Source organism: Rhamphochromis longiceps, linkage group LG12 (assembly GCF_057381845.1).
Source record: "Rhamphochromis longiceps isolate RC_006_pf linkage group LG12, R_longiceps_female_GT1.1, whole genome shotgun sequence".
In the NCBI taxonomy this organism is placed as follows: Eukaryota; Metazoa; Chordata; class Actinopteri; order Cichliformes; family Cichlidae; genus Rhamphochromis; species Rhamphochromis longiceps.
Window position 1 is genome coordinate 14,014,528 of NC_140568.1, and position 132,434 is coordinate 14,146,961.

Consider the following 132,434-nt stretch of genomic DNA (forward strand, 5'->3'; position numbering starts at 1 on the left):
GGTGGTGTGGAGCGTTGTAGCAATGGCATCTTCAGTTGATCTGTTAGCTCTGTATGCAAACTGGAGCGGGTCGAGTGTGGGTGGCAGGCAGGACATGATGTGACGTCGGACCAGTTTCTCAAAGCACTTCATTATAACAGGTGTTAGAGCAACTGGTCGGTAGTCGTTGAGGCTGCTAATGTTAGTACGCTTTGGCAGTGGGACAATTGTGGCTGACTTTAGGCACGGCGGGATGCAGGACTGGGACAGTGAAGTGTTGAAGATCTTAGTGAAGACACCAGCCAGCTGGTCTGCACACTCTTTTAGGACCTTTGCGGTTACCCCATCTGGTCCGGTGGCCTTCCTGGGGTTCACTGCCCTCAGTGTGCGCCTCACCTCATATTCCTGCACTATGAGGCTTGGGCTGCTGCTGTCCGATGTTTTTGCTGCTGCTGCCTCTGGTCCCTTCACCTCAAAGCATGCGAAGAAGTGGTTCAGCTCCTCTGCAAGCTCCGCGTTACCCTCAGTCAACGTGGTATTGCCAGGTTTGTAGTTGGTTAAGTGCTGAACTCCCTGCCATACCTGTCGTGAGTTGTTGGTGGTGAAGTGGTCTTCGATCCATCAAATATATGAAGATATATGACATTATATAACAAAGAAAAATTGCAACACTAAATGTCTCATATTTTAGATTGCTGAAAGTAGCCCCCTTTTGCTTTGTTGACAGTGCGGCAAACCTGTGGCCTTCTCTCAATGAGCTTCAGTTAGTCCAGAAAATTGCTAAAACAAGGATAAATTCATCAAAGTCACCAGCCTCCAAGAGTGTGCAATGCAGTAATCAAAGCAAAGGCTGGCTATTTTGAAGAATCTGAATTATAAAACATGTTTTGAGTTATTTCACACTTTTTTGTTAGCTACATACTTCCATATGTGTTCATTCATAGTTTTGTTGCCTTCAGTGAGAATCTACAATGTAAATAGTCATGAAAACAAATCAGAAGTTTTCAAAACAATAACACGGCGCACAGTCTAATGTCAAAAAGAAGTAAGGGAGCACACCTCTGAGACTGCAAGACAAGGACTCAATTTTCTTTGTCCACACTCAAATTTTAAAAACAGTTCCCAAGTTTCTGAAAATGTTCATGCAGGTGAAAGGTCAAAATGTATTTTGAAAAGCTAAGTTTAACAAAATACCCATCTCCCTCTTACTGTTTCAGTGTCCGTGATTCCCTTTTGTTAGCTAAAGTTAACTTGATTTAAAATATTCATTCACTTGATTTGCTCAAATGACAATTGGTGAAAGATGATTCAAGTTTTACAATTTATTTAACTGTTAGAAATAAAAATCTATTTTGTTCTGCAAACATAATGCATAATTCATTATTGTCACTGTGTAAACTTTTGTTTGCCTTGGACAGGAGCATTTCACACTTCAGCTGAGATGCAGAGCAAGACCCCAGAGAGAAGCCCAAGCCAGCATCTCTAAGCAAAAAGAGGAAGGCAACGACAGGCATGAGCGGCATGATGATGGCATTTGTGGGGATGCAGAAGAAGCGATACAGTGAGTTTATGCAACTAGAGCAGCTAGACCAGCAGCAAGAGAAATAAACCCTGAGCACATGGAGGAAGGCACAGAACAAGATAAAGGAATACGCCCCCCACCCCCAAGAAACAAGAAAGTTCATGCGTTCAAATAATAAACAGACTGTGAAGTCATGATGCCTTTGCCACACACACATATTCACAAGCTACCCTTTTGCTCTGTTCACCCTCTCCCGGAACTTCATAATGATTATGTCCACAATTCCCATGAGGAAGCACTATGTGTTTGAGGTTTTTATGCCTTTTGCACCAATTACATGCCAAACAAGAGCGCAACTCCCCCCAAAGGGTAAGAGCTATACTAAAATTACGTTTTAGAATGTTTTTATTACAGCAACCTGTCATCAGCCTGTTATGATGTAATTGTGGCATCATAGGGTGTTGTACAGCTCTCTCCGTGTCCTCTCATATGATATTTTATTCAAATGATTTCTTGATTTTTTTTTTAAGATCAAATTGGATCATGGACACTAGCAGTGAAGGTCAAATGTCTGGCAAACCTAGGTACTCATGGCCTAGTATACTGCTGGGAAACTTTAAAGATGGTCCATAAAAAGCTGTGGGTAAGCACCAATAATATATCTCTGTGTGGTAAAGGATTTTTACTAACACAATATCCAAGAATTTTGTGCCTCAGCTTTTTAAACGGAATATCTGGTAATTTATTTATATGTTTCTGAACAATAAATAGTGGGATTTTGGGTTTTTGTGATGCAGCTACACAATCTAAAGATGTAGCTTACTAATCAAACATGCTAGCATCAGCTGATAATTTAGCACTTCCCCCCTTTTATCCAGATGTGGTCTGGTCTTGAACGTGTTTGCTACCAAAATGCCTACACTGAGGCATCAGGATGGATTTCATGGACAAATTGGTGGCTACAGTTTTTCTATACAGTACTTAGAAAAAGTACATACAAAAATCTAAGCCATCCACCTGTCAACTTGACCCTCTCCCTACTGTGTTAGTTAAAGCCTGTCTTCCCTCTTTAGCTCCTCTCATAACCAATATTATTCATTCCTCCCTGAACACTGGGATTGTTCCTGAAGCACTGAAAAAGGCTTCTGTTATTCCAACTCTCAAAAAGCCTGGTGCAGACCCCAATAACTTTGATAATCTTCGCCCTATATCAAATCTCCCCTTTATTTCAAAAATTCTTGAAAAAGTTGTCGCCGCCCAGCTTCATTCACATCTCAATGACCATAATCTCTATGAACAATTTCAATCTGGTTTCCGCCCCAATCATAGCACAGAAACTGCTCTGTTAAGGATTACCAATGACCTTCTGATGGCAGCTGATTCTGGTCTCCTATCCATTCTCATCCTTCTTGATCTTAGTGCGGCGTTTGATACCATTTCTCACAATATTCTCCTGAACCGGTTAGCTTCCATTGGTATTAGTCATACCCCACTTACCTGGTTTACCTCCTATCTCTCAGACCGCACTCAGTTTATCCAACTTAAATCCCATTCTTCAGCTCTCTATCCTGTTTCTGCTGGTGTGCCCCAGGGTTCAGTATTGGGGCCTCTTTTATTCATTATCTATATGCTTCCTCTTGGTTATATATTCCGAAAATATAATATAAATTTTCACTGTTATGCCGATGACACCCAGCTCTACCTTTCTTCTAAACCCAATTCATCCCTCCCACCTACCTCCCTCTCAGACTGTCTTATTGAGATTAGATCCTGGTTCTCCTCCAATTTCCTCAAACTTAACAGTAATAAAACTGAAGTTTTACTTGTTGGTACACCATCTATCTTAACCAAATCCCACAGCTTTTCCATTAACGTTGAAAATTCTCCCACCCTTCCCTCCCCTCAGGTTAAGAGTTTGGGTGTCATACTTGATAATACTCTTTCATTCCAGTCTCACATTAATTACATAACACGGTCTGCTTACTTCCATTTACGTAATATTCACCGACTCCGTCCCTTCCTTACTCCCCATGCTGCTGCCATCCTTGTCCATAGTCTTATTACATCCTGTATTGATTACTGTAATTCCCTCCTATTTGGTCTCCCTAAAAGGTCCCTTCATAAACTCCAACTTCTTCAAAATTCTGCAGCTCGGGTCATAACTTGCACTCCGTCAAGAGCTCATATTACCCCAGTTCTTCAGCAGCTTCACTGGTTGCCCATAGAAGCCAGGATAAATTTTAAAATCTTACTTCTTGCATACAAGTGTATCCATAAATCTGCTCCTTCATATTTGTGTGACCTGCTCCATATCACCACTGTTTCCCGCACTCTCAGATCATCATCTGCTATTCATCTTACTGTTCCGTCCACACCTTATCACTATGGGGAACAGAGCTTTCAGTCGCTCTGCTCCTCGGCTCTGGAACTCTCTTCCTCCTGCACTAAGAAATATTGACTCCCTCTCCGTATTTAAGACACAGCTCAAAACACATCTGTTTAAACTGGCTTATTCGCTTTAATGCTGATTTTATCTGTTGTCACGCTCTGTTTTGTAATTTTAACTTATTTTATGTATTTTATGACTATTGTTCCTTTTATTAATTGTGTTTTTTGTAAGGTGACCTTGGGTTTCTGAAAGGCGCCCTCAAATAAAATGTATTATTATTATTATAGTATGTTTTCTCCTTCACTGAGACCCTCACAGCAGTTGGGGATATTTTGAGGCATAATCTACACTCACTGGACACTTTAGTAGTTACATTTTGCTACTACTAGAGTGGAGCCCATTCCCATCTTTCATTAGACCACATCCCAAAGGTGTTCTATTGAGATCTAGTCATTTAAGTACAGTCAACGCCATGTTTTGGAGATTATGTATCGGAATTTCAGGAGCAGGACCACGCCTCCAGACACGCTCATTCCGGTTGTCATCTATATAGGTTCCCCCAGTTCTGCAAGCTGTTCATTCTTGTTTACGTGCCCCTCCCTCCCTCCTTGTTCTCAATTCTTTAACTTCTTCATTTCTATTTAGTGCATGGGGATCTGCCAGACCCGGGAGCCGTCGCCAGTCCCCTTCGAGGCCTTCCCCAAACCGCAGCTCAATTCATGTCCAAGCGTTCACCTTTACCTACTAAAGCACTGTCAAACCTAAAATGAGGACGTGGGCCCAGCTAGTGAAATGTCAAAAACAAAAAAAACCCTGTTTGACATGTTACATGGTATGAGCCGTTAGAAGATGGATACGGTCATGTGGTCATAAAGCGATGGATGAAGAACAGCCATAGAGAAACTGCTTCTAAAGATATCAGACTTGGACAGTGATATACAGAAAAAAATCAAAAAATGTCTTTTTTTCATTCAAATGTGTTGACTAGAAAATTCACATCTTATTTATCTCCTTACTAATATTAATGCTGTACCTTAGCACATCCATCAGTCAGTTAACTGCACATGACAGGGTACTGAACAGGGGTTTGTATTTGTATTGGTACTTTGTACCCTGTTTGTGTCTGTTTTACGTTGCAATATTTAGATGCAATGTGAACTATTTAATGGTGTCTTCTTTGTTGTTCTTTTCTGTTTTGTCCAGAAAAGAAAACAACAGGAAAATGCTTAAAGATCAGCTAATGAGCTTGCAGGTTGGCCTAAAAATAATCAGAGGGAGCCAAGCTTAAAGCCAGCTAGCAGCATGCACTATGTTTGGGATCAAATGAGACAGCAAATGGCAATAATTCACTTGCAGATTGTCACAGTATCTGCCATGATTGTGTAATAAGGAAACTGCTGGGGTGAATAGAAGAGGTATCAGAGACAGCAGTGATATTCTATACTTGAGCAGTCGGTGTTGCTATAGAAACATAAATGATAAATGGATTGTAACCTAGCAATATTTTCAAAAGAAATGTCTCAATGCATGAATGCTTATGAGTCAGTAAGCCTTTGCTGCTACTTTAAATGCTTATTGGGGGAAAAAATGACATACTCTTGCTGCAATTTTAAAAGTTAAAAACCAGAATTAAGGTGGTTAAATTGTCTAATAACTCCTTTCTTTGAGATATTGACATCTGAAGCCACTGCTCATCTGCTGGTGACTAATCGGAGAGAAGTGCAACAAAAGAAAATTACACTGACAAAAACAATAAAAGGAATTTTGTTTTGAAAAGGCTTAGCTGAGCTTTTACTTAATCTGCCACAAAGAGACCCCTGTTTTTAACAGATGCTGTTTGAAAGATGGAGTAATGCAAATGTACAGAGCAACATGCAGCTGGTGACAATAGGCTCAGGAAGAAAGGGCAGAGGAAGGAAGATGGAGAAAAAAAAGCAGCTGCCTCTCATATCATCCAAAGCTGGCAAAATTTAACATTTTTAATCTGAGCTTGCAGGTGGTTGAAGAGTGAGGAGAAAATAAAGACACGACAACAGACTCTTTCATATTTATAAACTCGAAACCGAGGTGCTTCACTCTGTGTCTTTCCTTTATTCTTTTTCTTCTGACGTTGGCTGTTTGGCCTTGCTGTTTTCCCTCACCTTCCTCTCAGCAGAATACGAATGGCAGACCAAGACTGTCACAGCTTTTCACAGACTGCCTGCCAAAGCCCAGCAGTGTGGAAACAGTTTTAATCCATTCACTTAAAAAGCAAATTTCAAGGAATTTTAAAAAGTCATCTCTGGTCTCTGTCAGCATTTAGCAGCGTTATTGGGATTGCCAAGTTTTAACCAGCACTTCTAGTTAACTGTTGGCTTGAGGGAAGAAGGAAGGATTTGATTTTTTTTTTTAACCTTAGTGAAGCTTAAAGTCTGATACCACACTAATACCACAAATATTGAATCAATATTGTACCAGCACAAATCTGCTCTCTGTAGTGGCGCTCTTTATGGTGCCATAAAATATGCATTCACTGTTACCCTGCTACCCTGTTAGATGTCCCAAGGTAACTCATTAACAGTAACTGGCAGAGATATGGTAAATGTATATCTGTGGATACTTCTCCACTTTGCACTTTGTTGCCTGTCATGAAAGAAACAAGTTTTTTCCACATTTCTTCAGTCAAATCTATAAAATCAAGGGTGATCGTGGCTCAAGAGTTGGCAGTTGGTCTTGTAATCGTAAGGTTGCCAGTCGAGCCCCGGCTCGGACAGTCTCGGTCGTTGCGTCCTTGGGCAAGACACTTCACCTACCGCCTGCTGGTGATGGCCAGAGCAGAGGGGCCGATGGCACAATATGGCATCCTCGCTTCTGTCAGTCTGCCCCAGGGCAGCTGAGGCTACAACTGTAGCTTGCCTCCACCATTGTGTGAATGAATAGTGGAATTGTAAAGTGCTTTGAGGGTCTCGAAAAGCACTATATAAATGCAATCCATTATTGTTATTATTAAAATATGCCAAAGATGGTTTGACAGGCATAAAATAAGATTTTCGAAGAAGTGGTAACCCTACAAACCTATCTGTAGCAGATAGAGTATCTGAACATCAGTTAAAAAGTAGGAAATGCCATGCAATGCCATCTAGAAGCATATGATTGCCAGAAGCTTAATTTTTCAGTTTGAAACACTCAGTGTAGTAAAATCATACCTGGCTGCTCCTGTCTGCATGCCAAAGCATAGATTTAGCTTTGAAGCACGATGGACTAATCCAACTGTTGGCCTCTTTTTCTAGCCTTGATCTAGAGTAGCACAGATGTTCTAGTCAAGAACAGTTATGATCTGTATAGGATAAGATAAGTATAGAAGCAAGGGACAAAGAAATTTATACTTTGATTTGTCATCTCAACAGGTAACCTGTTTCTTGCTAATCGTCTTTGTTAAGATGTAGGACTTTTGATAACTCCTTAAGAACTTAATCAAGGAAAATCAACTCTAAGGAAAATTCATCTTCCTCTTTCACGTTGGATAATTCAGATAAGCTGAAAAAGCATTTTCATACTAACACATAAGATAACAAGATGGTTGGTGGTATCTCAGGTAACACTATGACATTTGATTCAAATTTGCCCCGCAGATATTGAAAGATAACTTTGTCACACAGTGCTCAAATCTTTTATTTATAGTAATTTAAATGACTGTATTAATCAAGGTGTGGTTTCTCTGTGGTTTTTCTAAGCTGAAGCTTTTGCAGAATACTTGTTCCTTACAGCACACTAAAGCCTACTATAAATATGTGATGATCTATCAGATAATTTAATGGATTGCTGTGGATACAGAACATAAAATATTCTGTATATATAGTTCAAAAATATACATCTGCAGTTGTAGTATTCATCCAACACCATCAGAAATAACAGTAAAACAGTGACAAGGTCCAGTTTTAATAATAATAATGGATACTTTATTGATCCCCATGGGGAAATTACTTGTTTTTCTCTGCATTTGACCCATTCACTCAGTGAAGCAGTGGGCAGCCCACTAAGCAGGCGCCCGGGGAGCAGTGTGTAGGGACGGTACCTTGCTCAGGGGTACCTCAGGGTAGCCGTTAAGTGGATTCGAACCGCCGACCTTCCGATCATGGGGCGACCACTTTACCTACTGAGCTATCCCTGCCCCATGCTTGATACTGTGGGTAAAACACAAGTCTGCTTGCAACACATGCCACTGAGCTCATGTAGTCCTTTTTTCTATCCCTGTGAGCGTTTCCTGTTATTTCAGCTGGTGTTCTGTCAGGTCATCATCTTTCTTCAGTGAGGATGTGTCCATAGAGAGACATATCTTGAGTGAGTTCAGGTCATTCTCCTCTGTGTGAGACTGAAAGATAACTATAACTCTGAGATTCTGCTTCCACCAGCTTCATTATAAGTAGCTTCCCATCTTTTGCTATTACTGCAATTCTTTTTCTTTGAATTTTCCAACACATTCCACCAAAGTTTGCATTGTATGCGCCCATGTGGAGTCCTATGCACATAGAGGAGGCAGCAAAAGACACAATTTAAGTAAAAGAGGGAAAGTGTCTGTCCCGCAAAAGCAGTGCAGTCTCATATAAACTGGGACCTCTGGTCACCCCTCATTCATTTAACATTAACCAGTAATGACTTCTCTATTGGGTAAAATACAGTTTAAACAAGCAGAGAAAAAATTACTCTCAACCATCACGCAGACATATCATTATGTAAAGCTACTTTCAATACTACTGATATTTTCTTTCTCTGAAATGGATTTTTCTGAGTTAACTTCAGTAGTTACTGCCTCCAAACCATCAATGTGTCTATTGGTCGGGTCATCAACAGCAGGCTCATGAACAGCCCTAAGATGATCCCTTGCTCAGTGAGATGAGCTTTCAGCCATTGCAGACATTATTACAACCCGCACAGATACATGAGCATGCATGGTCATTGCAGTATTTCAAGAAAAGACAAAAATACAACCTTTGACAGTTTACCATTGTGGCAGGGTGTGGTCTCTGGCTCTGCTGCAGTGGAGGGGAGGGGCAGTGGGCTTGAGGGGCAGTGCCAGGGAGGCTGAGGGCTAGCTGGAAGGGATTTCACTAATGAATGCTCCTCTTTATATAGTAACGCAGAGAACCAGAGAGGAGGCGATGTTTGTGTTTGTGTTTGTGTGTGTTTGTGTGTGTGTGTGTGTGTGTGTGTGGGGGGGGGGTGTAGCTGGAAAGCTGTCCAGACTCATCAAAGTGCTGACCACGAAACTCTGTGGCTGAGCTGCCGGGAGGAAAGCATCTAGCTTGACACACTGTGTAAATAAAACTGTTACAATATAAACAAACGCTGTGTGGGTTCGTGGTGTGTCACAGTCATATATAATGTACTACTTAATGTTTGTTGAAGTTAATTAAGTATTTTGTGTCACTTTCTAAATACCAGCATGTCATACAACACCCAAAGTCAAAACATAATGGAATGTAATTATTTCTTGTGATTAGTTCCACTGGGGTCCGTTCTTCGTACCTCGCTAAGTAAGTTAGCTGGATTTGATTGTTGACGATTTCGCGTGATCTTGGATCGTTCGGTTCCCCGAAGCTCATCCGGGACTTGCTGTCATAGCAACAGAGCCGTAAGCATAAACCTGCTCGGGAGCAGGTTTACTTTATGTAAACAGGATTAGATCGCGGCCACGCAGGTATGTCCGCTTCATTTATACGAAAGCAACAGCGATATTCCACCACTGTTTCACCATAAATAAATAACATCAATGTAACTAAAGATAATGCAGCACTTGATCCTTTTATTGATGTCACACAGATACATACAGGTCATTTCCTAAAAAAGGGAAATGTACTATTAACATTCTATTACATGTATGTGATTATTACAGATGTAATTCATATTTCAGAGTAGCAATTGCAAATTACTTCGTGTAATCAAGATGGGAGACCACGGCTATAAAAGCAAAGGTGGATTTGGGAAGTCTGTCGCAGTCATATCCTGTCCGTATACGTGAGCAACCCATTGCGGAAGGTGCAAGATTGATAAGGAGAGTCCTCAGAATTCAGCGTATATTGCGGGATAGACAGGATCCTTTAGCTCAGCGCGACAGTGTGCTCATAGAGAGATATCGATATTTCCGTGAGGATATTATTTACTTAACCAACTTGTTGACGAGGGGATGCAGGACCACCACCTGTCCTTTTTTGCTCTGCCCTTTTCTTGGTTGCTGTTATGAACAAACAAACAGATTATTTCAGGGTCTCTTTTCAAGAGACTAAAAGCAATATAAGTGATAAATATTACCATTCTGTAGCATATTCTTATATTTCACTTTTACCTGTTCCCATGTTCTAGTGGGTCCTGTTGTGGCTCTAATGTGAAAGGGGATATAATATAACATAATATAATGTAATATAACATAATATAATGTAATATAATATTGGATAATATAGTGTAATATAATAAATCTACCCTACCGCCTACTGGTGTTGGCCAGAGGGGCCGATGGCGCGATATGGCAGCCTGGCTTCTGTCAGTCTGCCCCAGGGCAGCTGTGGCTACAACCGTAGCTGCCTCCACCAGTGTGTGAATGTGAGAGTGAATGAATAGTGGCATTGTAAAGCGCTTTGGGTGCCTTGAAAAGCGCTATATCAATCCACTCCATTATTATTGTTATTATTAAATTACTTACGAGTTTAATTTGTCAGCAACTTTCTGCCAGCCCTCTCTCCTTGCTTTTGCAGCCTTTGCAGTGTTCCCTTGCGTTTTAATTAAACTCTGAAACTCCTGAAATCCCTCAATCAAGAGTTCTTGCTCTGCTGCCGAAAAATACCGAGCGCTCTCCTTCGACATTTTCGACGACCAATCAGAGGGTTGCCGATCAATGTTTCTACTATCAATGCGTAGCCCCTTTTACGACACCCAGTGATCTCACATTACTTCATCCAGCTGTACTAATCGTCAACAGCAGGTGTGTTCGGAGAACCGGATTAGCGAGCTCACGGTTAGCGCAATGATTTGGTCTTGGATGTGTCATTTGATCTTGGATGTAGTAAGCGACGTATGAAGAACGGGCCCCTGAACTAAAAAAAGTTCTGTTTATAGATGCACAATGTGTATAGCAGGTAAACTTTGGTAAATTCATCCCTAAAATCTGCATCCATTCTTAATGTAACAGCAGCTGCCAACAATAAAACAGAAAGAAGAGAATATTAACATGTAAGCCTGAATAATTCACAGCGTTTTCACACATGACTAGCTGCTTGTTTTAATTTAAAGCCAGTGTAAAAGTATTTGTAATGAGAGATTAGCAGCAGTCTCTTTGCCTGACATTATAGTATAGCTGACAAAGGATCTATTCAGGTAGCATAACTCACAAACAATAAGGCATCCCTCTTTCCACAATCTTGCCGTATTTCTTCTGCTATGAACCACTGTTAATTTCTTCTGTGAGATGTAATCAGTCTCAGAACAAATACACATAAAATAAATTTCATGCACATGATACAAACTGACAGAACAGCTTCCACTAGCATCCAACATATGATGCTGACTTCTGAGACTATGGAGAAGGGGACAGTGGTTGATGTCTATACTCCTTTGAATGCAATCCATGACCTTTAGCTGTTTGGTTTGATCACTGACACACATAATCTGTGGTTCCATACTGCAGTCTAGTCCATTTGCACATCAAAGCTGGTATTGCCAATCAACAATAAACAGATGCCAGAGAAAACTCATAATGTTGGGAAAAGCAATTCTTAACAATAAGTAAAAATCTTTCAGATATCTCCTTTTGAAATAATATTGTCTGAAGGTTCTGATTGTCTGTTTACTCTTTCCTGCAATACTGTTATAATTAACTAAGTGGATAATGGTAAAAAAGCTAACATCAGTAAAGAGTTTTGTCAGTATTTATGAATCTATCATGCAACACATAGCTATTTTTTTTAAGTTTTAAAGTGAGAACATATATTTGATGGTTCTTCCTTCTGTGTTTTTGTGTCAGTCCCAGTTTTTTTACTTGATGTTAGATCAGGGGAATTTGCCCCTCCTTTCAGTTGCTAATGTGTCTTCAGTAAAGGTTCACACTAACCTGGAGATTTTACAGGATGCATAAAGCAGCAACAGGTCTGCAGATGTTGCAAAAACTAACACTCACCCTAACAGCCTCAGCTGGAAAAATCAATGCTTATGTTAGGCTCCTCTTCATCAAATTCAGCTCAGCCTTTCACACCACCATTCCCGGTGGAGAGCTGAGGTTGCTCGGGTTGGACACGTGTAAATGGATCCTGGACTTCCTGATTGAGAGGCAGACTATTTGAGTGAGCAGCCGCATATCTGACACAATCTCAGTAAGCAAAGGTTCAACTCAGGGCTGCGTTGTGAGTCTCCTGTTCTTTACCCTGCTGACCCATGTCTGTATGGCCAGTTTCACCACCTTGTTATCATCATGCTGATGAAACTACAGTTGTCCTAACCACCTCTTCCAATGCACAATTGAAAGTGTTATCACCTACTGTATTACATCCTGTCTTTTTGGACATCTGCATGATATCCAAAGAGAAAAAGCTGGAAAAGCCTGTGAAAAACAGCAGGGAAGATCACTTGTCACCCTCACACCCACCCACTCTTCAAATATAGCACACTGTTCACTGTGTGAATATGTGTCCCTTCTAGTGTTGTTCTGCATGCCCCTGTTTTTCTGTCTCTGTGTCAGTATGTACATGTGTGTGTTTACCTTTTCTCCCACCTGGTTTCTGCTTTCTTTGAGTAACTCACCTGTTTGCAATCTGCTGATTAACTCAGCTGCAGCTCATCAGAGGATTAAAGCTGGCTGAGCACCAACTCGTTAGTCACCAGATTGACAAGCCAGGTAACGTGCTCGGCCTCAGTTCTGTCCATCTGTTCATTTTGTGCAAGGTTAACTATTGTTTCTGTCCAGTCCTCTTGTAGTGTGTGTGTGCCTGCCCACGAACAACCTGGCAAACCCCACCACTTCACCCTCAAAACAATGTTAGCTTGTTTTATCCTCTACTTGTAACCGGAAAACATTACCATTGCTCAGCTTTGCTGGTCCATTCTTCAGTCTGTTTGGGATATTTATTTCATATTGTGATGTTTTTACTCTTCTTTTAATATATTTGTACACTCTGTTTAGTGTATGATATGCGGTATTTCATAATGGTAAGTAAATGCAGGAGATATTCAATTTAAATTAGATTTAAGCACCAAAAGAGGGCTGGTGCTTGCAAAAGTCATTAGCTTTATTCCTTTGTTCAGCTCTTGCATTTAAATTCTCATCGAATCATTTGGAATTGAAATCCCTGAACTCCATCGGGGGTGCTACACTGACGTCTGCAACCTCTTCTGATTCTGTCTTATTCCTCACCAGCTGCACCTTCTTCACTCATTGAATAGCCGACTGTGCTATCTGTCAGTGCATATGCTTCATGCTACTGTACGTTATTCTGGTTTTTGTTTTGTTTGCCTGGTGTCTTAGACATCATTTATCTTCTCCCTCACCTGTAGATCTGTCTAGTCCTTCTCTAGCCCCCACTTTCCAACCCTTGCTTGGACAGCTCTTCTGCCAATGACTTTAACACTCCAGCTCTCTCTTTTTCATTTCAGCCTAACTCCCTGTTCTCTGAATTTTGCTCTGGTTGGTTTTTTGTAGGAAACCCCTGCTCCGCCTTAACGCATTGCGTGACTTTAACCTCAGGCTTAACTCTCCAGCTGTCAGTTGGAGTTGGCAAGTAAACCGCAGCCACTTTATAATAAACAACATTTTTTCATGCCCTATGATTGTTTGCTCTTGTGTTGATTAGTTCGGTGCTTTGCGTCACAGAGGAAACATTTTAAGTTGTTATAGGCCCACACTTTCTTGTTGTTGTATGCCTACCCTTGCAGTACTCCTGTCTATGTTCTTCATCTACCAGATTATCCCACCTCAAATACTTCCTTTGAAAGTCCCCTTGTCCTCTTTCCTTCTGTCTAGATGATATGCCGAACACCTTCTTAGCAGAACCTATCACAGCTCTGTGCAACATTCTTCCTTATTCTACTTAAACCATCTAATCCGTGGCTTCACCGTCACTCTTTTCCCTTTCTTTTTTACCCCCCAAAATCATCCTACAGACTACCAAGCAATGCTGCCTAGCTATACCCTCCCCTGACATCAACTTGCAATCTAGCTAAATGTTCGCTTCAGTTTTCCCTTTGCCCCTGGTCGTGGTTGTGTTTCTTCCCCATGTGCTCTCAGTCAGCGTTTCCTGGAGTTTAATTATGACTGGATGCATAATTTGATTTTCCCTCATGGATTTACCCAGAAAGCTGATTCTGTTCATCTGGACATTGCACTTTCAGTGGGAGAAGTGTTTCATCATTCATCCAAGGGTCCTCTTAAGTCTTGTGAACTTACTGTGTGGACTTGTGAATTTATGGACTTTACATCAAACACATTAAAAGGTTTGTTGATCTTGTGAATCACCTGCCTTCTTCTTAGAGTCTGCGTTTGGGTAACTCAAGCTCACTTACGTCTTGATGCATGCTCAAACATCTAGGTAAGTAAATCTCCAAAAGTTGATTCAGTTCATCTGGACAGAATCAATTGAAAGAGTGCCCACAACTACAGGCCAGTGGACACTCTTTCAATGATGAGGATGTACACACCCTGGACAGGGAGGAACGCTGGTTTGAGCGCGGAGTCAAGGAGGCCATTTATGTGAAAAGGGAATGACCATCTCTGAATCGAGGAGGGGGCCTAATGGTACATCTTTTGCCATCATACAATGATGTGATTGCAGACATTCCCCAACTCTCTGTGAATGGTACTCATGACCATTGATCAGTGGTCTTTGATCAGTGGTTGTTGATCAATGGTCATGAGAATTTGCATAATTATAATTAAGGAACTGACCTCCCAATCCATTGTTCCTTCAGTGGGCTGGTTTCAGTCATTATGCAAATGTACTGTTTATAAGATCGGGGAAACCTGCAGGCAGCTGAGACTGAAGAAGTCACTTGGATGAGTGACGAAACGTTTCTCCCACTGAAAACGCTACGTCCAGATGAACAGAATCAACCTTTTAGGATTTCCTTTAAAACCTGAAATGATCCTTTAAAAACTGCACTTTGAATTTACTTGGGTATCTTTGACTAATATTATAATTTGCTGATCTACATATGAAAAGTTTACAATAATAGCCATAACTTCATTAATCATTAAGCATGATCATTAGATGAACCAGATGAATAGAATCAACTTAAATCTAACATTTTTTTCTAATTACTATATAGTATAATAAACATATTACCAAGGTTTATGAAAATATTTAATGAATGCTAATATTATGTAAAGAGTTCTTGAACCCAAGAGCAGAATTTCATACCCAGTGAATCAAATCTTCAGTTTCTGTGAAAAGAAACACCTTTTCAAAGAAAAGAGGCTACAGCAGGTCATTAAACTGATCTACTGTAGCCTGATGAGCTACTCTGATCAGTACATGTTGGCGAAATGTCAACATAATGACTGCATGATTAACTCTGGACACCAATAGTATTAAATCAGAAGAAAACTATCCGTGCAGTGTTGAAGTATGCAAGAAGGAAATATCAATCAAAAAGAATGTGGCTAAGTTTTCTTAAAACTTAAAACTTAGCCAGGTCAGCAGACGCAGCATCGAGCATCATCTTCTCCTGAATCAAAGGAGAGGAGCATAGCTCTCAGGTCACTGTTTTTCTGAAAACTGGAGTTGATTAACACTGCCTGTGTGAAGGATCTCTACTCCTTCACTCTGAGCAACCTCCCAGCTGGCCTTTTGTAATCAGGATCACGGTCTTTACCTCTGTATGCCCTCCCACAAGCTATGCTCTTAACGCTGATCGTCAGCATCATCTCCTTGATCTTTTCCTCGCTCTGTGCCGTCTCTGTATTGATCTTAAGTAAAGAAAAACTTTCTCCAAAACTTGTTGGACCTACTGCAGCGATCTGAGATTTAATGGGATGGCAATCTAAGTAATTTCTGCCAACACTTACATCATGTATGCACTAGACAGGTGAACGCTTGCTTGCCCAAAGATCAGCTGTCAATTGGAAATTGAGTCCTTGACTGGCGTCATGTTTTTATTTGTGGCTTCAGCAAATCTATGCGAATGATTCCTTTGAAAGTATCCAGTATAATCACTAACAGGCTCACTGTCAAATTTTTGAGGGACATATTGACACAGCATGTCAGTCTTTGCTTTTATAAGTGAAATTCTTCTTTGCTTCAAGTTTCCCTTCAGCCAGTCACTGCTGTCAGAGAAAACATGCTGCTATTATTGGCTGTCTTGGGGTAGACATAACTGACAGACCTGAACTGATTATAACTCACGTACATCCCAGAAAATGGTACCTGCTGCACATATTTTAAATAAATCTAATGCCAGTCACCCAGCAGCCTAGGGAGGGTTCAGGTCAGCTTACCCAGCTTCAGCTGTAATATTTATTAAAAGGTTCATAGTCACACTGTCACAAACAGTTTAGCTCAGAGCTCCGGGAAATGTTGATGTAAACTCCACTGACCTTTCATAAACATGAATGCAATCAGTGTTGGCAAATGTGATAGTCAACTTGGTATACAGCCAGTGACCATGGTGACCCCTTTGGATACACATAGACAACTGCACTCTGTGTTGACCATGCTCAGAATCTTAGTTGTTTTATTTATTGCACCCCCCCCCCCCCCCCCAAAAAAAAATGTTTTTGTGTTTTTGTACAAATCTAGTTTTTATTTTCCATAATTCCATAGGTCTATCAGAAAATCTGTTAATTCTTTGAAGATTCTAAGATTTATGATCAGCATTCGTACTGCAGCCAGCTGCTGTATACTGGGCTTCACCTTTGCTTATTCAAGTCTGTTAACTGGACACCTTAAGTTGTTTGTACTATTGTTGCCTTTTGGAAAAATGTTCAGTGTAAATATCTGACAGATAATTTGGCAACTCCTCCAAACAGTGTTTAGCTCCAGTTTTGTTAAGAATTTCTCATATTTTATTTGTTACTTTATTTGTTTAGGGGGGGTTGCCCTACTATTGTAGTAGTTGTGGGAGTCTCCTAGTGGGTGCGTGATTCTAGCGGCAGCCATTCCATGCTGCTCATGTTCTGTTTTCAGGTGAAACCATACCGTTGTAACGCATGTATGTACGGACCGAGTAGAGCCGTGGAGGCCTGGCTTGTATGGCTGACAACGAATAAAGGTCTGTTGTTTGATTTAACTGACTGGCTTCAAGTTATCCAGCCAGCCTTCCTCCACACCACATGCCCGCTGGACCTGCTAGCCACTCCTTCCTCGCCAGACTGCTGTTACACTAGCAGGTATCCTTGTCAGTGCTTTGCACTTGCAAACTAAGCTAGCTAGTTGTAGCTGGTAACTTAGCACCACATGTGGCAAAAGTACAGACATTCTGTACTTCAGTAGAAGTACAGATACCTGTGTTAAAAATAGTCCAGTAAAAGTTGATGTACTGAAGCAACTTCTTTACTGAGGTAAGAGTGAAAAAGTACAGGCTCCGCAATGTACTCAAAGTAGGAAAGCACAAAGTAGCTCATTGAGGACAATTATAACCATTTTTGTACAAAGGTAATCAGAACCTTGTAGAATATTAATATAATAATAAAATAATGTTTGTACATGAGAATATAAATGTTATTCAAATCTAAATTCTGATTCTAATGAATGTACTTAGCTTTAATTTTTATATAGGACAGCTGCAGTGAAAGATAATTTAAAAAATAACTATTGTCTGTTGTCTACATGGTAGACTTTGCCTCCACAACTAAACAGTAAAATGAGAACAGGCAGGGGGATTCAGTCGGTGAGCGACCCCTAAGATTTGCGTAGTGGCTCCACGTGGGTGGGGGTGGGGGGTTAGAAATCAATCATTTCTAACGTGAGCTTCAGTAGGTTTTCTTAGTGTATATGTTGTGATCAGCTGACCTTAACACAACTGAATTCAGCCAGATGTATGCAGATGTTTCACTGCTATCTTGGCTGATTTCCATCACCTACACTGACACCACACTGTTTATACTGTCTTTATACTAGACAGTATACAGTTGGAATGAAGCTGGAATTCAGTGAGTTAATCTAAGCATCATCAGATTAATTGCAAATTCATCTCTGATATACTGGATCTAACCTAGCACTGTGCAGCAGTCCAACACAGAGCTTTACTCTGAATTCACCACATTAATGCAAACTAATCTGTTTATCCTGCACAAAACTTCCCAGTATTTTCATGCAACATGTGTTAGTATCACTTCATTTGTTTTGCAGTATGTTTCACAACACGTCATATAGAAATCCAATATATGATTAAAATGATCATATGTAGAATGGTATATTTGTACTTTGTTACTTACCACCTCTGCTTTGCACTACATAATCATACAGTGACTCAAATATGGTGACATTTCACAGTTGCAAATGCAAATAACCTCTCTAGAGATTTGAAAGTTTCCTGTTCTGTTAATTGATTGCGGTTTCTTGTAAAGGTCTCAGTGCATTTCAAAAGAACATTGCATGTGTGTTCTACAGTTTGTCTAGAAAGATTGCACGTCATTGACTCTGAATGACTGAAAGGCTGTCTCGACTTCCCTCCTTGACATCTGTGGCTTGCCGTGTATTTGTTTGTGTGTCAGACACTTTAAGAAAGTCACTTTTATGATGTGCTCGGCTGTACATGTGGGAAGTGGCAAAGGTTGCAGCTTGAAGAATGAAAAACCAAAGCTATTCAGTTTGCCCCTTTGGATGTCTGACCAATTGCTATATAAAGTGGGCATGCTTGTCAGATTGTCTGCTTCAGGAAGGATGATTCAGACGATGTTGAAGCACTTCATAGGCCCTATACTGACATCTTAGCAATCTCTTGTTTCTTTGTGGTGTCAGAAAAGCACTTCTTGTTCAGACTGAAACCCACTTGTTACTGTAAATGACCCATATCATGAATAAGATCTTCCTTCAATCATTCACTGTTCCCAGACATTCTTTTGTATGATTTGTATTAGAGTTTAGCGAGAGATTTTGAACATCTTTCACACCCACGCTTACATACACGCCTTACTTACAGTCCACATTATATTCGCTGCCTTTATTGGGCCCAGCCACTATTTTCCTGTCTCTCCACAGATGTTGTATGGGGTTAGAGCTTTGGCTGGGCCGCTCGCCCCAAACACAAATCATTTTTGGCTCCACTTTCAGATAGCAGATCATCACCTCCCTGTATTTTACTGATTTCACCTGATCGGGCTCATATTTCTGGGTGCCTGGGCTTTGCCTGACATGGTGCTTGAAGTTCTGCACACACGGTTAAATTTTGACCTCGTCAGACTACAAAACATTAAAGGCAAACTCTCAGCACTGTTCGTAGTCAACCAGAAATATTGGGCTGAGAAGAAGACACTGGACACATACACAAATTTAGGAGATTTATTAACAAAGGCAGAATGAAAGTAACAGTAGAGGATGGATATTCTTTCACTCTATTCAATGAAAAATAGAGCAGCGGGCAAGCGCAGGGAAGGATCGTTCAAGTGATGCTGACAGGATGATGGTGGATATATAGAAGAGGATCACAAGAAGAAAAAAGCAAATGTCAGTAAGTCTGATGATAAGCTGCTATTACCATAAAGTGCTTCTAATAATGTGGGTAACTGCGACACATAAACAAAACTGATAAAGATAATTAAACATAAACATAATGAGCACATATTAGAACATGGGTAAATGAGACACACTGTTTTATTAGTTGTTTCATTATGACTGGAGTCTGAGTCACATTGTCAGAGGAGCAATACAGCATTGTTTTTTTTTTTGGTTTTTTTTCTGCCTGTCCCATTTGGTTCTTTAGCCATCAGAATTGTTGTCTGAAGACCAACAAGGATACCCAATGGATTTACTTTGCCAAATGGATCATCGTGGCATTGCCGTATTGGTCCATTTGGTCGATCTTTGTTTTTATTATTCATTATATTTTATTTTCAGATGTTACAGACGGGACAGACATGAGTGAGGGATAGGAAAGGGAGAAAGAAAGAGGAAGGAAAGGAAAAACAGAAGGGGAGAGGGACAGTGAGAAAGGGGGGGAGAAAAAAAATAAAAATCTCCTGGATCACCTGTTGAGAGAAGAATAGAAAACAAGCAAAAAAGACAAAAAAACAACAAAGCAACATACTAAACACAACACCATCGCATTAATCTAGCTAAGTGTAAACAGCAGTAAATACTAAATATTCAATGTTGTTGTGCAGCACGCAGGACAGATGTGCTTCGAAGTAGCAGCCAAGAAAGGTGTAATTTGGGTCTACGAGCAGTGAACACCCGTGTGCATACCTGTGTGGATCAGCGCGCTTGTATTCCAAAGGTTTCTCCATGTAATACAGCATTGTTGACTGCTGATCTATGAATTTGCAACTATATTGCATGACTTCAGTCAGATGGACTCTGTTGGTTTCTTTTGAAACTTTAAATATTATGTGTTTATGTGACTAAGTTTAAGTCTTGCCAGACAGAAGAAGGCACTTGGATGTGAGATGAAATGTTTCTCACTGAAAACAATATGTTCAGATGAACAGAATCAAGTTGTTGGGATTTCCTTAGCTGGATGATTAGCATGCATCTGCTGATGTTTGTTGAGCTGATAGAAATATTGCATTTGGAATTACATTTAAAAACCATTACTCCCTTTATGCTCGCTCCAGCCAGAAATCAGCAGGAAGACACAATCTCACTGAGTGAAAGGGACAAGCGAGGGAAAAATAGGTATATAGTGCTGGGAAGCATTGTATTCATACAATTCACATTTTGTGAATTTCTCCACGATGCAAACAGATTTTTCATTGGGTTGTGGAACATTTTATAAACAGGACTTTACCCCAAGGAATGGGGTCATTTGGTAGAATCCAACTGAATGATATTTAAACAAAGAGGTTTTTGAGAGTTTATAAGAAAATCAAAGAATATTTCCAAATGGTTTCTGCTGCTAGTTGACTTCTTCCACCTCCAAAGTTCTGAATGTATGAATTTGACATCTGCTGTTAGTAAGAAGTGTCTTCCCCATGTATGTTTTTGCAGCGGCACCAGATCTGACATTAATAATCATACCGTAGCTGCACACACTGTATTTCCCTCGTTTTAAAATTAATCAAAGCACTTTGAATTGTAAAGTTAAAGTGAAAAAGCCAATAAAACGTTGAGCTTGACATAAGAGGTGCTTCTGCTGGGTAGCTAATTTATATAATTGGTTCGTGTGTATTTTCCACATCAGTAGAGCACTGTATAATCCTTGGAATTACAATGTAAATGAACAAAAGAATCACCCTAAGATGAGACCTAAGGACTTCAAATGACAGCAGTAGGGGATGCTTCATTTTAGGCACATTTAAGTTCTGTCACAGTGGAAACCATTAGCAGGCCTGATGCATTTCCATGAAGTCACTGAAAGCTTTTGATTAATGTAATTGGCTTGACTTCACTTGTTGCACTTTTATGAATGTATAATCATATCAAGGGAAGAGCTGCTGGTTGCTCTAATCCTTCACCAGCTTTTATCAAAAACAATATAATGTATATAGTTTTTTTTAAATGAGGTATTTAATTTGTTTTGTTTTATATAAAAACAGATTGTCAGCAGGTATGCTACAATTAGCAGACAGAACTCTCACCAAAAGCCCGGAGTTTAATTAAAACTGTGAGTTCTTTTATTTTCATGATGAGAGTTACATGAAAATACTTCACTATCCTGACACTACAATTATGGCTAATAAGCCTAGTTTAGCATAAATTCAAAAGAGTACGAGCTGGCCTAGCCCTGTCTAGTCAAAGCAGACCTCAGGAAGTCACATGCTTACAGTGTCCAAAGTTTCTTTTTCCCCCAATAGCTACATTATTATCTTACACCTGTTACTTTGTAGTTTTTCACACACTTAGATTTCAGAGGTTAAAGCCTTCTAACACATATATATTTAAATAGAGATTGAGAGTGGATTTTGTGTTGTATCTGAGACCATCTGTTACTCCAAGAAGCCTCATTTGGTATCAAACTTCACAGAGGATTGAATTTTTCTAAAGATTTCACAAATTATACACTTCTTCATTTAATGACAGACTGATAATGGATCAATATGTTCTTTGTAGTCTTGCAGGGTAAAAATGAGGACATTCAGTTAAAATCAACAGTCAAAACTGAAATGAAAGGCACGGACTTAGAGCTAAAAGGCAAAATATATTTTTTATTGCTTTTTCTTAGGAAGTACATTTGAGATGATATGGCAGGTGAGGGCCAAAGGTTGAAGGAAGCTGGTGGCTCGCAAAACCGTGCAGAGTGGGGATGAAGAGAGTGTACATGGATGGCGAACTGTCAGGGAGGGAGGCTAGCAGAGAAGCAGGCAGACAAGGAACAAGGGAAACCACAACTTAGACAAAGAGAAAGAGACATGGGGCACAGAACACAGAGCGAAAAGAATAAAAATAAGAGAAACCTGTCAGACACACAGAGAGTGGATTTTCTGCAGTGGTAAATGTGCCGTTTCTTTTTAGTTATTTTTAGAGAGATATTATTTGGATCTGCACTGAATATGAATGGGTGCTCAGCCTTGTAGTTTTTGATTAATTTTGCCTTTGAACCAAAACTGGGAGTGAAAACATACCCCTGCACCTAAGCAGTGACACAAACTGGACTCATGACACATATTTGCACTGTGGGTGGTTTTCATGGCTTTTTAAGATTGCTGGCTTAGGGAAGGTTGGTTAAAGTTTGAAAATGTTATCAGCATTTCTATATCTATTGAATGGAAGGAGGAAAACTCAAGTAAAAGTGAAAAGCGATTCCATGTCCACATTGACACCAGGCGAAATTTTAGACCCTAAAAAAATGCTTTTTGTCATTTATTAACCTTTTTTAAAGTTAGTTTAACCCTCAAACAGGATTTACTGTTTACTGTTGCTAAAAAATAATGAATCTTTATATGAGTGTGAATCATCATTGTTGACCAGTCACATAAGTCATAGTTGCAAAGCTTGTGTCGATTGTTTTCAGTGTGCCATTTTTTCTCCGAGCTTGCAGACGACACGCAGTGGAGCACAATTTTAGTCCTCATTTGAAAACTTCATGAAAACCTGCCTACCATGGGTGACAGAGGTGCACAGACCTTTTTACATTCAGAATTCATCTTTGAAGTTTTCCCATTTGCTGCAAATTATTATTTTATTGTCCCCTGGTTTAAATCTGTACTATTTTCACTGCAAATGAGCCTGTAAAATTCACAGTGCTGTAATCTGGGGACCCTGAATTCCAGACAATTCAGGCTCTGTGCTAAATGCAGACTTTACATCATGGCCCTCAGTGCTCCCCCTTCCCTCTTTTCATGTGACTAACCATCTTGAATCTTTTTCCCCTGTATGCAAATTAGTGTGTGCCAGTCCACTTCTCTTTGAGTTGCCATTTCTGTGCTTCTTCACAGTCCTGAAAATAGCTTTCTTGGACTAAAATACAGCCTAAAAACTAAACGAGTGACTGGCAGCCTTGTGGTTGTCAACAGGTTAAACTTCGACAGGAAATACTGGAATTTCATGATTAGTGACCTTATATACATCTCTCCTGAGTCCTAAACCAAAAGGTTATGAGGATTAATTAAAATGTTCCCATTGGATATGTTGGAGTGATATTTAGCATGCTGACTCATTTTTATTTGGCTGAGTTTAAGACATCAAAAAGTATTTAAATTCTTACCCTTTACAGGAAGGAAGTACACCCTCTATAAATGCTGTTTACATATCAGGACATAATAAAAACAGTTTTTCTAGTTTTTAGCAGGTCTTGAAATTTTGTAAATATGATCTCTGATGAACAGCGATATGAGATTTTGCACCATGTCATCATTTATTCAACAGCAATTAAGCCAAAGTGCAGAAGCAGTGTGTGGAAAACATAAATACACCATTACTGTTTCCATAGGACTTCACAGGAAAAACAGTAGCCATATGCTGCTAGTCAAATGCACTTAACTACATATGATTATTAGCATGTGTGACCACCTTGCAATTCTTCCCAGCAAATTCACCACTAGGTCAGACCATATAATGCTCAGAGAAACCAAATGGAAATTAAGAGCAGAAAACCCAGTGAGTCACTTAACTCAAAAGAAATGATGTCATATGAATTAAAGTACAGTTAATTTAATTAAAATTTTCAGCAAAATTCAGAAAAATTAACAAAAATGAAGCACGTGTAATCGAAATACAGAAAAGGTCAACGTCAAGATGTTTATCTTTATTTCATGTGCTTATTTTGAATGTTTGTTAAAAATGATTAAGATAAATGGCTGTAGGTGCAACCATCACAAATGCAGGATCACACATGATGCATTAAATTGCGCTGTGCCAAAAGAATAATCATATAATGTATGAATTCACTGAGAGTAATGCAAGACCAGTTGCTTCCACAGTTAATAGTGCACGTTCTTTTTATGCGCAGCAGATTGAAGAAATTTGTTCTCTGTTCAGGAAATGATTCCATCATGTTCAAGGTGGAGTGCATTACCAGGCTGATATGCAGTAAAAATGCCAATATCAACCTGAAAAATCGTCAGATTTGTATATAAATGATCATAACCCTCTAGTGTGTGCGTGTCCTGGCTAGAATGCGATTATGTCCTCAGCAGGGTGTTCTGCAATGCAGCTGACAGTGAAGTGCAATGATATTCTTTCAGTTTCTCTCTGGAGAGACACCTCCAACACTCAGCACTCTACCACTTATTTTAGCTCTCACACACACACCAGGTAGAGAAAACATGCAGTCACTCAAGGGCATTAGCTCACTTGGAGTTAATGCACAGCCATAAATAAAAGTATTGTGCCTGGGAAAAGCCCTTGAGATTCATCATCTGATTTTCAAGTTGGTCCGACCAAATGTTCATGGACAAAATGGAAATAGATGCACAAGCCACATTTATAATTTAGACTTGTGAGGACACTGTCATGATCCTGGATCGTTGACCTAGCGTTTTGTTTCATTTTGGTTTCATCTTGTGTTTGGTGTTTATTCTGATTCTGTATTAATTCTTTGGGTTGGTGGTCGTGTTTATTATCCCTACCTGTGTCTCCCCTCTGTGCTCCGTTCAGGTCCCTGCGTTTTTTGTTGTAAAACAGTCTGTGTGTTTCCAGTTTTACTTTGTAGGTCTGCTTCTCGTTATGTCCATTAATTTCAGCTGTGTCCACCCCTGCATGTCATCTCCTCATTACCTAGTGTGTATTTATAGTGTGTGTTGGCTTTTGTTCGTCGTCGGATTGTCTGTGTTTCATGGTGTAACGACGGCTCCCTCCCTCCCTCCGTCCACCGCTCAGGTTTGCCCTTTAGTTTTCCCAGTCTAGGTTTTTTCAGTCCTTAGTCATTTCTCACTGCCTGTTCTGTCACTCCACTGTTGTAAATAAACATCACTCTCATCACCAGTCAACTGCCTGCATTTTGAGTCCTTTTCCTCCTACACCACACGGCTCACCCCGCGGGCCGTGACAAACACGCTGCCATTCAGCCACCCTCGGTTAATGAATGTATTCCAAGTCTGCGCAAATGTTTTGCTTCATCGCAGCATGTCAGAAATAAAATGTGAGACCTTCCAGACAATTCCTTAGTTGCACAAGTATAATAATAATTGATCAACAAATCGATTTATTTTGCCTTACAGAAACCTGGTTGCAGCAGGATGATTATGTTAGTTTAAATGAATCTTATCTTAATGACCTTGTAGTACCATATCACCCTATTAGAGCACTTTGCTCTCACACTGCAGGCCTACTTCTTGTTCCTAGAGTATTTAAAAGTAGAATGGGAGGCAGAGCCTTCAGTTTTCAGGCCCCTCTTCTGTGGAACCAGCTTCCAGTTTGGATTCGGGAGACAGACACTATCTCTACTTTTAAGATTAGGCTTAAAACTTTCCTTTTTGCTAAAGCATATAGTTAGGGCTGGACCAGGTGACCCTGAATCCTCCTTTATGCTGCAATAGACATAGGCTGCCGGGGATTCCCATGATGCATTGAGTTTTTCCTTCACTCACTATGTATTAATAGACCTCTCTGCATTGAATCATATTTGTTATTAATCTCTGTCTCTCTTCCACAGCATGTCTTTCATTCTGTCTTCCTTCTCACAACCCAACCAGTCGCAGCAGATGGCCCCGCCCCTCCCTGAGCCTGGTTCTGCTGGGGGTTTCTTCCTGTTAAAAGGGAATTTTTACTTTCCCACTGTCGCCAAAGTGCTTGCTCATAGGGGGTCATATGATTGTTGGGCTTTTCTCTGTATCTATTATTGTACGATCTACTGTACAATATAAAGCGCCTTGAGGCGACTGTTGTTGTGATTTGGCGCTATATAAATAAAATTGAATCGAATCAAACAAGTAACTAGGTGAAGTCAACCAAGTTGGCAAAATACACAGACCATTATAAACCTGCTGTCTCCCCTGTTAGGAAAGAGCAACATTGAGCTAACAGTGTGTACCTGTAACTTTTAATGCCAAAATGGAACATGGCAGTTGTTGGCTTAAAGGCTTTTTCCAGTCTGGAAGAATTATTTTGTGTAAAGTAAGTATTACTCCATAACACAACTGTAGTCCCAACAATGCTAACACATGGTTTTCTTTCAGGGTGACTGATTCAAGCTAATTACAAGACTCATTAATCACCATGGAAACTTATCACATATTGTATGTCATGGTCCTTTTGACCCAGCTGTTTGAGTTTCCTGTGTTTTAAAGATTTTTTGTATTATGGTTCATTATTAGTTTAAAGTTAGTTGGTTTTAAGTTTCTTCTATTCCCTGTTTAGTTCTTTGTTTATTAGGTTCCCTTGTGTCTCTGTCCTCTGCGTCCCTCTCTGTGTGTCTGTGTTTGTGCGTGTTCATGTGGGCGTCCCTATGTCTTGTTTCCCTCTTCTATTCCCACATTCCCCTCATCGTGTTCATCCCATCATGTCTCCCTTGTCGTCATGTTCACTCGCTCCCTCTCTTGTCTGCCTTTCCTCCACTCCTGTGTCAAGCTCATGTGTCAGTATCGCATTCCATCATTTCCTGTTTTATTTTGACAGTCTTGCGTCCCATGTTCAGTGTGTCCACTTTGCTTCGTCCTGTCTTGTCACTATGTTCATTATTCCCAGCTGTGTTTCCCGTGTGTTTCCTTCTTCGTCACCCTCACATGTATTTATGTGTTTAGCTATCTGTCATGTCTCTAGGTTTCCTCGTATCCAGCCCAGGTTTTCATTTTTAAGGTTGTCTTGTTTATTTTCTAGTTTTCCCAGTTTAGGTTTAGTTTAGTGTTGAATTGTTTTGCCCTTTGTTTTGGATTCTTTATCAGCCCCAATTAACGGCTCGCCTTCTGTTCCTCCTCACTCACGCCTCAGTGTCTGCATTTGGGTCCTCCTCCTCTCACCACACGATCTGCCATTACAGATCGTGGCATTGTGTCAACATTTCAAGCTCATAAATGTTTATTTTAGGACGTCATAAAGGAGTACACCTGATATTTTAACATATTATGAATCTAACCAAACTCAGTAATGGCAGAAAAATCTACTATGTAATATAAAGTATGATAAATATATTAACATTAAACAAGTTGTACTGGGCCCAGTTCACTAGATTGAAATGCTGCTATCTAAAACTACATGCATGACACTGCAAAAGTCTTAAACCGCCCCATATGTCTTCATATTTTGGTATTTCACCTGACCATTTTTAAAGGAATGTGGTTGTTTTGTTCGTTAAGCCATTTAACACGAGGGATGGGTACCGGTATCCGGTTCTGACATAAGCGGTAGTAACCAGACCGAAAAGCAGCGCACATTTCGGTGCTTTTTTTTTTTTCCTGAGCTGTCATACACTTTGGATTCTAGCCAATCATTTTACCTTTCCAAGGACAGTAGGCGGGCCCAGGTACGTACGTTCTTTTAGAGCAGAGCTACAGATTAAAAATGCCCAAGGCGAAGCGGTCAAAAGTCTGGCTGTACTTCACAGCAAAAGATGAAAACTCAGCAGCCTGCAACAAGTGCTTTAAGGTGATACTGTGCAAAGCAGGTAACACCTCGAGTCTGATGAAACACCTGGTGACGCATAGCGTTTTTTTAAAAGCCGAGAAATGCACCGTATTTGATAGCTTGCTGCAAGACCGAGCACCGAGTGCGGGTGTGGTGCCTGTTACCGGTGTTGTGCCAAAAACTGATTTCCAATATTTCCGTGTATTTTTTATGTGTAATATCTTTACGTATGTTGGTAAATAGACTTTGGTGAACAGCATTTACAAAGTGGTTATATATAGAATTAAAAAATTATCTGTTTTTTCAAGTATCTTTACAACTCTGTGTTATTGTACTTCCATTATAACCAATCTGGTCCTTTATCCCCAGTTAAAATATTTTTACAGAACTATTTTAATATTTGCTGCCATTTCTGCTGTCCTTCTGGCCAACTTACTCTTACAAAAGACATACTTAATGTTAATGACATTTTTGGTAGACAATCACTTTTTGGCACAACACCGAACCCGGAGTTAGCAACATCCCCCAAGAACCCGAAGAATAGAGTCCTGGCCCCTAGCCCTGCCAGTGTAGCAGAAATGATGATGGATGATGACGGCAGCAGCAGCCGTTCTTCTCTGCGTGAGTAGCTTAATGTTGTTCGTGTGTAATTTACGTTGAGTAGGCTAACCACGTTATTACATTAATGCACGTTAGGTGAACTAGCACCGTAGTTACATGCGGCTGTCTTCTTGTTTGATGGCAGATGCTCCCTTCACCCTGGCCAAAAAGGCTAAAATGACCAAAGAAAAAGTGGAAAACAGCTAAACATGAGAGGTTTTTGGACAAAGTTTGTGTCTTTTCCATTGATTAACCCTTGTATGGTGTTCGGGTCTGTGAGACCCGTGTTCAGTTTTTTTCAAAAGAAAAATTAAACAATTAATTATTTTTTCACGTGTAAATGTGTTGTGTCTTTCCACTCACTCCACTTGATTATAACTGATTTATTTATAACATTTTATATAAAAGAAAAACGAGAAGCACATTAATTCATAAATGTGATCTAACAAAGGTAAAGGAAAAAAATTAACCATGTTTGCTGTTCATATGTCTTGTAATTGGGATGAAGTAAACATCTGTTGAGTAATTTAACATAAAATTGTTTGATAGTGTTAATTTGGAAAGCCAAAACTCTAGCGGGTCCACCAGACCCATGAACACTGGCTGAGTAACAAAAATACGAACACCACACAAGGGTTAAGCACTGCTTCCAGCCAAGAGTGATACCATATATGCCCTATAGCTGCAGAAAAGGCTAACATTGTTATCTTTTTACAAAAAAACAGCTAAACATGAGAGGTTTTTGGACAAAGTTTGTGTTCTCCATTCTTTAAGTACCAGCACCGTTTCAAAAGTACCGGTTTGGCACCGGTATCGGATAGAACCTAAACGATACCCATCCCTATTTATCACTTAGCTATGAATTATTCAAACATAAAAACGGTACACACTAAGTCAAGGGATGAACCAGTGCTGTGTCTGTGCATAACTTAGCAAAGAATACATTTTAAATTGTGTCTTTAAGCATCTTTTTATCTTTAGTGAACAGAAAAAAGGGCAGCTAACATACAAAGAAGAACTTTGAGTGTATTTTAAGAAGCCCAGAGAACTATTAAGACTGATTAAAGACCTTACTGGAACGCTTCCTAAGAGATTTCAGGCTGTCTTGAAGAACAAAGGTGGTCATACCAAATATTAAATGTCAAGCTCCCTAGAAAGTGAAGAACAAAATGACAAGATTTGCTTTATTGTATTTTTGCATGTTTCTGTAAATTCCTTTACCATGAAAAAAAATCAAGACTTTTGCACAGTTCTGTATTTTAAAGGATTTAATACATGTAACAGATGATGATGGAACAGGTGTCCCAAAGACCATGCACACACACACATGTCACCAGCTGTAAAAGAGGAACGGTTAAAGAGACTCGGGATTTAATGAGCTGTTGGCTGAAGGTGCCACCGGGAACTGATGGAGACCCCAAAGTGTGATAATCACCCTGAGCAAGAGCACTTAACCTCATATTTCTATCTCAATTACATTTCTGGGGAGCTCTATTTCCTCCTAGACAGGCAGCAGGGTGATGCATTGTGTCACATCCAATAAGACAGCAGGAGCTTAAATAAATAAATTGCAGAGATATGTTCATCGGAAGCATATTTGTGGTATTTCAAAAAAAAAAAAAAAAGAAGTGAATGAGAAAACAAATACTTTTGCACCGTATGCATCAAATAAATATGTTTTAAAGGTATAATTCAGCACTATGCATGATTTAGACTGAAACCAATTTTGCTCGTGAGAATATTTTTAACATAATTTTACAGGAAGAACATTTTTCACAGCAAAAAATGTTTCTACCACAGAGGTATAATACTGTTGCAATTTTTGCAAATGTATTTACAGTGTTTTACAGTTTCCAGACCTGGGTCTGGGGTTTGCTGAGCCTTGGCCCCTGTGGGACATGGTCATGGAGGAAGAGGTTTCCCTTCACTACCACTGGATGCTGCTGCCCCTCCCTGGGATGCAGGTGCTTGCTGGTTTCAGGGTGCGTGGCTGGATCTTATTTTTAGTAAGGCCAGAAAACATTATTGCATAAGAGTGGTCTGAAAGGAAGTCACAAGCTCCAGAAATGACCTTTATTTCGTCTTTTATACGATACCTTTAAGAGCTGAGAACAACTCAAACGACTTCCTCTTTCATCCACGAACTCCTGGCAGTCATGGGTTGAAAAGACACAGTAAAAAAGAGCTTCTGTAACCACCTTTCCTGTTCTTATTGTGTTTCTTACATAAAGGTTTTGGTAAATTTCTTTACAGTTGCATGTGTCTAAGACAGATTTTTAGTTGAAGGTTGTTAAGGTTCACAATTGAGGAGGGAGAGTACAAACCACCCATGGTCCAGAGGATCTTGGTCCAACAATGATTTTAATGAACACACGTGTGGGAAGACACTCTGTACGCAGACAGCCAGTAGTCCTCGACTTAATCAAAGCATGAACAGATATTTTATAGCATCAGGGTTTGATTTACTGACGCCCCTTCATGCGTCACAGATACATTTTATACATAGATTTATACAAGATGATCTTCTGGCTTTTACCCCAGAAGATCATCTTCTATTTTCATGGCTGGCCCTTCCTGTCTACCTTTCAGTTCTTGTCTTGTTCCTCTTTCTTGCCGAGACAACAAGGAACGGTTCCTCTTTTACCGAGACACTTTTGCAGTTACAGCCAGACATGAGTAACCTCTTCTCTAAATAAATCTAACTAGTGTGTGTGTGTTGACCTCACATGCTCTCTGTGTCACCTGTTGCACTTCTGACCTTTCACCAGAACGGAGGCTCACTGAGACTATGTGTATGTCTTCTACTAAATAAATGTTTTAATCAAGAACCTCTACTAAACATAATAACTGTGTGCATAAGCATCTTAAGGCCTTCTTAAAGCTATCTGTTACTTTGTTAAAGCAATGATCATTTTAAATAACCTAGTGATTCAAATGGCCTCGTCTGGCCTGCTCCTCAGAATAACTTAGACTTTGCTTTCACTTCTGCAAAACTCTCTGCAAGCCTGTTTCCTGTCCTGTTACTTTTAGCCTTTCTGAAAGACACACTGTTTAACCCCTGAATGCAATATAAACTCCAGATTATATTATTAATGCAATGGTAATGATGACAATTATTTAACAATAGCAGTAAAATAATTTCCCTGCTCCACACTCCCTCTCTCGACCTCTGGAACACCAGAGGTCGCAATACATTGTGTCCTCGCTCAGACCCTCTCTGGTGGTTCAGCAGGCCTCGAGTTCTCCAGGATCCTCGCCCCTCCTGTGGTCGCCGAGATCTTCTGCAAAGGAAACAAAACACCTTTTCCTGCATCTCCCTAACTTATCCTTTTTGGGACTCTGTAATCAAAAGCCTGATCCTAATTATGTTCTTAACTTATTGACTTATATTTATATATATTCTTCAACATTACTCATCCCTTTAAAACTCTTTAAGCCCTGCTTTCACGTCCGGTTGCTCGCTCTATTTTTCCCTTATCTGATCATCAACATCCTGTGCACAAATTGTCGCTGCTGCAAGTTCCTCTACTCTAAAAGATCCAAAAGAAAACAACCACTTTAATCAATTAAGTTTAAGCATATAAGCAATTACTCCTGCATAAATTTCATCATAGCTAAATGCTGCCTAAAAACAACTCCTATGTGTTAACTTCATTTTAACCTCACATTTCCTATGTTATAACCCGTTTTTTGGTATAGCCTTTTAATTTCATTTGCTCCCTTTAATGTAACAATACCTCCTAATTCTAATTTATCAGACTTAACCAAAATATATGCTTTCCTTCCTCTTCTGTCCTTCTTTTAAGTTCAGTTAAAAGCTAAATGAATTTGAGGCCTTTTGCCTGGAATCAATACTGTCATGTGTGTTTCTGGACTCTGTGTCTGTAAGCGTGTGCAATCCTTCATGAACTCATATTATCCTCACAGTAGATTGGCTAATCATAGCGCTAGCCAAAGGCTCGTGACCCTCCAGAGACAAATTTGAGCCACAACTCCTTTAAAAGCACAAAATGCAATATGTATAAAAATCATTTCTACGTAGAAGCTCCCCCTTTATCCTAAAGATAAACCTATGTAATATCTGTATGTGTACGCCTACATTATAACCACTTCTTCTAAAAATCAAAAAAGAAATCAAACCTGTTCTACTCCTTCAACCCTCACTAATTTTCCCTCTAAGATTTATTCACAGCTTTGAAAAACCGGCATTGTATCTTCTAAACAGGATTCAGTTCTGTCATGGTCCTGGGCCATGTTGGCCCAGTATTCTTGGTTCCTTGTATTTTTGCTCCTTATTTAGGCCAGGTTTTCTGAGGTGTCCTGTTGTGGTGTTCCCTAAGTGTTTTTCCCTTTGTGACTCTTACCCCCTTGTGCCCCTCTGTGTATTTATGAGCTCTCGTCTCTCTTTGTGTTTATTCCATGTTTCCCCCAGCCTGTTATGTCTGTGTTCTCCCCGTGCTTTCTCTCCTCCTGTCTGAACCTCTGTGTACTTCCTGTTTTACTTTGACAGTCTCTCGTCAGTATGCGTAATGTTGTGTTCACTCCTGCCCTGTCTCATTATGTTTATCAGTGTCACCTGTGTTCCCCACCTGTGTGTAATCTCCCTGTGTTCTCTGGGTGTATTTAAGTTGTGTCTTCTGTTATGGTAGTTGCTGGTTCATCTGTTTTGTTTCCCCTCGGTCTCCCTGCGTCTCTTGTGTATTTCCCCGGACCTCCCTGCATCCTCGTTTCTGGTTTGTGTTATTAGCTTACCCAGTTTAGGTTTCCGGTTTCTTGTTTTTCCACCAGTGCTGTTTTGTGCCCACCGTTGTAAATAAATATTCACCTGCACCAGAGCTGCCGCCTTTTGGGTCCTTTTCTACAACTCCACACGGCTTGCCCCGCAAACCGTGACAAGTTCACTTTAATCCTTTAACCTTAACTTAAAAATAACAGTTTCAGTTTTACCATATCCAAATGATCAAAAACCCCAAAAGTCCTAAAATGATCCTAAATTATTAAACAATTAAATTATTAAACCCTAAACCCCCTTTATCTTGATACATTTCATGTGTCAAGATACTATACAAAACTTAAAAATGCTCAGTTTTCCCCACTCATGCTCCAATCCATATCATAAAAATAAACTTAAAACAGAACAATTATCAGTCATGTGTTTCTACAATTAATGGTAACTGAGTTACATCAAAATGTTTCCCCTTTAACATTTGGCATTCTCCCAACAATATACTATAATCCCATAATCTAACCCCACTTAATAAAACAAAACAGAAATTTTCTCTGGTAAAAACAAATTGTTTGTCCACATTTATTCATCCTCACATTCACTCCATATTTTTGCTAATAGTGGAGCTTCCCGCGTCAGATTCTCCACCCTCAGCAAAATGAGCTCAGTCATTTTTTATTTTCCATAGGAAAATATTTCTTTATGCTTTTGGACTGGATTGACTCGCATAAAATCCTTTTTACAGGGACTTACGACCTGAATAGTCCCCAGGTAGCTTTCTCCTCAGCCAATTGCAATCTGGAAAGCCGCCTTATATTTGCTCTTCCCGAGAATTTTCAGCGCCGTTATTCACTGTTGCAGGCCTGCTTAAAACAGAAATGAAAAAAATAGAGCTGATTGTTAGCTCATAAAAACAAAACAAAATCACCTGACAGGTTTTCTTTAAGTGCACTGTTACAAAATAATGGGCCCAATTTTAGACATGTCCATGTTTCCTAAAACTCCCTCTATTAAAAACAAAAACAACAACCCAAACCTAACTGACAGAATCAACCCATCACCACAACAACCTCAACAACCTTAAACACACAAGTCTTGCCACCACATAATTTCACCTCCTCAATACACCGAAAGTCTCATTAAAACCACACAATTTGCACACAAAAATCACCCCCTTATGCTCTGTAACATACTTCAATTCAGCATAAAACATAACCCCCCTTACAACAACATATCACTAAACTATAAATTTCCTACCCAAATCTGCACTTCTCTTGTCTGCCATGCTTCCTCTTCCGAAAGTCACTTCCTCAGTCACACACATACAGGAAGCTCCTTCGTCACCACTCACTCCAACTAATTTGCATACTGAGTCATCTCTCAATGAGTTGCTGTAACAACAGAAACATATGTTTAAACATTCCCAACTCATTAAATCATTTTATTTCTTTCTACAGTGATCACTGGTTTTGATCACTCAGTACGAGAGAGCACTCCTAAGTCACTCTTTTTAAAACTACTTTAATCACTTTTTGTTTACATAACTCACTCCCTTTGTCATATGGCTTCTTCTATTCCTCAATTACAAACTCAAATGTATTTTATTAAACATTCACACCATTGTATCATTCATACAAAATAGCAAGCTGTTCTTCATTGCATATGTTTGTGTTCTTAGCCAGGTTTAATCAGTGTCTATGCATTAAACTCCATGAGCTTGTCTTGTCTTTATAAGGTTAATGCATTTTCTGTTTGTGTATGTGAACTTGCATATGTTGCTTTTGCAGTGTGTCAGACTCCTGCACAATTCTCCACTTAAGCCGTCAGTTTCTTTCCCAAATCTGCTAACCCAAATTCTAAGTTCCCACCTTATTAACACCATTCCTGCTCCTTAGCCAGAAGTTAGGGCCCACTTGTCATGTTTATGGAGACATGGCGCTGTAAACAATTCAACCAGAAACTTGCCTTGGCATGTCCAGTCAAGTTAACCTACAGGTTTCTTCCGACCGCTGCATGGGGAGAATTGATCCAGGTCTGTTTAGCCCCTAAAGAAACACAACTGAGACATTTTCATTATTATCATAAGTACTTAAACTACCCGTTTCCCTTTGTCTGGTCAGAAATCCCAACTTATGTCATGTATATACGTGTAAGCAGGTCTTCATTGCTTTTCCTATGTATTTTGTTAATGTTCAGTGAGTGTAAGCTGCTTTCTTCATTGCCTCTATATGTTATAGTCAGGTTTAATTCATGCATCTTTTCCCTGATTTCTTAATTCAAAATTATCTCACTTCTGATTCTTTCCAAAAATAATTTCACATGTAACACTTTGTCTATGTGTGTTTTCTATTCCTGTTTACCTCTTTGTTTGTGACGGTGGACATCTCTAAACCATCATGAGTTCAGGCTTTCATTTCAATCCAATTACACCCTGTATTCTCACAGTCGAACTCGTCCGGCTTCACCTCTCACTGGTCACTGTCCTCTTCTCTCAGTGTCCTTTTGTTGTCTTGAATTCCAGCAAACACAGTCTGTTTCTTCTCTGTTTCTCTTCAGTATTTTCCTTTTGGATCAAGTCCCAGCCTGGCAAAATACCACATTCAGTGCCTTTAAACAGTCATGTCACACTGTTCTTACCAGCCTGCTGTCCACCGTGCATGTTTCATCACGTGGTTTCTTCTTTTCTGTTGATCCTCTCAGTCATCTCTTTCAAGATTACTCCAAGCATGGCAAATCTGACAATCAATGTCCAGTGCTTTCCCACCGTTCATTATCCCACTGTTCAACTGCCCAGCCTGTAATTTACAGTACATGTTGCACCGTGTGCTTTTCCATGCTGCTGCTGGTCCCGTCAGTTTGGTTTCAGTGTTAACGAGTCAGTTGCACTGTCTTTTGGCTGCTGTTAATTCTTCTCAAGTCCACGATGTTCTGTTGGTCTTCATCAGGAGATTAACTGTCCTTTGAGCTTCTTCTCAGGATGGGGACAAGTGCGAGGTCAAGCTGTAAAATTTTAAGCCAAACTCTGGCCTGTTTTCTCCCAATTATGCTACTCTAGTGGTTTTGGCGCCGTACTCAAAATTCCAGGTTGAGAGAAGTCCACCTTTATTTATCTGTAATCTGTGTTAACACACTAAAACATACAATTAATATCCTTTTCATTTCTTTTCTCAAAACCTCCATTCGCTTTATCTGCCTAGAGTTTAGCTCATCTGTTTCTCTCTCTGGGTGCTCACTCGTCACCTTATATGGGCATGCAAACTTCCTGTCACCCACACCATTTCCTGTTACACACACACAGCACGCAGCTGCTCAGAGCAGCTCAAGCTGCTTTGCTGTTTCTCCAGGCTAATCAAACTTATTTTGTATTTACAATCTACAAACCCTCTGTAATTCTACTAACTTTTGATCTAAAATGTAGCCTCATTCACACAATGATTTCATAATCCTCTCACACACACACCTTTTAAATAAACTAAACTCTTATAACATCACTCATGCATCTCCAAAGAAATACCTCTCACACCTTTATTCATCATTCAAAACCTTCTAGTCACCGCATTCACACACTTAAAGTGTGACCAGAGTTGAGGAATATAACTCAAAACACACTTTCCTAAGAGTATTTTAGACATGCTTGTCATAATCAAAAAGAGCAAGTAAAAAACAAACAAACAAAAAATTGAAACCTCCATTAATTCTCACCGCACACACAAGAAATTAAAAATAAAACACACCAGCAACTAATGCTGGAGAAAAGTTACTACTGAAAGTGATGTGTTAGTCTTAAATATATACAGTGCACTCAATATATTTATATATCTGCATCCAAACTCAGTCAATTACTATACATCCACTACAGCAACTCAAAACTTTATTTATAGTCCTCTAATAAACATAAATGGCATTTTAAACACACACTCAACAATGTTTGCAGCAGTATTTGTAAAACCAACTGTGGCTTAAACAGTTCACTGCTTACTCATTTGCATTTTTCACTCACACACACACCGTCTAAAAATAGCAGCAGGCAGTCAGTGCATTACTGACTCGACACACAGAGATCTCTCACACCAAATGTTCTTATTCTATATTACAACGACGTCTTATATTTACAACCACTGTCAGATCTGTCAGCTTTAGCGCCTACACAATTTCGACAAATTTAAAATAACCGCCCAGCGGATGAACTCCCTGAGTTTTTTGCGACCAATTAACCAGTATCTGTCCAACAGTTTCTGGCCTCATCTCTAAAGTCCCTAACACAATTTAAAAGCGTCAACCAACCCAAACTTTGCCTGAAGCTTTATTTTTTGGCGTTTCCCAGCCAAGGCTTACCCTGAAGTTTTAAGTTAAAGTTACACGCCCGAAGTCCAACTTCTTCTGACCAAAAAAGCGCAGGTACCGTTCCAAACGGTAAGGAGACTCTAACTCCTAGTTATTCTGGAGTGCCCCAAGCTCCACAGTGACCAACTGACTATCCCTCTTCGAGGACAATGCCTAAGCGTCCTTGGCATTGGCAAGCGTTACCTCTGAGCACTGCGCTTCCTAGAACCCCCACGGTTCCATTCTAAGATAATTTATAATACTTTGAAACAACCGTAAAACACCCAACAAAGTGTATGACTGAAGCAGGTCCAACCTTATAACCAAAAAATAACCAAATTCCCTAAGATACTAAAATCATTGAGCAGTCCAACTGCTTACCACCACGGTCCAACCGTATTAAATCCTTTTAGCGGTCCAACCGCATTCAATCATTACCAGCAGTCCAACTGCTTTTAAATCCTCAGTACTGTCATGAGATTCTCATCAAAATCAAAGCAGACATCCACCAGTAATTTCAGTGAGTAGACTTAAATCTTATCATGTCCAATTTGGCACACTTTGGAAATAATTCAACAGGTAGTGCCTTACCTTTTGGATAAGCCGGCTTATGCCCACTCACTTCGACCACTGGAATTCATGTCTGCCCGTCAGACCACCTCAGAGACCACCAAATTTCTCCATCTAAACCTCCAATCCTCCCTCCTCAACCACCGGACGAGCCCCCAAATGTTAAGGTTCACAATTGAGGAGGGAGAGTACAAACCACCCATGGTCCAGAGGATCTTGGTCCAACAATGATTTTAATGAACACACGTGTGGGAAGACACTCTGTACGCAGACAGCCAGTAGTCCTCGACTTAATCAAAGCATGAACAGATATTTTATAGCATCAGGGTTTGATTTACTGACGCCCCTTCATGCGTCACAGATACATTTTATACATAGATTTATACAAGATGATCTTCTGGCTTTTACCCCAGAAGATCATCTTCTATTTTCATGGCTGGCCCTTCCTGTCTACCTTTCAGTTCTTGTCTTGTTCCTCTTTCTTGCCGAGACAACAAGGAACGGTTCCTCTTTTACCGAGACACTTTTGCAGTTACAGCCAGACATGAGTAACCTCTTCTCTAAATAAATCTAACTAATGTGTGTGTGTGTGTGTGTTGACCTCACATGCTCTCTGTGTCACCTGTTGCACTTCTGACCTTTCACCAGAACGGAGGCTCACTGAGACTATGTGTATGTCTTCTACTAAATAAATGTTTTAATCAAGAACCTCTACTAAACATAATAACTGTGTGCATAAGCATCTTAAGGCCTTCTTAAAGCTATCTGTTACTTTGTTAAAGCAATGATCATTTTAAATAACCTAGTGATTCAAATGGCCTCGTCTGGCCTGCTCCTCAGAATAACTTAGACTTTGCTTTCACTTCTGCAAAACTCTCTGCAAGCCTGTTTCCTGTCCTGTTACTTTTAGCCTTTCTGAAAGACACACTGTTTAACCCCTGAATGCAATATAAACTCCAGATTATATTATTAATGCAATGGTAATGATGACAATTATTTAACAATAGCAGTAAAATAATTTCCCTGCTCCACAAGGTTCAGACTGATTGTTTCTAAATGTTGTTGTCGGGTAAACTTATTGTCCTTCATTTACCTCATCCATTTTTCTGCTGGGTTTGTTTGCTGTCAGAGTGACAGAAGTATTCCTGAATGTCCTGAAGTATTTTGTGTTGAGCCTTCCTGCCCTTATCTTCTAGAGCTGGATCTTAGATAGTTTTTAGCTTTAGGCTTCTCCCATTGACAGATGGTCTGGGATCAGTGCAATTACCGTCATGTGAAAAAGAAAGTTTTCACAGGACTCTGTGCAATGCTGTGAGTCAATAAGTTGACCATGAACCCCTCTATTCTGGAGTCAAATATGAGACCGTCTGTCTCAATGGCACAAAAAGAAAATAATCAACGTGTAGCATTGACTGAAACCTGATTAAAATGCTGTGTTGGGACCTTAAGAGAGCTGTGCATAAATGGATGTGCGGAAAACTCAACAAAGAAAAACAAAGCTAGAAAGAGAAGGACAAAATTCCTCCATTGATACATTCATACAGAAAATTTCAAATTATTGCTGCTAAAGGTGGTTCTACAAGCTATTAATAGAGTGTATGCAGTTTGTTAGTGTATTTGTCATGATTCGGCTGTGTGGCAGGCAGGATGAGGACCCAAAATGCAAACTCACGGACTCAGGGGATAAACTCAAAATCACAGCTTTAATGCTGGAAGGCAGATCACAAGAAATACAAAACTTAAACCGGGAACAATAACTAACACTTGCAGAGAGACACAGGGAAATCCACGCAGCTATGAGGGAGACTACGACACAGAACTGAGGGAGACGCAGACATAAATACACAGAGGGTTAACGAGGGAAGTGGGAGCACACGGGGAACACAGCTGACACAGATAATCATAACGAGACAGGGCAGGAGTGAACACAACATGACGCATACTGACGAGAGACTGTCAAAGTAAAACAGGAAGTACAGAGGTTCAGACAGGAGGAGAGAGCACGGGGAGAACACAGACATAACAGGCTGGGGAAAACATGGAATAAAACACGAAAGGGGACAAGGGCTCATGAATACATAGAGGGGCACACAGGGGGTGAGAGTCACAAAGGGAAAGCACACAGGGAACAACATAACAGGGCAACTCCGGAAACAGAACCTAAACAGGGAACTGAATACAAAAAATACAAGAGAAGAATACTGGGCCAACACGGCCCAGGACCATGACAGTATTACGTTTTGCGAAACTTTCTGTTGGTAGTTTTTTAAAGAAGATGATTACAATCTCTAAAAAAAAAGTATCTGTAGTTCTGCTGCAGCGACTTTTGATTCTTCGGTTTTAGGGTTGCCATGCTGGATTGACTTTGATCTGTTCTTTTTTTCAACCTCCATTCAGTTTGACAGTGTTATCAGATTCCAGTGACCTACTCTGTAAATGTATTATTGTCAGCGGCAACTTCCTGCTGTGCTGAGCTTGGTGTTCCCTCGTGGCTGTGACAGATGCCAAGAAAATTGGGCATACTGTAGTGAACATTTATATATTTATCTGACTGACTAAAATAACTTTGGCATGCGTTTACAGCGCAACTAGCTTTGCATATCTATGACTTATTGTGATAAAGTTATTTTTATGTCCAGGTGACTGATTTAATTTATTATTGTTTTCTTTTTCTTTTTTTCTTTAGAAAATTAAATGTTAAAAAATGTAAAAGTAGAATTTACCATCTGCATTCATCCAGCAGCACTTGGTGAGATACATTTATATTACAATCTAATTAAAATATTGCTTAAAAGCAGGAGTGATGTTTGTCTTTAATATCACAGGGAGTTTCTGGTTATACTGATAGACTGTAGATGTTTCCTCCTTGAATTTCCCTTCCTTGGTTTGGGAAATGACAGGAAGCAGACGCAGTGCAGAACTGAGCTTCTTAAAGGCTGGCAGCAGATGTGATATTTATGACCGTTTTTTAAAAAATCAGACACTGGCTGTGGTTCTCTACCAGACCACAGGCAGCGCTCAGAGAAGACTATTTCTTTTTTTTTTAAACTTTTTATTTTATTTATTTGAACAACTCACCTGTCCATTACGCATACAGTTTCTTCAGAATAACAGCATACAAAGAGAGTCACAAACTCAAGACAGTGAAATTAGAAAGAAAAAGAAACAAACAAATATATATATATGTATAAAAATATAGACACATATAGAATAATAATTAGAAAAATAAGATAAAGTAAAACAAAAGAAAAAAAAGGAAACATGCCTGTGGTGTCAAACATTTCCATCGTTCATTTCACTTTTTTTTTTGTATGCTCATCTTCATTCAGTTCAGTCTTTTTTTCCCCTTCCGTTGTACGTCAACCATTTTCCCCAGTCCTTCAAAAAGCGTTCTTCCTTTAATTTCAGTTTATATGTAAGGTTCTCCATCTCCATAATGTCCTCCACAATTGCTACCCACTGCTGCTTTCCTGGTGTTTCTGTCTTAAGCCAGTTTTTGGTGATGGCCTTCTTTGCTGCCAAAAGGAGAATCTTAGCCAGGTAACGATCCTTTACATCTACAGTACCTTCCAAGTACAAAACAAGGCAGGTTCTAGGAATAATATAACCTAATATATCACAGAGAGCCGAGTGAATTTTAACCCAGAAAGTGTGAATTTTTCTGCATTTCCAGAAAATGTGTGTATGGTCTGGTTCATCCCATCCACACAGCCTCCAACATTGTTGTTGTGTATTGGTTTGTTTATTTTTAATCTTAGGTGTAATAAAATAGCGAATTTGATTTTTCCAGATGAATTCTCTCCACCTCAATGAGTGAGTTGTATTCTTATGTTCTTTCCATGTTTCATACCACACCCTCTCAGTGATTTCTTCACTCAGCTCTCTTTCCCATTTTACTTTAACATATACAGTTGATTCCTGTCTTGATTCCATCAAACATTTGTATAGGGTGGACACTGTTTTTGGAATAACACTTTTATATGCCAGTATAATTATTTTTATAATAGGATGGATTTTGTCTTCCTCTATTTTTATGTTTTTATTAAAGTAATCTCTCACCTGTAAGTATCTGTAGAAATCCTTGTTTTTTTTAAGTTGTATTCCCGTTTTAATTCTTCAAAACTTTTAATTTCTCCTTTTTTGATTAATAAACAAATTGCTGTGATTCCCTTTTCATTCCAATTTTTTAAACCAAGATCCAATTTTCCTGGTCTAAATTATTCATCGAAGGCTATCCATTTTAGCAAACCAAGCTCTTTGCCAATCCTGAACTCCTTTACTGTATCATACCATACATTTAATGTAAAGGATATTATCGGGTTCCTATCTTGGTCTTTAGTTACGTTATGCTGGCATTAGGTATTTTCTGTTCTGCAGCAGTTTGCCCTCTAGTGGTTGTTTTTGTGTATTTTTTTTACTCTGTAAGATCTAGCGAGAGGCAGTTTCACCTCCGTTAATCTGTTGCCATCCATGCCTTCACAAGCTGATAAGCGGCATCATCTGTGAGTAATATTGTTTGTTATCACTGAGACAACTTGTGTGCATTATTATTTGTTGTGAAGGCGTGATATAGTTTGTAGTTAGAATTTAATTTGAATGCATGTATAACCTAAGCTATTAAGGTTAAGCTAGCTCATATGTCATGTGGTTTCTTTAACGTTTTGATCATGAGTGTGATTTCATTTGATGTTTTATTCGGGCACTCACTAAGCAGATAAATATTGTGCTCATATTTTTGAATATGTGTTTGTTATACTGTATATTGAGGCAACATTTTTATTGGTTTATTTCTGGTTTTGTCAACAGTTTCACACTTTTTCCTTATTAAATCATCCAACTCAACACATTGGCCTGTTCCCTGGATTTTGATTAGGACAGTGTTTAGCTGTCTGTATAGCTGAGTCTACGTTCACGAGGACAATGCTTAGTGAGGACAGAACATACGTATTCAGGGGTCTTTTTCATACCCATGTTTGTTTGAATTGGGACATTGAGTGTGGAGAGCTCCACATCCTTCCAGCGAGCCCCGTAATCATCACTACACCAATATGTTATCTGGCGTATCTGTGCAGCACGAAAATATTCTTTTAAATTAGGAAGCGACATTCCTCCTTTCTCCTTAGTAAGCTGTAAAGTAGTGTGACACACTGTAATGTGTGGTCACATCATGTGATTTAATTTTTGTATATCGTATAAGCTTTTAGGTGTAGTTTTGTTAAGGAAGGGCCTTAAGCTTGTGATTTTTGTTGGAGATCCAACATGTGGTGTGATCCCTAGTTACGCCACAAGGGGGCACTTCCGCCCTAGTGAGATGGTTTAGTGTGACGCTACTGCTCGTCTTCAGATCTGGCAGAAGCGAGAGAGGAAACACACTACCTGTCGTCCATCTCATGATTTATCTGTTTTTTTCAGGTTAGTAAGTAATAAGGCCACACATGTGGTCCGCATAATTTACATGCCAAATAAGGGTAAAACCTGACCAGCAGTTTGTTTTGCTGGGATCTGTATTCGTCTGTTTTGCTCATTGAAATGTGTTACGATCGAGAGTAGGAGCTAGCTTAGCTCGCCACATCCTGGAGTAGCTGTTAGCTTTGTTGTTTTCTAAACTTAAGGCACCCTGTTGTAACAAAAGTACACCACGGCTCCTGTATACTTGAGTTAATGTGTTCGCAGAGACAGTTTGATGTGTTGTCACTGTTATTGTCTAAAGTTAGTGTAATAACCTATAATAATTCTGATCGCTCTGCAATGTTGATGTGGAGATTTCCACTATACAGGTACTCCATTAGTATATGGTACAGTACTGGAATGTTTGCTTTATCAAACTATGTGTGAAAAAAGTGTGATTTATAGCTCTTAGTAACAAACAACAGAGATGACTGTTTAGATTTTTGTTTATACTTTTACTATACTATTTTAGTTTATTCTGATTTTGGGCTTTGGGAATGTGAGACAGAGATGTTAAGAAGTTTTTGCAACCTGTTGTGAACACATGAATGTGTTTAAATAAAGATCTGGCAGAAGCGAGAGAGGAAACACACTACCTGTCGTCCATCTCATGATTTATCTGTTTTTTTCAGAACCAGACATAATCTGTCAGCCGCCCTCTTGCTTGGGGTGTGTTACAGATTCTTGGGGGCTCGTCCGGGATTGGCTCTCCACATTGCCATGAGCTAATCCCACAACCTACAACACCTCGTGCTGGTAAAGCTGACAGCGTGATGCCGGCTGCCCCAAAGTGAGCTGTCTGTGTGAGACAAGCTGAGACCAAGTGAGGAAGAGGGCTGGACCCAAAAGCAACCTACTACGAGAGACTGGGGAAGACGTCGTCATGGCAGACCAGGAGAGGAAAAGCCTGGTATGGGACATCAGGAAAAGCCTACTGTCGCTGTCATCCAACGAACTTTTCCAGATTACTTCTACAGTCAGCCCTGTTCCAGGCAAAGATGCTGCAGAGCTTTCCAGCGGAGACGCAGAGGGATGTTTCGAGTACATCCACGCCTTTATGTACAGTAAGAACTTGTTAGATGCTGAGGATAGGGGCATGGGAGAACTGCTAGCCCTAAAAGATGTTGTCGATGAGGTTGTTCAGTCTCAAAGTAGTGTAATCTTACCTGCTGGGTCAAGTGTAAATACAAAGCCAATGTCCCCACTTATCACTGTCCCACCTACTGCATCAGCCCAACCAGCTAACACTGATGTACTATTTTCTGATGTAACAAATGTAACCACTCCTGTAACAGCAAACGCCAAGCTAATCACTGAGACAACTAATGAACTCAGTTGTGACGTTTTACCAGAGAATGTCCAAAAGATGCTGTTAGACTATGAGGATTTGAGCCAAAAGCTTGGTAGGCTGATGCACATTCCCACACCTCAAGCTACAGCACAACCTACACTCTCAGTCCCACATCACTCTGAGACAAAGATGGACGTTTCCAGACACAGAGGACCCGAACAAGTAGTATCATTGAAGGATCTGTCCTACATTCATCGCCGTGAATTCAAAGTTCAAGGAGGCCAAATTGGAGATCACTCATCTGATATCAGCTTTAACAGTGTTTGCAGACAGATAGAGGAGGGGACAAAGGACAATTTCACTGAGTCTGAGATCGTGAGAGGTGTGCTAAGGATAATAAAGCCAGGAGATTTCAAGGACATGCTGGTCAATAAAGAAGACATGACTGTGGCTGAGCTCAAGGGGTTCCTCCAGTCGCACTTAGGTGAGAGGAATAGCACAGAACTATTCCAAGAACTAATGTGTGCCAAACAAAATGAGCATGAAACCCCTCAGCAGTTCCTCTACCGTGTTATTGGACTGAAGCAAAGAATATTGTTTGGGTCAAAACAGCCAGGGACTGATATCAGGTATAGCCCAGACACAGTACAAGATGTCTTCCTACACACAGTGTATCAGGGAATAGGACACAAGTACAATGATATTCGCAGGGAGCTTAAACCTTTACTTTCAGACAACACAGTTACAGATGAGACAATCCTAAAGCATGTCATGAGGGTAACAAGTGATGAAAGTGAACGACAAAGGCGTTTGGGGTCAACACAACGCTCAAGACAAGCTGCTGCACATAGTCTACAGGTTGAGGGAGAACAGGTTAAGCAGGCAAATACAAAGAAAGACATGACAGAGCATAGAGCTAAATCAGATGAAGTACAGAAGCTTGCAGAGAAAATAGATGTGCTCACCAAACTAGTAGACACCCTAGCAGAGAAAGTGGAGAGAAGCCAGTCATACAGCTGTCTACCCCCCAAGCCACAACCAACCAGAAGAGGAAGCCGTTATGGTTGTCCAAAATGTGTGCAGGAGGGGTTACAAGATTGTAAACACTGCTTCTCTTGTGGCGAACAGGGACACAGAGCTGTGGGTTGCCTAAAAAACCCTAAGCAGCAGGGAAACGTGAACCGGTTGCTGTGGGGGGACAAACAGTAACCGGAGTTCTTCCCAAGTCCCAATTCACAGACAGAGGAGCTGAAACAGACACCACCCACAATGTGACGGGGAACAGCAGGTTCAAAACAACTATTGAAACAGCTGCTGTTAACAAAAAGCATAGCCGTGAGAGAACTGCTGCTGACCCCCTAAAAGACACGACGCCTACCAATGAACCTGTTGCCAAATTAATAGGTAGGAAAGCTTTGACTAAGTGTATTCTCAATGGCCTCGCAGTCAATGCTCTCTTGGACACTGGGGCCCAAGTCAGCATAATAGACCGCCATTGGAGAGACAAGTACTTACCTGATCTTGACGTTCGTCCCCTGACTGAGTTAATTGAACTCATGGAGGATAAAAAGACACTGGAAGTGTATGCAGTGAATGGAGGGCTAATCCCCTTTGATGGCTGGGTGATCATAACCCTGAACTTACCAGGAAATGAGGACCCAGATTTATCAGTCAGTGTACCCTTCCTGGTGAGCTCGTTGCCTTTAGAAATGCCACTTTTGGGATTCAATGTGGTTGAAGTAGTGATTCAGGGAAAACCAGAAAGGCTAGCTTCCACTTTAAGTCGCCTCCTAGGTGGGGCAATGTCCATCCCTGATGACACAGCAAAGACCATTGTCCATTTTGTGCAGACAAAAAAACCTGTTTCTGCTCAGGGGCGCCTGAGAACAGGTCCGAAAGACAAAGTCATCCCAGCTGGTAGCGTAACCTGGGTAAAATGTAAAGTACCACCACAGTTTGACTCTGGCGACCCTCTAGTGCTGTTCGAACCTGAGGAAAATTGCCCACAGTTACAACAGCTAGATGTGGGTGAGGGCCTCTTAGAAGTTCAGATGGGCAGAACTCCGCATGTAAATTTGCCTTTAGGAAACCAGACAAAACATGACATTATTCTACCCCGAAAAGCTTTGATTGGCAGTATCCAGCCTATCAAGAAAATTGTTGAGACTGACTCACTCCCAAACAGAGACCTGGAGATCCAGAGTCCTACCACTGCACCACCTACTCCAAGTTGTTCCACTCTATTGTGGCATCCACCCGTTGATGTACATCACCTCACAGAGGAGCAGCAGGGAGTTGTAAGGAAAATGCTGTTTGAGGAGTCAGCTACTTTTGCAAAGGATGCTAATGATATAGGCTGTATTACAAGTCTAGAGCTGTCACTAAATCTTAAAGATGACATCCCTGTGCAAAAAGCCTACAGCTCAGTTCCAAAGCCATTATTCAATGAAGTAAAGGAGTACATCCAGGACCTTTTAGCAAAGGGCTGGATAATCAAATCAAAATCTCCTTATGCTGCCCCTGTTGTATGTGTCCGCAAAAAGGATGGCACATTACGCCTGTGCATCGACTACCGGTTACTAAACCAGAAAACCATACCTGATAGGCACCCACTGCCCCGTATCCAAGATCTGATCGATACGCTGGGGGGCCATTGCTGGTTCAGTATTCTTGACCAAGGAAAGGCATACCACCAGGGATTTATGGCAGAGGGCTCAAGGCATCTCACAGCCTTTGTAACTCCCTGGGGGTTGTATGAGTGGGTCAGAATACCCTTCGGCCTCTCCAATGCGCCTGCAGCCTTTCAGAGGAGTATGGAGGAGATGCTGGATGCATTTAGGGATGAATGTTGCATTCTCTACCTAGATGACATCCTCTGCTATGCCAAAACCTTTGAGGAGCATGTTGAGGGCGTCCGCAAAGTTTTGAAAGCACTTCAGCATCACGGTGTGAAGCTAAGGCCTGAAAAGTACGAACTCTTTCGCAGACAAGTAAGATATTTGGGTCGCCTCGTATCAGCAGAGGGTGTGCAAATTGACCCAAAGGATCTAGAGGCTGTGCAGTCACTCAGGGCCAAAACACCGCAGACTGTTGGCGATGTGAGGCGGCTCCTGGGCTTCCTCAGCTATTACCGTAGCTATATTCAGGACTTCTCACGTATCGCAAAGCCTGTGTATGAGCTTCTCCAAGCCAAGTCTGACATTTCACGAGCACCACCTCACCAGAGGAAATCCAAAGGCAGTCAGCTGTCCTCCAATACTCCTGTGGTGTGGACTGGTGAACACCAGGGGGCACTGGAGCGACTCATCGACATGCTCACCCACCCTCCAGTCCTGGCCTACCCAGACTTCCACTTACCTTTCTTGCTACACACAGATGCCTCAGAGCAAGGCCTTGGCGCTGTACTCTATCAGCAGCAAGATGGTAAGCTAAGGGTTATTGGGTATGGCTCCAGAACGCTGTCTCCAGCCGAGAAAAACTATTGCCTGCACAGTGGGAAATTAGAATTTCTGGCGCTTAAATGGGCGGTGTGTGAAAAGTTTAGAGACTACCTCTATTATGCCCCACACTTCACCATCTATACTGACAACACCCCTCTGACTTACATAATGAGCACTGCTAAGCTTAATGCTGTTGGGCATCGCTGGGTTGGGGAGTTGTCAGATTTCCGGTTTGAGATAAAATACAGACCAGGAAAGGTAAATATAGATGCTGACACGTTGTCCCGCATGCCCCTTGACATTGAGAAGTACGTGACAGCATGTACTGAGGGGCTCTCTCATGAAGTTGTGCAAACCACATGGGGTGGGGCCAAAGCAGCCCAGGAACACGATGTAGCTTGGGTCGCCATCCTGGCTCTTACTGCTAACACAAACCAAGACCCCCCAACTTCACTTCCAACCATAAGCAGTGAGGAGTTGGTGAAGGCTCAAAGGGAAGACCCAGCAGTGGGAGAAATCATTCGGCTAAAAGAGACAAATGCTGTAATGACAAACGAGATACGACAAACAGTAGGTAAAGCTGCAAGGAGATTGCTTCATGAATGGAGCAAACTGTGCCTTGACAATGGACTTTTGTATCGACGTACTACTGAAAGACAGCAACTTGTTCTCCCAGCAGTTTACAAGGCCAAGGTACTAAAATACCTCCATGACGACATGGGACACATTGGTACTGACCGAGTACTGGCCCTAGCTAGAGAGAGGTTCTACTGGCCATTTATGAAACAGGAAGTTGAAAACTATGTCACAAGGAAGTGTCCCTGCATAAAACAAAAAAAACCGGTTGGACATGTCCGTGCCCCAATGGGCACAATCACTTCAAACTCACCTTTGGATCTTGTATGCATAGATTACCTGCACCTAGAGCCCAGCCGAGGTGGATATGAATATATCCTGGTCGTAGTAGATCATTTTACAAGGTTTGCTCAAGCATACCCGACCAAAAATAAGTCAGGCAAGACAGCAGCTGAGCGCATCTTTGGTGATTTCATCCAGCGTTTTGGATATCCCGGCAGGCTGCATCACGATCAGGGTCGTGAGTTTGAAAACGAGCTCTTTAGGACTTTAAGAGATAAAGCTGGAATTGGACACTCAAGGACCACACCGTATCACCCCCAATGTAATCCCGCCGAGAGATTTAATCGGACTCTCTTGCAGATGCTTAGGACACTCGGCGACAAAGAAAAGCAATGCTGGAAAGATCACCTTCAGCAAACAGTGCACGCTTACAATTGTACGCGGCATGAGTCAACAGGGTATTCCCCTTACTTTCTGTTGTATGGGCATCACCCCCGTCTCCCAATAGACTTGTTGTTTGGCCTGGTTGGGGAGAAAAAAACTGTGTCTCACAAACATTATGCTGAGAAGTGGGCAGAAAAGATGACTGAGGCGTACAAGATAGCCAGTGACAATAGTAAACTGTCCAGCGCACGAGGCAAATCCTACTATGACAAAAAACTCAGGGGTGTCGTCTTGCATCCTGGGGACAGGGTCCTCGTTAGAAATCTTGGTGAAAGAGGTGGGCCTGGAAAACTCAAGTCATACTGGGAAAAGAGTATCTACGTAGTCAAAGCACAAGTAGGCGACAACCCCGTGTATGTTGTCTACCGAGAAGCAGGAGATAAGGATAAGACTAGAGTGCTTCACCGTAACTTGTTACTACTTGTGAATGACTTGCCAGTTGAGGCTCCACAGCACATTCCTGAACCTACACCAAAAAGACAAACAAAATCAAACAACCTGCCAGGGGACAGAGGCAGGAGAAGGCAACAGACTGAAACAAGTGACTCAGACTCTGAAGAGAGTACTGGAAAACTCTGGTTGAGGCTCCCTGTAAAAGAAAGAGAGCCCATCAGAGGAATGACTTACCATAGGATATCTACTGCAGAACAGCCCGACCCAGCCTCCGGTGAAGAAAACAGTCATGCGAAGGTACCTGTCAGGGAAGAAAGCTGTATTGGCCGGCCAGTCAGCCAAGATCAAGTCAATCTAGGAGACAACTTTCCAGAGGTGCTTTCACTACATGACCCAGTCCCATCAGAAAACGCAGATGATGAACTGTCAATTCCAAATGAGGATGAACTGTCTGCACGCACCCCTCCACGATGTTCTACTAGCGACATGAGAAGGTCGACTAGGGAGAGGAAACCAAGGCAGATGCTGACATACCAAACACTGGGTGAACCATCGTACCAGCCTCATCCTACAGTTGCAACGCTCTCCTCACCCTACATGCCACCATGGACAGTTCCTTATCATATTCCAACACCCACAGGCTTTACACCTCACCTTCCATATGCTTACACACCTTACATATACACACCTTTGTTATATTGAATAAGTGTATGTGTCAATGTTTTTGAGAAAAATTGAGGTTTGAATGCCAGGAGCCATTCTTATTTTGTCGGGGAGCGTGTGACACACTGTAATGTGTGGTCACATCATGTGATTTAATTTTTGTATATCGTATAAGCTTTTAGGTGTAGTTTTGTTAAGGAAGGGCCTTAAGCTTGTGATTTTTGTTGGAGATCCAACATGTGGTGTGATCCCTAGTTACGCCACAAGGGGGCACTTCCGCCCTAGTGAGATGGTTTAGTGTGACGCTACTGCTCGTCTTCAGATCTGGCAGAAGCGAGAGAGGAAACACACTACCTGTCGTCCATCTCATGATTTATCTGTTTTTTTCAGGTTAGTAAGTAATAAGGCCACACATGTGGTCCGCATAATTTACATGCCAAATAAGGGTAAAACCTGACCAGCAGTTTGTTTTGCTGGGATCTGTATTCGTCTGTTTTGCTCATTGAAATGTGTTACGATCGAGAGTAGGAGCTAGCTTAGCTCGCCACATCCTGGAGTAGCTGTTAGCTTTGTTGTTTTCTAAACTTAAGGCACCCTGTTGTAACAAAAGTACACCACGGCTCCTGTATACTTGAGTTAATGTGTTCGCAGAGACAGTTTGATGTGTTGTCACTGTTATTGTCTAAAGTTAGTGTAATAACCTATAATAATTCTGATCGCTCTGCAATGTTGATGTGGAGATTTCCACTATACAGGTACTCCATTAGTATATGGTACAGTACTGGAATGTTTGCTTTATCAAACTATGTGTGAAAAAAGTGTGATTTATAGCTCTTAGTAACAAACAACAGAGATGACTGTTTAGATTTTTGTTTATACTTTTACTATACTATTTTAGTTTATTCTGATTTTGGGCTTTGGGAATATGAGACAGAGATGTTAAGAAGTTTTTGCAACCTGTTGTGAACACATGAATGTGTTTAAATAAAGATCTGGCAGAAGCGAGAGAGGAAACACACTACCTGTCGTCCATCTCATGATTTATCTGTTTTTTTCAGAACCAGACATAATCTGTCAGCCGCCCTCTTGCTTGGGGTGTGTTACAGTAGTGTATCGTACCCTTGGCCGCTTGCCTTCCCAGACAAATCTAGGTATATACTTATCCCATTCTGAGAATTGGGTTTGAGGTATGCTTATCGGAAGAGAGAGGAATAAATATAGCAATCGTGGTAAGATATTCATCTTTATCACATTTATCCTGTCACTAAATCCTAACGGATATGTATTCCATCTTTCCATATCCTGCCTTATCCTGTTATTTATATGTCCATAGTTACTTTGATATAGTTTGGCATAGTTTTTGGTTATATTTATACCTAAATATTTAAGGGTTTTTGCCTCCCACTTTATTTCCCATTCCTTAAGATTTTGAGTTGGTATACAATTAAACATTAGAACTTGAGTTTTAAGTATATTTACTTTGTAGCCAGAAAGCGTACCAAATTTTCCTAACATTTCTGTAAGCTGCATAAAAGAGTTTGTGGGGTTTTTGAGGGCTATCAACACATCATTAGCAAACAGACTAATTACATGCTCTTGTCGGAGAAGACTATTTCTGTATCTGTGTGTGACCATCACTTCAATCCATAAAAAACCTGCAATAAGCATCCATCACTGTTGCCTAAAGAGCTGCAGGCTTTCACAGGAGACATTACATATCTGAAATGCTCAAAACTCAGTGGGTATAGGCTTTGCTATGTATAGTATTTTATACAAACTAATCTCAACAAGTTACCATGTAATAATTCAGAAGGTTATATGACCATTAGGGATGTTGCAAATCCCATTTTCATGCTTAAACTTGAAATATGAAGTATACAACTATGTAAACTATATGTATTGTTGTGAGCAAAGCAAAGCTGTGATGCAATATACACATGTAGAAAAAACACATCTGAGCATAGCTCTGAATGCTTGTGACTCTGCTTTACTTTTTCTACCTGCTTGCTCAAGTATTGGCAACTATGCAATAGCCTGTCTATCTCCTCCATACTTGTAGGAATCCTGCAGGAAAGCCTGAAGAGTACCTTTCTCACCCCATCTGTCATCACTACTCACCTGCCCTAAAACTCTCAGCATTGGAGCTCTGCCCTGATAGATTACTTACCTAAGGAAGCTCATTTGAACTTTGCTCCCACATTAATCAGCTCTTGACAAAAAGAGAAATAGCTCTGATTCCTGTTTAGTAACCTACCTAAAGACACTTACCTGAAGACTGTTGCTGCCTGTGAACTTTAGGGATTTGCATAAAAACACTAATCAAAGTCATTAACTGGTTAACTTGTGACAGTATCCTGCATTTGGGTCCTTCAGTGAAGTCTTGGCAGAATGCAGAGAAGCCACAAAATGCATAAATTCATCGACTTGATCTCACTCTGCAAGAAAGCTTTCCAAGAGTGCATGTGTGCCTGAAAGCGAGCACATGCCTTTAAAGAGGAGTTGAGATGCTGAGAGAAACTGATGCGTAATTCAGTCCTGATCATTACGGGTAATGTGAGCAAGTCTAGAGGGTGAGAGTGGACATTCGTCCAAGTGCTTGGTGTGGGAAAGAAAACTATTCATCACAAGATAGTGATTGGGTGAAAACAGCTGTCTTGTCCTTAAGTAGCTGCTGAGGGGAAAAATAGCAATCCAGTAAGTGTAGTGGTGAAGAGGAGCAGAGATAGGAGAAGATGGTAGCAGCTAGTGGAAACAGTGCTTCTTACTATTTTATTTCTCCAAGGAAAACAATCACTATTCACACAGATCCCAGAACTAGCAGATCATCAGTAGAGGTTGTATACTGAGCAACCTGGTATTCAACAATAAAATAAGTACAGAATTTTTTACTGTGTCCTCAGCATCCTTTTCTCTCTCACTTACTCTGTCTCACTCTTGCTCTCTCACTCTCTCCCAATTCCCTTCAGAGTGATAGTTTCTGTAACTCTGCAAACAGCTCTTATACATACAAAATTTGAACTGAGGTTGCTGTCTGCGTCTAGATCTATATAGTCTTATACCCTGAGTTAATTTATAAATAATCCCATGAACAGTAGAGGTGGACGTAACTATCATGAAGACCTGATTAGTAGATTCAATGTTACTATGTTGGTTTAAAAAATTGGATATGATACCACGGGATGGAAAGGGTGGATCTGACTGTGAAGCTCCTTGCTTACTTGCTGGCTAGAGACTTGCCTGTGTCAATAACCAATGAGCAAACCTTGGATAAACCTCCACTTTGAAACATAACAAGCCAAGATTTACAAAATAGAAATATTTTTTTATTTGATCTAGTGTGAAATGAGTGGCTGAGTTCGTAAACTTCACAGGAAGTTTGATGTGGAAGTTCGTAAACTTCCACATCATTGTCTAGGTTCTTGTTAATTCACAGAAAATGTCCCATTTCTTTTTAAAAAAAAATTGTAATGTAAATTTTAAAAAAAGAATAAAATTTCTGTCATTTATCTAATACTTGTACTCACTAGCTGGGCCCACGTCCTCATTTTAGGTTTGACAGCATTTTAGTAGGTAAAAGTGAATGCTTTGACATGAATTGAGCTGCGGTTTGGGGAAGGCCTGGAAGGGGACTGGAGACGGCTCCCGGGCCTGGCAGATCCCCATGCACTAAATAGAAATGAAGACGTTAAAGAATTAAGAAGAAGGAGGGAGGGAGGGGCACGTAAACGAGAATGAACAGCTTGCAGAACTGGGGGACCTATATAGATGACGACCGGAATGAGCGTGTTTGGAGGCGTGGTCCCGCTCCCAAATTCCGATACATAATCTCCAATTAATATGAAGGCCTGGAGGAAAGGTCTTTATCAGTAGGGAAAGCCATAAAACCTATGGAAATCCCCCTGGATTGGTTTCTTACGTACTATGTAATAAGATTTAATGTTGCAGCCTCACATGCATGACAGGGAATCTCTTGATGCTGTTATTATTAGCATTGGTAGTGCTACTGGTCAAAAGTTCAGCTGCAGTGTGCTCTTGCTAAAGATCCAGTGCAGCACCTGACATGTTTTTATCTGACATCAACAGCACACTGAGCCTGCTGTTTCTGCTGCTTCTCATTCTTCTTCTTTGTCCTCCTCTCTCTGTCTTATCTGTAAGCTGTCATAGTGCAGGTCAAGAGACACACACACACACACACACACACACACACACATAGTTACACATTGTTCTGCTTGAAATAAGCACAAATTCCCGATGACTTGTAAATTATTCTTTAATTATCCCTTTACATCAAAATTTACACCAAAATTTAGGCAAAAGCACAGATTTAAAACATCTACTGCACATTACACATTAAATGTAACCAAACATAAGGTAGTTAAAACTAGGTAGTAACAGATACACAGTCACCTTATCAGTACTCGCATTGAAAACACATACAAAAGATAAACACTTGTTTTCTGTCTTTTTTAGTAGCGAAACCATGATGGAAACACCAACACAGTGTGGCTGTGTCTGAAAAGTGCTATATCACTACTTACTGTACTTTTCAAATGCATTTCTCAGTTAAAAGTGCAATTTTCAGTCACATATGACCAAAAATACCGGATCAGGTATTTTTTCCACACACACTGTGCAGTTAGCTCTATATTTAATGCTAAAACGCTGACCTTCAGCTTTAAGACAATTTGAAGACTAAAAGAAAAACCCTGGGTAGCAGTAGACATTGTAGTTTTGTACCCTTTAGGGTGAGGGTGATTCAAATAGCTAAAAGCCAAAAGTTCTCAGTCGATTGGATGTGAATGTAATTGCCCTCAAAGTAAAACTGAGTCAGGAGTTTAAAGCATGATGCTATGCTATATTTTTCGTCATGTCAGCTCATCAGAAAAGGGCCATCATCAACAATGTGTTAATCCTTCTTTGCCATGCTGTGCGGGACACGTGGCTAGCCTCAAACTCTTTTGTTTGTCAGAAAAAATAAATGCTGGAAAAACTGGTAAAAAACAATGTACAGTTTAACTTTTGACTTTTAAAATGAGGCTCTGAATTTGGTGTAGATGTGGCTCCGATGTGCATGGTTGTCTGTCTCTCTCTGAACACTTAGCAGCACAAGGCTCATGCAGGCTTCATCAACAAAATTTCACCAATGTGGTAGCTACACAAAAGTGGTGATATAAGTTCTCAGACACAGCCTGGCTTCTCTTTTTTTTTTACCACGGGAAAGATATGTGACCATTTATATTGTAACAGGCACTGGTTCTGTAACACACAGAGCACATCTTTCCCCAGAGTCACATCTCCTCCACGGACACAGTTCAACAACATATGCGGCTGTAATGCTCCGCTGTACATTTTGTGGTGTGTTAAATGACTTTACAACACAACACACACACAGACATCACTATGCCATGGTTCAAGGTGAGTTCTCTTTACAGCTTGTACTCAAAGTGTCACATTGAAAAGGAGATTCACAAAAGAGACCACTGGAGAGGTTGGCATTTGTACAATATGAGAAAAACGCTTAAATTCAAAGCAGCAATAAACGTCTCAACACTGACACTGCAGAGGCGGTCACTGAAGTTTTACTTCCAGATGTGATGATTTCTTCTTTTATTCAGGCACATCTGCCACTATGATCTAATTTCCCCTGGTTGTGCAAACATTCTTATAGATAAGATTCATCATAATGAAGTGCACTGTGATTAATATATATATGTAAATGTAAGGCTTCTTGTATGTAAACCCCCCCAAACCACTTGATCACCGATAAGTACACTAATCTGCTCCCACCTTCATGAGCAAACACACTTGAGCATACACACATGTCACTCTTTTTATTTTATTCCCCCCATTAAGTGAGGAGTCCCACAAGCATTTGCATTGTAAAGTATGTGTGTCTGTGTGTGTGTTTAGATAGTAGCTGTAATTAGCATGATTGGAGAGTGAGGGATGGTTAGAAACACAGGTAGAGATGGTGCTGATGAGGACATTCACCCTACCGTGTAGCCTGCCAGGCGCCTCTCCTCAGCAACAAGCAGGCATCTTTTTGTCTCCATCGCTACAGCTCTCATCAGCAATGGCCGCGTGAGAGCTCTGAGTGTGTGTTGAGAGAGACACTGCGGCGCGCTCGTTTAAGGAGCGCTCGCTGAACAAAGTTGATTACACATTCATTAAAGCCCCGGCCTCTCGTTCACCCACTCCACTTGACCTGTCCAAGTGAGAGGCGGATCAGGGAGCGTACTCTGCATTCAGGACACACTGTGGATTATTTCTGGCTCTGTGCTTATGATTAGGGCACCGCAGTCACATGAAATATAAATAAATAAAAGATGATGATGATGATGATGATGAGATGATAAGATGGGTTTTGAAGTGCAGCCTCCCAGTGCTCACTCCTGCATGCCTCTCTGGCTCAGACAGCTAATGCCACATTATAATGGATACTATGGATTTCTTGCATCCTGTTAGATTTGTGATTTGCCCCATAATTGTGTTTGGAAGGCTTACTTGGGATTTTAATTTAGTTTTCATTTTTACATCGTTAGTTAAACCAAGTTTGCACAACTGAATGGGATCCTCTGCCTACAACTGAGACAGTTCTCTGCACTAAAAAACAAAAGGGAAAAAAAATATTGGATAGTAATTCAGTAAACAGCCAAATCAAATGGACCTCAGACAATCCTTCCAAATGTTTGCAGCACTGTCCTCGTGAGGATCTTGCAATTATAGCCTGAAACGCCTAGCACCAACAAACTGAATCTAACTTATCTTTGAAACTCCTCTGGAGAAGGCCGTCTCTGTTAGAAAATCAAATTTCAGCAGGAGCATGCGGAGATTACCTCTTCACGTTTCGGTCCCCTTGCAAGGGAGACAAAAGATTAAAAGATCACAAGGCGGTTGCAGGAAAATTAAACTAATAAATAAACAAGCACACTTCTGTTACACATAAAGGACACATTCTCTGCTCGGGACTTTTACTCTGTGTTGTTTTGCCTCTTCGGATAAAACAAAATAGCCTCACAAATCACTCTTGAAACGAACTGCCCGCAGCTCACAGACGAGTCACAGGGGGTCAGTTTGTATTAAAGGTTATGAGCAACTGTTGCTAATTGGTTTATTTTCCCAATAGTGAGACTCCAGTAGGGACAGGCTAACTGTAGCCACAGGCTGTAACCACTTTGTGCAAGTGGTGCACCTCTGTAGACTGTATATGAAAGATGTAAGTAGACTCCATGTCTGAGAGGTGAAACCTGCAGTCTCTGGGATTTTGCTAACCAGTCTAAGTACCCCTTGGTATGGCTATGTGCATCTACCACTACATAAAACCAACATGTGATGTCTTATCATGCCCAATATTTAGCAAAAATACTGATATACATATTAATATTGATGGAGTATCTATTCCACTCTAACGGCTTTAAAAATATGTTTTAGCAGGATCTAATAAACTAAACCCTCCTCATAACACTGAATGATCCCCATTGCAGAACAAAAAACCCACAGCACAGGCTGGTTATGGGTAATATGTCCTTGAGATGGTCCTCATTTGTAAACAGAGTAAGAATCTGAGTTGCAGACTTGATCACTTACTGAATGAGCTCATTTGCTTCCAGTATTTTAGCTAAGGAACATTTTCTGCTCACTTCACTCACTCCAAATCATCCAACCAGGGCAGCACACATCAAGGGTGTAGGTCTTGTTTATAAGGTAATCAGGTTACTTTCATCAAATAACATCAGCCATCATGCTCTCATTCACTCCTGGCTAAGTCTGTTTGAGGTTCTTCTCCCAAAATGTAACTATGCTCTTTGGATTGACAATACACCACTGCTACCAGAATACTAAAACACATATTTCATTAAACTTTTATGATAGCATGTGGCATTTGTGGTTATTTCACAAGTTTTTTAAAATTTGCTTTACATTTTCCACATGTTCACCTCAGATGTTGGTGCTGATGAGTGTGAAAATATGACGTTATGAACCTCTGTGCAGAAGATGAATGAATAAAGATTTCCCTGTTCACTGTGAATCTCATGTCATCAGATGTTGCCTACATGTTAGCAGTGCTGTAGTGCAGCGGTCCCCAACCTTTTTTGCGCCACGTACCGGTTTAATGTTAGACAATATTTTTACGGACCGGCCTTTAAGGTGTCGCGGATAAATACAACAAAATGAAAAGATACAACCAGATATAAGAATAAATGTGAATTCACTGTGTAATTGTGTAACTTTATTAGCAGCGTCCTCCTGAAATGCACCAACAACACTGAGAGCAACATCCTCCTCTCTGCCCCTTAATGCTCTCTGGTCGCTATGGTAACGCATAAATATTTCTTTCAAATAAGACACACAACTACAACACGGGAAAAGATTCAGGAAAACCGAGTTAACAGTAAAGTCCCTGAAAACCATAAATTTCACACCTGAGCCTCAACTCTCACAGCCCGGTACCAAACGACTCACAGACCAATACCGGATGGTGGCCCGGGGGGTTGGGGACCGCTGCTGTAGTGCACTCTTTAACATACTAGACACACTAGACACTGTATGTATATATGTCTTGTGCTGGACTACATCATTCTTTAAACTTGAAACACTTTAATTCTCAAGGTGAATTTATTTTGCAGCTGCTAGTATCTGATAATGTAAGGAAAGCCAGTTACATGTGAGACATTTCAATATATTGAAGTTTTATGCTTGGCCAATTTAAATGACACAGACTGCTGTCTATGAGAACAGCAGGGATCATGTTCATGTTTGACTTCTATTTTGCATAAGAAAAGTCCCAGAGATCATATAACGCTGATTTCTGGCCTTGACCATGCACACAGATATTTCTTCAGATTCTCAGACTCTGTTGATGATATTATGTACTGTAGATGATGAGATAATCAAAGTCTTCACAGCTTTACATTGACAAACATTATTCTGAAATTGTTTCACAGTTGTTTTGCAGACTGGTGAACCTGTGTGCATCTTTACTTCTGAGGAACTCTGAAGTCATGTTACTGACTTGCTGTCAATTAACCTAATTAGTTGCAAAATATTCCTCCAGCTGATTTTCACACTGCTTATCTTTTCAACCTTTTGTTGCCATCATCCCAACTGTATTTAAAAAAAATATGTTGCTGTCATCAAATTCAAAACAAATTTTCAGGCAATAAAGGCAAGTAAAATAAGTGTTTAAACTATTGAATATATTTGACATTTTACACAGCTTTCCAATTCTCTTTTGTCCTGTCTTCCTTTCCTCCCCCCTACTAGATGCAGCAGATGGCTGTCGGAGGTTGCTACATAAATAAAACTGAACTGAATTGAAATGAAATGAATTCGTTACTTTAGTTGACTCAACAGAGAAACACAATACTTGCAGCTGCAAATTGTAGTTATATCAATTTCCAGAGTGATTTCCAGTTCTTTTTCACTCAGACATGGCAGACTGAGGCCAATTAGTCAACTGATATAATGTTGAGACAGATATTTAGATATTTCAGATATTTAGGCATGGTGACTAAAATTGGCCATTATTTCTTAAAATTCAATTGAATTTTTTTTTTCTATTGTGCCAAATCCCTTTAACAGTCACCTCAAAGCCCTTTATATCGTAAGAAAAAGACTATGATAATACAAGCGTGTCATCATTTGGATTTACATTTCTTTCAGTCTAAACATTGCAAGTTTATCACATGACATTTTCTTTAGTGAGAAATAACTGTGCCTGTACTGATCAGATGTAGACACTCCGTGTTGATTCTGTAAATACAGTGGCTTGATAAAGTATTTGGCCCTCTTGAACTTTTCCACATTTTGTCACATTACAGCCACAAACATGAATCAATTTTATTGGAATTCCACGTGAAAGACCAACACAAAGTGGTGTACACGTGAGAAGTGGAACGAAAATCATACATGATTCCAAACATTTTCTACAAATAAATAACTGCAAAGTGAGGTGTGCGTAATTATTCAGCCCCCTAAGTCAATACTTTGTAGAACCACCTTTTGCTGCAATTACAGCTGCCAGTCTTTTAGGGTATGTCTCTACCAGCTTTGCACATATAGAGACTGAAATCCTTGCACATTCTTCTTTGCAAAACAGCTCCAGCTCAGTCAGATTAGATGGACAGCGTTTGTGAACAGCAGTTTTCAGATCTTGCCACAGATTCTCGATTGGATTTAGACACCAGACAGGTCAGGGATAAAGTTATTGAGAAATTTAAAGCAGGCTTAGGCTACAAAAAGATTTCCCAAGCCTTGAACATCCCACGGAGCACTGTTCAAGCGATCCTTCAGAAATGGAAGGAGTATGGCACAACTGTAAACCTACCAAGACAAGGCCGTCCGCCTAAACTCACAGGCCGAACAAGGAGAGCGCTGATCAGAAATGCAGCCAAGAGGCCCATGGTGAATCTGTCCATAGGACAACTATTAGTCGTGCACTGCACAAAGTTGGCCTTTATGGAAGAGTGGCAAGAAGAAAGCCATTGTTAACAAAAAACCACAAGTCCTGTTTGCAGTTTGCCACAAGCAATGTGGGGGACACAGCAAACATGTGGAAGAAGGTGCTCTGGTCAGATGAGACCAAAATGGAACTTTTTGGCCAAAATGCAAAACGCTATGTGTGGTGGAAAAGTAACACTGCACATCACTCTGAACACACCATCCCCACTGTCAAATATGGTGGTGGCAGCATCATGCTCTGGGGGTGCTTCTCTTCAGCAGGGACAGGGAAGCTGGTCAGAGTTGATGGGAAGATGGATGGAGCCAAATACAGAGCAATCCTGGAAGAAAACCTCTTGGAGTCTGCAAAAGACTTGAGACTGGGGCGGAGCTTCAACTTCCAGCAGGACAACGACCCTAAACATAAAGCCAGGGCAACAATGGAACGGTTTAAAACAAAACATATCCATGTGTTCGAATGGCCCAGTCAAAGTCCAGATCTAAATCCAATCGAGAATCTGTGGCAAGATCTGAAAACTGCTGTTCACAAACGCTGTCCATCTAATCTGACTGAGCTGGAGCTGTTTTGCAAAGAAGAATGGGCAAGAATTTCAGTCTCTAGATGTGCAAAGCTGGTAGAGACATACCCTAAAAGACTGGCAGCTGTAATTGCAGCAAAAGGTGGTTCTACAAAGACTCAGGGGGCAGAATAATTATGCACACCCCACTTTGCAGTTATTTATTTGTAAAAAATGTTTGGAATCATGTATGATTTTCGTTCCACTTCTCACATGTACCCCACTTTGTATTGGTCTTTCACGTGGAATTCCAATAAAATTGATTCATGTTTGTGGCTGTAATGTGACAAAATGTGGAAAAGTTCGAGGGGGCCGAATACTTTTGCAAGCCACTGTATATGGCAAGCTGTGAGTAACAATGACATGTAAATGTATAAGTTTTATAATGAATTCTTTCACGTATTAGAGATGATCCATCTTTGGGCAGCACGATGAAGCAGTTAGCAGTAGAAATGTTCCTAGCAACTAAATAAACAGTTATTTAAATGAGAGAAATGATGCCTAGTCTAAAATACAGGAAACTGGGCACATTTTAAATCTAGGAAGTTAATAATTGGCCAAACAAATATTTTGTCTGTATTTTAGGAACAATGTGAAATCGTGTTTCAAATGTCACTGAAATGTACTTTGACTTGACTTGAGCACACACAGGCTCAGATTAGTTTGGCTAACCCTAGCAGTGCTAGCGGCCGCAGCCTGGGTTTCTTCCGTCCTAACCCTCCTATTCAGTGCAGAATATGGTCACACCTGGTTTCTGTTGCTTGGTTACATATCTGCTGTCAGTGCTGGCGGTCGGTTGTATTATTGCACCATCTTTGAATGGTACAACAGCACCTGCCATTGTACTTTTATAAAATAAGAATAATACATCCTGCACCTGTGTTGAACCCCATCACCACCACCACAGTCTAAATTTATCCTTGTTAGGGTAACTGGTGATTCTAAATGGCGTGTCGGTGTGAATGTGAGTACCTCACCAGTGGCTGGACAAGCACGATAATTTAATGGAAAGCTATCCTTCTTTGAATTTTCTTTCTTTTGAGTAGATTTACTAGACTGTCACTCAACATGGCTGTCCGGTATGTGTATATGAAATCTCAAAGCTATTATTCTGATGGTCTTATCACTCAACCGATGCACCTGTCTAGCTATGTTGCGTTTATTACTAGCTGCATTGCCACGGTGAAACATTGGAATGTTAACTCGGGTGATGACACGTCTGGTATTTGCCTTTCATTTTCCCTCCCCGCACTGAATGTGACCTTCTGTTATTCGTGCACAGTGTCCATGTTAAATGCTGTATGGTTCACTGTCAACAAGACAATGCACTGAAATTGCGATAGAATTTATTGAATCTAATGTAGTTATGTTGCTTCACAACTGCTTCTCACTTTCATGTCAGCTGACACTGGAATTTATAACAACAGGCCTTGTGTGCCGAGAATAGACCAACAATCAGGGGGGAGCATATGAGCGGTATGTGCGTCTGTACGAAAATCATTGATGGGTGTCAGCAGGTGATCACTCTCTTGTCATGTGTGCACGTGTTGTGTGCACACACTGAAAACAATATCCATCTTGGAACTATATTTAACCAAGGGCTGCTGCATACTGTGTTCAGTATGTGATAGCAGTGAATTGATTCTCAGTGCAAAGCAAGTAAAAAAAAAAAAATGCCAATAACGGTTTACTTACTTTCAGTTTTTAAAAAAATCACTGAAATACTTCAAATGGATTCAGTCTTTCTTGCTTTGTGTGTTCTTGTCTGATAAGCGATAGCTCTGCAGTGCTGTGGATGTGCGTATCTGAGGCTGTGTGTTCGCTCTGCATCCAGCAAATATGTAAATTGTTGTGAATTTAGCTGTTAAGCACACTGCAGAATATCTGTATACAAATATCCTGCAGTGTGAACTCTTTCACAGATATAGCAGCAAGAAAACATCTTAAAATTTCATTACAGTTGTTAAAAGTATTTACAGTTTTTCTACTGTGAGAACAGTGTCACCATAGGTTTGCACCTCACTACAATTTGTTATTACGGCAGTTGTTTATAGACATTTGAGTGTTTACTACTGTAGGAGGTAATGACAGTTTGTCCCTGTGGGCTTTTCATTTCAATTTTATTTATATAGTGACACATCACAACAACAGTTCCCTCAAGGCGCTTTTTATTATAAGGTAATGACCCTACAATAATACAAAAGAAAAGAAAAGAAAAAAAAGAAAACCCTGACAACTTCCCATTATTTGGAAGGAAAAAGGAAAAACCTTTTAACAGGAAGAAACCTCTAGCAGAATCTGTCTCCTGGAAGAGTGGCCGTCTGTCGCGATTATTAGAGGTCAGGGGGGAAGACACGACAAAGAGAGCCAGAGATGAATAATAACTAATAATTAAATGCAGAGAGATGTATAAACACATAGTGAGTGGAGAAGGTGATTGAATGTGCAAAACCCACGTAATGTACCTGATCGAGCCCTAACTATATGCTTTATCGAAAAGGAAAATTTTGTTTTTATGTCTTTTTGGGTTTTGTTTAGTGTGTGTGTGTTTTTGTTTTGTTTCAGACATTATAAAAAGCAGCAAGGCACATCACTGCACATTAAAGAGCCACAGGTAACAAGCTGCACATCCAAGGACAAAAAGTCTGCAAAGAACTTTAAACCTGATACTAACTTGTGTCCTGTTGTAGCTGGATTACATTTTGGACTGACAGCTTAAACAGTATTTGAAACAACTGTCCAGTGACACCTCATGCAAAGGAAGTTAAAGTTCACTTCGCCCATCTTAACAATGGAGCCTACCCATATAATGTACCAGATTCAGCCCAAAACAGTGTAGGGAGAGAACGATAAAGCTAACATAGAAATACAAGAAAATAAAAGACCATAACAGACAAAGTGAAACTAAAGTGGTTTGCTGGATTACCCCAGGGAATGTCCAGAACTGAAAGCCCAATAAATCTGATTTTAAGGTGAACAATTGCTTGAAAAGATCATTTTATGTTGGTGCCAGCTACAAAAAAGTTTTTTAAAAAATGTTTTACACTCTGAAAGCAGTGCCTGTCTTTCAGTTCACCAATGAATCGTTATGTATCTGATGGAGGAGGAGCATGTTAAACAGACTAAAATAATGTACTGGTTCTGCAGAACACTCGATCATTTCTTTTCCAGATTGTGTTGAACAGATTTAATGGTGGGCTCACATCATTTAAGGGTTCATATTGGGCATGTGGGGTTTTTAGCTAAATGTTTGCCTTCTCTTGAAACAGCAGCCTCTTTAGCATCTGAAGCGCCTCTGTTTTTCAGAAATGGTGCTGCCAGCTGCTGAAGGCAATGCGTAGCCTGATGACGGGGGAGTCCTACACTGCTGGTGTTTATGGTGATTGCCAGAACTTTTCAGCAACACCTGCAGAGGATCTTTTGAGCACTTCTTCAATCAGACAGGCGCTTGCTCTGCATGTTGAACTGCTCATGAAGTCCTGCTCAGTGAGACAGAGCTGGCAAGTTCAGAGTAGATTTTCCTTTGTTGTTTACAGTTTTTATCTCCCCTTGTGGGAGACCCTTTGAACTAAAATCCCACATCTGCCTGTGTTTCAGTGTCTGTTAGAGAACTCCTGTGTAAAACAGGTTGCCTTCACTTTTTTCAAAACTTTGTCTCTTCGGAGAAAACCCCTCTGTTAAAAGGAGAAGCCGCCGTTTTTACAGCAGTGTATTGGCATCGTGTGACAGCTTCACTCTAAAATAGACTGTGAGAAGTCACACAGCCTGCGTGATCGAGCATGTGTGAACCTGAGATGACTGGGGTGACATGCAGAAGCTGTGAGCAATGGAGGCGCTAGCGTCGGCTTCAGTTTAGCTTTTTGAAACTGACATGTGCTCTTGTTGTTGAGGCTCGAGCCATTCTGGCACCTGACAAATCCTACGAATGCCAGCTGACCATTAGCTCTGAATTGGATAACTAAGTGAAACTACAGTTCTGTGAACAGGGACAATATTTCCCAGCATTGCATTCCAGCAAAATGGAAATGGAAATGTGTTCATTAAAAACTCACATTCACCAGCAGACAAACTCACATATTCCTGCTGTACTTTTCATAAACACACGCAGGCAAAAGCAGCAACGTGATCGCTCAACTTACATTCTTTTCCTGCTGTCCAGCAAAATGCTGCCTGCACTTGAAGTCTATTCCTCCAGGTTGCTACTGGAGTAGAAACTCGACATCTCTGATACTGTTTTGGAGACACTCCAGGATGATGAACCATTTGAGGTGAGGTCCAGGGAGGAGCTGTGTGGTCTGGCCTCAACCACAGCCCCGCCAGGCCCTGGGCCTCCTATAACTTTCACCTTGGGCTGCTCTACATCGTCCCCAACCTGTAGAATAGTAGACACGGTGGTCTCCATCCTGCTGGCCTTGTAAACACTTGTCTGGGTCTGAAGATAGCGGGTGGACTTGAGTTCGAGGCCTTCATAGGAGCCTTGAGGGACGCAGGGGCAGCAGTGGAATGCTTGTTTAAAACCAGCTCGAAACCTGTGGAGGAAATACACAAATAAATCTGTTCTCCTGTGATTTGGCTGCACGATGACTCAGAGGTTTACACTGTTGCTTCACCCCAAGAGAACCCTGGGTTCAAACCTGGATAGCCCCCTTTCCCTTATTGACATCTATCATCCCCTCATAAATAAAATCATCATTTACAAACTGCATTCTTTACTCTGGTGATCTCTGCCTAATATTAAAATTTGTTTAATAATCTAAAACATGTTAATGTGAAAAAAATAACAAATCAAAACCCTGAAATCTATTATCTGCTATTTTGTTTTCATGTCTGACCAGGAGTGACAACTTGGGAAAGTTACAAAAGAAGATGACAAACATACAAAACTATCACCAGTTTAGCTCTGCAGAGTTTTTTCATCTTCAGCTAACTGTTTGCAAATGGCCTGGTTTTGTTTGATCCCTGTGTGTGGATGAAGCCAGGAGTACAGTGCCAGGCAGTGGCAGCACAGTAAGCAGGGTGGTGTTATAACTGAGACACTCAGAGTCAAACTGGTGTTGTAACTATTCAACGTTACCTCTCTGTGAAGCCCCAGTAAAAACTCAGTGAAGCATTTAGCAGCTAAAGAGATATTTCCACACAGGAGTTGGTTAGAGAGTGAATATTAGACCTAAATTGGTCAGATGGACTGAGAAACAGCTCTAAATAGAAGCTAATGAAGCTCTCTGTGGATTCTGGTTGTGTAAACAGAACGGTGACACATTACTCATTCCAACTTTATAATGAAATTTGTGTAGCTTGTTGTACAGCCTCCAAGTAAACAAAAAGTCATTTAATGCAGGTTTAAAGGACACAGCTGGTTCATTTTTTCCTCATCTTCTTACTGGTAAACTACAGTACAACAATAACATCCATCCATGAAACCCATATGCTCTAGATATTTTAAATGTAAAGGAAACTGTAAATCTGAGTTATTAACATTATATCTGTGGTGCAATTGTATGCCAAAGACACTAGAACATCATGTGTGTGTACAAACAAAAGATCATCTGTCAATGGCACTTCGGGCATGAAGCTAACAGCAGATGTAAAACTGTAACAGTTTAACACACATGCGCAGTGAACGTCCAAATGTTACTGTTCATTAACACATTTGCAGGTGTTACAAAAAAGACTAAAAATAAATCAAAACACTGACAGAAGACACGATGGAAGTATTTTGCGATTTAGATGAGAAAAGCCTGACATGAAACATCTTCAGTAGACAAACACAACCAAATGTGAAGCCAAGACAGAGAGAGAAGAATGAAGGGAAAGGCAACATGTCTGTCGCTGAGAGCGAGCGATAAGAAAGAGACTGATAAAAAAACACTCACATTGGTTATGCATATGAGCTCAGGGAGACAAAAACCACCAGTGACTAAACCTATAAACCTCACCTCAGCCCACACATTTTCATTTTTGGGACTTGGGAGGTAAAATACTCAAGTGTGAAATCGCATTTCTCTGAAAGCTCAAAGGCAATTAGCAGGTTACAGCAATGGCGGACAATGGAAGATGCTTCATTAAAGAAGCATCTTCCACTGTCTTTGTGAATGATGATTCATTCGCAAAGTCAAATATTTTAGATCGATAGAAAAGATAGGATAGCTTATTTCGAACATGTCAATGTAAGTAAAATAACAAGAGAGAAGCCAGGAGTACCAGGCAGTGTTAACCAGCAAAAACTGCTATAAACTTAAAAATTGTTGACAGTCACATTAGCTTAAGTGTGTACCATTATAAAGGAGTGTCTGGTGTTTAAAATTTGCTATGTTTTTTGATGAGGTTTATTGCCCATACTAAGTAATTTTGATATAAAAATAATGTAGCCTGAGCTTTTCAAAAATCCAAAGCCTACATTGTCATGGGGGGCTTATTGTTTTTTCCCTTATTTTCTCAAACTTTTTGGTTAAGTTGCACGTGGAGTTTTAACTCCATCCCTTGGAGCTGTGATCCTTCTGTGATGCTTAAAACTCTAAGTTTTCAATCTCAATTGGGCTAGATAATGGCTTAGAGCAGACTAACGAGGCATTAATGGAAAAAACAAAAGCTGTTTAGAACGCACTGTGTGCTACTCTTGTCAGCCACATCTCAATCCAAATCAATGACTTTAATGTACTTGAATAAGAAAATTGCATTATGAGGTTGCTGTCCACAAGTTTGAAGCAAAAGATGGATGCTGTCATGTCAGTCTTAACCAGAATCTTTGAGGAATGTCTCACAGCTGAGCCTACGACAGGAAAAATAAAGACAGTTCTAAACCTCAGTATTTGATATGTGGAACTAATAAGATGCCCTGTTGGTGAAGTAGTTGCATGCATAATGGTTTGGAGGTGCTAACTAACCTGTCATTTAAGCAGCAGTAGATAATGGGGTTGTACATGGTAGAGCTCATGGCCAACCACATGATACCAAGGTAGACCTGCTGGATGTATGTTTCCTCAAACATTTCGGGGAAGAACTGGTGCAGCAGGAAGTAGACATGGTAGGGCAGCCAGCAGATGGCAAAAGTACATACCACCACAATCATCATCTTCACCACCTGTTGAATACATGATTACGCAATTATGTTTTGTAGATTTCTCCAGTGTGAACATGATTCTCAGTCAGACAAAGATTAATGTCAGACCAATTACAAATTGGTATCCTTAAGGAGCCTTAAGGTCATTATTATTAAAATAAGATTTCAGCAAAAATCATCCATTCATCTAAAAAGGAACCCCAGGTTACTCACGATGAATGTATCATGAGTAACTTGGGGTTCATTTTCTTGTTCAATGACACAAAGGAATGGAGGAGCCAGAGATCATTCCATTAACCTCCCAATTGATAGATGTTCTTTGGGCCAAAGATCATTTAAGATAGAGCAGAAAATTTGTCTGTGGACAGAAGAATCAAAATTCAACATTCATTTTTGGAAAAATGCCTGTGAGAGGAACCATCTGACGTGGTCTCTATTCAAAAGCCTATATTTCTGATGGTATGAGGGTACATAAGTCCCTATGACAGGGGTCGGCAACCTGCGGCTCCCGAGCCGCATGCAGCTCTTTAGTCCTTATAGTGCGGCTCTGCGTGGTTTGGGAAAATAAATTAGAAGCATTTAGCTGAAGTGTATTTTATTTATGTTAGTTCATTTTTAACTTGTAGTTCTAAATTGGAAGATTATTGTGATATTGAAATATAAAAATAAAATTATATTCTATTATTTTTTTCATCGCTCAAAATAAGTGTCACACTCGCGAAAGCCGGTTTACCCGCCGAAACGCCGTGCATTTATCGAGACTTTCAACCCCAGGTAGGCCAATTATGGAGCTTCGGATCCACATTATGTCAGCAGCTGTTCTCCACCGTGAACTATGTTAAAAACAAACGCCACTCACGCCTCACAGATGACAGCTTACAGTCCTGCGTAAAGATGAAAGTGACTTCGTACAGCCCCGATTTGCAGACGCTGTGCGCAGAGGTTCAGGAGCAGAAGTCCCATTGCAAACATATCACGGCAGACCCGACGATGTTTCCATGAACATGCTTTTCAGCATCTCTTTACTGACCACTTTTCACACGGTTGCTGTACGCACACAGCCGGCTGTAGCTTTTCAGCTCACAGCCCGACACACACCAACACAACAGCAGAGAGAGCACAGACGTTAAGGCAGCGAGGCGTGATTGCGGGTGCCGCTCAGGTGCGTCCGCCTCCCCTGCAGCGGTGTTGCAGACCACACCTCGCCACACACATTAACCAATTAAAATACATATTTAGGCAGAATTTTGCAAATATCTATTTTTCATTTTTCAGCAGCATAGTGCTTTTTTTTTCCAATTATTTTTTAAAAGTCAGGTCAAGGCTCCAAAAGCCCAAAGGTGATATAAGGGTGGCGGCTCACAACAGTTTTTGTTTGCTACATGGATCATTTTAGTTCAGCTGGGTGTCTTTCCTTTTGTTATATTTCTTTAAGAGTTCAAAATGTGTTAATTACATAAATAAAATGTAATTTTCTCTGTAGCACTTCATGGATTTCATAAGCAACACACCTTAGTTGTTCACACAAAGCATAAAGGTAAAAAACAATATATACAGTGTTATCTTCATTTTAGATGTAGTATAGTAAAGTATTTGCGGCTCCGAGTGTTTTCTTTTGCGTGGAAACCGGGTCCAAATGGCTCTTTGGGTGTTAAAGGTTGCTGACCCCTGCCCTATGACATTGAAAGCTTGCACATTTAATACATTTTATATGTTCTAGTGTGAATTAAATTTGAGTTTTTGCGATTAGCAAATCGCCACATTCTGATTTTATCGATATTTTACACAGTGTAGTAACTTTTGAGAATTTTGAGTTTATAGAGTCATAGATGAACTCAATATGCTGTCTAACACCCAGAGGAAATCCACACAGACACCCCCATTGAGGCTCCCCATGATTAGCAAGAGCAGTTCCCCAAATAAGAGAGTGAGCCAGTAAAACGTGTCTCAGAAAACCAGTACTCACAACAGTGTTACAGCAGGTATTGTCAGTTTCCGGCTTCATTTGTTATCTCTTAATGATGAGATTACAAACTGCACTGCATCGATTGTTTCCACTGAGAACTCAGCATTCACCAATGTCATTTTAACAAGACATTGGCCAGCAGAGCCAACAAATCTGTTTGTGCAGAAAATTCTGAGCTACTTTGAAATCTTTCTGGGGCAAAATAAAAATATAATAGATCATGAGACACGGTCAGCGCTGCCAAGACAGACAGTGCTCACTGGCATTTAAGAGAGAATAAACAGATGATAATTTGACACATTAATCACTCTCTATTTTAAAAAATGCCAACTCTAGCATATGCACTGCTAGCATGCTAAACTTTAGCAGAAGTTGGCACTGACCACAAAGAACTCCTGAGGGTGTAGTTATTGAGAATGCAATTAGCTCAGCAGGTTTTGGAGAAATGAAAGTGATCTCATATTTGCTGTTAAAGACGGTGGCTCACCAAAGTGACAAAAGAATTTACCGCGGAGGAGTCGTGGTTTTCTACACCTAATGAGCAAGAAGAAGAGCTAATGGTGAAAAGAGTGGATTAAGAGACTGCAGTTGGTTAAATTAGCAAAAAGTGGTCTAAAAAAAAAAACAGTCTAAGATAGAAGAAAGGACTGAGAACTCAGATTCAGGTGTGTGATGCTATGATGATTTTTTTATTACACGAGGAGACATCAGTCACATCCTGCTCAGGGCTGCAGAGCACAAAAATATTCTGATTACATTAGTGGTGAAATCCAGTAGGCAGGTTACCTTGCGTTTGGCAGTCAGCTGCTCCTTGTAGCGGTCAGAGGAGTCCCCAGGGATCTCACTGGCCCAGAGTGTCAGTCCCACCACCAGGTAAGCACAACCCATCAGCAGCAGTGGAAATGAATATATGAGGATGACCACACACACGTAGTACCTACAAACACATATTCTATATTATTACAAAAATATTTATCTATTCAAATAAAGTCAATAAGTAAATGCATTTGTAAAAGCAGACACATTGGCATGTATTGCATGGTAAATGGAAAAACTGTAGAGCAGCCAGGATTAAAGTATGACTAACTGACTCCCAGCCACTCCAGCACAAATTAGTCAAGACAAGGCACAAGATGTGATACCATATGCTGAACTCATATGTTTTATCAATCAGTCAACAATTCAATTTCAGTTCAATTCAATTTTATTTATACAGAGCCAAAACACAACAACAGTCGTGTCAAGGTGTTTTATATTGTAGGTTAGACCCTAGAACATAGGTGTCAAACTCTGGCCCGCGGGCCAAATTTGGCCCGCAGCCTAATTACATTTGGCCCGCGAAGCCATACCAAATTACTATTAGAGCTGGCCTACTGGTATTATACAGCTAATATATATATTGTTTAGTATTAAGCTTTGCTTGTTCCATATTCAGGTTTCCAGCAAAACGTATTTGAGTCCATAAGAAAATATTCATTCTTATATCTGGAGGAAGATTTTTTTTTTCAATAAATATTAATGTTAGCCCACGACTTTGTTCCAGTTTTGGCCCACTGTGTATTTGAGTTTGACACCCCTGCCCTAGAATAATACATAGAGTCAACAGCAGTCAATACTCCAGAAACTTGCACTTTGAAGTAGGATTTGGAGCAAGAACTTCATCTTATGCTGCATAACTAACCTGCCCTGGTACCTGTTGGATCAAAAAGTGAAAGAACTGGATTTTGTAATCTGACTTAGTCCTAGACTCTGGCATGCGGGTGCAGAGTCACATAAGTGTACCTTTTGGATGCACTTATTCAGACCAATTCTTTGTGCTGTCCTTGCCTAAAGAGTTTGAAGCTGGCAGCTCTGTTCTTGGAATGGACTCGAAAGCTTTATTTGTATCAACAGACAAAGTAGTGCTCAATTTGTGCATTGTTCCAGAGTGAGGCTTGAAGTGAACCAATTACTACTGTTGGTGAATTAAAATAATTTCCCTTAAAAAAAAAAAAGGTTATAAGAGTCCATAAGAGTGCAGCTCAAGGAACACCTAAGATGCTGCTCAGTAGCCTCAAACTCCCAGGCCTCTAGTAGAGGACCAGAGATTGAGGAGTACAGACACAGAGATGCAATCGCCCACTTCTCATCAGCCAAAGTAATGGCTATAACTGTCAACCTGCTGAAGTTCAAACTGAGCATCAGATTGGGGAAGAAAGGTGACTTAAATAACTCTAGACTCTGCATGGTTGTTGGTGCCTGACGAGCTGGTCTGAATATTTCAGAAACTGCTGACCTACTGTGACTTTTCCACAAAATCATCCCAAAGTTTACAGAGACTGGTCTGAAAAAGAGGAAATAGCTCCCTGGGTGAAAATGCCTCGTTGGTGTTAGAGCCTGGAGACGAATGGCCAGATAAGAAGGCAACAGCAGCTGAAACAACTTGTTTCTCCCAGTTTATACATACATTTAACAGGAAACAAGATAATGTATAATAGGTCCTGTTTCACAGCTTAAGTTACCTCCTTTGGTTTGCAAGAGTCAGGAGTTGATGTTACAAATATATCTTTTAATGAAATCCTGCCTTCATGCACCACCTGTCTTTCCTTAAATGTTCTTTAATTTATCATGAAACTGGTACACAGCTGCTGTTAAAGTGAATTGTTAAATGTTGTCATTTTTATGCTTACCACCTCTACATTGTTTCAAACTCTGTGATCAAGGCATTCCTTTGTCCCCCTCCCCAGCCTCTCGATGTTCTGGGGGGAGGCTGTAGTGTTTTATTACAAGCACATCCCATGTGAAGGATTTGGGCTAGAGGCAGGTGATGAGCATTATGCTCCACCGCCTGGTTCTGACCAAGGCTTCCCTCGTTAGTGAGTTAAAGACCGGTTGAAGATGTTCTGTTATGTCTTGTGTTCTTCATGAGGAATAAGTCTCTAAACTAGCGGGGCATATGGAAACACAGACCCAACATTTATTTAGCCATTATATCTCGAGCATGCAGCTATCCGTGAGTTCAGTTTCTTCTTCGCACCTCATATGGGCAACAGCTTTTCTGCATCCTGATTCATGTGTGTGAGACTTTTGTAACATCAGCATCATATTTTTGTTTTGGCGAAAAGCAGGTGATTGTGTCTGACGTCCTGGTGTGTGTGAGTTACAGAGAGGTGTGAAAGTATGTGAGTGAAGCGGTATCCAGCTGGGGCAGACATGATTCTGCAGGTCACCTGCCCAGTGGACAAAAGAAATAAAATAGTTGTGTTGATGAAATATGAATGATAACATGAAGAGTGTTTGGTGTTTCTCAGCCTGAAGCAACTGCAATGCTACTTTCTGTTTTTAAGGAAGGATAGTTTTAAAAAAAAGAAAGACAGAGATGTGTGTTGTTTAAACAGTGATGAGAATAATGAAAACATGATGAGAGAGGTACATAAAACACACACAAACAGAAAATGCATTAACCATACTAACCCTACATGCATGTATATATACAATGAAACTCATGAAGACCAGACAGCATCTTAAGCATGAGATTCTGTTTGTCATCTTGTCCAAGTCACTAGTAAGATGAAAATGATACATAGAGTAGTGGACTGAATATTATAGGAGCACAGATGTTTGCACCACATAGGGAGAAATCAGAATGCTCATGAGGGGTCTTGAATGAGTGAGCTGAGTGAGCTGATTGTTGAGTTTCTGGTGTGTGAAGAAGTTTTAACATGGCGCACATTTGGTTACATGAGAAGAAACTTATTATGTGATGAGACAACAGGGTTATGCTGTATGTTGTGTGTGGCTGATTGGATGAATGTTTGAGATTAAACTGGTTGATGAATTAGGATTGGTATGATTCCCCCCCTCCCGAGATGAAGAACACGTGTCATGATTTAACAAGGCCTTTCCTTTCTTTTCCTGTCTTTTCTTTTCTTTCTTTTATTGTTTTTATTTTGTTACTTTCATAGTGCACTGAAAGTTTTGTTTAATTTCTCTGTCATCTAAGCAGATCTGAACATTGAATAGGAAGAACTACTACATGTTGTGGATGTGGATGTATCTCTGTGTGTGTCTCTTATTGCAGGAGCAATAGGAGACCACAGGAGGAAACCTGGGTCACATGACTATGTGAACTCTGCAAATTTAACCTTTTTAGTTGTAATTTTTCTGGGTTTTTGAATTTATCAAGGGTGTTATTCACCACCTTGTGTTGCTCACAGAGCTCACTGTGAGAAAGAGTGTATACACCTGCGCAGCGATAACATTTACATTTCTTTTCTACAGTAGAGGATTAATCATGTGATTTGATCATGTGATTTACAGCAGGACACGCAACTTAATGTTTTTCTACTACAGGATTACTGAGTTTTTGTGTGAAGAAAACTGTGGTTACAGGCTATTTGTTGGTGATGAAATTACACTGTGTTGTTGAGAAAATGTTGTGAATGTTACAGGGGAGAAGTGAATACAGTGTGACACATACTGTGTTTAAAACCAGTGTTACTTCTTTTTACAGCAGAGTGTTAACTTTATGACCTTTTACAGTACCTCTGTAATCTGGATGGCCTACGCCTGACCACCAGTATAATGTTGTTTGTTTTTGTTGTTCTAATGTTTGTTTTTCCTTTAAGAGCGCTTGTAAAGGATTCAGCACAGACAGACAAGTGATAATTGAACAGATGTGCAGTGGTTACAGAATAGTTACATGGGGCTCATTATCTGACCACTATTGAACTTATGGTGAGTGACAAACTTAAGGAAAGTCACTGATTACAATGTGGAATGACGTTGAGATTACAATGATTTGGAGCAAATTATGGAAAAAGTAGGGGTTTAATGAGTTTAGAATAAACCTGCAATGATACTTGTCTCTGTGATGCTGAATACTTTATTACACTTATGAGCTACAGTTGGTTGCAAATGTGAAGTTTGTTTTAACTTAAAGACTTTGTCTTCTAGGATACAGGCTCCGGGTGGAGCTGGGAGTTAAATAAGTTTAACATTTAACCACTGACTAATGTTTTGAAACAGAAAAACTTTAAATAAAATGAAAGAGATTCGACGTTGACGTTGAGGAAGATAACTAAGGTGTACGACGTGCTCTGCCTTAAATCATCCGCGGCGTTGGAACATGAGAAACTGAGGGATGAAGGGAGTGTGCCAAGCTCCAAAAGTGACAGCGCAGAGGAGGTCCAGCGATGGACTTGTGGTTCTGTGAACAGCACAAATGCCGGTGACTGTGAAATAACTAACAGCACTTTTCCCAAAAATGAAGCCAGTAACTTACTATCCTAAAAGATTAGCTCTAGTTGCTTATGCTTTACCTCCATGTGTGAGATCAGTATGTGCAGCAGCTCAAGCTGTACAATGTTCTGGAAAATAGTTGTATTTTACCCTTTTGACACTGTTAGTTCTACACGAAGTAGATGTCTACTACTGCAGACTAAAATTACATTTCTGTCAGCTGCAAGACACTTGTCTTTAATGTTACTGCTACTCTTACAACCGCACATAACCATAAAGCGGTGCACAATTCTGAATCCGTCAACCCTTTTGCCAACGAAGGAAGAGGGCACTTCTCATGAGTGTAGAGAGCATGTGGAGACGGAGTGTAAGCCAAGAAATGACTTAATAGATGTGCCACTTGTTGAGGGAAAGGTTTGGTTTGTTGATGGTTTGAGCTTTACAACAGCAGAGTGACAGGCTAAAATAGGTTTTATTGTAGTAGACAGCAGAGGTGTGGACTCGAGTCACATGACTTGGACTCGAGTCAGACTCAAGTCATTAATTTTATGACTTTAGACTTGACTTGAAAAAATGTTCTAAGACTTGTGACTTGACTTGGACTTTTACACCAATGACTTGGGACTTGAATTGGACTTGAACCGGTTTACTTGAAAAGACTTGATATTTTACCCCAAATATAAAATTTAACTTGCATATTATATAGAGATTGAAAATGTGACGTCATTCACAGGTAGAACCGCAAAGGATTCTGGGAACTCGTGGCAAGCGGTACTAGCGCACGCTTTCAATTAAAATCAGTTATACAGCGATAAAAAGAAACACAAAAATGTCAAGAAGCTGTTGTATTATTAACTGCAATAGCCGGTCGCATGACAGCCACGAGAAGCCGACGGGTAAAGAGATCGGTTGTTATCGGATTACGTCGTTGAAGAGAAATTGTTCAAGCCATGTTTCCGAAGTAACAAAGACGCGACTGGATTGCAGCCATTCAAAGACCAAATATAACGTCCCAGAACACTCCAGCTCACAGGTTAGTCTGCTCAAGCATTTACACGAAGGTCAGTGTTTTTTAGTAGTTAATACGTCATTTTTCTTAGCATAATTGGTGATATAGGTTACAAGCAAGTCTGGCGCTGAACAGAAATTGTCGCGCTATGCTTCTTTGTTTATTGTGCATAAATAGTAAATTATCCTGACACAATATTGTGTTTCGCTTCTGTTATTATGGTACACTGACAAAAACATATACTTTTATTCACAGGATAAAACAGGTTTTTTGTATCACTAATTGCCCAGTACGATTACAGCATACAGTATTATTGTCACTGCTACATTTCTGTAATGCTACCAGAAATTATTTCCACTACTAATTAATTACCGTTGAGCTCAAAGGTCCTATTAATAAACGGTTAAGGAATGTGTATTTATGACGACAATTTGTGAGACTGGTAAACTTATGATACGTACGATGGTCTTTCGTTCTACACGGTGCATTTCAAGGTCCTGTACCCATCCGTCGGTAAACTGTACCTGGGCTTGTTGCAGTGACCTGAAGTTACTAAACTTCATGAGTGTATGCACTCACTCCAAGAACCGTATGATTATAAATATGCATATAAATATGCTAAGATGAGATAGCTGACTTCATCTAACTAGCAAATGTTGTCCAGGCTACGTTGGTGATACAGTTTTTTTTAATGTGTATGATATTTTTGTCATGCGATTTTAAAGCTGGTCCTACAACCGCATCCAAGAATAACATGCAGCTTATCTCAGAACTGTCGGTGAAAATTATTCTTGGAGCTAGGTTTAATTGAGCTGCATTTTAAAGAGGTGCAATTTCACAATTTGTGTATATTTTCTAAGTTCACTATTTTGTCATGTGTTGAGAAAAACACAGATTTTAAAATTACACTGTCTAATATTTACATTTAGCATATAACTGCAACATTATTTTTTCGTTGTTTTTTTTTAAAGACTCGAAAGGACTTGAAATTCAAAGTTTCAGACTTGTGACTTGACTCGGACTTTTACACCAGTGACTTGAGACTCGATTCTGACTTGCCTGACATTACTTGAGACTTGACTTGAGACTTGAGGATAAAGACTTGAGACTTACTTGAGACTTGCAAAACAATGACTTGGTCCCACCTCTGGTAGACAGTGAGAAAGTTATCTGTGCAGGACAATTAGCATGTTTCATATCTGCTCAAGCAGCAGAAATAGTAATTTTTACAGAAGCGTTTAAAGCTGCAGAGAGACAAATTGTGACAATATACACTGATAGCCAATATGCATTTGCTACATTACATTTCTTTGCAGCGCAGTGGGCAAGACAAGGTATGACAGCCTAGAACATGCCAAATTCTTGCAAAATCTGCTGGAAGCAATAATATTGCCCAGTAGAATTGCCATTTGTAATTGTGCAGCACACACATGAGGGAAAGATCCAGTTGCATTAGGGAATGCTTTTGCAGATAAGATTGCAAAAGAGACAGTTTTAGGAGCACATGGCGTTCACATTTTTGCAGTGCAACACCGGCAGACATTGCCTATTATACGAGATGCATTGGCAGACATGCAGGCCCACTGCAGGCCCACCAGCTTGCAGGATGATGTTTATTATCTGTGTGATAAACCAATACTGCCTAAGAATTTATATAGGACTGCTTCTATTTTGAGCCATGGGCCGTGCCATGTCCCAACAGGAGGGATGATGGGAGAAGTAGAGCAACATTTTCATATTCTAGGATTTAATGCTTTAAAAAAAATTGCAGGTCATGTATGATATGTTGCAAGCACAATTCTCAGGGTAATTTGAGACCTAAGAGAGGGAAATTCCCCAGACCCAGTCACCCATTTCAAGTTATTCACAAGGACTTTATAGAGCTGTCCAACTGTAATAACTGTAAGTACTGTCTAGTGATAGTGTGCCCTTTTTCAAAGTGGGAAAGGGAAGCAGATGCCATTTCGGTTGCCAAAAGCAATATGTAAGAATATCGTCCCGGGACATGGGATTCCAGAGACTATTTATAGTGATAATGGCCCACACTTTGTAAATGAAATGATTGGGTTAATGACACAGCATCTAAAACATCATTGTTCATATCACCCACAAAGTGCAGGGTTGTTAGAGAGAACTAATGGGATAGTAAAGCTAAGACTTAGGGAAACAATGGAAGAGACAGGCAGGACATGGTTAGACTGTATAGAATTAGTTAAGATGTGCATGAGGATTACTCCAACATAGAACGGTCTGACACTCTTTGAGATTATATATGGTAGACTATTTAGGGCTCCAGTTTTCAGTAGTGATGATAGAAAAGCAGAAGAAAGAGCACATTAGCAGATTGGATGCTTAAAATGTTAAAAAGTGAAGAAGTCATGAGAACAAATGATCTGCCAGATGATTCTGTTTCTCCACAGGAACAGAGTCTGAAGTCTGGAGATTGGATGCTGATAAAGGCCATGGAGAGGAAGTGTTGATCCAGTCCACGGTGGGAAGGTCCCTATCAGGTGCTGCTGACGACGCCCACAGCAGTGAAGATTGCAGAGAGAAACACTTGGATACATCAAGCGCACTGCAAGAAGGTAACACACTTCCTGGCCGACTCTGGGTAATGGTGAAAAGTCCAGGGTACAAAGGGGGGAGAATATCTCTAGGACCTCTCGTCTCAATCCTGGTGAAGAAACCAACAGATCCAGAATCCAACTTAGAATGGCTAAGGAATGTGCTGTGCACCTTCTTGAGCCTGTTGACCCTGAGTGGATTAACAGGAGCGCACTGGTAAATGGTAAATGGCCTGTATTTATATAGCGCTTTACTAGTCCCTAAGGACCCCAAAGCGCTTTACATATCCAGTCATCCACCCATTCACACACACATTCACACACTGGTGATAGCAAGCTACATTGTAGCCACAGCCACCCTGGGGCGCACTGACAGAGGCGAGGCTGCCGGACACTGGCGCCACCGGGCCCTCTGACCACCACCAGTAGGCAACGGGTGAAGTGTCTTGCCCAAGGACACAACGACCAAGACTGTCCAAGCCAGGGCTCGAACCGGCAACCTTCCGATTACAAGGTGAACTCCCAAATCTTGAGCCACGATCGCCCCGCCACTGGGACAGAGCAAACCACACCCAGTACCCACATGGGTTTTCAACCAACTACTGGTGGCAGTTTATGAACACAACTGCTCACATAAACAAGAAGACCAATTATTATGCTTGTGATGCCACTGTCTACACATTCTTCTGGGCTGTGGCCAAGGCTGGACTGGGACAAAAAATCGGCCCAGGCATTTTGACTAGAGACAGGCCCACCAGGATAAAGAGATTGAAAATGTGACGTCATTCAGGGGTAAAACCGCAAAGGATTCTGGGAACTTGTGGCAAGCGGTACTAGCGCACGCAGGCTTTCAATTGAGCTCAGTTACACAGCGATAAAAAGAAACCCAAAAAATGGCAAGAAGCTGTTGTGTTATTAACTGCAATAGCCGGTCGCATGACAGCCACGGGAAGCCGACGGGTAAAGAGATCGTTTTTTTTTATCGGATTACGTCGTTGAAGAGAAATTTTTTAAGCCATGTTTCCGAAGTAAGAGCCGACGGATGGTCTGGATATACCAAATATAACGTCTCAGAACACTCCAGCTCACATGTTAGTCTGCTCCAAGCATTTCCACAGAGGTCAGTCTTCTGTTGTAGTTAATACGTCATTTTTCTTAACATAATTGGTGATATAGGTTACAAGCAAGTCTGGCGCTGAACAGAAATTGTCGCGCTATGCTCCTTTATTTATTGTGCATAATTAGTGAATTGTCCTGACACAATATTGCGTTTTGCTTCTGTTATTACCATGGTACATTGACAAAAACATATGCTTTTATTCACAGGATAAAACAGTTGTTTTGTATCACTAATTGTCCAGTACGATTACAGCATACAATATTATTGTCACTGCTACATTTCTGTAATGCTACCAGAAATTATTTCTATTACTAATTAATTGCGGTTGAGCTCAAAGGTTATATTAATAAACGGTTAACGAATGTGTATTTATGACGACGATTTGTGAGACTGGTAAACTTACCTTTGTTCGTACGATGGTTTTTCATTCTACACGGTGCATTTCAAGGTCCTGTACCCATCCGTCGGTAAACTGTACCTGGGCTTGTTGCAGTGACCTGAAGTTACTAAACTTCATGAGTGTATGCATTCACTCCAAGAACCATATAATTATAAATCTGAGCGTGGTGAAAGTTGGGCAGCACGCTAACGTCTTTGGTCCACTCTGTGTGCTCGTAAGGGTCTGACCCTTTCACTCCTTTGATTTTTTCCTCGTATCTTTTCTTTGTCTTTTCGTCGAGTCTGTCTTTGTACGGACCGGCATTGTTCTCCTTTTGTTTTGTACATTCCTTTTTTGTGCGGCAAAGAAAAAACAAGAAGGCATTGAAACCGGAGAATGAACGTTTTGCGGTGCTGCAAATGCTTGCATTTGATGCGGTCGTTGGATTGTTTTGCCACGAGTTCCCGGCATGCAATGCGCGAAAATCACGTGATTGTTAAACAAGCGGGAGGGTGCATCCGGCCTCCTCGGCTGTAATTGGTCCAGCCCAGAGTCGATCATGACTAATTGGCCAATCCAACACCTTTCATTATATATACCCTGAAAAAAAAAAATCCATCGGCCCATAAAAACAAAAAATTGCCAGCGGCCCACCGGGCAAATGCCCGGTATGCCCGATGGCCAGTCCAGCTATGGCTGTGGCCATATAGCATCACAGAGAGCGAGATAGTTTGTTTGCTTGCCTTAGCAACACACCCAGTACAAGGCTCTAGAGTGCGACCAATTTGGTCGCAAATGCGACCAAATTTTTCAGTGGTGCGACTAAAAAAAAATTTTTGGTTGCACCTGTGCGACCAACTGTTCGGATAGCAAAAAAAAAAAAAATCTGCAACCTTCCCTGTGGTCAACAACAGACACACATTTTGCCCCTATCGTGGACTAAACCAATCAGAGATAGTCAGGGGCGGGACCTCTCTGATTGACCGTGGTCCAGTTGAAAGTGCAGGTGGAAGTGGGAGGTGAGTAGCTTGAATAAAGCGATATCAATTCATTAAATCCTGAATCGACTTTTAAATATAACTGTGTTTTGCCAGAAACGCCAGATTCTCAGATTAAAGCTCACAAAACCATTTCAACAACAACCAAACAGCAAATGAGAGCAGGTACACGGATTCCACACAAAGACGTAAAGACAGAACGGACAGACGCAACTTTGTCTTTCTCGGCTTTCTCACCCGACGGCCTGTAGACGGACACACAGTTGGAGCTTAGCGATCCTGATGCGTCCGGTCCGCGCTGTGTTTACGTCTTTTTGCGTTGATTCTGAGCTGCAGGTTTTGTCTCTCTCCAACCAAAATTTACCGAGCCAACAGCAAAAGAAGCAGCAAACTGCGCTTCACATTTGATCAATGTCGTCATGAATTTTGCTGTTTTGCTTCCACGACTTCATGCACAGCTAGCTCTCGCTCTACAGTGGGGCAAAAAAGTATTTAGTCAGCCACCGATTGTGCAAGTTCCCCCACTTAAAATGATGACAGAGGTCAGTAATTTGCACCAGAGGTACACTTCAACTGTGAGAGACAGAATGTGAAAAAAAAATCCATGAATTCACATGGTAGGATTTGTAAAGAATTTATTCGTAAAGTAGGGTGGAAAATAAGTATTTGGTCACCTCAAACAAGGAAAATCTCTGGCTCTCACAGACCTGTAACGTCTTCTGTAAGAAGCTTTTCTGTCCCCCACTCGTTACCTGTATGAATGGCACCTGTTTGAACTCATCATCTGTATAAAAGACACCTGTCCACAGCCTCAAACAGACTCCAAACTCCGCCATGGCCAAGACCAAAGAGCTTTCGAAGGACACCAGGAAAAGTATTGTAGACCTGCACTAGACTGGGAAGAGTGAATCTACAATAGGCAAGCAGCTTGGTGTGAAAAAATCAACTGTGGGAGCAATCATCAGAAAATGGAAGACATACAAGACCACTGATAATCTCCCTCGATCTGGGGCTCCACGCAAGATCTCATCCCGTGGGGTCAAAATGATCATGAGAACGGTGAGCAAAGATCCCAGAACCACACGGGGGGACCTGGTGAATGACCTGCAGAGAGCTGGGACCAAAGTAACAAAGGTCACCATCAGTAACACACTACAACGGCAGGGAATCAAATCCCGCAGTGCCAGACGTGTTCCGCTGCTGAAGCCAGTGCATGTCCAGGCCCGTCTGAAGTTTGCCAGAGAGCACATGGATGATACAGCAGAGGATTGGGAGAATGTCATGTGGTCAGATGAAACCAAAGTAGAACTTTTTGGTATAAACTCAACTCGTCGTGTTTGGAGGAAGAAGAATACTGAGTTGCATCCCAAGAACACCATACCTACTGTGAAGCATGGGGGTGGAAACATCATGCTATGGGGCTGTTTTTCTGCCAAGGGGACAGGACGACTGATCCGTGTTAAGGACAGAATGAATGGGGCCATGTATCGTGAGATTTTGAGCCAAAACCTCCTTCCATCAGTGAGAACTTTGAAGATGAAACGAGGCTGGGTCTTCCAACATGACAATGATCCAAAACACACCGCCCGGGCAACAAAGGAGTGGCTCCGTAAGAAGCATTTGAAAGTCCTGGAGTGGCCTAGCCAGTCTCCAGACCTCAACCCCATAGAAAATCTGTGGCGGGAGTTGAAAGTCCGTGTTGCTCGGCGACAGCCCCAAAACATCACTGCTCTCGAGAAGATCTGCATGGAGGAATGGGCCAAAATACCAGCTACTGTGTGTGCAAACCTGGTAAAGACCTATAGTAAACGTTTGACCTCTGTTATTGCCAACAAAGGTTATGTTACAAAGTATTGAGTTGTATTTTTGTTATTGACCAAATACTTATTTTCCACCCTGATTTACGAATAAATTCTTTACAAATCCTACCATGTGGATTCATGGATTTTTTTTTCACATTCTGTCTCTCACAGTTGAAGTGTACCTCTGGTGCAAATTACTGACCTCTGTCATCATTTTAGGTGGGGGAACTTGCACAATCGGTGGCTGACTAAATACTTTTTTGCCCCACTGTATCTCTCTCTGTACTTCAAGAACAGCTTCCCGTCTCCAATCTCTGTTTTCTGTATTATTCATTCGCTTATTACCCACCAGTCTACCGTTGTTTACAGCGCTGTGGCTGCTGTCTTTTTCTTTTCTTTTTTTCACTTAAATGACCTCAGACAAGAAAGCCTATTTTTTCTGTTATTCAATACTGAAGAAATTTAAACTTTATATGCAGAACATTGTAGAATATTTTTAAGGTTATCTGCTATAAAAAGCCAGACCAGGAAAATCTCCTTCATGTTTTTCTGTGTTTTATTCTCAGTTACTTTCACACAAAGGCATCTGCTGTGATGTTCACAATTCTGAAGAAGTCAGTACTGATAAATGATCAGAATTATAATATTTCTGACTGTCTGAGGCTAAGTTGAATTGAATCGGGACTTTGAAAACCAGAATCGAATGGATTATAGAAATCAGTGATGATACCCAGCCCTAGAGAGCAGCCTAGGCACGACAGAAGTGGATGTAGCTGTAATAGGAAAAGAACTATTGCTAACTTTTCTGTTAAGTTAAGGCCTGATCCTTCTGAAATTCATAGCCAGTGCTCTGACACGGTGTCATCAATCTTTGAATGCTGAAAAAGCACAGTGTATCCAGAAAATACAGGGTGGGCCATATAAATGGCCCACCCTGTATATAGCGCCAAATCACAGCAACAGTTGCCTCAAAGTACTTTATAGTGCAAGATACCATCATATTTTGGTGAATATAGACGTAAACACATGAAATATTTCCTCTGCTTATTATGTCTGGCGTCAGTTCTCGATTTTTTGAGCATAATAGCTTGCTAAATCCCTGAATGAAAATGCATGTTAAAGGTAATAATCATTTCTAAATCATAAGGTAACTATCTTTACATATCTGTTTGAACAAGGCAAAATTCAATTAAAATTCACATATTAAAATTTACAGCCTCTCTTTAGCTATAATGTCATAAGCATTCACGTCAGTAAGACTTGTCAGTGCCACCCTGGGTAAAGATGTCAAGGTGAGCTTTCTGACTCACAGACGTAAATGGCCTCCCATTGTGTTTCAAAACTGTCTTCATGTGGTGCTTTTTTATTCAAAGAGCCTTCAGAGACTTTACATCATTGCCAAAAATGGCACCAGATGCATATGGCATATGCACTCATTCTGAAGCGGTCCTTCATACGGTCTCCCCTCTCTAGACAATGAATTATGATGCAGACATGTAAAGCAAGCAAGGATCTGACTGAATCACTCACTTAAGCTTCAGATTAGCATACTTGAAATGGCTTTAAATTTATTACTACATCCAGCTTCACAGAAAAAAAAGCTTCCTATGCTTACATTTTGGCTCTACATTGTGTAAATAACCAGTGTAGTGAAATGTAATGAAATCACTCAATGAAATAAAATGACTCAAGCAATCCACTAATGTTAATGTCAAATGTGGTGGTCGGAGGGCCCGGTGGCGCCAGTGTCCGGCAGCCTCGCCTCAGTCAGTGCGCTCTAGGGCAGCTGCGGCTACAGTGTAGCCAGTGTGTGAATGTGTGTGTGAATGGGTGGATGACTGAATGTAGTGTAAAGCGCTTTGGGGTCCATAGAGACTAAGTAAAGCGCTATACAAATACAGGCCTTTTTTTTAACCATTTAATAAATGAGAGTCCACAGAGACATAATTTAGATACCCAAAACTAACAAAGTAGCTACACAAAGTCAGGTTTATCCATTAAAGCTGATTTTACTTTTCTGTTTATTTTTGAACTTCTTAGTTTTCATTTTTTAAAATGTTTGGTCTTTTTTCACTATGATGATTTTCCCTCATCACCACATTCAAACCTTCTCATTTCTTGTATGCTTATGATTATGGTCATGATTCTTGTTGAATCCCTAGCTATTACTGTTCCAGTGACACTGGCTGGCGATACCCTGTTAACCAACAGCTTTTAGCACAAGGAATATTTCCCGAAACGATTGCATGTGGTTGCTCAAGACGTCTGGCAGTCGATGTGAAATCGACAGCTAAAGACTCAGTAATAGGGACCTAGAGATTGTTTAAGTGAGTATTTTTTTCTGGAGGTCACCATGGGGTTGCTAGCTGGTCTTCAGGCCTATGTGACTAGGTTTTTTTCCTGTTAGCTTCCAAACTGAAGGTAAGAAATAAAGTCATAACATGCTTAAAACTAGCTTAAATAGCTACTACAGACTATGTACAAAAGAAAACATAAGAATATGGAGAATAAAGCTAAAGCATAAGTGCCTTATAACTGAATTATGTCTAAACAGAGATGTACCTGTTAGAAAAGAAGACCGACTGTGCAGATGGTTTATGGGAATTTACCATTTGGCTTACTTGATCCTTAGCCCCAGTTAAACCTTTTCTGATTATTATTGCTAGGTTAAAGTCTTAGTGGATAATGTTTGGATCTTCAGAGTCAAAAGAGATGGCAATGTTAGTTTTGTACTGTCTCAGTGTGGAGTGTCCTTTGGTTTCACAGTGAAGAGCCACCCTCAATTTATCACACCCTCTTTCAAAACACTAAAACACTTTAAGACAGAGGACTGAAGTGAACTACTATGCGAGAACTATTTCTATCATTGAAATTTATGGCTTCCACAATTTGAACACAGTTCAGCTTTTACATCTCTAGTCTGTCCTACTGGTGTTAGGGAAAAGTGTTAAAAGGTTACTTTAATTAAACAATCTTCTTTATATCTGGACATGTTGGAATTGTGTAACTAACTTCATAATATTCATTCTTTTACATTTATATTTTCTGTCAAACTGGGGCCTAACATGGAGGCTACATTAGCTTTAGAAAGCTGCAAATGTAATTTTAATGATTTTGTCCATTTTATATTAAAGAAAACAGTGAATACTCAGTAGCTGATATATAGACTCACGAATCCACACGTTGCATGGTTCTGTCATTCTGCACCATTTTGGCTTTGATGAATACACCACAAGATTTTAGAAAATTAACTTACAGTTTGATATTTATGTCCAGTGCTCAGAGCAGAAGTAATTATCTGGTTAATAGTTGTGTAATTCTGGCAGGTGAACCAACTGTGGGTCAGCGTTTAAAACCTCCCCACGTGTTAATATGTTGTGGTATTTTCCCCCATTTTAGATTTCTATTCACTCAGTTACAGAATGGTAAATGGCCTGTATTTGTATAGCGCTTTACTTGGTCCCTAAGGGCCCCAAAGCGCTTTACACATTCAGTCATCCACCCATTCACGCACGCATTCACACACTGGTGATGGCAAGCTACATTGTAGCCACATCCACCCTGGGGTGCACTGACAGAGGCCGGACACTGGCGCCACCGGGCCCTCTGACCACCACCAGTAGGCAACGGGTGAAGTAAATAACCGAGACTGTCCAAACCGGGGCTCGAACCCGGCAACCTTCGGGCAACCTTCTGATTACAAGACGAACTGCCAAATCTTGAGCCACGGTCAAGATTGTGTTCATTGCAATGGCTGCCGACAAATCACAAAAGAAAATCGGTGTCGATATTCCAGAAATAAAATCATTTGTGTGGCTTAAATGCTCATTGTTGGCTGGTTTTTTGCTGCAGACAGGAAGGAAAAAATCTGTCTGTGACATCATTTCTTGACACACATATTCTCTAAAGGTGTGAAAGCTTGTGCTGGTGCTCACAAACACCAGCTACTATCTATGTGTGCTGTTGCTGTTTATATATTGCAGTTATCTGGGCATTATCGACTTAGTATTTCAGCAGCAGTAATAGATAAATGTTGTGGGTTCTGAGGAGAGTCTTATAGCAGAAAGCCGCCAAGATTAAGCAGCATTACACACATAATGGAAATGTCTGATATACACTCAGTGCATATGCTCCTTTATCGGGTCAGTAAAATATTTAACAGGCCTGGTTCTCTCTGTGTTGCCAGATTTTGTATTTTGGTTTTTCTTTGTTTCTGTTCCCCCTGATCTTTGGTTGTTTTACCTTCTGTCTTTGTGGTTGAGGAACTGTAAGCAGCGACCCCAGAACTGTGTATATTTGCAGTAACATGACTCAGGAAAGGTGATTTAGTGCTTCATTTATTATCTCTTGTTGCGGAGGACACACTGAAGCATCTCTTATGAACATGAAGGAGGTAATGCAGTCCCACAATTCATAACATCAATTAATACTCAACAGTAAATCACAAAAAGTGTTGCAAGTCGTGCCACTCTGCCGCTGAGGTTTTGAACCTTCAGCAGCAGGTAACATTAAACCCACAGGTGTACCTTGAACATTGAAAAATTTGAAAAAGCAGTTGCTCCCTAAACCTAATAATTGGTTGGGCTTCAGTCAAGCGTTTATGATAACTGTCAGTGAGTCTTTCCTCTGACTGTGAAGGAACTATGGCCCACTTTTCTTTGCACATTTCTTTTAAGTCACACTGGTTTTCAAGCAGGAATAAACCGTTTAAAGTTACACCAAAGCATCTTAATTGGATATAACTCCGGACTTTGACTAGACCACTCCAAAAGATGAATTTTGTTTTATTTTTTTTAGCCATTCATGTGTTTTGGTGTACTACATGTACTTGAGCTGTCAGACATTCTCCCTCAGGATGTTGTGGTAGAAAGAAGAACTCTTAATCTCAGCAGGTTATCCTGAAGCAGCAAAGCAGACCCAGACCATCACACCACCATGTTTGACTGTTGGTATGATCTCCTTTTTATGAAATGCTATGTTAGTTTTATGCCAGATGTAACGAGACTCAAACCTTCCAAAAAGTTCAACTTTTTGCCAACTATTTTCCCCAAAGTCTTGGGGTTCCTCAAGATGATCAGCAAATGTGAGACAAGCTTTTTTGTTCTTTTTATCTCATGGATACCATTTTTGTCCAGTGAACACTCAGTCTAACTGAGACTGAGAATTTCCAAGCATAATTGTGGTTGGTCACAGTTAACTCATAATTTAACAAGACTGGGGCTATTTCACAGGGTGAGGTAGGTTTGAATAGCCGCTTTTCTTTAAAAAGTCTTGATGCATGCTCAATCATCCAGGTAAGTAAATCCTAAAAGGTTGATTCTGTTCATCTGGACGTAGCGTTTTCAGTGGGAGAAACGTTTCATCACTCATCCAAGTGACTTCTTCAGTCTCAGCTGATTGCACGTTTCCCCAACCTTATAAACAGTACATTGCACAATGATACTTGATAATTAGACATCAGGGAAACCAAATAACCTCTGGCTAAATGGATGGCACAACACAGAAGAGCTATCTCGTCAGGCCAGGACTCTGCAGTCTATTTACACCTACAGGCCAGTGGACACTCTTTCAATGATGAGGATGTACACATCCTGAATGGGGAGAAACCCTGGTTTGAGTGCAGAGTCAAGGAGGCCATTTACGTGAAAAGGGAAAGACCATCTCTGAATCGAGGAGGGGGCCTAAGCGTACATCTTTCGCCATCTTAAAATGCTGTGATTGTAGCCATTCCCCAACTCGCTGTGAATGGTACTCATGGCCATTGATCAGTGGTCTTTGATCAGTGGTTGTTGATCAATGGTCATGACGATTTGCATATTAATGATCAACCTTTTAGGATTTCCTTTAAAACCTGAAATGATCCTTTAAAAACTGCACTTTGAATTTACTTGGGTATCTTTGACTAATATTATAATTTGCTGATCTACATATGAAAAGTTTACAATAATAGCCATAGCTTCATTAATCATTAAGCATGATCATTAATCAAGTTCAACTTTAGTCACAAAAAGCCCAAATAAATGGCAGGATTTACACTGGATCATCTCTACATGAAGGTAGAGAAGGAAAGAAGATACGACGAACAAATAATCTAGAAATAAATATGAAATCTTTTTTACTTTGACCTTGTGAGAACCTATGGACTAAACACATCTTTTTTTTTTTTTTGACTATTTCATTTATTTTTCAGCTTCTGCAATTCCCTGAATGTTTCTACCCGTTTCTCATTTCCCAATCATCGCTATAGTCTTTTCCTTCTTTGACAGATTATCTGTGGTTTTTCTCTTCTCAGTATTTGGTATTTTTGTTGTCATTTGTATTCTCTGTGAAACTTCTTATAGGTTCTTGCTTTGTACTGTATGTGAGTCTGTGCTTGTGTGCCAGTGTTTCCAAATATGATTTCAAATATCCAGTTATTTAAGCTCCTGTTTTGTTGACAAAGCAGCTCTCCAGTCACTAACATTCGTGTATAATCAGTCTTGGCTGGCAGTTTTGTAGCATTACTCTAAAATTCTACACTTCCTACAAACTCAAATGCCATTAAAATACAGCTTCACTGAGATGAAAGCCATCTCCACAAATCAGATTAATGAGCACAGTCGTAGTTCTGAAAAAAAAAAAGCTGGAGGTTTGTTTCTTGCTCGCAGCTGTTTTCCTCCACCTGAGTTGACCACATTCCTAAAGGAGGAGCATTTCCAATGCCAGCACGTTTTACAGTTCATAATGGTTGTTATGGCCTCGTATTTGGGTGTATTTGAGTTTCTCCGACTTGTTAGTTTTGTTGATATTTGTAAAAAAATAAAATAAAATACATTGAATATATAGAGCACTTAGTAGCTGTGTGGTTAGTAAAATGTTCTTTTTGTAGTAGTTTAGAAGCTTAGTTAGAGACTCGTTTGATCACATTTCCTGCTGCAGAAGTTCACGATTGATTATGGAACTTCTTTTGTTGATATTAACAGACTTCCTCACTGAGATTTGGTTCACACTGTGGAACAGGCCTTTCTAGAAAGAGTGGTCGAGTAACACAGGATGTTATGTCTAGATTTCTACTGGAGCTGCGACATGACACTTACCAGATCGACTCCTTGACAGAGTCATTCTGCTCAGAGGGCCCGAGCAGGCTCTTATTTCTAAGTGATGAATGACGCTTTAGGGAAAGGAAGCTGCAATATATCACCTAACTGACATACAAGCAAAATCAATAAAACCTTACTCAGTGGAGGTCACAGCTGCACTGACAAATTACACACAGTAATTTATATATACAGGTTAATGTGTGTGTGTGCATGTGTGTCTTTAAATGCATAATAATTAATGAATATGGAATACATTTTTAACACATGGGAACAAATGGATGCATGCCTGTTGTTCAATAGTAGCGTTCATATAAATATAAATATAAATACATAAATAAATATATCTATATATAGATATATAGATAGATAACTTTATAGATATATATGGAAGGAAGGTCAGCTGTTTTTTGACTTTTCTTGCTAACAGAGGCAAAAGATTACTGGAGGTAACAGGAGGACAACTCCAGACTGCTTCACTGTCACTAATGACAGGCTCATGTCGTGCAATTTTACAATGCCCAAAACATGCTGTAGCATGTTAAGGGGGAATAGTTTGTAAGCTGTCAGTGAAAGCATGCAGTAACATCTATTAATACCCACCTATGAGACCTTGCATACTAATTCCCACTGACTGCAAAGTCAAAGCGTTGGGCTTTAATCACAAGTGTCATTTACAGTCTTGTTAGCTCAGCTTAGTAACTGTTTTCTCACTCAGCTCCGGCATGTCACTGATTATGGTTTCATTAAAAAAAATAATAAGTGTAGCAGGCACCCCATCATGAACAATGAAATTGCTGTTGTGATGTTCATAATAAGCTATATTTCCATGGAGAAATGTGGGAGAATATGGGGACGGCAGTGGCAGACTGGCACCGAAGCAGAGTAAACATCGCTGCTGATGAGCTGAGAGGGTGCCATCAGTGGGGCTGCGATCAGCCTGTGTTTGTGTGTCATTGTGTGGGTGTTTTTCTGTGTTAACATTTGTAGAATCTACCTGTGTTATTGGCATCATATGTGGTATTGGACAGTCATCCCACTAGGATTACAAGAAGACAAGCAGGAGAAACTGCAGGTCACTGGGGTGGTGTAAAGTGGGGATTCGTCCTTTTTAGATATGCTGTGTTTATCCAGCTTTGGCTAAAGCACCTTCTGAAGTTTGTATAACACAGCAAGGTGTCCGTGTGTGCAGAGAGAAGATTAACAGGCGCATTTGCACAACAATACATTTCTTTGCCTTTTCTTTGATCTCAGATCACGGGGTGGGGGAAATGCATTTGGAGCACTTCGACAGAAGTGACAGCTTTTGCTGTTTCCTCTGCTCAGGCAATGCATAAATATGGTGTTAAAATGATTCATGTTAATGTTCACTCACTGCCTTGATATGAAAGCTCTTTGGTCCTATTTTAGCAACCAGAGGAAACATGATAATTGGAGGAAAGGGTGCTGACTGGTCATGCCTGAATGAACTGCCTGACCAGGCTCACATAGTAGTAGTAAACCATTTGAAGAGCCTGTTTTAACCTTCTTTAATAACTTGCAGCATCTCTCATCCAAATATCTGCCACACATCTTGTCAAACCTCTGCAGCACTCACACAGTTTCATATAATACATGATGAGAGTACTCAAATCTGCCAGTGGATAACATCAGGCATTAGTTCAAGCAGACCACAAAGTCAAGCACAGCACCAATCTCAACAGGTGAGCTCATCTCAACACCAAGCCATTGGCCGGTGGGTCCATCCAATCCAAATCTCAGATAGGGCACAATATTTAAGCTGCTGCACCCTGCCCACAGTTGTTGCTGCCCATCTGCGATCCACTCTGAAACACAAATCCACCCCAGCTCCTCCTTTCATGTTTTTCTGACTTAATATCATTTAGTACTCTGTTTACTACTAGGTTTTTGCAGCTTTTAGTGATATTATTTTTCTGTTTAAATGCTGTTTCACTTAAGGTCCACATCTACTTCTCTAAGGGTGTGTTGTTTGGGTTTTGCCTTCTGTCTTCAGAAGAATAAACACAGTCTGATGCTAAAAGATTTTGGCACTAAAGGCTCTTTGAAATCAGCCTAAACTGGAAAATACAGATAATTTAGGGAGCCAGTCGGTAGCCCGGACTTCCAACAGTATGATTAGGATGTGAAAACTTCAGCAGAAAACAATAGTTGCTTCCATCAAACTTCTCCATAAGACAGACTTAAGTAATTAAAAGATATTCAACTAACTAATTAGTTTCCACCATTTAACTAACAAAAACTCCAAAGTTTCTGACCTACACATTTGAAGTGATATTCTTGATTTTTGCATTTATTAGTATTTTAAATTAGCCATTAAATCATAACTGTCATGGTCCTGGGCCGTGTTGGCCCAGTATTCTTAGTTCTCTTGTATTTTTGTATTCAGTTCCCTGTTTAGGTTCTGTTTCCTGAGTTGCCCTGTTATGTTGTTCCCTGTGTGCTTTCCCTTTGTGACTCTCACCCCCTGTGTGCCCCTCTATGTATTCATGAGCCCTTGTCCCCTTTCGTGTTTTATTCCATGTTTTCCCCAGCCTGTTATGTCTGTGTTCTCCCCGTGCTCTCTCCTCCTGTCTGAACCTCTGTACTTCCTGTTTGACTCTGCCCGTCTCCCGTCAGTGTTATGTTCACCCCGCCCTGTCTCGTTATGGTTATCTGTGTCAGCTGTGTTCCCCGTGTGTTCCCACTTTCCTCGTTAACCCTCTGTGTATTTCTGTCTGCGTCTCCCTCTGTTCGGCGTCGCGTTCTCCCTCATGTTGTGTGTTATTCTCCCCGTGGTTCCTGGTACATCTCATGTTTAGTTTTTCCAGTTTAGTTCAGTACTGTTTTGTGTTTCACCATTAAGCCAGCATTAAAACTGTGATCTGTAAGTTTATCCCCGTGTCTGTGAGTCTGCATCTTGGGTCCTTCTCCTGCCTGCCACACAACGAATCATGACAGAAGAACGCGACCACGAACTGGACCCAGCAGCTCACAACCCCTCTGCGGACCTCCAGGAAGACTTGGTCTACACGGTGGAATACCACTGTGAGGAATGGGCGACGCTGCCTAGAGGTGAATACCGGGAGACCGTAGCCGTCCGTCTTCAGCGGATGGTGTCCGGGCTCCCGTGGCTATTCGGCGCGCTGCGCCCCCACATCCGGGACTTTCTTGTGTCCGCCGTGGGCATCCGCCCGGGGCAGCTGTCCCAGAAAGAACCGGAAACGGTCAGGATCGGGACCATGGGGCTCACCACCGTTACGCCGCCTGTTTGCTTCTCATCGGCTTCTACATCTTCGCCACCGCCTGTCTACACTACGTGGCGCACGGAGATGCCAGAGGCCAGCGACTTCGGTGAAGAGGAGCAGCAGCAGGTGTTACGGGCGTATCGGGAGGACGAGCTCCGTTGGAAGCCCTGGCTTATCACCGAGGAGGAGCTCTCGTCAGCTGTCCCACCACAGACCGACCACCCACCCTCGCCGCCGCGATCGGGCTACTCGTCTCCTGCTTCCTGCCTGGCACGGATGTGGTCTGAGGGCGAGGAGCCGGTCGCCACGGAAGGCCAGGCTGAGCCCACAGCCGCCCCTAAGAGGAAACGGCGTTCCCGCCGCTGTCGCGCACCGCCACGGCCCGTTCTGCCCTCCACTGAGCAACACGAGGTCGCTGTGGGGGGCGCGGATTCCGACCTCGAGGAGCGGCAGCAACTGGAGGAAGAGCTACGAGAGGAGCCATGGCTCGCTCCCCCCTACGATGAGGTTTTCCGCGGGACACGGCTAGCCCTTGGGGGCCCCCGGAGTTGCCTGGGACTCCCGCCTGCCACTCCGCTTACTACCGCCTCCTCAGCCGCTGCGACGCCTCAGGAGCCTCCATCTCCCACGTCTACGGGGCCCACGGCCAAAAGAAAACGGCGTTCGCGTCGCCACCGCATCGCCCGACGCTCGGAGGTGAGTGAAACTGTCCAGTCGCTCCAAGTTACCTCTGAGCGGAAGGCATGTGAGGAGGCTACGGACTTAGCCGGTGAGGTGGCTAGCAATGAGCCATTCACCGAGCCGCAGGCCAGAGACAGTTCCGCTCCCGCTTCACTCAACCCGGCAGGGACCACAGACTCGATTCACAGACTGACAAGGTTTCCCACTGCCTTTGGTTTTAATAACGGTAGGGAGGTGTTTCCTTTGGTGTCTCTTTCCGTGTCTGCAGTTCCAACTAAATCTGAGTTGCCTGTGGTTTCTCTCTTCCCTCCTGAGCCGGCCCTGCTCCTCCATCAGTGGGCAACGAAAGCATAGCTAGTGCTCCGGTGTGCCCAGCTACACTTGCTTTTCACGAACCAGAGACTGTGAACACTGGTCATGAACCCCTAGCATGTTACCAAGATGCACACATAACAGCAGATCATGGTGACCAGGACACTGTAATGTCACAACACGTCTCCTGTCTCCCCATAGGTAATAAACCAGGTGGTTCTGAACTGTTTTGCTCCAGCACCATAACCACCACTCAGGAGATGGAAGCTGGGGTCAGGCTTTATGTGACACCATTTTCTCCTGCCTCTATGAACTCGTCACTAGATAGGGTTTTGGCCCCGAACAATGTCGTAACCACCCTCTCTCAGCCTGAAGTGTCACCTGCTTCAGTTAATGGTTCACGTACCGTTTCACCTGTATCTGTCTCTCCACTCAATAGGGTTAGCACTCTGAAGCCACAGATCACTGCAGGTACGGGTTCCAACAAACACATCCATCCAACACACCACAGTCATGCTACCACGGTGCCATTGGTTAGGTCCATATCTGTGTATTTACCGTTTTTCCAGGAGTCAGCTCCTGATGATCTAAGCTTTGTTTTTGTGGATCGAGTGGTGGTTCTTGTTTTCCGTATGGTCGAACCAGCTCCTCTGAGCCGCACACTACCACCGGTTGAGTCCAACCAGCTTATGTTGACCTCTCCTAGGACTACACAGACTGGGCTAGTAACCTCTGAGCCACTTTGGACTGATGCAGACTTTGGGAACCTAATGAATGCTGGCTCAGAACTGGTGGTCCCTACCACTGTCCACTTCATGGTTTCTTGTGTTAAGATGTTAAGCCCTATAGACTGTTTTTTACCTGCTCTCTCTCTCTCTGGGTTTGTGCCTCAGCAGCCTGTGTTTCCTCAGCTCCTAGTCCAGCCAGGGGCCTTCATAACTGTTTGTCCTGCGTCTGCTGTTGGACTCCCAGGTGTGCCTATCCGGCACCCTGCGGTGACGCCACCGCTTCGCGTCACGTCAGCTGGAGGGCCCGAGGGGCCCGTTCAGCCTCCTGTCTCCGCTGGAGGGTCCGAGGGGCCCGTTCAGCCTCCTGTCTCCGCTGGAGGGTCCGAGGGGCCCGTTCAGCCTCCATCAGCCTCTGCAGCTCCGCCTGGTCCAGCCTCAGCCTCAGAGTCTTCGTCCTCGTCTGGCCCCGCCTCAGAGTCCTCGTCCTCGTCTGGCCCAGCCTCTGAGTCTCCTGCTTCGACTGGTCCTGCCTCGACTGGTCCTGTGCCCACCGGGCCTCGGCCAGTGCGCCTGACACTGGAGAGCCGCCGCTGCCTTCCGCGCGGCCGGCCTCCTGAACTGCTCCGTCGTCTCCTTCGCCGCCGCCGCTGCCTTCCGCGCGGCCGGCCTCCTGAACTGCTCCGTCGTCTCCTTCGCCGCCGCCGCTGCCTTCCGCGCGGCCGGCCCCCTGAACTGCTCCGTCGTCTCCTTCGTCGCCGCCGCTGCCTTCCGCGCGGCCGGCCTCCGGACCAGCTCTGTCACCTGTGCCACCCGCCCGGTCGGCCCCCCGACCGTGTGACCCGTGAACTTTTGTGCCGGTGGGCTCTGGGTCGGCCCCCTGAACTTTATTTGAACTATGGTCTTGTGCTCCTGTGTTTTCTGCTGTTCGTTTTTGTTTTTTGTTCCGAGCCCTCCGTCCTGGGCCCCCGCCGCCCGCCCTGGGTCGTTTTCTGTTTGGTTTTTGTTTTCCTGTGTTTGGGCTGTCTGGAGCCTGCCCTTGTGGGGGGGGGGGGGGGGGGGGTGATGTCATGGTCCTGGGCCGTGTTGGCCCAGTATTCTTAGTTCTCTTGTATTTTTGTATTCAGTTCCCTGTTTAGGTTCTGTTTCCTGAGTTGCCCTGTTATGTTGTTCCCTGTGTGCTTTCCCTTTGTGACTCTCACCCCCTGTGTGCCCCTCTATGTATTCATGAGCCCTTGTCCCCTTTCGTGTTTTATTCCATGTTTTCCCCAGCCTGTTATGTCTGTGTTCTCCCCGTGCTCTCTCCTCCTGTCTGAACCTCTGTACTTCCTGTTTGACTCTGCCCGTCTCCCGTCAGTGTTATGTTCACCCCGCCCTGTCTCGTTATGGTTATCTGTGTCAGCTGTGTTCCCCGTGTGTTCCCACTTTCCTCGTTAACCCTCTGTGTATTTCTGTCTGCGTCTCCCTCTGTTCGGCGTCGCGTTCTCCCTCATGTTGTGTGTTATTCTCCCCGTGGTTCCTGGTACATCTCATGTTTAGTTTTTCCAGTTTAGTTCAGTACTGTTTTGTGTTTCACCATTAAGCCAGCATTAAAACTGTGATCTGTAAGTTTATCCCCGTGTCTGTGAGTCTGCATCTTGGGTCCTTCTCCTGCCTGCCACACAACGAATCATGACAATAACTTCATGTTTGTTATTGTATTATTGAGTAAAAATACCTATTCCTCTTTTTGCCAATTGTCATAAAACCTAAAAGCAGCCTGGTTTATAAAAATGTGACAGTAATAGGCTGTAGCAGTGCATTAAAACTGGTTAAATGTGTAAATGTGTAGTGTCTGCCAGGCAGATGTTTCTTCCAAATGTTCCCCAGTAAAGAGAACATTAATGAAAAGGTGTTTTTGCTGCATGAGAGACAATGACCACTTTTAAATAAAAATCACAGCAAAGTGCTGAAAAGAAGAAAATGAGCTACTGAATATTCAGCAGTATAAGAGAGAAGACTTTGACTCCACATGACTGAATTAGAAACCTCAGGAGTAAAATTTCCTTGAATGCTGGTAATAACTCTATTTTGAATTCTGTGTGACCCTCTGGCTTAACTCTCTTAATCTGTCGCATTTCAGATAACAAAATAAAAAATAAATCAAGTCCACATTTGGCTACTTAAGTTGATGACTGAACAGGCTCTTTCATTTATAGAATTGAGGCTGGCTTTTAGACAAGCTGGAATCAATAGCTCAGCAAGGGCACTTGTCCAAAATGCACCACATGCAGTCAGTCTTCTGTGGTTTAATAAACAGCCAAATGAGGCCGTAGGTTCTGTTTACATTAGGCTTTTGAGTCAGCTCTTCTTTTTTGTTGTCCCACAGGCGGTTTGTCTGAGTGCCGTCACTTGACTTACTTTGAAAGCTTTAATCATTTTCACTGAATACACACAAATTTCACAAACCTCCCAAATTTGTTGTTGATGGGAAAATAATTAGCTAGGCTTGTTGACTTGAATAGCTGCTTGCCAGAGAGACTCACTCACATCTTTTTGAAGTCAAACACAGTGTATTCTGGCCAGTCGATGTAACACACCACACGGCCAGGGACCTCAGCCGTGTTGGAATAGTAGTACTGAGGAAAAGCCAGGAGCAGAGCCAGAACCCAGATCACACCCACCACCACCTTGGTCTCTGTGGAGGACATGCGCTGCTGCAGAGGGTGGATGATGGCCATGTACCTGCAGGGACACAAATGCTTCATGGTTTACATGAAAGAAGAATATAGGACAGAATAAAGAGCTTTACAGATAGAAGATTTTTTTTTTTTTTTAGCATGGGATCACAAGTTATTTAAGTCCTTGACGTGGGCAAAGAGTAAAAACACTCACAGAAATAGAGTTTCTTGAGAGTAACTTGAACATGACCTCTGGGATGTGAATATTCACACGTACTTGCCCACTCAGCACCAGTAAAAACATGACCTTTTTTCTTTCATATTTACAGGTTGAAAATCACATGACGTTTTCATTTGTTCAAAAATTATTTAGACTTTGAAGATGATTTTTTTCTGCACGGGATCGTGAAACTATGCTCCCTAGAGAGTAGGGCTGCTACGATTAGTGGTCTAGTCACGATTACGTCGACAATCAAAATCATTGACGACTGATTTTATAGTCGACGCGTCGATTGAAGCTTTGTAAGATCACAAAAGACGCATGAATAAGTAGTAGGATTTAAGAGTGTAATAACAGACTGAAACAGAAGATGGCAGCACTGCATGTACAAGGATGCCAGCTGCCGTTAAACCCCGAAGAAGAAGAAGTAGCTCTGTCCCAGAATTCATAGCGCAGCCCAGCTCAGTTTCCAATAATGGCGGCAGCTGGTTAGTTTTAATGTTACTCTTATTATTCTTTCTGGTTCACAAAATAAAGTTTAACATATTTTCAAGCAAGAATGTAGCTGAGTAAACCTCAAATATCTGCTCAGTTTATCAAGACACCACATATTTTCAAAAGCGCTCTGACATCTGTTACCCACTAGCTCGATAGCTAGCCGGGGGCAAAGCTCACTAGAGCCGGTGAGAACCCCGGACTCCGGGCAAATCGTTTTCAAACCCACCGCTGTCTTTCGCTACTCAGGTTAAACATATATAAGTCACTTAGATAACTTAAAAATTTTATTGTTTGGCTTTTTTTTAGTATTTTATTTATTCCTGAGTAAATCTGTTTGGCTGAGATTAAAGTTATAGTTTTTACACAGCTAAATAAACGTCAAGCAGACAACTGATTATCAGAAGTGTGAGATGCTGGAGAATATACTCCGGTGTCCTGTTATATTTTAGATAGCAAGGAGTTTATTAAACTTCACCGAAACAATCTGCAAATTTCATTAAAATTTAATAAAATGGTAAATGGCCTGTATTTATATAGCGCTTTACTAGTCCCTAAGGACCCCAAAGCGCTTTACATATCCAGCCATCTACCCATTCACACACAGGTGATGGCAAGCTACATTGTAGCCACCTTGGGGCGCACTGACAGAGGCACCGGGCCCTCTGACCACCACCAGTAGGCAACGGGTGAAGTGTCTTGCCCAAGGACACAACAACAACACTGTCCAAGCCGGGGGTCGAACCGGCAACCTTCCGATTACAAGGCGAACTCCCAACTCTTGAGCCACGATTGCCCCTCAACTAAACTATCATCTTGCCTTTATTTTTAGTTAGCACATACCTTAAACACTTAAAGCTGTAAGCTAATGATAGTTATATAAGAGCAGATGCATGCTGGTGCAATAAGCTGTACGTTTTACGTCCAATGGATGCATGATCTGATTAGTCGACTAATCGCAAAAATAATCGTTGACTAGTCGACTATCAAAATAATCGTTTGTGGCAGCACTACTAGAGAGACACTGGAATTACAACATAAAAGTGTTTCATAAAATGTGTGAAGGATTCCCATCAGGCTCCCTCGACGTTTCCGTAGTGATTTCACACTGCCATGTTCATGCTCCGCATCAGAGACGAAGAGGTGCAGGAATCACTTAAAATGACCTTGCACATCATTGACACTGAGCTTCATTACAAAGTCCATCTAAAGTCATTTTTCTGTTGGATCTCATTTCTCCTCATTGAAAATACAATACTTCAGGGAGAGAAAGAAATAATTATCAACTCCCCATCAGTTCTTATTTTAAACCTCTGTATAGATTTTTGACTTACATTTATTAGAGATTTGGTTGTATTGACTGAGTTGCACTTTAATTCATGTTTTTCCTGCTAGCTCCATAATCTTGAAGGTATGCTTATCTGGTGAAGTGTTTTCTTTATGGAAGTCATTTCTCAAGGATTTTCAGTTTCAATTACTAAATTCCCACACTATGTGAAAAGCCTATAATGTTGATATTTTTGTTGTACACAGTATACTGTTACTAATTTTCGTCTCTTTTCAGAAAAGCTCTCCAGCCAAATGCCATCCTGAGCCAAAGAGGTCTAATTAAAGGCTTAATCCCACTAATAACCCAAATGAATCTGCTAAATGGATATTCTCACTCTAATTATATCAAGCACAAGAGCAGGCTTTTAAAATCAAATGCTCCCTGCAGTCCACTGAAAGCGGGAGATCAGTACCTCGGCTTTACCTTAGCTCTACTTCAAAAGGCTCTGGCAGCCATGTGGCTTTTCCTTCATGTAGGTGAGTCATATTTAAGCTGGTGATGTCAGATTCAAACACACACCTGCAGAGAACAGTGGTCCGCTTGCCCAAAAGCCCAAATCACCATTATTATCCCTACTGGCATGCAAACTGGACACCAAACTACACTTGCCTTCACCCTCCGCATGTTCTCGAGTTCTTCTCTCGGCCCTTGGTTTTTCTTGAGCTTTTCATGTTCCTTCCTCCTGATGTTGCCCCAATTCAGTATAGCTACATTTATTACTACAACCATCTTCCTCTGCTTGTCTACCACTATCATTTCTGGTTGGTAAGCCATCACCAGTGGGTCTTACTGTATTTGGAAGTCCCACAGGATCTTAGCTTGGTCACTCTCAACCACCCTAGGGGGAGTGTGTCTCATATTGACCTTGGGACTTAGGCCACACTCCGTACAGGTGTTCTTGTACACTATGTCAGCCACTTGGTTATGGCGTTCCATGTATGCTTTGCCTGTTAGCATCTTGCACCCTGCTTTTATGTGCTGTATTGTCTCAGGGGCATCTTCACACAGCCTGCACCTGGGGCCTGGTTCTGTTAGATTAATCTTCTCCTGCAGTTACAAAAATAAATAAATAAAAAACACATTCAGACACAGACACACTTCTTTACCCGAAAGTAATTTCATTTTCATGGATTTGCTGGTAGAGATCTTAGCACCCCTGTGTTTCTCTCCCCTTCATTCATATCTTGGTAAACACACCCTTGAGACTTTGTACTTCAAACATCTGTCTGTAGGCAATATCTGATTCCTCTCAATAGGATTCCCTCTCACAAGGTAGCAGGTAGCTTGGGCAGTAAATGCTGGATGTCATGTCTGACATACACCTCCAGTTATCCACAAATTGAACCTAAAACTGCAATGGCAATGCAGTGGTTCAATATAAACACCATGAACCTGCTGCAGAGTTTTCCTGTAATGTAAGTGATTAAGAATGAGACAGTAAAGGTGATTGATTAATTATTTATTTTATTTTTTTCAGAAATTGTATTTGAATGTAGGCGGTGGTAATTGTATTGTTAATCTATTTCTTGTGGTCCTTCATCTTTTTTTGGTTTACTATTTCTTTTTGCAGCAAATTACGTAAATTTCCATCTGTAGCTGGAAGCTGGATGATGGTAGCAAAGCTTGTGTGTGTTTCTGTATGTGAGAGTTCATTGTGTTTGTGAGATGTAATTTGAAGTATTGCATCTGTTGTTGCCATTATAGACTCTTTGCATACCTGTAAATCCTTCAGCCACCACTCACTCATGCAAAACCAATAGGAGCAGTCCACAGGGACTTCCCTGAATAGAAACCAGTTACCATCCCAGCAGCAGACATCCAAGAAAGTGTCTCAAGTATGATGAGTTGGACAGCACCATTCACACTTACTGGCTAAAGAAACGAACTGCACTCAATGAGCACGACAGCACAAATGAACCAGCTGCTACTGGATGAGATGCGAAATCGCAGAAATGGCAAATGAGGATTGATGAGGATTTCAGGGACGTGGCAACACTAAAGGCCAACTTCAAACCAATTACGCAAGTCACCATTAACCTCCTAAGACCCGAACTCTTCCACGACATGCATTTTACCTTATTTTTGTTTTTATGAAAAATCAGAGCCACATAGAACAGTAGCAGTATAATGTCCTCGTAAGTAGATATCAGGCCCTTGTAGAGCAAAATTGAGTATTTTGGTCTAAATAACGCACAATGTGATGTCCACATATGTGGACGCCAGGTCCTAGAAGGTTAAGTGTTGGATTTACCAAGGAGATGCCCTGTCCCATATATTGCTATGCATAGGCACGAATCCCCTCAAAATGGAGAAAAATTAGCCTCCTCATCTACATAGATGACATCTAGTTGTGACCCAGTTTGTGTAATTCTGGTTTAAGTTATATTCTTTGATTTATTGTTTGTCATGGGTTTGGTTCTTTTTATTGTTTTCTGCTTGTGTCATATTTATAGTTCCTAGTTCACTGTCCCTTCCCTGTGTTTTACATTCACAGGGAGTGCAGAATTATTAGGCAAATGAGTATTTTGTCCACATCATCCTCTTCATGCATGTTGTCTTACTCCAAGCTGTATAGGCTCGAAACAATCAAGCGTTTCATTCAAAATAGTCAACAGGGTCACAAGAAGCGTGTGGAAAAACCAAGGCGCAAAATAACTGCCCATGAACTGAGAAAAGTCAAGCGTGCACCTGCCAAGATGCCACTTGCCACCAGTTTGCCCATATTTCAGAGCTGCAACATCACTGGAGTGCCCAAAAGCACAACGTGTGCAATACTCAGAGACATGGCCAAGGTAAGAAAGGCTGAAAGACGACCACCACTGAACAAGACACACAAGCTGAAACGTCAAGACTGGGCCAAGAAATATCTCAAGACTGGTTTTTCTAAGGTTTTATGGACTGATGAAATGAGAGTGAGTCTTGATGGGCCAGATGGATGGGCCCGTGGCTGGATTGGTAAAGGGCAGAGAGCTCCAGTCCGACTCAGACGCCAGCAAGGTGGAGGTGGAGTACTGGTTTGGGCTGGTATCATCAAAGATGAGCTTGTGGGGCCTTTTCGGGTTGAGGATGGAGTCAAGCTCAACTCCCAGTCCTACTGCCAGTTTCTGGAAGACACCTTCTTCACGCAGTGGTACAGGAAGAAGTCTGCATCCTTCAAGAAAAACACGATTTCCATGCAGGACAATGGTCCATCACACGCGTCCAAGTACTCCACAGCGTGGCTGGCAAGAAAGGGTATAAAAGAAGAAAAACTAATGACATGGCCACCTTGTTCACCTGATCTGAACCCCATTGAGAACCTGTGGTCCATCATCAAATGTGAGATTTACAAGGTGGGAAAACAGTACACCTCTCTGAACAGTGTCTGGGAGGCTGTGGTTGCTGCTGCACGCAATGTTGATGGTGAACAGATCAAAACACTGACAGAATCCATGGATGGCAGGCTTTTGAGTGTCCTTGCAAAGAAAGGTGGCTATATTGGTCGCTGATTTGTTTTTGTTTTGTTTTTGAATGTCAGAAATGTATATTTGTGAATGTGGAGATGTTATATTGGTGTCACTGGTAAAAAAAAAATTGAAATGGGTATATATTTGTTTTTTGTTAAGTTGCCTACTAATTATGCACAGTAATAGTCACCTGCACACACAGATATCCCCCTAAAATAGCTAAAACTAAAAGCAAACTAAAAACTACTTCCAAAAACATTCAGCTTTGATATTGAGTTTTTTGGCTTCATTGAGAACATGGTTGTTGTTCAATAATGAAATTATTCCTCAAAAATACAACTTGCCTAATAATTCTGCACTCCCTGTATAAGAAAAACTAAATACTGTCAAAATTTGCAGTCCTATGTGGCCTTATAATAATGGAGCCAAAGTTAAGCTAGTAATTTAAATTACTTCAGCACCACCACACTCAATTATCTTGTAGCTTATTTTTTTTTTAACTTCCTATACAGACACCAAATTAAATAATAACATTAATAACAGCAGCCACCAGTCAGCTAAGTGCCCTCAATTAGACACATCCAGTCTCATGGCTGTTTTTTCCAAGCTCTAACCTGAGTAGATTTTGTTCAGTGACAGGAAATGACAAGTGTTAAAATCAGTATTTATTTATTTTTTTTGCTCAGAGGTGACATGGCTCTGTGGCACCTTTTCAAAATTATCTAAATGTCTGAGACTAAATGATGCATGTGCATTTACCGAAGATCTGAGAGCGACTTGTCTTTTGAAATATTTGCAGCACATAAAATAACAATGTTTTTTTTTGTTTCAATGAGATCATGTTTGCGAACGTATATGATGGTATCTCCTCTCACCACTAATTAATTATAATGATATAACTCTTCTATATTTCTATATTCTTCTATATTAGGTGTTTTGTGGCCGACATGCCCTTGACTTCTCAAATGAGTAACCATAGTAACACTTCATATCAGCGTTTAACAGCAAATCAGCAGCTCAAACAGCACTTTGCTACATTTGTGCGAGTCCTTGTACGTTAGCAATGTCTGATTACTGGTGACTAAAACATGACCACACATTTTACTGTATCTCTGATAGGAAAGGACAAAACATGCTCTTCCTGCTTTCCTCCTAGTGCTCTCATCATGAGGTGTGGATGACTGTTGTTGGGAAGAATGAAATTTAATTTAGCTAAACAAATCAGCTTAGCTACATCTTGTTGCAACTTCCTGATCAATCAGCTATAATCATATTTAACGATTAGCTTGATCACAACAACTAGTAGACCCTACAGTTTCCTTGGTTTTTTGAAGAGCCATATGACAATTCAAGCTTAGGATAAGCATCAACAGGTTGATGTTGTAACAACTGCATAACTGCAAAGCATACCCTACCTAATAAACAGAGTGAGGCACGCTGTCAGTACCATGGCATGAGATAAGCCACTACCATAACCAAATCATCAGTTAGAATACTGAATGTTGCTAACAAGGTTATGTTTTTGGTAGTGTTTGCATGTGTGTGTGCGCGTATGTCATCATTCTGTTTGCAAACATAGAAGCTTAAAAAGCTTTGAATGATTTCTGATAAAACTTTGTAACGGTGTAGAGTGGGGTCATGTTAACAGTTTGTTAAAATTTGGCTTATATCCACCAAAGTCAGCTAAATGATTTATTGGTTGAAAATCGACCAACTTAGAAACTATCCTTACAAGTGTGTTTGTGTATTGACAGCATTTAGAAGAAACTGTATAAAGATTTAAAATATTATGTAATTTGAACTCTGACCTCTCTTTCAAGGTCAATAGTGTCATGGTTCTGGGTTATTTTGACCCAGCTTTTTCTGTTTCTTATGTTTTGGTGTGTTTCTGATTATGATTTATGTTCTGATTATTTAGTGATACTGTTTTGATTATGGTTATTATTTTTGTAGGTTTAGTTCCGTGTCAAGTCTGTCTCACTCTGTCTAGTCCGTGTCTTAGTAAAGTGTTTTACTTTGAAGGTTCATGTTCATGCCTGATGTCAATGTGTTCAGTTGTACTTTTCCCCTCGTTAGCCTAGTTTCTCCCAGCTGTGTCTCCCTCCTGTTGCCCATTTCCTGATCACCGCCCTGTGTATATGAGCCCTGTGTATTCCTGTGCTCTCTGTCGTGTCGTCTGCGTTACTCTGTGTAACCCTGCATTACGCTGTGTAACCCGGTGTTCTTTCTGCATCTCTCTGCCATCTTTCTCTGTGCATTTTGCTCCTCCTCCTGTGAGTGTTTGGTTTCAGGTTAGTCTTATGTCCTTGTCTAGTCTCGTGTTTTTGTATTACTTTTCCCTGGAACACTCTCTCACAGTCTGTTCTCTAAAACCTAAAGGAGGAATTATGGATTTGATCTACTGGTCCCTAAATGCAATTGACACCCCTTTCTCAACGAGAAGTTTGGGCTTGGGTGAGCCTGAGTGCTGAAGATATCTACCTATTCGGAACCATGGTAACAGGGTTCTTGCCGATCGGAGCTGGCTTGGCCCTGACTTATCGAAGAATTAAGAAAGCGGAACCGGCTGTTCAAACCCCCACAAGGCTGCCCACTGGGATTGAAACGATGGGACAAGGCGTGAGTTTCTCAAAATGGGCTCATTGAGTGCAGCACGGATAAGATCTTGGAGAACGCACGGCTGCCGTGAATAGTCAGAATAAGATCTCTGAGTGCAGACTGGATACATCTTGGAGGGGCTCGCTCGGAATAACATCTCTGAGCGCAAATTGGATGACATCTTGGGGAGGCTCGCTGTGGTAGTGAGTTCTCAGAATCGGCTCTTTGAGCACAAGAATGACAACATCACAGAGCGCAAGTTTGATAACATCATGGAGAAGCTCACGGCTCTCCAACGGGAGATTGAGAGACCAGTGTTGGACTGTTAGAACAGCTTTGAAATTCATATGAGCTGTTCGCACTAAAGTAAAAAGCACCATCCCTTCATGCGGATACCCTTTCGGCGCCAGCTGCGGTCGCAAGGCTGGAGCCGAACAAAAACACCCTGATAACGACTGTGTTTAGTCTGTTCCTTCCCATTCCATGCAAGGGCACCTGGGTTGGCTGGAAGACTGTTTACTTAGCCTGGCAGGGCGAAGGACACTCTCAGCTGAACTCTGGACACGCGCACACACACACATACATACATACACACTGATATCCACACACTCATCCCCCCCTCCCTTTCCAAATGCCTTTGATGCTTGTTCCCTCCTGGGAACACGGCGGGTCTGAGCCCGGAATGGTATGGCCCGCGCTGGAATGGTAGCGCTGGGCAGGATGGCTGCTGTGTTCGCTTCGGATTACTCCTCAACCCCCACCCGACCCTGTGGCTTGTCACGTGTTCCATAATGATGTGCTGTGGACATTTATGTGCTCTTTTGTGCAGAGGAGTTTTTTTGTTTCCTGTTCTCATGCTGTCCTCCCACAGGAACCCAGCATGAGTAGAGGTCTCTTTTTTTCCTCTTGTACTTTCCCATTGCAGTGTATATTTCAGTGTTGTTGTATTTTTTATTTTTATTTTTATTTTTTTTTTGTTTCTTTTTCTGTAACGTTACCGATCTCCGACCTGTATCCCCGTGTGTGTGTGTGTGTGTGTGTGTGTGTGTTTAAGGTCGGGGGGGTCTTATTTCACTGCAGGGCAACCTGCATGTGGCAAATAAAGCCTTGATTGATTGTTTTTGTCACTTCTGTAAATAAACACTCACTCGCACCCCAGCCAGTACCTGCATTTTGGCTCCTTTTCTCAATACACCACACGACTGCTGCCCCAGCTGTGACAAATAGATTGATATGATAGTCAAAGTAATCTTAATAAGTGAAAATTGTGTTTCTTACGGCCATTGTTGTCTACTAAAAACATATAGCCATATATTTAAATGGGGAAAAACGCAAGGGTCTGTACTTTGCTCTGCAATTTGGAGCAACTGTGGTTCAGGGGGTTGGGAAGCTCATCTTGTAACCGGAAAGTTATCGGTTCGATGCCCTGCTCTGTCTGTCTTGGTCGTTGTGTCCTTGGGCAAGACACTTCACCTACCGCCTACTGGTGTTGGCCAGAGAGGCCGATGGCATGATATGGCGACCTCACTTCTGTCAGTCTGCCCCAGGGCAACTGTGGCTACAACTGTAGCTTGCCTCCACCATTGTGTGAATGTGAGAGTGAATAAATGAAGGTATATTTTTTGGTCACTAATTGCACAGAGCTATTCTTACTACAGGCATACCATATTCAGAGGTACAGTACTTGTACCTAACTGTAGGATAAAGTGATAAAGCATTTTTACCGTTCCCTGTAACGCTGCTGTACCCCGAGTTCTCTTTGTGCATTAGAGGTGCAGTCCATATCTGCCTCAATAAACATAATATAGCAGGTTTCTAGGTTTCACTAGCATGGCTATTTAGCATGTTTATTTCATCAGCTTGTTTCACTATTCTGTTTTAATCTCCCAGTTTGTTGTTGTATCAGCATTATTCTTACTTACCCTGATTAATAAAATGAACTTGATGTTTCAATTTTGTGGAGTGCCTAATTGGATATTGAATTAGATTGTGGTTTTGCATATTAATTAACAAATAAAACAAATTGGATTAAATTTGTGCATAGTTTGGGAACTCAAATGGGGAAAAACTTAATAGCATCAAATGAAAATTCTGTGCTAATATTCATGCTAATTTGCAAAGCAAAGCAATGCTCTGTCAGCATTTTTCCTGATTAGTCACGTCAGAGAATCCTCTCGTGAGGAGTGATCCCTTTCTTCCCATTTTTTATGTACAAGGCATGAATCATGGAGAAGCAGAAGGGAGGAAGAAGCCAGAATAACTTCCCTTGATGGTCCCTCTGGATATAGCAGACAGAACAGGAAGGGAAGATGTGGAAATTGGAGGAAGGACATGAGATGGAGAGGAGAACACATTAAGCTGTAGTGGGTATGCAGCAAATAAACCCCTCCTAAGACCTGCTTTTCCTGGTGTAAGCTGTCCTCCAGCTATAGTAGGTAAATATAAAAAGTACTTCATCTCCTTTGATCCAGTCTCAGCTGGTGATTTTTCATTTCTTTGTTTACTCCTCAGTCATATTGATTGTTGATTAAGTGGCACCCTTAAAGGATTCCTTTATGAAAGAACGTGGCATTATCACAACACATGGATGGCAACACAAATTGTTACAACTTTAAAATGTACAGTTTGTTTGATTCAGATTCATATCATTCAGCAACTATTGAAGTACCTCCTAGAAGTTGATGCTTGTCAATTCTGGGTTGAAAAATGAAACCGCCACACAAGTGTAAAAACTGCAGTTCCTTCAATGGCCACTTCAAGTTACAAAAACCCATCAGTTGTCATAGATCTCCCTAAGGCTCAATGTTACAGCAGAAATGAATGTATTTAACTCTGGTCTAAGAGAAAGAGCTATGCCTTATTTTTCATGACAGCTGGTGGGAGTGGGAAGATTTTTATTGTTTAAATAGTTTTAAAGGTGAAGTTAAATGATGTAAGTGCTTTTCTGTCATCTACTAAAAGGCACTCTAAAGAGTAGCTCTTTACTTTGTTCTGGTACAACAGCTTAGTTTTAATCCTGTTCTTTACCAGCCAACATTACCAGTTAATAATAACATCACAATGAGTTTTTGCAAGCACCTAGCTAACCATGCTAGCTAGCTGTCTTTAGTATTAGCTGACAAATAACTAGCTCTACTGTTTCTACTAGGGTGACCAACCGTCCTCTTTTCCCCGGACATTTCCACTTTTCACGTTCTGTCCGGGGGGATTTTCGAGATGGATGAAAAAGGTTTTCCTATAGGCTTACAGAGGACCCATATGTGCAACTTCGTCCCCGAACTGCTGCGTTGTAAGTGGTTGTTCCGCGCTCACAGACGGGACAGAGTGCGCAGTGGCGCGCTGAAAAGATGCTACAAGATGCCAAAGCGCAAGTGCATCTTTTCAGACAAACTGCAAAACAAATTTCCCTTGTACCATCCCTCAGAATAAATGGGAGGCGGAGTGCACTGTGTGCAGAGGTGGTAAATACATTTGTGTGTCTAACGAAGGTTTAAAAACGTATAAACAGTGGTGCATATAAGTGGTCCGCAGGTGCGCATTCGCTGTCAAAATAAAAGATGCGCACCAGATAAGAAGTTGCAACGCGCGTTCGCGTACATATAAAAGGCACTGTTTTTGTTCGCTAGAGTGGGATTTTCACGGCATATTCTGCACCAAATCTTTGTGCGTTCATCATTTGTTTGAAGCCAGCTCACCTCCTGCAACCACTTTTCCGAGAATACGCGAATACGAGGTTCGGACTCCTTCTGACATTTCTTTGGAGGTGGAGGAACACCAAAGTAATTGCTTAAAGGAGCTTGCTTCTTCGACATCTTTAAGAGTTCTAAACAAATGTCTGTCTTCCTCCAGAAAATCTTATGTACGCAAACGTGCGTTGCAACTTCTTATCTGGTGCGCGCCTTTTATTTTGACAGCGATTGCGCACCTGCGGACCACTTATATGCACCCATATAAAGGCTGTGCGAGGCGAAAATTCATCTAGTAAGTTGACTGAGTTCTTTGTTACACCTGGGAAAAACAAGGATGTTGTTGTGTCTGCAGCAGAAGGTGCACTGGCATTTCATACTATGAAGCGTCACAATAGCTACAGATTCATGGATTGCACTTGTGTGTTGCTAAAAAAAAAAAGAAGCGTTTCCAGATTTTAACAAAGCAAAAAAGTGCCTGCACCAAGACTGAAGCTATTGTCAATGGTGTCATAGTGCTACATTCAGTTGAAGTCACTCTTTGAGCTCTTAATAAAATCCAGTACTGTGGCATTTCTCAGACTTACCAGAGAATATATTCCCAATCATACTTTGACTGGAAGAATGGTGGCGTGCAAAGAAAATTAATTGAGGTTAGAAACGCGAAATGAGACAGCAGAAACCATTGCGCAATACCTCATTGGTCATTTTTCTTATACAAATGAGGCATTATTTCTGTAACGTTATTTAATTCTAGAGGTTTTTAAAATATTTTTTTGCACTTGTTGACTTGTAAGAACCTTTAAGACATTTTTTAATTTCACCATTCATTTACCGCACAGAGAAGGCATTATTTTAATATGTTAAAATTTTATTTAAGCAAACAGTATTATTAAAATTCCTCATGACTGTGCCAAGTGTCCTCTTTTTTGGAAATCAAAATATGGTCACCCTATTTCTACCAAATAAAATAATTAAATAAATGAGTAACATAATAAAATTATAATTTAAAAAACAAACAAACATATAAACAAAAACAATGGTCAAATCGTCAAACTCATGTCTTTAACCTCCTAGGACCTGGACATCACATTTTGGGTTATTTAGACCAAAATACTCAATTTTGCTCTACAAGGGCCTGATATCCACTTATGAGGACATTATACTGCTACTGTTCTATCGAAATTTTAAATGAATAGCCTCATATGTGGCTCTCATTTTTCTTAGAAACAAAAATTAGGTAAAAAATAAATAAATATAAATTTTGCTAATTCTTTGTTTTTACATTCATCAGGTCCCAATCTGTCATGGTCCTGGGCCATGTTGGCCCAGTATTCTTAGTTTTCGTGTATTTTGTTCTTTATTTATGCCGTGGTTCCTAGGTTGTTCTGTTAAGATGTTCCTTATTTGATTACCCCCTGTGTGGCCCTCTGTGTATCTGTGAGCCCTCGTTTCCCCTCCTTGTGTTTTATTCCATGTTTTCCCCAGCCCATTATGTCTGTGCTCTCCCCGTGCTCTCTCTCCTCCTGGCTGAACCTCTGTGTACTTCCTGTTTTACTTTGACAGTCTCTCGTCAGTATGCGTCATGTTGTGTTCACTACTGCCCTGTGTCATTACGATTATCTGTGTCAGCTGTGTTCCCCGTGTGCTCCCACTTCCCTTGTTAACCCTCTGTGTATTTATGTCCACGTCCCCCTCAGTTCAGTGTCGCGTTCTCCCTCATGACTGTGTGCCCCTCCGTGTGTTTCCTTGTGAGTCAGTTCCTTTATGACTTCCCAGTTTGGTTTTATATTATGTAGGAGCCTACATGCAGTTTAATTTGAAATGTATGCTTTTATTTTGATGGTGCAGAGAGGGCAGGAAGTTGGGTGAGAGGAGAGTGGAGCCACATGGTTTTTTGACCTCGCAATCTCTCTTCATCCATTTTGAATTGAGCTTTATAAGTTTTCATAATTTGGAATTTTGTTGCTGTGTACCTCATTGGACTTTTGAAGTAAATATTGAGAAACTATCAAGGACTGTTGTTTTTTTTGGATATGGAAAGAGGGACTAAGCGGAGCGTCAAGCTAAGGCTCCATTCGCAGGAAACCTACATATTATTTTGTATCGCCTATTTTGTATCACCAGTTGTTTCTCTGCTCTCAGCAGAGAAATAACTGGAACCTGTAAGAAGAGAAGTGGGAGCCATTGTTACTGTTGTGCTGCTATTCTTGGCATCATTTTCTAATTTGGCACCTAATGTGCTCCAGCTGGTAGCTGTAATTGATTACTAATAACAGATTTACAATTTCTTAGTGTTCTGTAGAACAGATACAAGTACACTCATTGGTCACACCTTGCTAGTACTGGGTTAAACCCCGTTTTGCCTAAAGAGCTGTTTTAATTCTCTGTGGCCAAGACTGAGATCTGGTAACAGTGTAGGCCATTTGATTACATTGAACAGTGTCATGTTCAATGAGCCACTTTGAGATTACATTTTTCAAAGAACAAGTTGTAGAAAAGCCAAAAAGCTGGCATGAAATGGAAACATTTTGGCAAACACTAAAAGTGAAAACCATAAACTAAAATTCAGTACAACATCATATTGGACTATTCATTTGTCTGTAAGCAGTAGTCGCTGATCTGCTGGATAGCATGTTTATTGATGACCATCACATAATTTCATAATTATGTGAGGAGTTTAGAAGTGTTTTGCTGAATCTGAGAGCTGAATAAAATGAATAAGCTGAAATATCCTAAGACGCTCTGATTTAGACGGGAATATCAAAGTTGGCTGTTTAATGGCTTTGAGTTTGTAATTGTAAAAACGTTTTAATTCTCTACTTTTCCTCAGCAATAAATATCCCTTTATTTTCCAGGCAAAACTGCAGCATGTAAAACTTTACCATCACCGAAATCTCTTGAAAGTCAGTTGTTAATGCTACTGACCAAACAGAAAGCACTTTAAAGAGGAGCTACAGTCTGATGCCTTAGAGAGCAAATTCTTTCTTCTTCAGGAATGCTGCTGCCTGTTCAGGTAAACTAACTGAAGCATTACCCTGCAGGGCCAACTGAACTACATCTTATTTCATTTCAGCTCCTGTTCCCATAATGACGTCAAATCTGGCCTTGCTCTTAGGTAAGGTTAAGAGGTTCCTTAGTTTCGTTAAATAACTTTTAGCTGATCCATTAATAGCTTAGAAAATATTAGGCTAATTTCCCTTTAATGCATATACATGAAGCTAATTGGCATATAGTGTCTGTCTGGCTCATTCTGTCCAATCAGTAGATTAAGAGTTTCTTTAGACTAATGGGCACTTGAACATGCATACTTATGCCTCCACACTGGCTGATTCAAAATCCTTGATGTTCATAATTGCAACCTATCGACTCAGAGTAAACCACTCATTACTACATACCAGCAGCTCTTAAGAATGAACATGAGGGAAAATTATCATCAGGGAGTGAAACAAGACGAAACAGCTATCTGCGACGACAGAAACAAAATGGAAGAGAAATATGGCTGATAGAGACAATAAGAATTTTCTGTCACCACCTCCATGCTGCAGTGAGCACAGTGATTATAAGTACACTGAATACTATTGAACAATATTCAGCAATGGATTTTCTGCACTCTCTAACCTCTGCAAGCTGGAGTATATTCCTTGATGCCTTATGCAAAGTGGCTGTTGAAAGGCCAGTACATTCTGCATATTTGTTTTTATATAAACACATAAATTTAATCAGATGAAGTTAAGGACATCTGTTTTATAAGTATCGTAAAATATTGCTTTAAACTCTCAATTATTTGAAATCTCCAATAGTGAATTACAGAGCTGATTTCAAACAAAGACTTCTTATACTTTTTCATCATCACCATCAACTGTTGTTGAAAAACTGATGTTTTTGGCACTTTGTAAAATGTGGCCTGTTGCATTTTGTTTGTTTGCAGTAAGCAGGAAGTACATTTTATCCCATTACAGCCTTTTGGAGAGCATCGTATCTATAATCTTGCACACTCAGAATGTGGATACTTAATAATATCAATCCATCATCCATCCTGGAAAAACACTGTGCACTGTGTTGCTTTATATAGTAACTAATCTTGATGAATGGAGAGTTTTGAGTTTAAGAGGCTGAGCTTTCACATAAACACAGAGACCCACACAAATATAGTGTTTCCATTGCAGTTTATTTAGAAGGGTTTCTACTTCCTAACCACACCTTTCTATTCAAAGAAATTATCAACATATGATCACACCTGGTGCATAAAAGATGGGAGCTTTCCATCCGATCGGTTCTACAAAAAAATTCATTTCTTGAGGATTCATGTGCACACAAACCCCCCCTCTGCTGGTCAAAACCTTTGTTGCCATTTCAACTATTTGTAAGCGTCAGCATGGGAATAATCACTGGCTAGAATAGAAATAAAAATAGCTTAATCTGATTTTCTTTTTATTATTAATGTGTGAGTAATGGTAACAGAAGTCTATAGATGACAAAACAAAAAAACCTTGTCAGTGTTTAAATAAATCCAACAGGACATGAGACGTTTATGTTAAAACTGTTGCAGTGTTTTCAAATGATGAGACAGTGATTGTACTTGTGAATACTGGGGTGATGGTAACTTCATTTTTATTGGGAAATATTTTTTTCCACTTTACTTTGCTCAGTTGGTTTCTATTTTTGGTATCAACCTCTCCGCCTTTGGAGAAAACCCTGTCATGGGGTACTGAAGAGGCACGGATCTACGAGTATCTCACAGCAACCCCGTAAAGGCTCCTATATATCCACTTATCCACGATATATCAGGTGTTTTTGTATCCAAGTTGCTAGACACACAACAAAAACCACACCAGGGAATTAAAAACAAAACACAGACTTGAATATTATAGTAGTAACATATTTCATTATTTACAGGATTACACTTTATTGGGAGAGATCAGCTCAAAGAGTTGCCATACCAGGGGAAACCCTCCTCCTTTGAGTAGGCTCCAGGATGTCACAGGTGAAACTCAACTAACGCATAAATTTTGTAGGAATCCACTTTATAAACTTTACTTTTAAGACCATCTATCTTTTATATACAGTTTACATAACTATGTCAGCTACCCATTACTAACTTAATAATAATAATAATTATTATTATTATTATTATAATAAAATACAAATGATTCCCAAATATAAGACTTCAAAAGTTTAGTACACAAGACAGTTTTCTTCAGTTTATCTAATGTCAAATGGGGAGAGGTGGAGTACAACCTGCAGAGGTCACCAGTCACAGACAGACAACAATTCATGCTCACATTAACACCTACTAGTTAGAATATGAACTGAACAAGCTTTATTTTGGACTATGGGAGGAAGCCAGAGTGTCCAAACGTCACACAGCTAGCCCCCAAGCTCACCTATGGATTCAAATATACGACCTTCTTGGTTAAAGGCAACAGTGCTAACCACTGCACCACCATCGCCAGTGAAATGCCATCCATCCATTCTCTTCAACTTATTCTTTTCAGGGTCAGCTGTCTTAGGGAGAGAGGCAGGGTACACCCTGGGTAGGTCACCAGTCTAACACATAGAGACAGATAACCATTCGCACTCACATTCACACCTATGGGCAATTTAGAATTACCAATTAACCTATCCCCATTAACTGCATGTCTTTGGAATGTGGGAGGAAGCCAGAGTACCCAGAGAGAACCCACACAAACACGGGGAGAACATGCAAATTACACACAGAAAGACCCTAGCCTGATGGTGGACTTGAACTCAGGACCTTCTTGCTGTGCGGCAACAGTGCTAACCATGAATTTTGATCAAATGTAATCATCAAAATACTGAAGAATCAATTCATGTGTTATAGTCTTTTTCCCACTACAGTAATCAGAGGTTTTAGATTTGTACTGCTTTGCCACTTTGACAAATTCTCTTAATTCCCTCTACCCACAATCCAGGGCGAAAGAAATTGAAAACTCCATTTTATAAAGGACCCAATGAATCCACATACGGCCCCAGTAGATTTTTCTACAGCTGAGTTTGTTTTGTTTTTTACCAATTACCTCAATACAGTCAGCATTGGAGCAGCACACTGATCTCAGCACGCAGCTGTACTGCTGATCTGTGGGCAGTGCAGTGCAAGAGCACCCCAGAAATGATGAGGAAAAGGATGGAGATAAGAAAAGGAACGTCTTATCAGCTACAGCAACACTGCGCTACCTCCCCTATTTAACACATTCATCAAACATACGATCAACAGACAGAAATTATTTTATATCTATGTCATTAAGAGATGAAATGTTAACTGTGAAGGTACTGCTGTTTGTGAATGATGGGTCACAGTGGGTGTCTACCTCCAGCTTAATCATCCACATCTCTGAAATATTCTGAAATACTATCTTTTCCTGGCTGCATACATATGGGGCTGTCAAGGTAAAGTTAATGTTCCTTTACAGGGATTTTAATATCATGGTTGTGTTGTGTGGATGCACGTGGATAGCTAGATTATATATCCCCTGATTGGCAAACTCTCATAACAGTATGTTTTCAGTGAGCAGACTGAATGTAGCATGTGTTGTCGCTTCCCTTTTGTGCTCTGTTCAGCTATAACCAAATCTCTCACTTAATCTTGGAAAGTTCAGATTAATGGTGTTCCACAGTGAGACAATTAGTGGCTAACATGTCCTGAGATGCAGAAAATACAGAGCTGCAAACACAGCTTCATGTGGTTAAGCAGGAAAATGAATGTCTCAAATGTACACCCACCCACATCCACCCACACTTACACATAACACATATAAATGTGTTTCGAACTGAGCAATGCACATATCTTCACACACTCCTTCCTGCACACAGAGATATTTACCTACATGGAAATATTGATAGATACTTCACAGATTTATATATACAACACAACACACAAGGACAACAACACACATTTATCACTCACACAAACACCTACTCAAATAGAGCAGGGCTTTCTATGCATTCATTTTCATTCAGGATTATTATGCTGTGTGTGTGTTCCTACACAAGGTTGCTCATTAAGAGTGAGCAAAGACTTAGAAATGAAGAAATATTTTCCCCCAAATGCTATATTTTCAGTAACAGGAGTATACATGAAGACATAAAATGAATGCACAAAACTTTTAACAACAGCTTGCTTTCCTTTTTTTCTTATTTGACAAGGGTTTGAGCCAGAAGGCAATGAACCATTAACCATTAACTGTTTATTGCGCTTCCTGTGCGTCACGCGTTGTTTCGCCACATGCAAACAAAGGAGGCAGCGAAGGAAAACAAATACTGTCAATAGTGCTTTTACACCAACTAGTGAATGAAGTTTCTTATGTAATTTAAAACCTTTTTTCCCCAAAGAGTCAGTAATATTTAACCAAACAAAAACAATGTGAAAGCATTTGCACCTCTTTTTTTAACCACACCTATACGCTCTTAGAAACCAATAGTAGTCTGTTTTCATAATGATCGATATGTATGGATGTACTCTAAGCTTTCGTGGAATTTTGAAACATAAACTGTACCGTGAATGGGCAAATTACATTAGACGGTCTCGGGTGTTTACGGGTGTTTTCCAATACCAAACACTTGGGGCACACTGATCATTTCTCGTGTATTCTGAAAGCAGGCTGGCTGTGAAAACAGAAGCTTACCTGTCCAGAGCGATGGCAGTCATTGAATAGATGCTGGCAAACACAGCCGCGATCGGAAAGAAGTTGTGGAAGCGGCAGTAGTCGAGTCCAAAGTACCACTCGTTGTGCATCCCGTAGGTGAAGTTGATCACCGTGTTGAATGCAGACATGGACGCTTCGGCGAACGCTAGGTTCAGGAGAAAATAATTGGTGACAGTCCTCATGCGTTTGTGCGCCACAATAATCCAGATGACTGTGATGTTACCTACAACGGACACGATAACTATACAGCTGTAGGCAATGGCCCAGAGGACGATTTTCCAGACCGGCTGCACAAACTGGTTCCTGTAAATGGTCCCGTTATTGGTATCATTGGAGCTGCTGGTCCAATTTGGCGCATTGGTAGCACTGAATAAAGGATCCATTTTACTGTTTAGAAGCGAAAATGTCACTAAACCGGCCGCGATAACCACAATTAATTACACGACTAAGTTAACGATTCCAAACGCAAGTGAATGTTGGAAAGTTTCCGAAAGCGTCACGCTCGTTTCTAAGTGTACAGTTGTAGTCTGCGGAGAGTCCGCTCTCCTACAAATAATAAAGTCAACGAACCAGAAAAAGTATTTGATGTCGAAACTTCCATATCAATCTTTGCACGTTTCCCCCCTTTTTTCTTTTTTTTCCTTTTTTTTTGCTGTGCGTAAAAACAGAAAGGCGTCTTTTACGCGCACCAGAACGAGTCTGGCAATGGTAACAGCTCAGCTCCGTCTGTGTCTCTCTCCGTGTCTGTGTGCTGTCCTCCTGCTGCTCCTCTACTCTGACTGAGCGGCTGCACACCAGCTTTTGAAGAGAGCTTCTGCGCTCCCGTCCAACATGCTGGCTGTGTAATTATGATTACGGATGAATCCAGGTGACTTGATTACTACGCCTAAATACTTAATTTAATGTAATTTTACTATAATTCCTTCATGGACAGTTACAGTTATGATGTACAAAATAATAATATATACAATCTTTTTTGGCATTGTTGGTGCAATTTAAAAATAAAAGACAGACACCACTTGTGAAAATATGTTACGTCATAATTACAATGTAAGATAAGGAAACATTGTTTGACTTCGTTTCAAATGCCCTCAAATTTATGCATTACATAAAATTACTTAGTGCATAAGTTGTGTCTCTCTTAACACTCATGTATTTTTACGGTATTGTTAAATTTATTACTTCTTGGTTCTGGGTTACATTAAGAAGGTGCTGCTAAAAATGACTTTTTGTAGTGCTTGTAGTGTAGAGTGATGGGGTGCCATAATGAACACCCAGGTCCTCTACCCCCTCTTGTGGTCTTGGATTCTGGACTGGAGTGGTTTGATTGAAGATTGATTGCTTCACAGGATATAAATGAAAAATCTGCAGTCCTGTCATTCTTTTCACAAGGCTCTTCTTACAGTCCTTATATATGATCACATCATATCATAACATATCATATCATATCGTATGATGAGATGATCACATATATATTGCTAAGATAATGTACCAATACAGCGTCTAATGACAATGAGACAGATGTGGGCATTGTCCTGTGTTTATATCTATCCAGAAAGGTGTGTCTTTAGGTCTGTCAGGAAAAGTAATGTGAGAGAATGAATGAACTCATTAAGAGGACTTCTTTGCAGGTTGCCATCGAACAATTTATGGTACTGAAAGACTGGAGAGTGTGACATGAATGAACCATCACTCCTATCACTGGAATGAGGGAGTCTTTAGTGCCAAAAATGTTGTAGCTGTGATAAATATGTTAAGCTTCTGGCATTTATACAGTGCTTCTCTAGTCTTACTCTTACTCTCAACGGTCTTCATATTACGAGCCATATTTACATTACTGAATTGATTTTAACATTTTTTGATTCATAATATAATACAGTATTTACTCCTGCTTTAAATTATTTAGAGGATTCTCTTTTCGTTTATATTCGGTTTTCTTTTTTACTGAGGAAAGTTCTTTGAGCTGCTTCAGCACGCAGTTATTCACTCAATAAGATGCTTGTATGACTTGACTATCTCTGAGCTTGTCTTATAGACATCAAATATAATTCCATGAACAGTCTGTACCTTCCAAATGTGATAAGACTCATCTCTTCATTTAAAGCCAGAAATTCGAGGCCACCAGGTCTTACTATAATAGAAATATAGTGATTACCACAATAATACTGCATTCTTATGAATGTATTCACAACTTTGATACTCCAGTATTTTCAACCTTTATTACCACTGATCCTTTCATTGCTTTCTTGAATGCTCACTCTGTGTGAATGCTAACTACTCAGCACCTAGCTGGGTATTTATGTAGCCCACTAGGGCCCATTTTTTTTATTGCCTTATTAAGAAAAAAAGAGGTTATTTGTATTTTGACTACCTTCAGTCGTTTATTAGCTATACATTCTAAAGAAATTAGTATTTTATTCTAGTGGTATCAGGTCAGGACTACTCCTTGAGGCTTTGCCCCATGGTAGTTCTAGAGGCCATATTTCACAAAGTCTTTAATCAGTTAATTCCCCCTGAACAAGTTGTCCTCTATTCCCTAGAAGGCCCTTCTAAAGTGTCCGTGGACATTACACTGTTGCTCTCTTGTGCTGAGTTTAACTTCTATAGTCACATTAGCCATGATTTGCTCCTGCTGTGTCCTGCTGTGTCTCCCACCTGTTTGCCCCTTGCCTCATTGCTGTGTGTATAAATTGTCTGAGTCTCTAATTGCCATTTGTCGTGTCATCCGGTTTCCCGCAGCCTGTTTCCAGCTTCCAATTCAACTCAATTCATTTAAATAGCACCAAATCACAACAACAGTTCCCTCAAGACACGTTATATTGTAAAGACGCTACAATTATAAAAGTTCCAGTTTCTGTTACTTTACATCCTGTGGTGTGTACTCCTGTAGCTTTCCTAGCTCCCAGTGTTTACCCCATGTTCCCGCTTTTCCTACTGGATTTTTGATTTATATTAAATAAAAGCTTGTTTTCGTTTAACATTTGTCCATGAGTCTGCATTTGGGGTCCTCAGTCTACATGACATATGACACTAACCAGTTTATCCTGCCCTAAATATCCCCAGTTTTCCATGCAACCCTTGAATAACGCAAAAATTGGTATAATTCAAGAACACAATTAAGCAACACATCATGTATATATCCAGTTATCTAATTTAAAAACTCCAAACTTAATTAGGACATTATAAGTAATCTTTAAATTTCCATTTTATCAAAAGTCACTTGTTGAGCGATCCTTACCTTTGAAAATAATATTTCATTTTTCTCTCCTGTCTTCGCTTTCTTACTTTCTCCACCTACCAGGATACAATATCTGACAATGCATTTCAATTTACTTCATGTCCCCCCTTCATGTTCACTTGTAGCAGTAGCTCACCCTAATCTCCATACTGGAATATTATTTGTCTTTTTTGTAGAGTTACAATACTGTAGTGTAAAGCACGAGCCTTTGAAGGCTTGCGTTAAAGGTGTACTACTATTACATATATATATATATATATATATATATATATATATATATAGGGAGTGCAGAATTATTAGGCAAGTTGTATTTTTGAGGAATAATTTTATTATTGAACAACAACCATGTTCTCAATGAACCCAAAAAACTCATTAATATCAAAGCTGAATGTTTTTGGAAGTAGTTTTTAGTTTGTTTTTAGTTTTAGCTATTTTAGGGGGATATCTGTGTGTGCAGGTGACTATTACTGTGCATAATTATTAGGCAACTTAACAAAAAACAAATATATACCCATTTCAATTATTTATTTTTACCAGTGAAACCAATATAACATCTCCACATTCACAAATATACATTTCTGACATTCAAAAACAAAACAAAATCAAATCAGCGACAAACATAGCCACCTTTCTTTGCAAGGACACTCAAAAGCCTGCCATCCATGGATTCTGTCAGTGTTTTGATCTGTTCACCATCAACATTGCGTGCAGCAGCAACCACAGCCTCCCAGACACTGTTCAGAGAGGTGTACTGTTTTCCCTCCTTGTAAATCTCACATTTGATGATGGACCACAGGTTCTCAATGGGGTCCAGATCAGGTGAACAAGGTGGCCATGTCATTAGTTTTTCTTCTTTTATACCCTTTCTTGCCAGCCACGCTGTGGAGTACTTGGACGCGTGTGATGGAGCATTGTCCTGCATGAAAATCATTTTCTTGAAGGATGCAGACTTCTTCCTGTACCACTGCTTGAAGAAGGTGTCTTCCAGAAACTGGCAGTAGGACTGGGAGTTGAGCTTGACTCCATCCTCAACCCAAAAAGGCCCCACAAGCTCATCTTTGATGATACCAGCCCAAACCAGTACTCCACCTCCACCTTGCTGGCGTCTGAGTCGGACTGGAGCTCTCTGCCCTTTACCAATCCAACCACGGGCCCATCCATCTGGCCCATCAAGACTCACTCTCATTTCATCAGTCCATAAAACCTTAGAAAAATCAGTCTTGAGATATTTCTTGGCCCAGTCTTGACGTTTCAGCTTGTGTGTCTTGTTCAGTGGTGGTCGTCTTTCAGCCTTTCTTACCTTGGCCATGTCTCTGACTATTGCACACCTTGTGCTTTTGGGCACTCCAGTGATGTTGCAGCTCTGAAATATGGCCAAACTGGTGGCAAGTGGCATCTTGGCAGCTGCACGCTTGACTTTTCCCAGTTAATGGGCAGTTATTTTGCGCCTTGGTTTTTCCACACGCTTCTTGCGACCCTGTTGACTATTTTGAATGAAACGCTTGATTGTTCGATGATCACGCTTCAGAAGCTTTGCAATTTTGAGACTGCTGCATCCCTCTGCAAGATATCTCACTATTTTTGAATTTTCTGAGCCTGTCAAGTCCTTCTTTTGACCCATTTTGCCAAAGGAAAGGAAGTTGCCTAATAACTATGCACACCTGATATAGGGTGTTGATGTCATTAGACCACACCCCTTCTCATTACAGAGATGCACATCACCTAATATGCTTAATTGGTAGTAGGCTTTCGAGCCTATACAGCTTGGAGTAAGACAACATGCATGAAGAGGATGATGTGGACAAAATACTCATTTGCCTAATAATTCTGCTCTCCCTGTATATAGTGCAGGGAGTGCAACCTGTGCACTGCCTGGATTATTGGTCGGTAGTTGGATGGGACCGGTCCCTTCTTGGGGTCCTTGGGGATCAGGACCGTCCGACCTTCGGTTAGCAATTCCGGGTGTCTCTCGTTAACTGGCAGCCGGTTCATGGCTGCCTGATATATATATATATATATATATATATATATATATATATATATATATATATATATATATATATATATATATATACACACACACATATATATTAGGGGTGCAACGATACACAAAATTCACGGTTCGGTTCGGTTCAATACTTTGGTGTCACGGTTCGATATTCTTTCGATACAAAAAAATGTTCATGCATTTTTAATTTGTCATTTATTAAAATTATAAATATATATTTTAACTCAAAAGTACAGTTTTTAAATTTAACCCTAACCCTTGTGCGTGTTTTTTATTTTGACAGCGAATGCGCACCTGCGGACCACTTATGTGCAGCCCTGGTTATTTAGCTCGTCATATTGCAGCCACAGAAATTCTTTTGTCCATGAAACCATAAAGCTGCACTTTCTTTTTGCCTCATAGTCTGATTTGTCATAACTTCTCCGTTTTGTGGTAAGCTTTTCTTTGGCTGTCACTTCTTCACCCTGACCTGTCTTATTTGGCTCAGAAGAAATGAAATATATATCCTCCTGCTTTTACACACTCACTCACATAAGCTCAGCGATTCTCTGCGCGATCAACCTCTCACATGTTTAAGCTTGCTGCGGGAGATTTCACTTGTCATGTTTGCATAGTAAGCTAACGATTAATAAGACGATGTCAGAGGAATTGGTGCACAAATTATCATCACTCACAGATCAGTGCTGTGGCGCTCTATACACAGTTCGCACGATTGCAAAGTGAAAGCAAAAAAACAAGCGCAAATTCAAACGCGACTTCAATATGTCACATATTGACAGTAGCTCACCGATGCCAATGACATAATTACCCAGCTACATTTCCGAAAGAATGCAAAAGCATTGACATATATTTTTCCTACAATAGCCCGACGGGCAGGGAAGAGATAGATTTTGGTAGCCCGACTGAAAAAATCGCTAGCTCCGGGACGTCGGGCTAGCGATATTGCAAGCCCTGTATCTGATTGAGGAATCACTCATCTTTGGAAAAGAGAGTTTATTACAGAGAAATGTCTCTTTCCAATATAAAAGCTATACTATCCGCTTCTTCTGGGCTATATTCTCAGCAGCATAAGGAGAATCATGTGCTAACAGCTGTCTAAATGACTCGGCTAAAGTTAGTAGCATGCTTGCTTTTTTTTGTCTGCTTCCACTTGTCTTTGCACTACGATGATGTCGGCGTAAATGTGCAGTCATATTCGTTGTGTTCCCACTAGTGCTTTCAGGTTAATCTCGTTGAAATGACCTTAACGCCACAACACGGCAAATCTCCGTTAACGAGCTACCGCCGATCACTCCGTGCATGGGGCTAGACGGCCAACACGTTAACGAGCTAACTGCGCTAACACACTAGTTCACACCAATGTAATTGAGCATTGCATGGCACATTCAACATACTGTTTTACTTTAGTCCATGACTCGCTTACCTTCAGGGCCCATAGCACAAGTAACCATCAAGTGCGGGATCTACCAAGGAGATGCTCTGTCCCCACTGCTGTTCTGCATAGGCCTGAACCCCCTCAGTGAGATCATTAACAAGACTGGCTACGGATACCGACTACGGAACGGAGCAGTTGTCAGCCACCTCCTGTACATGGATGACATCAAGCTGTATGCCAAGAGTGAACGAGACATCGATTCACTGATCCACACCACCAGACTATACAGCAATGACATTGGAATGTCGTTCGGACTGGAGAAGTGTAGTCGGATGGTAACAAAGAGAGGGAAGGTAGTCAGAACTGAGGGGATTGAACTACCAGAAGGCAACATTGCAGACATAGAGGACAGTTACAAGTACCTGGGGATCCCGCAGGCAAATGGGAACCATGAAGAGGCCGCTAGGAAAGCTGCAACCACCAAGTACCTGCAGAGGGTCAGGCAAGTCCTGAGGAGTCAGCTTAACAGTAAGAACAAGATCCAGGCCATCAACACCTACGCCCTGCCCGTGATCAGGTACCCTGCTGGGGTAATAGGCTGGCCAAAGGAGGAGATAGAAGCCACTGACATAAAGACAAGAAAGCTCCTTACCATGCATGGAGGGTTTCACCCCAAGTCCAGCACCCTGAGGCTGTACGCTAAGCGGAAGGAAAAGGGCCGGGGACTGGTGAGTGTCAGCACCACAGTCCAGGATGAGACAACGAACATCCAAGAATACATTGGGAAGATGGCCCCAACTGACCGAGTGCTCAGTGAATACCTCAGTCAGCAGAAACCCAAGAAAGAGGAGGGAGACGAGGAACCATCATGGAAGGACAGGCCCCTGCATGGTATGTATCACCGGCAGATAGAGGAGGTGGCTGATATCCAGAAATCCTACCAGTGGCTGGACAAAGCTGGACTGAAAGACAGCACAGAGGCACTAATCATGGCAGCACAAGAACAAGCTCTGAGTACAAGATCCATAGAGGCTGGGGTCTATCACACCAGGCAAGACCCCAGGTGCAGGCTGTGTAAAGATGCCCCAGAGACAATCCAGCACATAACAGCAAGATGCTAGCAGGCAGGCATACATGGAACGCCATAACCAAGTGGCATAGTGTACAGGAACATCTGTGTCGAGTATAACCTGGAAGTCCCGAGGTCAAAATGGGAGATGCCCCCAAGGGTGGTGGAGAATGACCGAGCTAAGATCCTGTGGGACTTCCAGATACAGACGGACAAAATGGTGGTGGCTAACCAACCGGACATAGTGGTGGTAGACAAACAGAAGAAGACGGCCGTAGTGATCGATGTAGCGGTTCCGAATGACAGCAATATCAGGAAGAAGGAACACGAGAAGCTGGAGAAATACCAAGGGCTCAGAGAAGAGCTCGAGAGGATGTGGAGGGTGAAGGTAACAGTGGTCCCCGTGGCAATCGGAGCACTAGGTGCGGTGACTCCCAAGGTAGGCGAGTGGCTCCAGCAGATCCCAGGAACAACATCGGAGATCTCTGTTCAGAAGAGCGCAGTCCTGGGAACAGCTAAGATACTGCGCAGGACCCTCAAGCTCCCAGGCCTCTGGTAGAGGACCCGAGCTTGAAGGATGAACCTCCCGCAGGGGCGTGCTGGGTGTTAAATCATTTTAGAAATGAAATCTAAAGTGATTTCCTTTCATTTTAGAAATGAAATCTTGATGTCATGTCAATAATACACACATGCAAAGACGTGCATCAGCTGGACACCCATAGTTTACAATAACATGACGTTAAACAGAGTATACAGGACAAGTGTTTATGAAGTATTTGCCCTTGTAGACAAAGATCCTTCTTTTGAAGCATGTTAGTATTACTGTACCGCCACTTTTAGTTTAATATCATTGAATTGTGGCCAAACTGGGCCAAAAGTTCCTCAGTGACACCAGCAACATAATAATTAAAAAAAAAAGATATTCTCTGAAAATAAATTATTGATAGCATTCAACTGTGTCAATTTTGCTCCTGCTCAAGGACATTGCAGTTGTCTCCAGGGAAGCTTCGATCCCCTCTTAATTGTCCACTTCATCACAACAGTCAGAGCACCATCCTGGAGAATAAAGGTGTGAGAAGAAGCCACAGCTATGAATGATAACAGACTGGCATGCACAACAGTTAAATATTCCTACTCATTTCCAGCCCCATCCACATTTGACTGCACAGCCCTAGCCATGAAATTACCAGGTCAGTCCCAATAACCTTCCCTTCTAAGGCATGCATGCAGGATGGGAAATGTACTTCTATGTATATAAATATATAGTCCTCTATATTCATTAAAGGTGTGTGCACTAAAATATCTTACTTGTAATTAAATTAGGTTGTAAATGAATCAGTTGATTAGCTGGAATTGTATAAAAAGTGAATATTTACTTTCTGGGCACATCCCTCTATGTTTTCTCCCGTAAAATATTCAGCATGGTACTACTGCTGAGTTTTCATTGGAGCTTTTATAATTAATTTGCTAATGCTTGAATTTTTAGCAGAACAAAAACAAGTTTGTTTCTTTAATTTAACCTGCAGGCATGCCAATATTTCGCATTAGCACCCGTTAAGGCTGATGTAATAGTATTGGTTTTGCAGGTATGTAGTTAAAAAAAAAAAAAAAACTGCAGTTAGCTCCATAATTTACAGGACAAAGACATAATTAATGTAGTTTTCCTCTTATCTTACCAAAGTGGATCTAAAATCAAGATGCTATTGAAGTTTAGACTTTTAGCTTTAAGTCAAAGAGTTTCACAAAAGTATTAACTGATTAGTAATAATGGGCATTTTCTATACACATTCCCCTAGTTTTGGAGGCTCAAAGTTAATCAGTCAATTGACTTTTAAGCAGTTTAATGACCAGGTGAGGCCTGTTCCCATACAATTCCAACTCAGAAACACCAAAAGACCTTAAAAGACAGATAAAGTGTATGATGAGAGAATTCTTTCCTTGGTTAAGGGAAAAAACTTCATTACATGTACCAAGTCAAGAACACAAGAGGTTGGCAAATAATTGTCAAAGTCAATAGTCGAGAGACACCTTCATGAATGTAAATATAGAGGGTCTACAACAAGGTGCAAACCACTGGTTATACTCAGGGACGAGAAGTTCAGATTAGACTTTGTCAGAAAACGTCTAAAAGAGCCAGATCAGTTCTGCCTGGTTTGTTTGTATCTTTAAATACATGAAAGTAGGGCTGCTCAATTATGGCAAAAAGGATAATCACGATTATTTTCACTGAAATTGAGATCTCGATTATTTGACGATATTTATTTAACAATAACAATGTATTGAATAATGGCTTTAAAAATTGTCATAAAATAATATAAAATAGTGTGCAAATACTGATAACAGTGCAAATGTTTGCAATATAAAAAATAAATGAAAAATGTTTATGTCATCTATGTTTAGTGAACTTCAAAATACTGCATAATATTTATGCATACAAATAACCAAACATCAAGGCAAGCTGTGTAGCCACACAATGCACAATTGTATCAAACTGACATTGAGGTATGTCAATTTGTAGTCTTGCTCTGTGGTGCAGCTATGACACCGTAGCAAAGTTTACACGCTATGTCTACTTGATCCACGTCTGACTCCGCGAACCCATAATGTTTCCACACCACTGAAGTCGTTTTACCTCTCTTTTCAACCAACGGCATTCTTTCTTCAGCAGCCATTATCTTCTCCTCTCCAATTAACTTCTGCTGAGTTTTCCGAGCTTTCTGAGCTTCCCTCGGGTCCTCTTAATTGTTGTGACACGTGTTCGAAACGCAGAGAGGTGCGCTCGATTTGCCACACGGAGCAGCGCGAGAGTAAAGCACGAGGGAGGTGGTAATAATCGGCTCAGTCATTTTTAATGATCGTTGAAAGCCCAGATCGTAATTTAAATTAAAATTAATAATTAATTGAGCAGCCCTACATGAAAGTGCGGAAACGGATAGGAAGAGCTGATCCAAAGAACACAGCATCATCTGTCGTGACAGAGTCAATGCTAAGGCATGAGCGTTTATGACTGACAGTGGAAGTCATACCCATTAGTGTCTGTTAATAAATTCTGAAGTCTACAGGGCTACACTATACAGACTCATCCAATGATCCAACAATAATGACTCAAAGCATTCGGACCCAGGACCCAAGAGTTTCTCATGGATAAAACTCGGGTTTCTCATCAACGAAATGGTATATTCTTCAATGCTCACGACTGTCACCTAATCTCAGCCCAATAGAGCATGCTTCTTCGTAATTAAAGACAAGTCTGAATGCAGAGAGATCCAGCAGCAAATAAAGGTGGCTGGAAAAACAGGCCTGGCAGAAGGAAAAAACACAGCATTTGGATATCAGTGGGTTCTAAACTACAGACAGTCATACTCTGCAAACGATTTTCATCCATCCTTACATTTAAAATTATGTCAGTAGACCCAATTAATTTTGAGGATTATGTAAACAATGACTGTAATTCTAGCAGTTAATGTAAAAAAAAAAAAAAAACTCCTTGGATTAAAGCTAAAAGTCTTTACTGATATCATGTCTTGATTATTTGGATTAAAATCCACTGTAGTGGTCTACAGAGGCAAAATTATATAAAAATGAGCCTTTGTCCAACATATAGCGCTAACTATAAGTAAATTCTATCAAATCAGTTGAAGTGGTTAAAAGCCAGAGAATTATCTCAATAACAACAACAACAATAATAATAACAATTATTATTATTATTATTATTATTATTATTATTATTATTATTATTATTATTATTATTATTATCATCATCATTGGCTTCCAATATATCTGGGTAAATATAAGAGGAGGATTCATCTGTTATCAAATAAAGTGCAAGGTTATTTTAGTCAACAAAAACTAAACTGAAAAGCAAAACTAGAAGTGAAAAGGCATTTTTAGTTAACTAAAATAAAAATAAAAACTATTTGAAAGGATTTTGTGAATTTTGAAAACTGCCCAGAATAAAGTTCAAATTTAGAATAATAATGGATTGCATTTATACAGCGCTTTTCAGAACCCCTCAAAGCGCTTTACAATACCACTATTCATTCACTCTCACATTCATACACTGGTGGAGGCAGCTACAGTTGTAGCCACAGCTGCCCTGGGGCAGACTGACAGAGGCGAGGCTGCCATATCGCGCCATCGGCCCCTCTGGCCAACACCAGTAGGTGAAGTGTCTCGCCCAAGGACACAACGACCGAGACTGTCTGAGCCGGGGCTCGAACCGGCAACCGTCCGATTACAAGACGAACACCCAACTCTTGAGCCACAATCGCCCTGTAGAAGCAATATTCTTAGTTTTAGTATTTGTTACTTGGGCAAAACATTTATTATGCTTATTTTTATTGAGACTCGGGATGTCTAGAAGACTGGGAGCCAACAGATTTTAACAAGCTTTGAATTTTTCTAAATCTGGCCCTGACATCTGCTGTGGATCCAGTAATGATTAAAAAGACAGGGAGATGAACACTGAGAGTAATAAAAATGAAAATAAAATTAAACAATAAAAACTGAACTGAAATAAGAAAATTAAATCTGGAAACTGAAATTAAATTGAATTAAAAACAAACCAAAAAAATCACAATGAAATAAAAACAAAAACTAATTAGAAGAACTATAATAACTCTGCCAGTAAGGGCCAGATTTACTAACACCAACACAAACTAGGTTTTAGCATAAAGAAAAAATAATGAAAAAGAAAAGTACTGTTTACAACGAGAGCGCAGTGATTGTATGTAAGTGAGGGAACTCAAAGATTTTGCATATGTTTTTATGCGAGTTACTTTCCCAGGGTGAAAAATATAAGAAGAAGAATGTTTGAGTTAATTCGTTCACTAACGTTTGCGACACTCAATTTTTACTCATAATTATGTGTTACTTACATTAAAGTGTTACTTTTTGTCAGGGGCTGGGTCTTATTGTTTTATTTGTGAATTCTTAGGTAGATGGAAAGGATTTTTAGTTCTTGTATTATTCTCAGGTTGAGTTTCAAGTTTAGTTTAGGCTATTCTGTGTATTCCTTGTTATGAGTCTGTTTCTATTCTCTTTATTATATGGCCTGTCTTGCCCTCAGTGTTTTTCTTTCTGTATGTTTTAGTCTTCCTTCTCAGTGCGTCGTGTGGAGTCTGCATGCGTTAGTCGGTCATGTTTCATGTTATCTTGCTTGTGTCATGTCTGTGTCCTGTTAGGCTTCCTGTTTTATTTTGAAGAGGTCTTGTGTTCTGTGTTCATTGTTTTAGTTTCACTTTCTCCTGGTGGTGTCATCATGTTAATTTGTGTCAGCTGTTTCCCCATGTGTTTCCCTTCCCCTCATCACCTCCTGTGTATTTAGTCTGTGTTTTTCCAGCCTCGTGATGTCGTCTGAGTTATGTTCCCCCACGTTTTGTCATAGAAGTCATAGTTTTCATAGTAATCATAGTTGTTTCACAGTACCTCAGTCTCGTTTCTCTTGTCTTAGTTATTTGGTTTTCCCAGTTAGGTTTTCAGTTTGCTTTTGCCTCTTTTCACTTTTGTTCGAATTTTGATGTTCATGTTCATCAGCCACAATAAAAGGCTCGCTTTTATTTTGAAACTGAGTTCCAAAACAAAAGTGTGTCAACACTTAGGTTCTCCTCACACACCCCACACGGTCTGCGGGACACTTTTTGTGCTTGATATTAAAAACTCCTTGTAAACAGATAAAGCTAACCACATATTGCAAATGTGTTATGCAAATGTATTTTTTATTGAACGTCTTTAATAGATCCTATAAAACTAGTGAACTTTTTTATGAGGGGGGGGTCTTTATTATTTATTTATTTATTTTGGAATATCAGATATTGTAGAGAGACAGGAGATAACCCTATATAAAATGATATGATTAGGTTGCATAAACCACACATACGCCACTGTTAAACAAACTGTTTTATACTTTAATGAAAAATCTCTCGGTGGACAGACTGGCAGCACTGCTTAAACACACAAAGTAATTATTTTCTGATTTAAACTTAAAAGCAACGCAAAGCTATAAAGCCACACTGGCAACTATTTGTTGATCTTTCCCTTCCTCTTTTAATTAGACACACAAAAATCCATCATCTCCTGACTGAATGAAAATGCCAGTTGCAATACTTCCTGACATTACATATATTAACTGCCAACACACATATTTCCCACAAGGTCAGTGAGAGCACTGACCAAATTGCACAGAGGTCAAATCAATTTTGCATCCTACATCCTGCAAATGACTGAGTTCTAATAGGCAGTTTGAGGATGACGGACCAGGCCCAGGACATATTTAGAAGAATTAGTATTGGATCGCTGGGGGCATTCAACAATCCAGCTTTTTATTGTCTTTATTTTGAAAGTTTATAGTTGCTCTTTAAATAAAACTTAAGTGAAAAGTAATGTTCCCCGATGTCCATGTTTCAGAGTAACAACAATTGGGCTGTTACTGCACGAAAAAATAACCAGGAGAAATATTAAAATATAATATGGATCCAATGTTAAGGAAATACTTTATGTCAAGGAAAAGAGAGATACAACAGCTGGCTGTCATTGATGACTCTTTTAATACTTTTTTATTTAAGGTGGATCCATGTGAACACATCAAAGATGCACAGACTGAGATGTAAATGAAAAAAGTAATTAATAATTTAACAATAACTCTGCTAAATTATCAGGCAGGTTAGTACAAAGTAAAGCTATTGCAGATGATTAATTTAGCAAGTTGTTTATATCATACAATCCAGCCTCGGTCATGTGAAGCAGCTGGTGAAACTGAAGCTATTTCCTTCT

The 132,434-nt window shown here is 40.8% G+C and overlaps 1 protein-coding gene across 3 annotated transcripts; it reads right to left on the reverse strand.

Moving 5' to 3' along the window:
* Nucleotides 1-54,960: 54,960 nt before the first annotated feature.
* tacr1a (tachykinin receptor 1a) lies at nt 54,961-118,729 on the reverse strand. 3 transcript variants are annotated; one of them, XM_085424877.1, is made up of 6 exons: nt 117,953-118,729; nt 98,401-98,595; nt 71,527-71,677; nt 68,599-68,795; nt 65,854-66,243; nt 54,961-57,551 (listed from the first exon to the last, which is right to left on the reverse strand). In XM_085424877.1, the coding sequence occupies exons 1-5, from the start codon at nt 118,354-118,356 to the stop codon at nt 65,898-65,900; spliced, it is 1,293 nt and encodes a 430-aa protein (XP_085281003.1). In that variant the 5' UTR covers nt 118,357-118,729; the 3' UTR covers nt 54,961-57,551; nt 65,854-65,897. The 3 variants fall into 3 exon arrangements, with proteins under 3 accessions (XP_085281003.1, XP_085281004.1, XP_085281002.1); XM_085424878.1 differs by having other exon boundaries at nt 54,961-66,243; nt 117,953-118,118; nt 118,201-118,321; XM_085424876.1 differs by having other exon boundaries at nt 54,961-66,243.
* Nucleotides 118,730-132,434: the final 13,705 nt, after the last annotated feature.

What these genes read in the sequence shown, in the direction of transcription:
- tacr1a (XM_085424877.1), bottom strand. Translation starts at nt 118,356, where the DNA reads ATGGATCCTTTATTCAGTGCTACCAATGCGCCAAATTGGACCAGCAGC. An exon ending in AGCTGACTGCCAAACGCAAG is followed by an intron (nt 68,796 to 71,526) that starts GTAACCTGCCTA and finishes TGTATTCAACAG; the next exon opens with GTGGTGAAGATGATGATTGT. An exon ending in TACTGCTGCTTAAATGACAG is followed by an intron (nt 66,244 to 68,598) that starts GTTAGTTAGCAC and finishes TTTCCTCCACAG; the next exon opens with GTTTCGAGCTGGTTTTAAAC.